The sequence below is a fragment of the Zosterops lateralis genome (assembly GCF_965231275.1).
Source record: "Zosterops lateralis genome assembly, chromosome: 3".
Lineage (NCBI taxonomy): Eukaryota > Metazoa > Chordata > Aves > Passeriformes > Zosteropidae > Zosterops > Zosterops lateralis.
The window spans coordinates 41,246,405-41,383,648 of record NC_139764.1 but is presented as its reverse complement, the minus strand read 5'-3'; the positions used below and the strand labels follow the sequence as shown (position 1 = coordinate 41,383,648).

At 42.8% G+C, this 137,244-nt stretch overlaps 6 protein-coding genes across 13 annotated transcripts; 4 read left to right on the top strand and 2 right to left on the bottom strand.

Moving 5' to 3' along the window:
* Window positions 1-27,585: 27,585 nt before the first annotated feature.
* On the top strand, window positions 27,586-67,372 carry TRIM67 (tripartite motif containing 67; the record flags this gene model as incomplete). Of its 7 annotated transcripts, none has more annotated exons than XR_014589573.1 (11): window positions 27,589-28,488; window positions 33,758-33,853; window positions 37,705-37,827; window positions 39,075-39,185; window positions 41,371-41,530; window positions 49,096-49,253; window positions 52,127-52,265; window positions 53,227-53,530; window positions 60,321-60,483; window positions 61,408-61,538; window positions 67,124-67,372. XR_014589573.1 is itself a non-coding variant. In XM_083857275.1 (11 exons), 10 exons carry the CDS (start codon window positions 27,589-27,591, stop codon window positions 61,471-61,473), a joined length of 2,220 nt encoding a protein of 739 aa, XP_083713401.1. In that variant the 3' UTR covers window positions 61,474-61,505; window positions 67,124-67,372. The 7 variants fall into 7 exon arrangements, 6 of the variants coding, with proteins under 6 accessions (XP_083713406.1, XP_083713401.1, XP_083713402.1 ...); XM_083857275.1 differs by having other exon boundaries at window positions 61,408-61,505; XM_083857276.1 differs by lacking the exon at window positions 67,124-67,372 and adding an exon at window positions 61,831-61,843 and having other exon boundaries at window positions 61,408-61,505.
* A 1,546-nt stretch (window positions 67,373-68,918) lies between these two features.
* On the bottom strand, window positions 68,919-76,964 carry FSAF1 (40S small subunit processome assembly factor 1; the record flags this gene model as incomplete). The annotated part of the gene is made up of 7 exons (XM_083858553.1): window positions 68,919-70,816; window positions 71,448-71,503; window positions 72,513-72,599; window positions 73,276-73,371; window positions 74,379-74,435; window positions 76,460-76,752; window positions 76,904-76,964. The coding sequence occupies 7 exons, from the start codon at window positions 76,962-76,964 to the stop codon at window positions 70,687-70,689; spliced, it is 780 nt and encodes a 259-aa protein (XP_083714679.1). The 3' UTR covers window positions 68,919-70,686.
* A 53-nt stretch (window positions 76,965-77,017) lies between these two features.
* On the top strand, window positions 77,018-96,614 carry GNPAT (glyceronephosphate O-acyltransferase; the record flags this gene model as incomplete). Of its 2 annotated transcripts, none has more annotated exons than XM_083858550.1 (16): window positions 77,018-77,248; window positions 80,540-80,731; window positions 83,113-83,289; window positions 84,128-84,257; window positions 86,409-86,536; window positions 86,989-87,064; window positions 87,655-87,806; window positions 87,897-88,027; window positions 88,700-88,923; window positions 91,065-91,310; window positions 91,692-91,771; window positions 93,451-93,591; window positions 94,488-94,587; window positions 94,681-94,774; window positions 95,663-95,724; window positions 96,026-96,614. In XM_083858550.1, the coding sequence occupies 16 exons, from the start codon at window positions 77,018-77,020 to the stop codon at window positions 96,067-96,069; spliced, it is 2,208 nt and encodes a 735-aa protein (XP_083714676.1). In that variant the 3' UTR covers window positions 96,070-96,614. The 2 variants fall into 2 exon arrangements, with proteins under 2 accessions (XP_083714676.1, XP_083714677.1); XM_083858551.1 differs by having other exon boundaries at window positions 77,183-77,248; window positions 80,543-80,731; window positions 96,026-96,610.
* A 211-nt stretch (window positions 96,615-96,825) lies between these two features.
* Window positions 96,826-101,676, top strand: PDCD2 (programmed cell death 2). Its single transcript, XM_083858552.1, has 6 exons — window positions 96,826-97,237; window positions 97,322-97,570; window positions 97,910-98,080; window positions 99,093-99,208; window positions 100,638-100,754; window positions 101,270-101,676. The coding sequence occupies exons 1-6, from the start codon at window positions 96,937-96,939 to the stop codon at window positions 101,432-101,434; spliced, it is 1,119 nt and encodes a 372-aa protein (XP_083714678.1). The 5' UTR covers window positions 96,826-96,936; the 3' UTR covers window positions 101,435-101,676.
* A 1,312-nt stretch (window positions 101,677-102,988) lies between these two features.
* On the bottom strand, window positions 102,989-113,744 carry TBP (TATA-box binding protein). The gene is made up of 8 exons (XM_083856257.1): window positions 113,692-113,744; window positions 111,795-112,032; window positions 110,804-111,135; window positions 109,664-109,751; window positions 107,615-107,706; window positions 106,245-106,412; window positions 105,398-105,492; window positions 102,989-104,192 (listed from the first exon to the last, which is right to left on the bottom strand). The coding sequence occupies exons 2-8, from the start codon at window positions 111,846-111,848 to the stop codon at window positions 104,113-104,115; spliced, it is 909 nt and encodes a 302-aa protein (XP_083712383.1). The 5' UTR covers window positions 111,849-112,032; window positions 113,692-113,744; the 3' UTR covers window positions 102,989-104,112.
* Window positions 113,745-115,599: 1,855 nt separating this feature from the next.
* Window positions 115,600-122,409, top strand: PSMB1 (proteasome 20S subunit beta 1). The gene is made up of 6 exons (XM_083858549.1): window positions 115,600-115,735; window positions 116,939-117,046; window positions 118,503-118,584; window positions 119,013-119,142; window positions 120,676-120,782; window positions 122,132-122,409. Exons 1-6 carry the CDS (start codon window positions 115,635-115,637, stop codon window positions 122,315-122,317), a joined length of 714 nt encoding a protein of 237 aa, XP_083714675.1. The 5' UTR covers window positions 115,600-115,634; the 3' UTR covers window positions 122,318-122,409.
* The last annotated feature ends 14,835 nt before the right edge of the window (window positions 122,410-137,244 follow it).

Sequence of the window (137,244 nt, the reverse complement as noted above, 5' to 3'; positions counted from 1 at the left end):
GCGGGTCCCCGCGGCCCCAGCCCTAGGACAGCCCCCTCAGGAGCAGCCCCCTCAGGACAGCCCCCTCAGAACAGCCCCGTCAGGAGCAGCCCCCTCAGGACAACCCCTCAGGACAGCCCCCTCAGAACAGCCCCGTCAGGAACAGCCCCCTCAGGAACAGCCCCCTCAGGAACAGCCCCCTCAGGACAGCCCCCTCAGGAACAGCCCCCTCAGGAACAGCCCCCTCAGAACAGCCCCGTCAGGAACAGCCCCCTCAGGAACAGCCCCCTCAGGAACAGCCCCTCAGGAACAGCCCCCTCAGAACAGCCCCGTCAGGAGCAGCCCCCTCAGGAACAGCCCCCTCAGGACAGCCCCCTCAGGAACAGCCCCCTCAGGACAGCCCCGTCAGGACAGCCCCGTCAGGACAGCCCCCTCAGGAACAGCCCCCTCAGGAACAGCCCCGTCAGGAACAGCCCCCTCAGGACAGCCCCCTCAGGAGCAGCCCCCTCGGAACAGCCCCCGCAGCGCTCCGTGCCCGCACCGCCGGCACAAAGGGCCCTGCGGCCGCGGGATGAGGCGCCGGGCCGGCCCCGGGGCTGGGGGAGGGATGAAGAGCAGTGAAAGCCGGCAGGAAAGCAGATTAAATGCTGCAGGCGGAGGGTGGCCGGTTCTTCTATGGCGATGGTGTTACATCAGTCCCCCTGATAACGCGACAACGCGACAACTGCTCTCCCTTTCCATCGAGGTGTTTGTTTCTGCCCCGGTTTGGGCTGGGATAGACGGCTTCTCAGTAGTCTGTACACTGCCCTGGTTTTGATTCAGAATGAGAATAATGTTGATAATATACTGATGCTTTGATTTTTGCTAAGTCGTGTTTATCCTAAGAGCTCTTTTTTGCCTCTGTGTGTCTATCCGCCTCATGCTCCACCGGGGAAAAGTACACAAAACAAACTGGGAGGGAACATAGCCCTGACAGGGGACCCAAACTGGCCAAAGGTATATTCACCTTTTTTATTTGTACTTCGTTTTCAAATATTAAACTGCTCTTATCTCAACCTACGTGTTTTCTCCTTCCCATCCCACTGGGGAGGAGGGCGGACTGGGGGGTGGCGGAGCGAGCAGCTGTGGGGCTTAATTTCCCCTGGGCTTAATCCACGACACTTTCACATCCCCACAGCCAAGTTTTGTACCAAAAATGTTTAATCTCCAAGCATTGCAGCTACACAAACCTAGGTCTGTCTGCTTTGTCAGTCAAATGTCTCAATCTGAGTTAGCTCGCTGTGTGTTTTCCAGTGTTACTCACAGAGAGGGTTATTGCTCTGCTTTATAGAAATACCCAGGTGCTTTCCTGAGAAGACTGTGCAGAGAGAGCCATGCTCCAGGATGGGGGACATGGCATGAGAATCCCCAAAATTGCCACTGTGGCCACAGCAATACAACCTCAATGTGCCAACTCTGATTTTGTGCCATTTATGTTTCCCTCCCTATCTCCTTGACACGTTTGCATATCCAGAGTCTCTTGAAGTAAAATTAAAAAAAAAAAAAAAAAAAAAAAAAAAAAAGGGCAGTTTTGGATTATTCAAAATCCAGGCCAAAGCATAAAAAAGTATAAAATTGGAATTCTGGGAATATGCTGCCATTGCAAAGCCAGATTGTTTAGAGGTGTATTCCTATTCCCATGACCCTGCTTTGTTTGTGGGGTTTTCTCTTCAAGAAATACCCACATATGGTCATTTTGAGTTAAGCCTCTACATACTTTCAGTTTTGTTCCCAGACCCACATGGCTTTTTCATGGTTTAAATGTCATCAGACTCTGTGACAATTGTTTTCAAACTGCTTACAGTTGAGGAAGCTTTTGCCAATCTTTGTTCATGTTTACATGCCACTTCAGGGATTGATTTTTCAGACAGCTTGATGTGCTTTTTGATGCTTTTTACCCTGGAATGAAGATTCCTCTCCCCCCCCATTAGGCATGATGCTACCTCTGCCCAAGTTGATTGTGATTAATAAAATTGTGCTTATAGCTTTTATGAAAATAAAGGCATTTTAAACCATCCTTATTGTAGATTGAAAGTGTCAACCAAGGGTGCCTGACTGCAAAACCTTAGTTTTGGTTTGCTGAAGAAGTATACACTGTGCTAGTTAGCAAATACATTTATTTCTGCTTATTAGTAAATACATTTATTTGTTCTCCATTCAACACTCCCCTTTCTTCTCCCAGATGACAGCTATTAGAAAAAGCTTGTATTATCTTATCTAGACCACTTTATCTTAATTTTTTTTCAGCTTACCTGATCTCATTAAATTCTGATTGCATTTTCTTCACACTTGTGTCCTTTAGGCAGCTTGTTGACATGCTTACATTGCAGAGACCTTTATGCTGTCTTACTGCTCAGCTTCGTAATCTGAAAAAGGAAAAAAAAAACACTTTTTGGGTTTTCAGTGAACCTTTTCTCACCTGGCAACCTTTTCTAGCCTTCATTCATACCAAATTCATAATTATCCTTTAAAATCTAAGTCTACTGCTTTATTTATTTTGACCTAGTTAATGGAAGCTGGAGTCATTTGCAGTTAATGTGTTTTGGATATGAAGCAAGCTTTTGTTAGCTGTATAGACGTCTTGGTCTTTGTTAGTTCCCAGAATTGAACTACAGAAACATGTTACTTGTCAAAACTGATCTTTGCTAAGGACGTTACCTCAAAAAACCCCACATTAAAAATACATGTTGCATTGTCATAAAGAATTAGGAAGTTCCAGAAGAGAGGCGTCCCAAAACATCTCCTTACAGAAATGCATTACAGTGTGGGTTTAATTTACATATTCATATGTGATTTTTTTCCTCTTCTAATTCATTAGAAAATCAGATACACAATGCCTGTATATCGTTTGTGCATCATTTTCGAACAGCCCTCTCTCCAAATGTGATCTATATGCATTATAGTGTACCTTGAATTGATACATTTAAACTGTTCCCTACAGCCTTTTCTCTGATGCTCTCCCCTCTAGTAACTGAGTTATCCACAGATGTTAATGGAATTCCTCATTGTGACAGCCCCGTGTTAGAAGGTAGCATTGTTATCCACATTGGAACAAGGACACGGGGAGCTGAAGGTAGGTCAGGGTAAAAACATAGAATAATTTTAAATGCCTGGTTTGTGATTCCCAGGAATGCTTTTCCACCCAACAGAACTGACAAAAGGACATGTGCCTCTGCTTCAAGCTACCCTGCACAGAGCAGCACCTTTGCTTAAAGCTACCTTCATTAGAAATTTAAAGTAATATTCCATAGTTTGCAACAATGTGGCACGTGTCACATTTTTCAGCTGTGCGTCAGGGATATCTTAAAACTTGCTAAACAAGATGCACCAGAGCTCATCTGTCCATATCCTTTTTGTGTTGGGAAGATGTCTCTCATTGGCTTAACTTGCAGTCAGAATTACTTGTCATGGGCCAGTCAGGATCCAGATACCACAAACTGGGCATAAGCAAGACAAATTAATAATTAGTTACACATGCTTTACTCTTCCATTTGCCCCTGTAGTTAAAGTGCCTGACAACACTCTGTTTCTCATGAGGCTTACAGTTTTTATTACTGATATGGTGGAACAGAGATTAGGCTGTACTGTGGTGCTTTAGGAATGATGTGAATCTCAGCCACTTGGCAGAAAAGAATTTAGAATTTTCTGGGTATAATTGAAACCTGATATATGATGCCCTATAGTGGTATATCTAAACAGTAATTCGTTTTTCAGCTAAAGATCATTCAATTCTTAGGCATCATTTTTCATCAGTTTTAAATAAAAATGGTCAGGTCCTAATTTCTACACGTTTTTTCCAAGTATATTTTTATGTCTCTTCCTAAAAGGTGAAACCCCAAGTATATTCTAACACAATAGCACAGGGGCTTCCAGCTAGCAAAGTGGTATCCTCAGATCTAGAGCAGGGAGCCTCCTATTTAAGCTATCTGAGTAAACAGGAGCAATAGAGGGCTCTTACCTTTTTTATGAGTCTGCTACCTCATAAATATCCAAGAAAGACACTTCAGCCTTTGCAGAGTTCAGAACAAAGTGCTAAAAACACAAATTTGGAGCTTTGGGGATCCAGGCTCTAGTTTAAAGCTCTTGATGAAGTGTATTCTTGTGGCTATAAACCCTGGTACACACCACTTGCTCTCTCAGCCTGCTGCTGTTGCCCTTGTTCATTTTTCACCAGATCCTGTCCTTGTCCTGGCATAGACCCTGTTCCAAAGCAATGTCCCCTAGCTATGGTCTCCAATGCCGTTGTTCCTGTCCCTGCCTTTTCTTGCTTCAGCTGCCACACATGGATCCTCGATTTCTATGTCTCTGGAAAGGGATCCTGGACCAAGAAATTCCTAGCCCTCACAGTCTGTGCACCAGATCTTCACCTGCCCTGGGTCCATTGGCAATTTATGGGGCCCTCAACACCTCATTAAAGTCTTTCTCCATGCCCACATGGGCAGCTCTTATCTAACAGCTTAGGCCAGCCTTGGGGCCCTCCAAGGTCTCAGTCCTTATCTGAAGATAACCAGTCTTTGTTCATCCTCTGCTTAGCCATTCATGTTAAAAAACAGAGTTCTTTTAGAGTTAATCTATGCTAGTTTTTGAGCAGGACCCACTCATGCTAAGCTGTAAGCAAGTTACAGTTAAACTTATGCCTACACAATTAATTTCTAACATTCTATAAGAAAACTTATTTTATTCTTGCTGCTCTTGCTGCTGCCTTCCTCAGCTTCTCTGCCATGTCTGACGCTACCCTTTAGCCTGCTGCAGTGAAGTCAGTCCTAATTCTTATTTTTTTTATGGAGAAAAAAAAAAAATTGGCAACAGGAGAATGTATCTAAGGCGTGGGGAGTAGGTGTGACAGAAAGGTGGTTAGGACTGGGAAAAGCAAGGGCAATAGATTTAGCAGGAATCGGAGGTTACAGGGAGGGGTCTATGGAGACCTAATAGTGTGTGTTAGTAACTGTTTCATCACTGATGGCAACTCCCAGCCAGCAATAATGCACATGTAAGGTTTTGTTTTTCTTGTGAGGTTTGATTTTTTGTTGTTGGGTTGTTGGTTTGGTTTGGGGGTTTTTTTAAGTGGCAGCAACTCAAAGCAGAACTCTCTTTCCTCTCTCCTTTCCACAATGAAGATGGTATGGATTTTTGAACTAATTTATTCTCTCCAGTTGAAGCAGTGAGACGCAGTATGGAAATCTGAATAGCATGTGCATGTAGCAAATAGACAGTTACAGTTCTCTAATGATGAGTGGTCTAATTCCTCTCTCTCACTGTATTTTTTACACTGCAATCAGTTCCAAGTGCTGCTGGTTTTTGTTTTGAAGGGTAAAAAAGACTCAAAGTCTCTGCTTTCATGTCACAAATTCTGGTTTGGGATTATAGGAAGGATCATGCTAAGGAGAAATAAGGACTGGATCTGAAAGTCAAGTTGATGGGACCTCCAGTTGAGGTATCTAACTCTTTGCTTTCCTGATGATGCCAAAATATGATTTGTTCATATTTCTGTTTAACCTTAGATCAAGCTATAAATCTTCTCCACAGTACAGCACTCAGTGCACTGCAACACTGGTTTTAAAATCTCTTTATTCCGTCCTCTCACTTCATTAAATTGGATGTAGTGGTATCCATCTTTTTTTCCATACCTCTCCAGCTTCATAGATTCTTCCCCATTATGCGAACTCTAGAAAAGAAAAGAGTTATAATTTAGACCACAGCAAATTCATAATCCTATAATGTATCCTTGTTTTCAGAATTTCTGTTGTAATTGAGAAAGCAAGCCATTTTAGTATTTCTTAAAAATAAAAGAAGTAAATCCCCCCTAAAGTAAAAGTAAATCCCTCAAAACAAAATGAGAAACAATGGTAGGCTGTAGGAATTTATAAATTCAGTATTATATGAAAATTCATAGCCACAAAAGAATCCAGCAGAGTTTATGAGGTAACTGTGCAATAAACCAACCTTACATCTTCCCTATATCTCCTTTTGCAGTGTCAAAAAAAAAAAAAAAAAAAAAAAAAAAAAAAAAAAAAAAAGGAAAATAAAGACTTTAATGTGCTTTGGGGTTTTTTTCTTCTCTTTCCTATGAGTTCAGTATTGTTCTGATAAGCATTTGCCTCTTCCAAAAGATGGTTTCAGGAGGCATTTATTACCAGTCTGTGTGGTTAGTTCAGTTTGTTAGCTTCCCAGCAACTCACCTCTTACTCTCAACAGTCTGACGACTTACAATAACAGCTCTCCAGAATCTGATTACTGGAAGCAGATCGCCAGGGGATCAGAGCTACAGGCTTTAAGGGTATTTGTCTTATTATCCCACTGACACTGAGAGACCCTTTCCTTTAGTGAGATCTGCATTGGGGTCAGATCTGGAGGATGCTGTCTAAGCTGGGCTGAGGTCATCTGAGGTAAAAAATGATGGGAGTTCTAAATCTCCAGGCTAAACAGCACAGCGGGAAGCAAGCTGCTGAGCAGGAATGGCTGCGGGTGCACAGAAGTGGGAAGGACTTGTGCTTACAGAGTGCAGTTTATTGCAGATTCTCTAGCAATTTGTATCTGCCTCAAAGCCTTTTTGAGTGAGAAATGGTCATTGGTAATTTTAAAAAAAGAATTTTTTATTTCTCTGGAAAAGGGTCATTTGGAACAAATATGGAAGTTACTATGTACTATTATGTCAGCTGATGTTAGCAAAGAGATTATATTTCTTGCTTCTTTCCTGTGTGTTCTCTCTTAGCAAATGTGTATGTGAGGTTTGTTTTTTCCCAGGCTGAATATGGCAATCTGTTAGATAACATGTTTTCACTAGATAGATGAAGATTATACTGCCCAGGAGATAAACATTTCTCTTCAGCTGTAAATGGCTATAATGCTGGCTGGAGGGGGCATAATTTTATATTCAGATGTACCTGTGTTCTTATAAAATGACCTTTCCTCTCCTGCAATGCAAGTAGACAGATTTGTGACTGAACTGAGTTGCTGAATAATTAAGTTTGAAACTGAGGCCATGAAAAACCCAAGTTCATACCCTTCAGTTCAGCTGTGCCAAATGCCATTGTCCCATATTGCCCTCTGCCTGCCTGGAGCTCTGCCTGCTGCTGCAAAAAGCCTGAGCCCTCTCTCTCAGGCTCTCTCTCATCCTCTGCAGGCCCTCAAAAGGGAGAGTGATGAGCAAATTTCAGCAGGGCCTCTTCCTTGCAGCAGCTGGGGTTGCACAGGATGGATGAAGCTACAGTGATGCCTGAGAGCACAGCAGCCAGCCAAATTGAGGCCAGGCCAGTGCTTGAGGGGAGCATCCTCGTGTGGACCTGGATCTCCTTGTCTTGTCCTGAAATGGAGCCACCTCTGAGGTGGGACAGGGGAAATCATTTAATGGTGCGTAACATTATTTCTAAACAGTTTAGAGGAGAAAGGTGCTCTGTGTAATTGAAAGTTCATTTAGGTAGAGAGATTGTAATTACCTGGCACAGTTAGAGGAGCAAAGCTATTATGAATGTCTGATGAAAGCTGTCATCAGTTGTTTAATGGCCAAAAAGTGACTAGAATTTTTGTTTCATATTTCATACAAGAACAGCACATTCAGCAGCCCCAGTGACCCCTCAATTCAGTGCAGAGACACTCAGCAATTACTGACCCAGAGGCAGATGTTCTACTAGCTGAGCTATGATCATTGCTTCTTGCAGCATTTTAGTATGTAGCACCCAAACATCAACAAGTTTGAGCCTTACTTCATATGGGCAACCTACTTTTGTTATGGTACAAAGGAGTATCTTTGAAATACTGTCAGTATTTAAAAATTAAATACATTCTATGCAGCAAACATAATGCTTGAAAATAACTTTTTGGTGTATGTACATGATACCGGATTTTTACCTGGCGTGAACCTGGTAAAGAAATTGTATCAAAGCAGTTTACATTTCAAATAGTGTGAAGACAATCTACCCCTCTTTTTTCCCCTTCTTGTCTATTAGAAAAGCCCTTCTCAGGCAGTGCAAACTGTGTGTTTGTTTCTCTATCTCCTGCCCAAGAAATATATGTGCCTGCCAGGAGGGAGTGTGATCCTTATCAGCATGTGCTGAGCTCATGTGCCTCTCACTAAAATAATGTTTTTCAATTTATTGCAGACAGACATGAATGTCCCAGGCTGACATGGACTGAGAGAAACCCATCCAGCTCGCTGGTGGATCCAAAGATTCAGTTCATCTTCCTTCCTGGAAGTCCCTCCAGCTTTTCAGAGTTGTTCTTCATTGGTAGAGACATTGGGAATAACTGTAATGTCAACAGCTGTCATTGCTTGGTGGGAACTGTACTGGAGTGTAACAATTCCTGCACACACCTTAGGCACCTGCTGCAACACTGGAGACAACTCACATGTGACAGGATCAAACCATATAATTACCCAGTCAGTTCTTCGTCATTTTACAACTCGGTGCCATCTGGAGCATGGCACAGAGAGAGCCTAACCCAAAAAGCAATCTACAGTAAATGTTGAGGTTGCAGAAGGAAACGAAAACTTAAAGTAAAACAAAAGACTAAAACCCCTGCAGGGGGAAATGCGACAGCAAATATCCGCCAAGAGGGGAAGCTGCTAAGTCCAAACATCAGTGCTGGAAATGAGATCAGATCAAGCTGATCCCTAATCAGTCACTGGCAGGAACAAACAGGTATACAAATGAGTTGAAGGGAAAAACAGGGATTTATGAAGTATTTTTGGCAAGTCTGGAAAAATAAGAGTCATTCCATTTGGCAAATGTAATCTAAAGGCTTCTTCACTTTTCTCTGTTGAGTTGCCCTGGGAATATGGAAGCCTACAGAGACTGCCTAAATAGGAACCATTAAAAATAGGATTGCTATCAAGTCCAACACTTGCTGTGAAAATAAAAGTCAGTTTTAAGGCACATCAATAATTTTATTTCCACTCGCATCTCTAAAGAATGCTTAGGAGATAAAGTGGTGGAGATCTTTTTGAGTTTACAGGTTGAACAGGCAAAAGCAATTTCATTGTTCTTAGTCTCCTTTCTCTCTTAGCTTCTTTTTAAAAACTGTGACAGGATAAACAAAATGTAATTTATACAGGGCCACAAACCCCTATAATATGAAAAATAAGATGTGGAGTGCAAGGTATGCATGCTTTGAGTTCAACTTACTGTTTTTTATCACTGTCAGAGTGCAATTGCTCTTTAATTAATTATGAGTTTTCAGAACTTTTTGGAATACCAGTGACCTGGAATAACTTTTAGATATCTCACAATTATTGTCAACTTTCAACTGTAAGAAAAAATATCAAGAACCATCTCTTTTATTTTTCAATGATTATGAAAACTTTTAGAATAGAATGAACAGAATTTTGTCAGTGCTTTGAAAATAGGTTACTCACTCTTTTGATGAAGATTTTTATATTACCAACTTTATTCTTGTCAAGTCATGCTTTTTTTCTCTGATACTGCTTTGAGGTAGAGAGAGAAAGAGGTAAAATGATAATTTGATATCACTTTGGTGAACTATCATAGGTCAGAAGATAAACAGTAACTCATAAATACCATGACTTTTTAATAATTTCAGAACTGAAATATCTTGCTGTCTCTGCTCTAGACTTGATTCTGAATATGAATTACTTTAAATTCTCATTCATTTAATGAAATATCAACAAAACCATGGCTAGCTAAAACTGCAAGAAGTGCGCAATTTAAGATATTTTCCAAAATTTTCATAGGAAGTTGCTTCCTAATATGTTCTAGAAACCTCTGGCATTCAAAGAAAAAGCCCTATGAGGCTTGATCCAAACCTCATGGAATTCAGTGTCAGTCTGTCCCACTGGCTTCAGCTGTAGAGAGAATTGGGTTAGAGCCTGTGTCTGAAACACAGGGAGGCCTGTGGTGTTTGAATGATGGATGTTTCAGAGAAGAGCTGACAAACAATCTCACTGTCGAGCTTTTCCTTAGGGGACTTCGGTCTTCAGAGCAATACTGATTTACCAAATAGACCTGGAAGGTGCATAATAATCGCATAAACAAGGATGAAGAAAGATGGTGTTATTTGTAATACTGGCCTGTGTAAAGGACACAATCAGTTTTATAAGAGAAAATGTAGGGAACTTGAAAAAGGCTTTCCTTAAGCATTATTAATAGCAAAGTTTTATCACATTTCACAGACACTAAATGTGTGTGGGTTTTTTTAGCTGAGGGCAAGAACTTAATGTGTGATTTATGGATTCTGCTTTTGATACTGGCAGTGATATGAGATGATCTGAAGAACTGCAGGTGAGCATGTCTTGGATTACTGATGTATGATAACATCAGTGTTTCTCTGCCAAGTGCCCAAGCTGTGCAGGTAAGGTGTTTTTACTTTTGTCCCACTGGTTTTCACACTATTGTTCCATCTTGTTGATGCATTTGAGTGTGGTTCACCCTTTCTCAGTTTTAATTTTGATCTTCTCGGGAGTTTGTTTTGAGTTGGTTTTGGCTTTCTGGTTTGTTTTGTGGGGGTTTCCTGCTAGGTTTTTGGTTGTTTCTTCTAAAAGCCATATAGCAATACTTTTACCATCACAGACTGAAAAGCCTGGTTTTATGTAATCACTCCTTTTCCCCAAAACATCTCCTAGAAGTGTTAAGTGCACTGCCACACTCATTTGAACCTCAGCATAGCAGCTAGGTTGCATAATGCACTTCTCTAAGTCAACTTGAGCAGATGGGAAGGAAAATATCTTGAGCTAGCACAGCACAACTCCCTCTGGGCACTTTTCAGATGGCAGTGGGAGTGCAGCCTGGCAATGCCCTACTGTCTTGATTTTGTCCTCTCAAATTACAGAGGCAGCCTAGCCTGAAAAAAGAATTATTCCCCCTGGCTCTTCCTGTCCTCGCAGTTTACACTGGGAGCACTGTACAGATACACTCTTTTAGTATGGTAATTTTTCTCAGCCATCACACAATGCTTCATTTCTACTGGTGTTTAGGCAAAAAAAAGAGAGAAGATAAAAAAATAAATGTGAGATATAAACAAGAACAATGTTGGTTAAAAGGTGATTAAAAATAATGGCATTAATAAGTCTTTTTTTATGCTTATCAGGTAGGAAGCTTACAGCTTTATGAAGAAAGTAAACCTTGTCAGTTTATTAAAACTCCATGATCATCACTGGTTTATTTATCAAAAACAGAAGGAATGGAACACTACTAAGTGAGGCTAAGTGCATCACTTCATGTAACCTCACTATAATCACTGAAGTAATGAATTTGTTTAGCTGGCGTCATCTGTTCTCTAGTGTAGAAGCAAATGGTTATATAAAAACAATGCAAAAATCAAGTTAGAACTGGCTGTTTTAATGAACCATTAGAGAAAGCAAGCTCCATGCTCAGACAGTTGTAACAGAATCCACTGGTTTTGAACAAAAGCTTTACCTGGAAAATTTGTTACTGTGAAATTAATTACATACATAAATGTCAGTGGTGGTGTCAGAGGTTTTTAAGTATCAAGTCAGCTATTCAGTAAAGGAGGGACATATCCATGAGCTGACCAGAAGTGCTGTTTACTCATGGTGCCTCATGAACAAGCAGCAAGAAGAGCTCAAATCTTTAGTTTGTTGGGAAAGATGAGACAGGAAAAGCCTACAAATATGATTGCCTGGCAAGAGGTACTGAAAATATAAAACCTTTGTGTGAAATAGAAAGGAAAGCCAGCTTTGAGATGTGATCATGGCAGGCAGGAAGACGATGATTAACTGGAGATGGATTAAGTGATAACAAACAATGGGACATCAAGGGACCCAAGGGTGTAGCCCCCACCAAGGTATCAGGGAAAAGGTAGATAAGAAAAGTAGTCTTTAGAATTTAGAGTACAGGATGATATGGTAATATAGTAGTTCTCATAGGCTGCATGCAAAGTTTGTGGGTTTTGTATCTCACACCAGTTGGTCACTGTAAATTAGAATATTCAACACAAAAGGAGATACAATGTATTGTAACAAGGACCTCACTCTCTTACGCCTACCACCTCTCTTACCCTCTTGCTCTCTCTCTCTCCCTCTCTCTTTGGGGCATCCCTTCAGCTGAGGCTGGTGGCTGAAGGCAGGCCCTTTCTACCCACTACCCTTGCAATAAAATGTGTTCCTAGAATGTCTCGGGTCTACAGAGTTCCCTCTCCTTGCCATCCACATGTAGGATGCTCCTACAGTTTAGCACCCTTGCCCCAGAGCAAGCCACAGCTGTACCTCAGAACCTGCCGAAAGAGCCATGAGAAGATCAGACTTTTCTCCTGCCCTTGCTCGGATAAGCCAACAGAAGTGCCTGTCCTCTTTTTCTTGTACTTCATCCAAGGATTCAGTTCACTTCCAGCCTTCTTCCCTCATATAATTTATTGATGTCAGTGGCTGGGAAATTGCTAACTACTTTAAGCTTTTACAATTTTCAAAAAGACTACAGCCCTGTGTGCAAGAATATTCCCTTATGTACGTCCTCTGCAACTTAAATGGTGCTAGACCTAGTTTAGGATGACAGCAAAATGGGCCAAAGAACTGATAAAGCTACAGAAGTTTAAGTTGTCAAATTCTTTATAGTCCAGGGACACTGTTAGAGAACCTGGAACAGCAAGGTGCTGAGACAGATTTAAGCCTTTCTAAGCCAACTTGGTTCTGTTTTCCATATATGCAACAGTTGGGTTAACTTTGAATTCACCAGCTCCAATTCCTTCCAGTCCCCTTCTTTTTCCTTGGAGTTTAGTATGTTTTATACCACTCTGCTCTGTATCACACTTGCACCTTAATACAGTCTTGTCTATTTCCTTCACATTTCTCAAACTCTTTTAAATGAGTCATTCTGCAACATTTTGCTGTGCTTCCTTGTCTTGCAAAAGTTGAATGTGGTTTTTTTTTCCTACCGTTTTGATGCTTCAGTGCAATGTGAAGCACCAGGGGAGCCCTTCCAGGTTTTATTTTCTCTACAGGAGTCTGTGCTTAGTTTACTGTCTTTGCAGGAGACCACGTGAGCAGCAGAGTTCACAATTGACATGAGAAGCTCAATTGTGCTCCCACTCTCAGCACAGGTAGAGCCAATGCATTTTTCATCACTGTTGGCAGGGGTTTCCATGGGTCTTGTGGTTGTTGCAGTGTTCCTTATGGGAAATTCAATGAGGAGAATCACGGGAGATGTTGGAAGACAATAAACACAGGGGCAGCTTTGAGGGGGTTATTTTGGTTGTGGAAAAAAAGAGATAATGACATTGAAAAAGAAGCAGTAAAATAAGAAAAAAGTAAAGAGAGAAGAAAAGCCTCTTTTGAGGTTAGGTTCTCAGCAGGGAAGGAGGAACTCAGTTTAAAGGTCATTGGGGCTTTTGCTGGAGCAAAAATAATGAGGAGAAATAGGCAAATTTGAAGTGTGTCTTTAGGGGACACAGCCCCAGTGGTATGCTGAGGTGTGTAACCAGTGAGACAATAAAGAAAGAAATAAAAGAAAAATGTGGCAAAAGGAAATCAATGTTTCCTGGAAACAGTGCTGAGAAAAATAACATCTTTAAAACAGTAAAATTGTCAGCATGGTGAAAAGGAGAAGCCAAACAAAGTGGGAAAAGAGAAAAACAAGAACATCTATGGTGAAAAGCATGTAGGGGAGAGTGGACTCTGCTTCCTCTGTTTTTTCTCACGCATCTATTAATGTATGTAGTGAAGAGCTTTTATTTTTCTATTGGTAGGTTTCTTTGCACCTTTCCACATAACTTTTCTATGTTTATGGATATATATATCCCAGAATCACAGAATGTGCTGTGTTGGAAGGAACCCACAAGGATGATCGAGTCCAACCCCCAGCCCTGCACAGGACATCCCCAAGTCACACACACTTAATGTCTTTCTTATATTGTAGTGTGACTTACAGATGGGGTTGTCCCATTTTACATCACTCTGAGAGTTTCCAGAGAAGTTACAGCCTCAGCAGAACACAGCTGCATCTCATGCATCTCACGGTTTGCAATGTGAGCTGATTATGGGCAGTAGCTGATGGGCTTTGCTGCCACTCTGATTCTCAGCTCTTGGAGAGGTTTCTTGTTTTCTTCAGCATATACCTCAGCATTTGATTTTTGACTGCTGCAGAGTCAAATCTTCCGTTAAGAACTTTTGGGGGTTTACAGACGATGGCCTAGGTCTAATGTGCCACAGCTATGCAACACTTCCAGTGAAGACTTCCACTGTGCTATGTCCTAGACAGAAGAGGACTTTCAGTGGCTTTCAGGGAAAGGTTACAATTTCATCTCTTCCCCCAGTTGTTTGTCTGCAGGAATATGGAAGGATTGGATAGACTGTGTTTATTTGGGGAAATACTGTCTTTCCTGCCTCTGGGCTGAGAGGGAAAACATTTGGTGATGTGTTATTGTTAAACTATTTACATGCTCTCTGGAGAGAGTCTTGTACACAAGGTGCTGTGCCTGTCTGTAAGAGGAATAAACAGGTGCATGCTGCAAAGCCATGATCTGTAATGAGAGCTCCCCTCTTCACTGACAAGGAAAGTGCAAGTGACATTTACTCGGGGCTTCACAGTTGTTGCTCACAAAATATTACACATAGTGAGAAAAAACATCCCCTGAAGAAACAGATAAAAATGCATTCCTCAGGGATTACTGTGTGATGAGACTTCAGGAACAGTGCTCAGCACTGGTAGCCAGTGTCCCAAGAGCAATAACAGTTCATTTGCCCAAGGCACTGCCATCACAAACAGCTAGTTCTAACTCTCTAAAATTGTAGGGGGGAGGAAGACAGTTAAAGGCAAACTTTGACATTTGGAAATTAGTCAGACACCCTGTCTCACTCCTGCTTGCCTGCCTGTTTGGCAGTAGAGTTGGCTGGGGAAAATGTTTCTCTGATCACAGACAGCTTGGCAGCAAACTGGCAGATCTACAACTGGAGCATGTATCAGCATTACTTTTGATCAAAATTTTTCACTGATGAGTTCAGTTAAGTGGCACAAAATATAAAGGGGTTAACATTTTGTCCTTCTTGGCTTTGTCTTGCTTTTTCCCCTGGATGAACCTCACAGACACCCCACTGAAGGGGAGGTAGTTTCAACAAGCTGCTTACTAAAGAGTCACACCCCTCCCGTCTGTTAGTCCCATCCTACAGTTCTCCAGGGCATACAACTATCCATTCAAGATAAATTAATTCCAATCCCAAAATCTGGTTTATGTCCTTCTGTAGCCAAAACATGAACTTGAGGCTTGCCTTTCTTCGAGTTGTTGCCTACCTCAATGTCAAACACTGCCTTTGCAGAAATTCTCACTCCAGTTAATCACCTTTCCCTTCTTCCTTCCTGTCTCCCTGTCATGCCACATGAGGCTTAGGCTCTTATCGGCAGTTCAGCCTCCTTCCCTGCAGAGATTGCAAGGCCTAAGGATGGAGAAAACTGCTGCTGAGAGATGAGGAAGAGCTGAGAAGCAGTCAACCCCTTGCATATGTGAGCTGGAGAGGGCTCTTCTCAGCTTCCTACTTGTTCTCAGACGTGCTTCTTGTCAATCTCACAGCTTTTGAGAGAAAGTGGCAGAAGAGCTCTTTTTGTCTCAGTTTGACAAACAGACAGTCAGGGCAAAGGGGTGCATAGCTACAGATGAAAAAACAAGTATCTGAAGACACTGGAATAAGGTTGAACAAAGCCAGAGCATGATTGTAAAAGACAAAGACTTTAGACAGCTTTGCTCTCTGGTAACCTGAATCATGTTGAAAAACAGTTTTTTGCTATTGTTGCAATGGAATCGTTGGGTTTTGACAAATATGTCTTTCAATTGCTTGTTTCTTCTTCCTCTGACAGAGCTCTTTTTCAATAATTCAGATAAATTCTCTTTGCACTTCTGTACTGGAATAATTAAACTCTGAGATTATTCCCCTAAAGTGTGGGACCGTGTGGCATCAATCACGTGTGTCAGCAAGACTTTCCTCTGCTGTAGCAGCAGGAGTATTGGCTCAGCAGTGGTCTGTGAACAGAAGAGAGGCAACATAGGTAGGGAGAAACAACACCTTTTATTACAGCAAATGACAGAGCCGAAGAAAGGCTTTTGTGTGAAAAGTTACCCATTTTCTCCAGTGTTGTGTTCTGGTCTAATAAAATATGGGATTTTTTCCTGCTAGCCTTATGCACTTACATTACCTGTGCTTTGATCAGGGCCTGCAGTTCACTTCAAACACTTCCCCAGGACATCTGCTTGTTTTAATCACCACTGGCTGTTTCTCTTGCTATCAAAGGAACTACTTTTGCTAGCTTTTGATATGGGGAATGCACCACTCTGTAATCAAAGTGATGTTTAGCTCATCCCTGAGCATCTAGAGAGAAACCTTGAACAGCAGTTACTGGCTAAACGTAAAATACATATTTGTTAACAGCTGTGCAGACTGAGGGTGGGGAATATATATATATATATATATATATATATATATATATATAATTTGTTGTGCTGTATTTGTATTGCTGGAAGGTGAAGGGAGCTGCTTTTTTAATAGTACAGATTCAAGGTATACTGTCTTTATTTTTTACACAGAGATGTAAAATTTAAAAAATAACACAGAAAAAAAATTTAACTTTTTATTTTATAATACCATTCAACTAATGTAGTGTCTTAGAACATCTCAAACATACAGTTTAAGGCTTACAGTAATCTTGTGATTGCCATTGTAATTATTATTAGTGGACTGACAAATGGCTTAGTAAAAATATTTTAAATTTTAAATATTAAAGAAGAAGAGGCAGGCTTCTGATAAGAAGAGGCAGGCAGGATAAGAAAGGTGCCTTTCTTATCTCACTGGGGTCACCTCAGAAGCCTCTTCCAGAATTCCTGCAGACCTCATTCACCCCTAATTGCCATCCACCCTCTCTGGGTTGTGATGGAAATAGAGAAAAGCAGGCTGTAATTACTCGGAGCTTACCAACAGGTATGTCTTATGTATGTACACCCACACAAGAAATTTACATGTGTGAAAAAAGTTCTACTCTTAGTTTGAGACCTCTGTTGTCTCAAATAATGATTTAACTGATGATGTCACTACCCACAGGTAGTAATACAACCTGTGTATCACTCAATTTTAAGCTTAGAATGTCCAGTCTTTTGCCTGAGTAGGGGATGTTTGTCATGGGCACTTACATCTCAGATCAGAATATTGGTAATTGTGGCTTCCACTGAAGAAATGATTGAACACACTGCCCTGTACAATAATGCATGAAGTGATCCATCCGGTATTAGTGAATTACTGAGAAGATGAGGAAGACCAGGAAAATGTTCCTCAGCATGCAGGAGGCTATAGAGAGGACCAGTGCCTGCAAGGGGACCAGTGCTGGACCATCTCCATGGGCAGGGGGAAGGCTACTCCTGGCCCTGTGCCTGGGACAGGCACCACAGAGAACCTGCAGTCTCATTGAACCCCTGGGCAAGACGGTGGCAAGGGAGATGAAGGGCTCTGCAGACAAGGGTGTGTGGCCTATTTTGGTGTATTTATAGCATAGCCAGCTTTTGTTCTGCTCTGTGTCCTTGAAGGATGAGGGTCAATTACAACTGAATATCAGAGCTGCCATTGCTACCCACAGTCATCCTATGGACAGACAGGGCTGTCAGCAAGGCCAGAAATAACCTGAGGCCCAGAAGCAGGAAGGGCAGTGAGTGGGATTGGGGACCTGTTGTGCAACCTGGCCTTTTGCCAAAAGAGTGATACCCCCCAACTCATCTCCTCCAGTGTTGCCATTTGCAGCACCTCTCCAGCCCCACACCATGGGTGCTGCTGTCACTTCAGGAAGCAAAGTCCCTGCAGGCAGCATTTCCCACCTGGAGGGTGGGTGTCAGGTGTAACCTTGCCAGCTGCCTGGAGCAGCTCTGGCATGGCAGGGCACTGGGCAGCAGGTCTCCACCACTGAAGGCACCTGTCCTGTGGAGGGATGAGCCACAATCTCCGGGTGGAATTAATCCCACCCTCCATTTCTTGCTTGTGGACCTGTGCTATGCACAGATCATGAATGGAGACTCCATTTTACCAAATCAGAAAAAAATAAACCAAATGCAGCAGCATTTGAGCTGGAGCTATTCCAAATATCAGTAACAAATAGAAATCATGGTGCTCTCCTTGTACAAAACGTTAGTGGTGCTGTTAAATGAGCCGCTGCAAATGCTGTAATGTTCCACTGATTCTTTGTTACTCAGAAACTGCTGTGGTGGTTGAGCAGTGAATAGGCTAAGCTGAGTTTTCCTAGCAGAAAAAAAATGAAAGAAAATTGAAATCTCAAGTTTTAGAAAGAGACTGATGAGACTGGTGGCACAGCAGGAGTGTAATGAGGAGCAAATGGAAATTTGGCAGTCTGGAAAGGTTAGGTTTCAAGCAGAGCTACTGGAAAGAGGTCAGGGGTTCACCATCCTATTAGGAGATCAAGGGAAGGCAAGTTGTGAAGCCAAATGGAATAATTTAAAGGAGGCTAGTGAGAGGAAGAGATGGGGACAGCACAACATATCAGTAGGGCAGAGATCTGCCTGGTTTGGGACAAAGGAGTTTGGTAGGAGTATTATAATCCTAATTTTCCCATTAACTGAGCAATTACAGAAGACACCAACACATACTTTGAAGATGCATAATTTCAACTTGAAGTTAAAACTGGTTGAATCTTAGGGGCACTATCTCAAGTTAAAAGGAAAAACAAATTAAAAATGAATGTTTGGCTAAATCCCTGTGGCTCTGCCTGTGCAGGCAGGACAGCTGATCTCCACTGCTGTCATCAGGTAAGGGAGCACTGCTCCCTGTGAGCACTGATCCTGCTTGGAGCTGCCTCTCTAGAAATCCATGTGTGCTCATCCGTGGGAATAAAGCCTCACTCTAACTAAGGAATTATTTTAGTTTCTCCACCTGCTTTAACCTATTTTTCATCTTCCTCAAATTCTCCTTAGCATTTTTTCCCCATCTGTTTTTTGCACTTCTATTTTGCACTTCTCCCTGTTCTCTTTATTGGCTGCTGTCGAAGATAAGGTGGGCCATGTTCATTGTTAGGCTGATGCTATATGGCCCTTTTTAATGTTCTTCCTGGATAACAGCTTGCTAAAATTAAATCATTTAGTAAAAGGACAAATTAAATCATTGGCTGGGGTTCTTTTTTCTGTGGGTAACATAAAAGGATGTCTGTTGCATTTCATTTGAATTAAGAATATAATCATATGCACATTGCTGAAACTATTATGTTTCATAAAGTGGTCTTATTATTTTCTGCATATTTTTCTTTGTGTGTGAAGTCTTTTTCTTTCTATTAAATTGCATATCCATGGAGGATTTGGGGGCACTCAGCCAGTCAATCCAATTTGGAGTTGGATGGTGGCAGTAGTGGACTAAGTCCCTTATCTGTTCCCTTCAGCTGTTTTACTCCTCTACTATTGATGGAAACATAAAATTAAAAGTGGAATCAACTCATAGGAAGCAAGAGCCCAGCAAGAGACTTAGGAGGGAGAAGTTGAGGAGGGAGATTCTGACTAATCTCTCTACAGCTGGGGTAATGTGCTGACAGATTTGATTTTAAATACACATGCAGTAGATTGGGTATTTCACAAATACTGCCATTTTACTTATCTTAGTGGGTATCAAAGCAAGTACAAGAAGAAAATCGAAATCAGATTGGCAATGGTTTGGGGGTTTTTTTGAGGAGTGTGATTTACGGAATTCTGGTTTCCTATGTGATGTGTACTGGGAAATTATGAAGCTTGAGGAATGAACAGGTCTGAAAGTGGATTATCCATTTCTACAGAACACAGCAGAAGCATATAGAGGAACTAGCCAGTGTTTATACTTGATTCTGTGCATGCCTCATGTCATGTACAGGCTACAATGAAAAAGAAGCATTTGAACTCAATGGTAGCAATGCTGCAAAGATAGATGTAAATAAGAATTAGAATATGATTGACCAAGACTGCCTGGCATGTCTGTGGAATTGATAGTTTTCTTTGTATCTTTTGATTCCAAGATAGGGCCTTACATTTCTTCTGCATTATATTTCTCAGTAGGCTAAATGGTGACAACCTCCTACATCCCTCCATGACCCAGATTGCTGGAGCTGCACAGGAGTTGAGTGATGCTGCTTTCTTTATCTTTATGCAAGCCTCTCTGCTGTGCTTCTGTTTTGGGCTGGCATTTGGCAATGAACACTGACAAATAAAATCTCTTACGTAAGGGATTCTCCCCAGGGAGAATCCTCTGCCTCTTGTATCACAGTGACGTGACAAAGAAAACCGCATGGTCAGCATCATGCCCCATCAGCAGGCTGGTCCTTCTGCAGTGAGGGCAGGAAAAGGATAACCCTTTGGGCCCAGGGCACAGATAGGCACATCTTCCTTCTCTTGAATAAGGGTTTCTTGCCATAGCTGGTACAGAGGACTGATGGGATAAATCCCATCTCCTTGTATTGTGTAGGATTCAGGCTCTTCAAATCACTTCCCTCTTGTCCATGGGGCTGACAAAGGTACACCTAGGGCTGGATTCAGTGTGAGGTGGGGAACAAACAGAGCTTTGAAAGGAGGAGGCCTCTGTTTTTGAGATGAGTAGTGGGAGAAAGGCAGAAAGGCTGCAAAGGAGTCGAGGGGGGAAGATAAAGGATCAAGAGAGTTTGCATCAAGGAGGAGTTAAGAGTAGCAAGGGAAAGCAACATAAGGAAGAGGGAAGCAGAATCTCTGCACTTATATAAGAATGTTAAAAGATGCTGTCATAGATAAAAGGAAAATGTCGCAAAGGGAAAGAGAGGACAAAGGCAGAATGAAGGTGTTTTTCAAATCAGGAAATGTAATACTAAATGAAGCAAAAGAATACATTGCTGGTGTGAGTGCAATTGATTTGGCTGTTTGCTCCCTCCTACTGGGCAGCTCAATGGGCTGCTGAAGAGAAAGATGCATAAATCTCCTGTAGGTGAGGTATGTTGATGAAAAAAGCTTGGCATCTTGCAGACTTGCCTCCACACTTGACTGATGCTGATGTCTCAGACCATGGACATTGCTTTTTGGATCTTGTACAAATTCTCAGCGGTGCTGCAAGGGGCCACTCCACTCCTCCCCTCTCCTGTCCTTGTGTAGGAATGGGCACCTCTGAATCAAGATGCTGATGCTGAAAGCTAATTGTCCTGGTCTGGATTAATGCTTGTGGCTGTCTGAAAGCTGCTGTAAGTGCAGGAGAGGTGATGAGAATGGGCAGCTGGGGGTGGTGTCAGAAAGAACCTTCCTATACAGTGGTGACACAGATTTATGCCGGATTACAGTGCTCATCTCATCAACAATTGGCAGGACACGAGTCTCTATGCACATAAGAAGCCTCTCCTGTCTTGATTCTCTGGTGCATAGCAATGTGGGAGTTCTTGTTTACTTATCAGAAACAAAGCTGAAAAGAGAAGGGGAAGCTCAAGGCAGCCTCTGTTTCTGCAACCTGTCAATCTGGCCCCACTCAGTTATAATATCCTACATTTTTCTTGGCTCCTATCACTCATTTCTCTATGCAGCTTCCAGGGTTCCTCATTTTCAATGCTCCTGTAAAGCATTGCAGTACATAGAGGAGGCTTTGGTCAAACCCACTAGAACTCCATGTAAATTTTGTCCCGGTACTACAGTGAAGGCAGGTCTCACGGGTCTCTTGGGCTTTCAAATACACATTCAGGGCTCGGTTGAGGTACTTGCAGAGTAGAAGAGCAAAGCCCATCTCTCAGGGTATTCATAGTTCCTTCATTGTTCAGGGAGATTTCCTAGCTACTTGTCTCTTGCTAAACAAGGACTGCACTTTTTGTCTTTCCTTAGTATAGTGAGGTAGAAAAGCTACTTGGGCCTCCCTTCTTGATAAGAGGCCTTCTCAGCGAGTCACACTTGGATCAGCTCCCTAGCCCTGTTTACAGAACACTGCCCACCCTTTCAGGGACAGAACTTTACTATCCCCTTTAAGTGTTTTCTTTACATGGGAAGAGATTGCCACATGGTGGCAATTTACCTCCACTTTACAGTTGTATATACAAGTGCCTAACCCAGTCTGAATTCTTTTCCAAATATGTTTTCCTTCAGCTCTTCCTTTGCTCTTAGGAAACACTGGTGCTTCAATATTGAGATTACTTACTCCTAAAAAAAAAGTGTTTGATTTTGTGGGGGTGTTTTTCCCTGTTGTCTATTCCCTCCCACTCCACAATCCTTAGGATGCCATTACTTTTTCCCTCCTCCTTCCAGCCTTCCTACCGAAAGAGGATATTGGGATGGGTTTGGATTTTATGTAGTCCTTGACTCCTTTCTTAAAAAGCCATGTTTTCTTTACAGGCATGAATGGGATGACCATAGGCACAGCTGAGGGAGCAGAGAACCATGTCAGGACAGGTGCAGAGGGTTGAGGCAGACTGCCAGCCTGTGCTCAGACAGCTTCCTACAACCCTCTCTCCTCAAGCTGACCCAGGGAACAAATGAGAAGCCCTAACCCAGTGTCTGCTGTAATACCATTGAAACTAAATCATCTCTATGAGAAGTTTACACAGTTACTTTAAAAAAGGCAGCAAATGACATGAGTGCTCTATAGCAATCATACTGTGAGGATGTTAACCCTTTGGTGCTCTGAAATGTGTCCAGAGCTGGGCCCCATATTCCCTGCTGTCCCTCACACACAGCTGCCCAGGGTGCAGCACTCTCATCCTCTCGCCTCTCAAAAGAGCAAGCACCCCTGAGGATGCTCCTTGCAAGTTGAGCTGTAGCATTGAAGGAAAAGTATCTCACTCCACTGCACAAAAACAGCAAGAAAAAGAAGATTCCTGGCACAGCAGGAAAACCAAGATGTCCCTGGAGTAATTCCAAAGTCTTGCAGGCCGCTGTATTTTTACAGCATCACAGAAACATGAGATCTTATTTTTCAAGAGTCTTGATTATAGGTTAGTGCCTTTTGTGCTTTCTTTGTGCTTTCTTTTAGATACGAATTTGTTAAGAAGTATTGAAACTGACCTCTGACTGAAATTTGTCTGTGCCAACCTACCACTTTTTGTTGGCATATGTGTTTAAAGCTCTATTTTTCTCTCTATGGAATTCCATTCTTAGATGGCTGAAACAGATTTAGAAGTGTGAGTATTTGTTGAGCAATGTTTAGGATCAAGCACTGTTTTTTGCCATTTAACCATCATAACAAGCATATACTTAGCAGACACTATGAATAAAATTCCATTGTAAAGAATTGTCCTCAGCTGTGAATTATATTTTTCATGGTAGATTTACCTCTCTGACAGAGAAAATTCAATATGTAGCTGCATTTCTATTACAGATACAGTCTTCTGCTAGCCAACAGATAAGCTTTTTATCAGCAGCCATGCTTCTGAGACACTCTTCTGGGCTGCTGCCAAGCTTTGCTGTCCTTCCTTTCATGAGCAGATCAATATGCAAATATTTGAAAACCCTAAATAATATAATAGCTACTTGAATGCATGCTCAAAAAAAAAAAAAAAAAAAAAAACAAAAAAAAACAAAAAAAAAAAAACAAAAAAAAAAAACCCCGCCAAAAAACCCCAACCAAAACAACACAGAGCAAAATCAATTTCAAAACTCTTACACCTACATAATGTACTTAATGCAAATCTACCAAACCAAGGAGCATAAACCAAGCTGCAACTTCCAAAGCTCCCACGGACCATATAGATCAGCTTTTCCTGTAAGCCACAGTGGAAGCCTACCTTCCTATGCCTCTTTGCCACATCACCCCTCAAACAGAACATGCAGTGCCAGCTTCAACTGGAGCTGGTAAGATGAGTCTGGGTAAAGAACATGATGAAGACCAAGCGGACAGGAGACATTACACAGTGTTGTGAGTTTTTTATCATGCATGGGAGCAATGCCGAGGTGTGTGGGGTGTACAGCCACTGGTTATAATCCAGCCTCAGATTCAGAGATGACCAGCAGGTGCAGCTGTGTCCCCCACTGTGGTTGCTGAGGGCATCCTCTGCTAATAATGGAGCACCCTGCGTGTTTAACGAGGCAGTGAAACTCTTCAGCTCACACTACCACACAAGCTGCTGGCTTCAGCCCAAGCACATTTTATCTGCTCTGCTCCTGTGAACTATTTCTCTGTTCTCCTTCTTGCAATAGAATAAGAACCTTCAGAGATAAGATCCTTTTTCTTCCCTGTTGCCCTTCAGATGAGAGGATGTGCGTTTGGAGTGATGCCCATTAGCGGAAGCAATGTTGGAATACTGGAATCAAAAAATTCCCCGTGGAGAAACAGCAGCGGTAAAAGAAGAAAACTGAATAAAGTGAAGTGAAGGACAGCTATTAAAGGGAAAAAAAAAGAGAAAATAAAGAAGGAAAACCATCTGGAAATGGCTTAATGTGTGATGGAAATATAAAATATAAAAAAGTACAAGAAAAGGAATGGGAAGTCAACAAAAATGTCACAGCAAACAGAATGAGAAGGCATAAGCAATAAAGCAAGAGAGGCAAGAAGATTAATCAAAATCTCTCCTTACTGCAGAGTTGTACCACGACTTGCCTTATTTTTTTTAAATGTAAATCTATAAATAAACCTTGTTGGCTTTTGTTTCCCGTTGAGGGCATATAAAAGATGCTAATAGGTTCTTACAAAGGGTAAATAGTTTAAGGGGATGATACCAGTGATACTGAAGTACTAAAATGAAGATCAAAGCTAGGACTGCCAGTATAGAGTCTCTAGGTTATCCATACACAGCTACAGCTCTAACAGATTAAAGACTCATTTGAACATAAAAAGATAAAAATCATAAGGATCATTGCCTTCATTACAAAACATAGTAAAGTCCCAATTATTTCAGGCTGAGAACAAATAATTCTTTATGAATAGTTCCATTAAAATTAGTGGAATCATCTCGATGGGATCTGTTCCTCATCAAGAGTAAGATTTTCCAAGGACAGTTGCTCAAGCTCAGTGACACTTTTCAACTCTTAGACCAGTTTCCATTCTGACCTCTGGAGTAGTAAGGGTTATAGTGATGTTTTGACTGTTCACTTCCATCAGCAGCAGTGCAGTTATATAGAGGAATACTTTTCATAAAGAGAAGAATCTGTGCTCTGCAACCTAAACTCATCAGAGCATTGAATATTGTTAAAGTTGGTGTTACTTCCAGCAGCAGTCTCTGGTGCCATGGGGATCAAGGTTTCTGCATTGAAACTCTACAACTCCTTGGCAACAAGGGCTGTTCTGGGACCAGTAGGACAGGTAAACAAGTGTAGCTCTCCCTGCTCTCAAAGCCATAGCTCTCTTGGGCATTAACATTTCAGACTCAGTAGGTTAAAAAAGACCCTGAATGATTTAAAAGTCACACCACAGAACAGAGAAGAACAGATCACCTTTTAAATCTCCATTTCAATTGTCATCTGCTATAGTGATATGCTCTCAGGTCAAGTCAGGTTTGTGGAGAGAAGAAAAGTTTGTTTGAAGGAGAATGGGCTTCGGAGATCATTTCTTTCTTGCCATTTCCCATGTGAAGTGCCAATGATTCTAGGATTTTACATAAACTCTAGAGTAGGACTGGAAATGGATATGTAAAATTCAGTATTAGAACTCTGGAAGTTGCAAGCCCCAGCTAAAAAGCAGCTATAAAAGGTAGCTGGTCAGGTTTGGTGTTCATACCTTCACATTTCCACCATTTACTTGTCTGTTCATTTTTTCTGATGTCTCAGACCTGATGCTACAATTATGCACATTATGATCACTGTCACCTTCCACACAGAACAGGTAAAGAAAGAAGGCAAAAGCCCATGAAAAAGCTACCATGCCTTTATAATGACATTTAGGATTATGGCTTCCAACACAGATTTGAAATCTGTGACTTGGATTCCCCTATAGGTCTGCAAGAAATCTTTAGAGTACATCCACTCCCGCTGCTGACAGATGGTAGAGCAGAGAACAGCAACTATGAAGATAACAGTATTTCACCCACGGGTTTTTCCTACTATGTAGTAGCATAAGGTAGCTGTGAAATCAGTGGTGTTTGAGAACTCTCCTTGCAGTACTGAGGTTTCTGGCTGGAGGTAGCCCAAACACACAATCAGTCTAGAAACTCTCAATCCCAGCACAGAGGTCACATCAAAGTAGAAGATACCTAACCAGATGACAGGCAGGTTTATGTGGGTCATGGCTGTTTCTACTGTGTGCCAGAGGCCAAACCGCCTGCTTTTCACCCTGAAATAGGGAACTACAAAGCTTAAAAAATCCCTTGGGGATTTTTCCCCCTCAGCTTGTCATGAGAGCGGCTGGGCAAGATACAAAAAGGAACTGCAGAGAGGAAAGACTGAAAAAAATGGAAGCTTTAATACATTCCTACTCTATGACCCCATTCCTCCTTTTCTGTGCATCAACAGTTTTAATAATCTGGCAAAAGCAAACCCTGAAACTAGAAAACCCTTTCCTACCCAGTGTCACAAAAACCCTTGTCATTTACTGTCATTTATGATGACACTCAATGGCTTTAGTACGTTATCTCTTCTTCTCTTTTCTTTTTTTTTTTTTTTTTTTTCTTTTCATTTGATACCACTTAGTTCCTCATTTTTTAAATAGCTGTTCTGAAAAGACCAGTTTGCATTTTTACACAAACTAAAAATTAGGATCTGCTTATGGAATTGAGCTTAATATGGTAGTGGCTGTTAAACAAGATAGACGAAAAACAATAATACAAATCAGTGAAATCACTCTTACATGTAATCTCTTCACTATGAAATAAACCACTGCTACATCCACGCTTAGTGCATGTAAACAAAACAGATGGGGGATTTCCCACTGCTGGTTTCTTTCTCCTGAGGATGGTTATTTTCAGTTCATAAACTCTCAGCTGTCACCCCCGATTTATCTTGGCAGCAGATCCCAGTTGGGGTCACAGAGCTGGGAGCTGGGGCGATGTGGCACGTCCTCCCCGGCTCGCTGCGCTCTGCCGCCCCTGCCAGCCACAGTGCTTCCCTTTTAACCCCTTTCTCATCCCTCCCTCTCTCAGTGCCTGACATTTTGTGCGTCTTGCTCGTGCTCCAGCACGGTGAGAGCCGTGTGAGGGAGAGGCACGGGCTTAGTTGGCTGCTGAGCATCCTCCTTTAATTCGGGGACGGGAGAGAGGGCGACCAGAGACAGCCAAACCCCGCCTGCCTTCAATCCGCTACCCAAACAATGGCTTTATTTAAAGATACGAAGACATCGCTGTGTAGAGACCCTTTAAAAAATGTTTTAGCCTTTCCCAGCCGTGGAGAGAGCGACCACTTTATTTGCTGCACAGGGCTCTTCCCGCCCCTTCCTACCCCTGCCCTGCCTCCGCCCCCCGCCTCCCCTCCCCATATATTATTACTCTATGCCACCGCCAACGTTAAAACAGTCCCAGCGCCCTCCCTGCCCGCTCCCCGGCCCCGAGCAGCCTTTCCCGGCCGCGGGCAGCCTTTCCCGGCCCCGATCAGCCTTTCCCGGCGGCTCCCCGGGCCGTGCGGAGCTGGAGCTGGAGCTGGAGCTGGAGCTGTCTGTCCCCGGCGGGTGCTGAACCTCCGGCCTCGCCGCGGCGCCCGGAGCGGAGGGAGGCGGCGGAGGGGGCTCGGCGGGGGATGGGGGGAGCCGGCGGTGACCCCGCGCCGCCCGCCTGAGGAGCCCAGCTGGCACAAAGCGGCGCCGCGGCCATGGAAGAGGAGCTCAAGTGCCCGGTGTGCGGCTCGCTGTTCCGGGAGCCCATCATCCTGCCCTGCTCGCACAATGTCTGCCTGCCCTGCGCCCGCACCATCGCCGTGCAGACCCCGGAGAGCGAGCAGCACCTGCCGCCGCTGCTGCAGTCCCGGGGCCCCGCGGGGCCGGGAGCGGGGCCGGGAGCGGGACCCGGAGCGGGGCCGGACTCGGAGAGCGCGGCGGGCGGCGGCTCGGGCGGGGACCACGCGGACAAGCTGAGCCTGCACAGCGAGACCGACAGCGGCTACGGCTCCTACACGCCCAGCCTCAAGTCCCCGAACGGCGTGCGGGTGCTGCCGCTGGTGCCCGCGCCCCCGGGGGGAGCGGCGGCGGCTCCGCGGGGCGCCGGCCCCGCCAGCTCCTCCCTCACCTGCCCGCAGTGCCACCGGAGCGCCTCCCTGGACCAGCGCGGGCTGCGCGGCTTCCAGCGCAACCGGCTGCTGGAGGCCATCGTGCAGCGCTACCAGCAGGGCCGCGCCGCCGCCGCCGCCAAGTGCCAGCTGTGCGACCGCAGCCCGCCCGAGCCGGCCGCCGTGCTGTGCGAGCAGTGCGAGGTGCTCTACTGCTCCTCATGCCAGCTCCGCTGCCACCCGGCCCGCGGGCCCTTCGCCAAGCACCGCCTGGCCCCGCCGCCCGCACACCCCGGCGCGCCCGGCGGCGGAGGGGATGGAGGAGGCGGCGGCGGGAAGGGGGCGGGCGGCGGCCGAAAGCTGCCGACGTGCGCCGAGCACGACCTGGAGAACTACAGCATGTACTGCGTGAGCTGCCGCAGCCCCGTCTGCTACCAGTGCTTGGAGGAGGGCAAGCACAGCAAGCACGACGTGAAGGCCCTGGGAGCCATGTGGAAGCAGCACAAGGTGGGTCCCGACGGCCGGCCGGGAGCTGGGGGATGCCGGAGTTGAGGGGATCCTCAGCATCACTGAGGTTTGTCCATCTCAACGCCCCAAAGGCAGGTTGCAGTTTGTAGAACATCAGGTTCTTCATTCTTCATGTCCATCATCCTCTCAGACTTTTCTCCCTTCAGAGTGGTGCTCTCAGGTTTTTGGCCCTTCCTGACTTCCCACTGACCCCGCAGCCTCTGCTCAGGGTTGGAAAACCCAGAGTCCCTCTCATGTTGGCCTCGCCTTGACCAGTGAGGTTCAACCAAGTCTGGAATTAGCAAGTCCGTCTCGCTAACTTGTTTGCCTTCCACAGGGTCCCTGGCCATGCTGTCCTCAGCCTTCCCATGCTCTCTCAGTGGCAGCAGCTACCTGTGAGGAGACAGGGTGGTTGTTCCTTCTTTTCACCACCTCCCTTTCACCCAGGACTGAGTGCAAGCTGCCACAACCATATGCCAGTGAGGGAGAGTGGCCCACAGCCACCCAAATGTTTTGGACAAGAAAGCATGGTACTGGGATCATGGACACTGGGAGTTCTCCAGGGCATTAAAGAGCTCTCGAGCTCTCCTCCCACTCCATTCCCAAAGCAGCCAGGAGTAACGGCTGCAGGGACTTTCATGATAGATAAATAGACAAAGATAAATAAGGAGTTGTAGATGGGGACTAGGGTAAAGCTTTTTCTGATTCACATATTGTCACTGTCTGATTCATGCTTCCTTGCAAAGTGATGCTCCCTACCCCTTTCTGGATCCCTTTGTGGAGAGGTCAGAGCCATTTGCTTGGCTACACAGGGGTTTAGTGAGGTTTGGTGGAGCCGGTGGGTCACTTGGTCAGGCTTTCCTTGCTAAAAATAAGGCTTCATAACCATGTGAATACAGAGCAAGTCATGGCCTTAAAAGTTGAAAATGTGTATGAAGTTAGTTCTTTCTTGCTGAGAATGATGGACCCTGGAAAAATGATTAGTAAATACATATGAACATACAGAGGGGACTTCAATACCTGAGAGCTGAGGACAATCCTTTGGAGCTTCCTGCTGTACTGGGGATAAAGGACTTCTCCCACAGCTGTGCAAAGAGCACTTGACCACCTCTGCTGGCTGCAGGATTCCCTTCTTTTTACTCTCTGCTTGCAGTCAGCAGTAAAGAAAGCACAGAGAGATCCTTTCAGACACTGCAGGAAAGGTCAAAATCAAGACTGATGTCATCAACCCTTGGCCATGGAGAGGTTGAGCACAAGATAGGCTGAGGTATTTGGCAAGACAAAAAATTGACTTTCTATTTTAAGATGGTGCCCCTTGGGGTGATCTGCATTGTTTATCCATCCAAGAAGAAAGACAAACTTATAGAGATGTTTCAGTTTGAATGTTCTTCCAGCAGCTCAGCCAACCTAACTCCCTAACACGATGATTGATTGTGAAGTTCTCTTGGCCCAGGAGCAGCAGATTAAACATTTGCAGCTGCTGTTCATATCCCAGTGTCAGAATCCACTTCTGAGCAGAATTGTTTTGATGAGCAGGGTCTGAGTTCACAGTTCAAACATGGCTGATGTTTTGGAGAGCGTGAGAGACGAGCTTGTGATGTATTAAGGTTACCTTGAGTTAAAACTGTTTGATGCTTTTTAGAACATTACAGTCCAGTGTAATCAAAGCTTAGAATCAATTTTCTCTATTTCCTACTGTCAAATATTGAAAAAAAGCCTTTTTGGCTTGTATTTTCACTGTGGCTGAGGTATCACAGGACATGATTTTTCTCTTGATTTGCATATTCATTCAATGACAAAATTCTAGCACAAAGAAACCCTCAAAATTAAGTAATTTGGGGACTCTGAAATTATGGTCTTGTGAATATTATGTTTTCCAGAAAAATGTGCTTGGCACGAAATAAATATAATGGAACTCTATAGCCAGGCAGCCTAAATCATCAGCTCACATTCATTCAGATAAATTGTTTTGGAATTAGATACTTCTGCTTAGAAATAGTTCTCTGATACAGCAATTTCTACAAGTTTATTACCTGCAGTTACTTTGGCCAAGCCATAAATTACTTACATTGGCTGGTATGCTAAACGTAATTTAAGGTTTTTATGTGTTCTCTCCAGATGCTCCAGGCATAGCTGGTAGAGGCAGCTGAAAGGTTTGTCCTTAGACCAAGAAGCCTTCCTTGTGTTAGCCCTTTGTTTGGCTCCTCCTTTGTCTGGGCCTTATACAGTGACCTAGTGGCAAATTACAGAGTGTATAACCTTGTCCAGGCCATGCTGCAGACCATATAAAGAAATGTGCATTTACCCTCAGCTGTACTGCTGATACCAAAGCTATACTGGACTGGTTGGCTCCTGTTAGTGGTGCAGGTTTCCCATTGCACTGCTGTGTGTAACTTCTCCTACAGAGAAAGTAAAATTGGTGTAATATAACAAGGCCCCAATGGCACAAATCTATGAAAATCCCCTGGTTTAGCTGGACTTCATTATATTCACTTGCCCAGAAAGTGCATCTGGACCAGCAGTTCAAAGTTATTAAGAAAAACTCTTAGTGTTCTGTTGAAGTTTAATCCTTTAATGTCTTCTTAGCAAGTACAGTGGTACTGTAATCACATTTAGGTAGGACTTCAGACCTATGAATATGAGGAATTATGGGGAACACATTTCAGCTCTGCCCACTCTAAAGTGTTAACTATACATATGTACCAAAATGTTGAAAAGACCACAGCTGGATAGGTCTGTGAAGGGCAGGCAGGCAGGGAGTTGCAGGCGAGTATAGGAATCCACATGCCTGCTTTTATTTCCTGACTTAAAGACTTTTGTCCCCAAAAACATGTGGGCTTTATGAGAATTCAGCATCAGGACAAACTTATCTAATCAATAGTCAATCTGCTGCTAAAGAGAGATGGAGGGAAGGCAAGCTAAATGAGCAGGAACTGTTTGGTCGAAAAAGGTCACGGCCATTGTCTGGTTCACTTTCTGAAATTAGAGGGCTTCCCTGCCCATCTGTGTTTAATTACTTACCCTTGTGATCTCTCTGTTCCTGTAATTGATGGAAATAGAAACTTGGTATCCATCTCCAACCCTCACATTATTGGTTGCAAGACCAGGTATTAAAGGAAAGATAACACCATAGTGTTCCTTTGGTGTTCCACCAAATGGTGGAACACCATTTGTCATGGGTTTATTGTCCCAGTCAATGGAGCTTGTTACATCTCCATTTGACTTACAATAAATATTTCTTCAGTATTAAAGATTGCTCTGGGTGTACAGGGCATTTTTTATAGCTTGGTTGGTTAACTGAGGGCTTAGTCATGTAGTTCCACTTGATTTTAATGAGAAGTGGATGACTAAATTCCTCTGATTTGCAAGGTATCTTTTACAAATGCTTGGAAAAACAAAGCTATTATCTCTAAGTGGGTTTCACAAATGGAAATCTGGTCTTCTACTCAGCTTCATGCTGCAGCCGAGTTAATGCAACCACAGGTTTTAATGAACAGATCAATTTGCTTATGAGCCCTTTAGACAGTGACATGGCTGAGTTTCTGTTGCAGCTCTCTGATGGGAGTGTGCCAGGAGCCAGGAGTGACTGTGCTGATTGCCATTGGTATATATGCTGCTTATAATTTGTCTGTGGTGGTTTTCTACAGCTGCTCTGATGCCCACATACTGCTTTTGTCTCTTCTGATCTGGTGAAGTGCACTTTGAGATGATTTGGGAGCTGGGGCAGATGTTGGGAAAGTGGAAGTTTTACTTTTGTCAGGACCAAGCATTGGTTTTGATTTGAAAGAAAGGAACCCTTGCCTCCCTGGGACAATTTGGTCAGAACAGTGAGTGAGAGAGAATATAATGCTTCTGCCACTTTTTCTTTCTTGCTCACACCCCAGCTGCTTTGTCATGTGCTGCTTTCACCTTGTTCTGCGTCATCTTGAGAAATCAAAGGCTCAGATGTGCCCTGTGAGTGGAGCAAAAAGTGTGATCAAAAAAAGTGGGCTTCAGACTTTGGCAAACATGGTCAGCCTGTGCAGAGCTGACCTCAAGTCCTGACTGTCTGATCTGGCAGAAAACAGAGACTCTTTCATGGACCTGGAGTTTGCTTCTGTGGCCTCCAATAGTGTTACTATCAAACATCATAATTTCAGATTTTTGTGCATTTACAAGGGTTTGTGCAGGAAAATAGCAAAGATTCAAATATTGAGAAATAGGCACAGCAATGTGTCTTCCCTTTACATTTGTTATGAATGAATTTTGTAAAGCATATTCTCATTTAGAATTTAGCACTAATGTGCTTTCAAGGGTCACTTTCCAGCCTCTTGTTCCCCAGTCTTACATATGTCCAGGGTTGCTCCATCCCAGGTGCAGAACCAAGGTGCAATGACATCAGCCAGTTCTTTGAGTACACTTAATGAATTCTATCGGGACTCACAGACGTACAGAGATCCATCTGGAGTTAACCCTCCACAAATTTGGGGTTGACTGGGAGTTCATCATTCTCACAGTCATGATCCTCCAGCTCAGGGCGCTGGGACCCCCAGAATTCATCACTGGGTCTGCCAAGGGTAAAACCACTGCTTCCTTCCTGTCCTTGAAGTTCATCAACAAGCCTCTGATTCAGCTTAGAGATCTCAGGTGTTAGCTGAAGAAAGGTTAGGCCTAGAGTGTCGACTTCAAAAAGACATATTCTATGTGTCTTACTGGTCAAAAGTTAGAGGAAGGGTTTTTTCCAACTTTTGCAGAAACATTCACCCATTTGTTGAGTTGGAGCATGGGAAGGTGGAGCCCAAAGGGACATTACTATGACGTCTGAGAATGCAGATTTGTCTTTAAAGTCCTAGTATATCTCAGGTTTGGTAGGATCTACCACATTTATAAAGATTTCAGACTTGGAAGAAAAAGAAGTGTCATTTTGGAAAGCACTTGGGGATTTTTCAGCATGACAGATGCTACTGTGTAAGTGTAAGACTACTACCTCCTTATACATGTGGGTAGCTGTCTTATAAAAAGGTGTTTTGACTTAACAAGTTGCTGCAATAAAGTGGAATGTGCAGACACAATACTTGACTGCCCCCACATGCATATTTCACCCTCATTAAGTCTGATTATAGTAAAATTCTTGACTATTCTTTTCAAGCACAAACACTTTGTGGAATTAGGAATACGTGTAAGCCTTTTAGCACATTATTAATCATCAGATCCAAGGCTTACTAAGAAAAATATTTGCATTTTATCGCTAACTTTTTTGTTTTTTCTCCTCCTCTTTTCTCCCTTGCAGGCACAGCTGTCTCAGGCTTTAAATGGTGTTTCAGATAAAGCAAAGGAAGCAAAAGAATTTTTGGTTCAGCTGAAAAATTTATTGCAGCAGATCCAGGTAACTATAGAATATTATTTGTTTTGATAATACAGTAATCAATAGAACTGAGTGAATAATTTATTTGATGACTTTGTCTCCTGTGCTATTCTCATCTTTCGTGGAATCACCTGACCTTTCTTGAATGGATTTTCTAGGTAAAATTATTCATCAAATAATGTCTGCAAGCCCCTTTTAGCTTCTAGATTGTTTGCTGTTTGTTGGAAAAAGCTGATACTCAATACCGGACATCTGAGCTGTGTTGATTAGTGTTTGATTGAATCCATTAGTCATGCTTCTAGTCTCCTCCCTGACTGCAATTGCTTGAATTCAGCATTTAGAATAAATTCTCATTTTAACACACTCCAAATGTACTGCTAGCTTTTCATCTTACATTTTCTAAAAATGCACTAATTTCTGCAAAAACATCCAGTCAATCTGCCTATTAAAGTACTTGTAGGAATGTCCTGCACATACTCAAAAAATGCAGGAATATTCTACTAAAAAAAAAAAAAAAAAGTAACTGCCACTAAATCAATTGGTCGTTTATTGGAGCGTAAGTTATTTTCTTGCCTGTAATTGTCCAGATTTAATAGTCAGAAAAAGAGCTCACAGTGAGTGCAGTAATTGAGGGCACAAACCCAAAATGAAATAAGCCTTAATTTCCATCAAATTTAGCCTCATCAGTGCTGGAGGTCAGATGATCCTCAAGGTCCTTCTCACCCTGCAGAGTGTACCTGGAAATGTGCTACTCTAGTCTGAGCTGCCCAGTGTCCTGGAGGGGATGCTTTTTTCCTGCTGCAGCAATGCTCTACAGTGATGGGATATGCATCATCTACTCTTCAGTAGCCCACTCTACTGCTTGCTCATCTTTCATCAACAAGTCCTGCGCTTGTTAGTAACAGAAAACAGAAAAGCAGAAGTTCAAAAAGTTTATAATTTATTCATTAAAGTGTGCCACTGGAAACCTTAGAGGATGAATTCGTAGCACAAGAGCTGCCCAAGCTCTTGGATTGCCTCAGGGCAGCCTAACTACCCACCCTCACAGTCTTCCATGGCCACATGGAAAAGGGAACACAGCAAAGTGAGAAACTGGTAAAATTAAAGGACATTTAACTGAAAGAAACCCATGGAAAGCCACTGACTGGCACCTGTAATGTGCTGTATTTTGGCTACAATGTGAGGTTTCTCTCAGCTGACTTACCCATTTAACAGTTATGTAGCTCACCTAGCTTTTTTCACTGTCCAATGAGAAAAGACAGGCACCTCTAGAGAGCACAAAATCCTATAGATACGAACAGCTAGTTTAGGATGAGATAAACCATCCAAAACAGTAGTCTATCACCAATCTTTCTTGAGTCATCTAGCTCCATTACAAATGTATTTTTCCCTCCTGAAACCTAGAAGTGGCCTATTATGACTATGCTGTAAAATCCTTTAATGTGTTTCAATAAAATTACTGCCAAATTGCCCTGCATAAGGGAGCTGCTACAGTTGGATTAAAAGACCAAGCCAATTATTTGATGTTGCTTGTTGCTTAAAATGCTACGGGAGAGCTCAGAAGAGGAAATTAAATCCAGCAGTACCCTCTAACATTTTGCCAAGTCTGGGCACAAATCTGAATATGACCCTCATGTGTTGAGCCAGTCTTCATGCTGAGCCTGAGTGAAACATCAAATTTCAGCAAACCAAAACTGCAGGACTAATCAGCTGCATATTGTATTCCTAAGTAAAAGAAGGCTGGGGCATGGCTCCAAGATGATCACCCACACACTTTAACCCTTAAGGAGCTCTCTGGAATGGTTTTCTCCCCTGACAAATTGCACTCTTCTCATGCGATGGTCAAGCAGCCTTTGATGATAGCACATACCAGGGAATGCTGCTGGGAGTCAGGTTTGGTACAGCCACACTCTCCAAGGGGAAAAGGTTTAGATGTGTCATGAGCCAATCTGGGCCTTTTGACATTTGGACAAAAAACAGTTCTTGTAGTGCTATTTTGTGAGGGAACTGATGTAGCCTTTGTGCATAGGTTTATAGCCAGACACACATATCTCAGAGCAGGTTATTTACAGTAGAAATGTTACAATGGTTGCTACACTCGCATATGGACATTTACCCCTCAGCAAAAATGTATTTTAGTAATATTTTTCCACAAAGGAGTAAGCAATATGTTAATTTTATTATCCTGTCTCAATGCACTGCAGACCAGACAGCCGTCCACATTCTTTATCTCCTTTCTGAGTTTGCCTGAGCTACCAGGAACCATGCTTTTATCTTACCTGGGGCAGTTTGCAAATTCATAAACTACTTTTCCCTGCTTTGCAGATCTGTCGTTTCCCCCTTTTTTTCCCTGCCTTTCTCTTCTCTGAGGTCACTTTTATATCTCTTGGTCTTTTCTTTTCAGATACTGCCTGTTCCTCATTGCTCTTGTTGCTTCCTTGCTTCTCCCTGTTGCTGTCATGATCTGATTTTCCCATTTTCCCATCTGCTGTAACAATTTCATACTTTCTCACTTGAAGGAGGCGTAGCGCCAAACACCCCGTTTGATGTGTGAGCAGAAAATGAGGAGAGAGATGATGCACTGCAGCCACCGACTGACTCGGGCTCTGTGCACAATCCAGCACTTCCAGAGTAACGGGATGGAAATGGGCTGAAGGGGGAGCTGGGTGTGACACAAGCGGAGGAGGGAGAGACGCAAACAGGAAGAGTCTAAGACAAACCTGTGAGCAGGAGCTGAGCCGTCTGGTGTCTGCCCCCCACCAGATAAACCCTCGCCCACATCTCACTGGCAGGTCTGGGGCTGCAGTGGGGGCTTCTTCCAGGGACACTGACCCTGCATCCATCAGCTGGAGAATGGGATGCACGGGTCACAGTGAGGGAAGGGAGTACAGCACAGGGAAAATTTTGAACTCAAAATAAAGAAGACAAAGCAAATAAATAGAAGATGAAAGAAAAGCATAAGAGCTAGAGATAGTAATGAGTTAGGGGATTATAAAGTCTTAGCAAAGAAGTGCTTCTCCCTCAGTACATGTTTAAAATCTTCTCACATATTAACGGTGGTTGGTTTTTTTAAAATGTATTTGGGGTATTCGGGAGGAAAGCTGATAGCACACCTAAACATCTCCTTGGAAGAGGAGCTTGAAAGTTTTCTCCTTATAGTCTCATGAGCAGAGGAGGTAAGGGAGAGTCTTCCTTTAAATGGGTACTACAGCAACAGTTCCAGGGATTTATGTAATGCTAAATTGTTCCCAGACCCTACTAAAGGCTCAGTGTTGTATACCTCATGCTGGTTTCTGCCTAGCAAAGAATTTTACCATAATGTGAATAGAAACTTTCCTCTTTTTAAAAAGCTAATCAAGTACAGAGCTCCACTGCCAAGTGCTACTATTTTAGAAAAAGTACTAGAAGTAATACACAAACCTTAGGGCTTTGTACCTCATTAATTTCCTTGTAATAAGCCAGTAGACCAGATTCTGGTCCATAATTCTGTTCTAATTGCTGTGGTACAGAGCCAGTGATTTCAAAGTTGCTACAGTGGGATAATTAAAACAGATTGGAGCAGAATCCTCTCATGTATGTATGCACTGTGTATGTTACATTTAGCATTTCCATTATGTTGTACTACATCTGTTGTCTGGAAAGTGCCAGTAAATCAAGGTTTTGAATAAGACCGTTTGTGGTGTGGCATCTTACTGTTTCATTTTATAGCACGCAGCTATTACTGGTACAGCTGTAATGAAATCAGAAAGGCAACAAAAATGCTGAGGATCTTGAAAGGAAATATTTTCTGAACAGAAAAGTGTAGGTATGAGCAATAGCTTAAGCTGCAAACTATGCTTTCTTTGATGGGTGTGACTCTCTCCTTGTTGCAGGAGAACGGGCTGGATTATGAAGCCTGTCTCGTGGCTCAGTGTGATGCCTTGGTTGACGCGCTAACACGGCAAAAGGCGAAACTGCTCACAAAGGTCACCAAGGAACGTGAGCACAAGCTGAAGGTGAGCACTCCTCTCATCAGCTCAGCACAGCTGCTGATAGATGCCTGGTGTGTTTTGTCAAGTTCCCCAACCCTTGACACCATGAAATCTCCTAGTAACCAAATTCTGAAGTCCTTTAGCAGGTTCCAGCTCAGCAGTTTAATAGAACTGTGCCTGCGCACATTAAATGATGGATATACTTCACCAGTTTGTTGAATCAGGCCATCAATCTTTATTTATCTGATGGTTTGGGGCAATCTTTTGAGAGGTGCTTATCAGTGAAACCTGTGTGTGGTTTGGATTTTGGGACCTTCTGCCCAAGTAAACAGTTGTGATTTTGATATCTCCTTGACTCTTTAAATTCGGGTAAGCCACCTCCAGAAATACATGAGCTACTCAAAATATATTAAAGAAATGCAGTAAAAGGAGATGGCAAGAAGAAATCTAAAATGGTTGAATGAAGTGGCAGTGAAGAAATATTTAAATAGACACATTTCTTAAAGTGCTGATCTTTTTGTGATTTTGAGGTACTAGAGTGCCATTCACATAAAAAATATCTAAGACAGAAGGAAAAACTGAAGTGGATTATGTGACATATCAGTTAACAAAATCTACCCGAGATCAGTATTGAGCTTGCTTAGCAAGAACCGGCACTTAGGACATACTGCTGACAGCACAGCAAACCCTGCAGTTTATTGCTGTCACATGTTGTCCTACAGAACACAGTGCTGTTAGACCTAGTCCACAGTCATGGGGCAGCAGAATCAAGGCAAAAATCTGGAAAAATGGGATGCAGCTATTTTATTTCTTAATTCCAGCAATGTGTTCTTAAGCAGAGCAGGTTCAATGATAAATTATGAAGAGAATGTTAGGGTGTGATCTGTGAGAAACCACTCCAGCAGTTTGCCTCTAAAGTGAAGGACTTTTCAAAGGCTCAGATGCTAGGGAAAGTGTGACTGGAAATGTGAAAACTGCAAATGCAGAGACGTTCTGTGCCCTCTCTGCCCCAAGCAAGCCTAATCTTTGAGCAATTAATCTGCTCTGAAAATTGAGATTCCCTGTGCACAACATTTTGCCAAGCTAATTATCGGTATTTACAATACAGAGCAAGTGAGTGAAGCTGATGGAGATACAGCAATGGCCATATGGCAGCTAAATTAAGCATAGATTTAACACACTCTCCCATTCCTTGTCTCTTCTGAAATCATTTTATAGTATTCACTGCAAGCTGAGGCAGTCATAGAACTGTGCTGATGTTTATTTTCCAGGTTGTTTGGGACCAGATAAATCACTGCACACTGAAGCTACGCCAGTCAACAGGGCTGATGGAATACTGCCTGGAAGTTATCAAAGAAAATGATCCCTCTGGGTTTTTACAGGTATTTTTCTTCCTAAAATTCTGGGAAAAAAAAAATTATATATATATATATATATATATATAAGCTAAGTCTAAAAATGTGTGGTTTTGTTAATTAGCCCCTTTCACCTCCAAGGCAGGTTCACCTTAACTTCTATAAGTGCTGTCTAAAAATTCAGAGAACCTGGTGACTGCATGAGTGTTCCAGCAAAGAGATGGCTTTAATAGCTTCACCCTGACTGAGGTGGGGACTTAGTGGTCACACCACTCCCCTAACTCCTGATGTCTTTCCTCTTGCCAGCCCTTCCTTCTGGGCTAAGAGAAAGATGCTATGCAGTTAATGATAGCTTTTTGCAGAATATTATTTTATTCTCATCTGAGAAACCCAACACAGGGCCCCGCAGAGCTCTCTGATTAATTTGCAGAGATCAGTAACTCAGCGGAGTAGTACTTCTCCCTCTCATGCCTCTCTCCTTTGCCATGTAAAAGAGTCCTTTCAACACCTCCCCTGTAAGGAAATCTAGTCTGAAGGGGCTTGCATGTAGCTTTGCTTCGCTGAGATTGTTGCATCAAGACTTATGGCAGCTCCAGGTACCTTTTCTTTGCAAAATATGGCCTAACCAATAATTGCCTTAATTTGCAGGATATCGTTTCTTAGGTGCAAACAGTGGAAGTGCCTATTGATGAGACAAAACATAACAGTGTTATTTTCCCATAAATAATTTTGCTTAATTTACTCTAATATGTTTATTAATTATTTTATTTTGCCCTAGTAGTTTTGTTGCCTTATTCATTGCCTAAAAAGAAAGGTACATCAAACAAAATTACCTGCACACATGAATGCATGAATGTCAGGGATCTGTCAGAGCATCCCTTAAAAACAGGATGAGAATTAACCAACCTAAACCTATTAGCACTCCAGACTGATTGTTACTGTCATGTCTGGTCTCAAGCAAGAGAGGGGAATGTGTGGTGTAGATTAATCTAAAGATTACACAGATTTTAACAGGCTGTTGGTAGGACACTACAGGACAAACAAAGCCTTTAGGTCTTACCTACATGCTATCTAGATACATACTTTACTTTCTTTACAGCTTACTTTCCCTGTAACTTTTGTGGCTTCAGTTTTTGCAGCACCCCTTTATAAAAAAAAAAAACACCCAACCAAAACCCTTTTTGTTTTTACTTTTTCCTGGTTTATCTAATGATGCTTTCAAGACAGCCAGCAGACACTCAGGCACTCCATTACTTTGAGCAACTACTCCTGCAGCCAGGATGTTGAGACATGGACAAGGGATCCAGCGTCTCAGTGAGTGACTCTGAGGTTGCAGGAGGCTGTGGGATGCTCCTCCACCTACTATGCAGACTGATTAGGAGCTGTTGGTGCAGGGCTTCAAAAAGGAGTGTCCTCAGTAAAAGTAATGATGAAAAGTATCTGAATTCCTGCAACAAAGGAAAACTCTCTCTATTATACCCAGAAAAAAATTCTACTCCCTGTGTCTTACAGGAAGTTCACTGTCAGGGAGTCCAGATATCCAAATGGCAGCTTCACTGAACTCAAGGACAGCTGAGTTCATTGATTTCCACAGAGCCAGGGTTTAACTTCCAGAAGCATATGTTGTGATCATTTTAGTTTGACTTTTGGTCTGATTGTCTGTGGGCTGAGCTAGGGCAAAGCTTTAAAAATTAAATTCAGTTTTGATGTAATGGTGGAAAATCCATTATATATGTGAAAATCTATCTGACAATTTATCACCCTCACTGTGAGTAATATACACCTTCCTTACCATTTGATTTTTTAATCCTTTAGCTTTCATCCACTGAATCATCTCTGCTGATTGGAGAGACTCAAACATTTAAGCCTCTTTTTGTGCAACTTCTTTTTAAACAGGAGTGCAAAAGTAGACCATGGAGATCAGAGAACAGAGTACAGAATTATATGTGGCATTCAAAGGCATGACACACAACATAATCTTAACAGGCTTTATAAATGCAGCTTTTACTTTCCTAGCCTAAGATGAGATTTATCATGAAAAGACAAGATGAAAGGATGCAACATAAATGGACCTCACCCCAAAACAACCAGATCCCATCTCGTCTGTTTTGCTGTCTTAATCCTGTTTCCTTTGTGCTTTATCTCACAGGCATTCTGTCATTTTTAATGTCTGCATCTGCCATTTCATTATAAACCTGATCCTGTCTTTCAGATTTCAGATGCTTTAATCAAGCGTGTTCAGGTATCTCAGGAACAGTGGGTCAAAGGAGCTTTGGAGCCAAAAGTATCTGCTGAGTTTGACTTGACTCTGGACAGTGAACCTTTACTGCAGTCAATTCACCAGCTGGATTTTATTCAGATGAAATGTAGGGGTGAGCTCTTATGATTTTCCTTTTTCTGTTTTTCATGCATGTGTTGAAACAGTGCTGGGAGGTGTGAGGATACAGAAGGAGGAAAGAGGAATGACTTGAATTTGCTGGATCATTTTAAAAGGTTTTCAGGCAAATTCAGGTTACTGGGTGTTTCTTGGAAAGGTGTGCTCCTCTCACATGTATAATCTTTAAGTGCATCTGGTATTTCTATCTGAGCTGAACAAGCTCAGATAGAAATACCAGATGCACTTAAAAGATTGTAAAAATAAATTCTTCAGAGTAGGGCTTTGAAGGTTAACAAGACATGAGCTGCATGAAACCATGCCATTTTGTAACATTCCTAGGTTTGACGTGGTGAATTCAAAGTATCATGGTTAATTCAAGATTACCCATATCTTGTCAGAAACAGCTGAAGTAGAAAATAAATATTACACACATATACACACTTGAATAGGGAAAAAAAAACCAACCCAACCTTTGATCTTTGACTTGTATCTGGACTGTGCTGCAAAAAGTGTCCATCTTAATAAAAAAATCACAAGGAAGAGATTCACAAAGGGAAACCACCTCCATGGCTGTACCACACAAGGAGGGAGTAGCTCCATGGCTATACCATTCCATGGTTCCAGGTATCTGGATAATTCTGACAGATAAGCTGGAGGGAACTGAGGTTAAAAAATGTGTCTAAAAGAAGAAGCTGATGAACAGGACATGCCTCTGATATTTTAAAAAAATAAGAAAATTAACATCATGAGCTTGCAATGGGGTTAGTTTATATGGAGTAGGATGAGAACTGCATCAGAATTAGATAGATCCATAGAACTGTTGGATTTGAAAGCCATTGTGGTCCCTGGCAATGATGTCATTAGCTTCTCTCAGTGGCGATTCAAGCCTTAATTATGCATGTGGGTGACAGGATAGAGGCTGCCAGAAATCAGTGAATGAGTTAAGGATATTCGTGTAGTGATGTCAGATGTGCTTTTTTTTTGTTTGTTTTGAGCAAGCACAGAGAATTTTGTTCAGCTTATGTGTTCTCTATGGGCCTAATTCTGCATCTAAGACTCCCAAGATGAAGTAATTAGGGTGAATAATTTGGCAGACATGGAGAAACAATGTACAAACAGTTAAAGGCCAGAGTCTGATCACCAAGAATGCTTTGCATCTTGGCATAAACAGGCTGTTTTAAAGTTATTCAATAAACATCTGTGAACTGCTCCTTTGAAATGTTGTCAGACAGACAAGTGGAGTCAAGAGAGAAGGAATATCACTGACAAAACTCTTCCGAGTGCTGTCTGCACTTGTCTTTTTAAAATCAGTTTATATTTAATGCTAGATAGCCATATTTATTGTGAAATATATTTAATACTAATCTCCCACCACTGTCCTTTACAAACATATGAAAAATTTAAACTAGTCACATAGATTGCTAATTAACCACAGGTTACCTGAGGTGAGAGCAACTTAGGTATTTGGCTTGTGGACATTCACCTGGCTTTACCTTGAAGACTTACAAAACTTTAATTGAGCCAGATTCACTTGTGCTTTATGAAAGATAATGTTTATCTGCTACACTCTCATTTATCATACGATGGCAGGGAAGCTCTGGTACTGAGTTAGACACAATCTGAGCAGCAGAGAAGACAACAGGACTTTTGCAGCCCAACCCTGTGCAGAGCTTCCAAACTCCCTTGGGCTTTGCTCCCTGGAGGCAGGGTTAGCCCTCAGGAAGGGCTTTTGCTTGAGCTGTCTTGGTTTAGACCAAGGATTATCTGTTGCATGTCTCATCAGGTTGGTGAGCACAAACAGTGTGACCATGCACACACCACTCAAAGAACAGTGGGAAGGGTGTTAACCTGGCCACCATTCCTTAAGGTGCATCAGGGATGGTATTATTCCCCTTCACACCTCTGTGTGCCCAAGCAGAACAAGCCACTGACCAGTTCCAAGCTAGCATTCATAGGTATTGGGGATTGTTTAGTATATAGATGTGTATTTATCTTTCTCCATTTAAGACAGCAAGTCTATTTCAATTTGAAATTTTCAGTCTGGCACTTTGGCCTTCTTTTTTTGAAATTTTACTTCTATGACCTCAACCAACTCTGCATTGTTTTAGAATCATAAAATTATCTGGGTTGGAAAGGAACCTTAAAGATCATCTGTTCCTTTCACTAGACACACCTTTCACTAGACCAGGTTGCTCAGAGTCCCATCCAGCCTGGCCTTGAACACTTCCAGGAATGGGGCATCCGCGGCTTCCCTGGACACCCTGATCCAGTGCCTCAACACCCTCACAGTAAAGACTTTGCTCCAAATACCTAATCTAAATGCTCTCTCTTTCAGTTTGAAGCCATCCTACCTTGTCCTATTTCTACATAGCCCTGTAAAAATTCCCTCTCCAGCTCTCTAGTAGGCCCCTTTAGGTACTGGAAGGCCACAATTATAGTCTTGCTGCAGAGAGAAGAGAAGTCTTCTCTTCTCCAGGCTGAGCGACCCCAGCTCTCTCAGCCTGTATTCACTGGAGATAGGCTCCAGCCCTCCGATCACCTTTTGTCCCTCTTCTGGACCTACTCCAACTGTTCCATGTCCTTCCTATGTTGGGAGCCCTGGAGATGGACACAGTACATTGAGCCATTGACCATAACTCTTTCAGTGCAGCCATCCAGCCAATTTCTTGTCAACTGAGAGGTCCATCCATGAAAATTCTTGTCTCTCCATTTTAGAGACAGCGATGTCATGGGGGACAGTGTCAAATGCTTTGCACAAGTCCAGGTAGGTGACACCACATCCTCTTCCCTCATCTGCCACTGCTGTTATTCTGTCATAGAAAGCCACCAAACTTGCCAGGCATGATTTGCCCTTCTTCAGATGCTCCACTTGGATTTTCTCATGCAGAATGGTCTTGCATCTAGAAATATACGGGTCACAAAGTGATCAACTCAGCATTTCAGGAGCAAGCACCCAAACAAATTGGGAACAACACTTTGCTGAGTGTAAGGACAAGCTGCAGTTGCATGGTGATGTTTTGATATTTATGATCATGAGCACTGGAACACATTGCCCAGAGTGGTTGTGGAGTCTCCTTCATTGGAGATGTTCAAGAACCATAGGAACACAATCCTGTACCAGCTGCTGTAGGATGTCCCTGCTTGAGCAAGGAAGTTGGACCAGATGATCCCCTGTGGTCACTTCCAAACTGACCTGTTATGTGACTCGGTGACTTGCATATTTCTGAGCATCCATTTTCACAAAGAAAAAATGTTTAAGTCTCTTTGCATCTCTTCCTCTTTCTTCAATCCCACCAACACCAGCACACCAACAAGTCATCAGTCTTTGCCAAACGTTGGTGTTGAGGTGAGTGTTATTAAGTCATTTTACTGGTTGATCTGACAAGAGCAGATTAAGACATTAAAGCATTAGCATTAAAGCACTAGCATTAAAGATGTCAATGATCTGTAAAGGAAGTTTTGGGGAGATCTAGGAGAACAGGACAAGCATGGCTTTTCCAATTGTAAGTTGTTTTTTTTTCCAAAAGTGTTGCAGTGTAATATCTGTATTACTGTTATCAGTGCTTAGTACATGACTGAATCTATTTTTTTTTCCAAACTCTGGCCTCATTCAACCTCATTGAACTTGCATGGGTCATTTAGAGTGAAAGCATGCTTGTAAGTAAACATTGATTCACTGTGTTAGACAAAGAAGAATGAAGATGATAACAAATCACATTACATTTGCCTCAATGACATGTTCATCTACATTACTGATGCACTCTCTATAAGCATAGATCTAAAGCTCATCTCAAAAAATAAAGGTCATAGGGCTCTTTTTCTTTTTTAAAGAAAGAAGAAGCAATCTGAGAACAAATTAAATGTGCAGAGATGTGATAGGTGCAGCAGTGGTGCTTAGGCAGTCATGTTGACCAAAGGGTCTCTCTGAGTCCCACACTCCCTGGGCCAGGTGACCTGAGAAACACTCACAGAGCTCTGGTAGTTGCTGGCATTTTGAGCTTTCCCAGATAATTCTCTCTGTCCATGTTTTCTTCTCTCTGTTGCTCTTACTGAGTGCCTTGGCACAAAATTCCTGTCCTCTGATGCCTGGCTTGATGTCTACTTCACATATTCTCAGTTTATTGGCACAGGCAAATGCATGTTCTGGGTTTGTTTTGTTCACACAGCTGTAACTGGCATGCAGTCTTGATTGGCTGAAAAACAGGACTACATACAAAATAGGAAGATATATAGCTACTCTACTTTTCTCTACCACCTCTGAACATCCATTCATATACCCCTTCTCCATGTCATGAGTGACTCCTTCCCTTTTCTGCAAACCATGAAGATTCCCCAGACACATCTGCTACAAATCTCTGCTTCTCCAGGCATAAGCTGTACAGCACTGATAATTAAAGGACAACTGTTTCACCTTAAGCTTTACCTCTGGTTCTTTCTGCTCTGTGTCATGGACTCAGCTCCCTGTGGTCTCTCCTTCTCTCATAACACTGTTGGTAAGGCACTTGCTACAGCAGTGACTTGGGCTATTCCAGGGCTGTACTGCAGTTTTGGAGGAAGTCAAAGTTTTCTTGTTTCTGGGGGGTCCCATTCTTTCGGTGCATTTAGTCCTTAAAAAACTAGTCTGGGAAGGTGGATGACATAATTGCACCACTTGCTTGTCAGGAGGATGAAAGACAACATCTCAGAGCAAGCCTACTGCACCCTGTGAGGGGACTACCCTGATCAGCCGTCAGATGCATTGAGCAATGTGTTTGGGATCTGCTCAGTTGACAAGAGACATCAGTCAGTGTCACATTTCTTATCAAAGAGTGACCTGCATGAAGCACTTTAAAAATAACAGGACATCATTCAGACTCATTAATAGGTCCCACTGTGCCAATACAGTATCATTTTGCCCTTTATATTTTTAATATTTTCCTTCAAAAAAATCTCTTGAGAATTTAAATTGGTCAAGAAGTGGGACAGAACTGTAATTTAACATCTGAGTCTTTTTTTCCCCTGTCACTTAGCCTATATTTTTCTTTTCTTAGTCCTATTCCATTGCTTGTTGCTGTGAACTGTATACCAGTGTCCCGATTATTCAACTCACTTTGCACTTCCCTATGATTTTTACAAGTGTTCATCTTTTCTCCTCCCATAGGGAATTTGAGATCAAGGCAAATCTCTGCCCATCCACATCCAGTGGAGGAAGCAGGAGGGCAAGCACAGAGAGCATCATGCAGAAAAACTGCACAGGTGCTTGGCAGGAGCTTCTTGCCTCTCCTTCAGGAAAGCTGTGCAGTTCAGGCCACAGGCTGGCTCAAAGAGAGCAGGAGGCTGATATGGATTGCTCACAAAGCCTTGAATATCCATATCTACATTAAAGAAGCCAAGGCACTTCCCCATAATGAGACTCTCACACATTGGGCCAAAATTCGCACTTCCACGGGGAAGTGGGAACAACAGCACTCTACTGGATGAAAACATTTTATTCCTAGACAGCATTCCTGTTTACTTAGTTAAAAGGGAATTGTAAAAGACATACCCTCCCCAAAAATTTCGATTATATGTTACATGAATAGCTCCTGAAAGCCTCCTATCAATGTTCCTAGGAGTAAGAAGGGGCTTTTTTCAGAGGTTGAAAAGGTTACTGGTTTATTCAGAGGTGAAGGGGCATTGTCTATTTTGCATCTTATAAACTTCAGGAATTAGGTTTTCACCCAATCTTTCCAGGGGGAGTCTCAGAAATGGGGCAGACCAGACAAATGCCTCCTGAGAGGACTAACCAGTTAGCAAAAGTGGCAAGAGTGTGGATGGCTGATAGAGGCACTTCTCCCAGGCTTGTCAGTCACTAGGAGCACATAGGCTAACAAACACAGACAAAACTTAAAACGGTTCACCTAAAAAATCCTGTTACCTCTGAATTGCTCATTTTCATATTTTTGACTCTTGTCACATTTCTGTGACTTCTCCAGACACAGTGTCTCCTAGAGAAAAGTCTGAACTTTCCATGTGAGAAAACAAGCAGGTTTTTATTTATGACACCCTCTGAATCACCCTTAAATATCAAGGAATAGGAACAAGGCTTCCTTTTCACAGAAAAACCTTCAAGAGCTAATTTATAAAGCTCTTTTGTTTCATTCTTCTGGGCTACCAACCATCTGCGTTCACTGTGGTGATGGATAATGCCAGCGGAAAGCCGCGGTAGCTTCTGCACTGTTTATCACAAGTGTGATGTTGACTTTCATGTCACTTCCAAAGTGGGGGTGAAGCCTCAGCCCTGTCACACAGTAGCATCCATTTTCCCACAGTCTGCTTGGTACACAGAACATGAACAGTCCTCTTTTATCCAGAAACGTAAAATAGGACAAAAGGAACAGCTCAAGGGCTCAGCTCTCACGCAGACAGAAGGAGGAAAATAAACTAGAGGGTCAAAGCAGAGTAGATAAAAGAAAAGCAAACTGATATTGTTAAGCCGATGAATTCTCAGAGCACTCGGTTTCTTCTGAGACATGATATTGATATATTGAATGGTGAAATTTAGCCTTGGGCAGAAGACCAGGCAGGCTCTGTGCATCACTTGCATCCTACTTAAACTGTATGGTTTCAACAGTGCATAAGATGCATGCCAGGTCTATCCAGAAGGCTAAATTTTCACTTTATAATTGCCAGCAAAGAATGAACAGTGAGAGTGTAGTTGTCTTTAGGACAGGTTGGATAGAGGTGTTTTTCCCACAGAGACACAGCTGAATGTTTTACTGTTTCTTTTTATTTTTAAGATGCCGGTCTGGTAAACAGTCTCTTGGTGTTTCTTCTGAGCAAGTCACTGAAAAGGCATGTTGGTAGAAAACTTTGCATTTGTAATTTTCATGACGAGTCTCCTGTGATGCAGAAGTTCCTTTTGCTACCTGAACTGTCAGATTTAGATAAAGTTTGCAAATGGAACAAGTTGCTTCAACAGTTTATTTTAAGTATGGTTGCCATAAAGATGACATATCCAAGGTGTTTTTGATAAAAAACTAGGGTGAGAAGGAGGGATGGTAAATTAGATTTTTAAAACTCCCCACAACTGTAGTGAAGGATTATTTTCCTGCTTTTGGTGAAGTTCTTGCTGTCTCTCAGCTGTGCTGGGAGAAGTGGCTGCTCTGCTTGTAAACAGCCTAATTCTTTGTTAATGCACTGGGCTCCTTGGCAGCACTGCATCTGCCATGCCAGCTTATGGCCTGAGACACCCCCTGCCCCTCCTTTTGGGGTCAGTGTGTGCTCTGGTGTGAAAAATAATTCTTCCAGACAGTGACTCCTGGGAAGGAAACCACACATGGATTCCCCAGACTCTAGTTCTTATGAGACATGACAATCAAGTCCAGATATGTTTCTGTTTACATCTTTCAGTTAAATGATTTGTCTAACTGGGTAACAACATTTCGTTATGTAATTTTACTGCCTTTTGTTTCAAGGAAGAGAATGGACTCTTCCTAACAAACACTGGCTCCCTTGCAAGGGGAAGGAGGTGAGCAGTTGCCATACTGCTCATGGCACAGACTAATGCAGTAGGGCAGAGTTACACTAACCTGTACCCAGTTCCTGTTTCAGTGCCACCTGTCCCATTACTGCAGCTGGAGAAATGTTGCACCAGGAACAACAGTGTGACATTGGCCTGGAGGATGCCACCTTTGAGCCACAACCCAGTGGAGGGTTATATCTTGGAACTTGATGATGGAGATGGTGGCCAATTCCGAGTGAGAATTTCATTCAACATTTATTTATGTTTCTTTGTATGTGAGTTTCCTCCAGATATGCATTTGTTTTTGTCTGAGGGTGGGGAGAGAGGGATAGGGAAGATGTGGGCTGTCAAAACATCCCTAATTTCCTTGTGTTTGTGGAGAAAGCAGTGCAGATACTGCTTAATAGAAGGACCACTGGGTTAGGTAGGAAGTTTGTTTGAGGTTATTTTCAGGGCTCTTGCACAGAAGGCCTTGAGGTATCCCCAGTGCATTCCAGAGTAGAAAATCCTATACGAGCCTGCAGGAGCTGGAAGTGGCTCATTGCACAAACCAGGAATTTCTTTGAAGCCCCAACTCTCATCTGTCCATTGCATCCTGTTTCAACAGCTGACATTCTTGGTCCAGAAATGCAACTTAGTCTTTCCTGATTTTCTGAGTAAAAGTATGATCCTACATAAAAATACAGGATTTCTAAATCTTTCCCCTGGGAGTGGATGAGACTAGGCTGGTGGAAGTTTTTCCACTGTCATGCTGTAATGGAATTGAATGGAATGGATAAATTGAATTGATAAATATGGAAAGGCATCCCAAGTGCTGTCCTTCCAAATCCTCTGGGTGATGCCACAACATGATGTTTCTGTTGCAGGTGCAAAGTGCTTAAGGGCTCCCATACCTTTTCAACACATCCTGATAAAGAAACTAGAGAAGCAATTCGATCAGCTTTCTTCCAGCCATGTCCTCTTCCTTCTGCCTCAGGCAGGCTTCATGCTCCTGTTGCTCAGGACCAGGCTGGCCCAGTGCTTTCCCTAGGGCTAGTGCCTCAAAAGCATCTGGAGATCATTGTGGAGTACAGCTGCTATCTTCACAAACAGGGAATTTTGCCAAAAACACATGATGGCATTTCTTTGAGAGCTGCAAACTGGCTCCTCCCTGGAAACCTAAAGATTTCTCAAGCTGAAAATGTCCTGGCATGGATCTACTTAAGGAACTGCCAAACCACTACACCCATAGCCACAAAGGTACCTGATTTGGACACCCCTCATTAGAAGAGACAGCAATATTAACAAGCTATTTTGAAGAGGGCATTGTGGTTTTTGGAAGGTGTCCTCATTCCTTGGTCCAAGTAACATTTCACAGGGATTTGAAGAGCCTGGTTTCCACTACTGAAAGTATGAAAAGGTATTTTTGTGAATGGCTGAGAGCTGCCAATATAGTCAATGTTAGCTGGTAAGAGGGTTTTATCAGTGTGTGATGAATGAAGAGTTAGAATAAGGTGTTACAATTCCAATACCTTTTATCCAGTTTATCCAGGATAAAGCTTTCAAATTAGTATTCATATCTTGTGAATAACAAAATTTCAGGCTGATGCGTATCCAAACTCATTTGTGTTGACGAGTTTTGTTACTGCCAAAGGCTTTAGGATTCCCAGCAGTGCCGTGTTAAGATTTTTGGATTGAAAAAGATACAAAACCATCTCAATCCTTAAAAATGTAAGGTGATAACTTCTAAGGGGAATGGTCTGCTTGCTGTGGTAGAAACATCCTCAGTTTTACCCATTAAAAGATAAAAGGCAGGCTTCTCAGCAATGCCGTTTCAATAAGGGTTTGCTGACCTTTTAGATGGAGAATTCTATATCTGAAAGCAAATACATTGACTGCATTTTATCAGTATTTGATGGGTGGATTTAAAGAACCTCTTTCTTGAACCAGAGAGCATCAACCTGCATAAACCAAAGCAGTGAACAGTGGGAAAAATGAAGTGGATTAGAAAATGTGAGAGTTATTCAACAGATACAAATTTTTTGACAGTCAGCATATCTTATCACATGGAGGTAAACTAAGTCAGTCTATTAAAACTCTTCTTTGTCTCCATGAACGACCACCAGCTAACTCAGGATGCAGGAGATTTTGTTGTTTGTAGCAGCCACCATAGCAGCAAAGAGGACAAACACATGTCCTGCTGTAAACTTAAGGAATTCCTTTCTTATTCATCACATCCTTTTGGATTTATATCAAAGAGAACTATTAATCATCAGAACTATTTCTAGGCATTACTTCAGTCTTAACTGAATTAACTCAGATCTGGGATCTGAGTTGTTTGCTCAGTGACAGTTTTAAGCACTTTGGTGCCTTTGCTACCATAAACCTACAGATTTCACAGAATCAGAGAAGTCAGAAGTGGAAGGAAATTATCTTTCAACTGCTGCCAAGACAGGATTTTTGAGGCTTCTTTCAGTTCATTGTAGCCTGCATAATCTGATCCTCCTCATTGGTCTGCCTAGATGTTCCTCCCTCTGAAATATTTCACATTACAGAAGTACTTGCTGTATGAAAAATACATGAAGACTTTTTTGATGTCTCTGTTGTCTAGTTACTCCATCATGTGGTGCATGTAATCCTAATTTTTAGGAGACAATTTTCTTCTTGATCTGTCTTTTCAGGTATCAAAATTATATTTTAACCTAGGCATGAGATAAACTTTCCAACAGAACCAAACTACACTTGTTTCGTCCTTATTCTTATATTTTTTTATTCTTATATGCCCCCTTTTTTTGTCCTATATGAAATAGCAGCCACAATGTGTCAGATACTGGGACTACTCTCCAAAATACTGGTTTGGAATAGATATTTAGGATAAGAAGAGCATTAAGATCTTTTTGTGTTGCCCTTTATTGCTTTACCCTTCCAGCTTCATCTTCACCTTAGTTTATCCTGTGCTAACCATCCTTGATGTCTCCCATGCTGTGGCTGTCTGTATTATAACAGCATCACTCATACATCCTGGGAAGCAAAGAGAAGCTGTTCACTTTTGGCTTATATTTGGAAGTCTAAACTATGTTAAACTATGTCCCTCATTCTCTCTCTCTCATTTTTTTTTTGAATGTTTAGGAAGTGTATGTTGGCAAGGAGACTCTCTGCACCATCGATGGCCTTCATTTCAACAGCACTTACAATGCCAGAGTCAAGGCTTTCAACTCCTCGGGTGTTGGTCCTTACAGCAAGACAGTCATTTTGCAGACGTCAGATGGTGAGCTAAGGCTTTGCCACTTTCTAAATGAAAAGCTGCAGGTCTCAGTGGCAGGACACTTTTGTCCCTTTACACCCATTAATGTATTTGACACCTACTGGCATTTTCCATTATCAGTAACATTTCAGGCTTCAAGTTGTGTGATTTTAGTTGGCTGTAAAAGTCTAGGATCTAACTAAGATACTTTCTTTAGTATACAGAAACAGCTATGCAACTCGTGGGATATTTTTTGCCCCACTCTGTCTCCCTTTCTCCATATCTTTGGGATTTGTCTTTTTCTTCACTACTGCTTCAATTTCCCTGCAAGATTTGATAATACAGAGATGGGAATTCATGCTTGTTCCTCTGTAATTATACTTGACATCCATACCAACATTACAGGAAGTTCATCTTCATTAATGATTCTGTAATGAATCAAGAAGTGCATGCTATTATAACTTCCACTTTTATGCTGTGTTGCCAAAATAGGCCAGTATAAAATATTTATACTTTAGGAGCTTTTGGGGCTTTTTTTCCTTTTTTAAAAAAACCCTTCACTTTGACAAACTAGTGAAGTCAATCCTAACCAGCATGGACACAGCTAATCTCCATTTCCATTAAAGGTGATCCTGAACCAATTCACCTACACGAGCAGTTTCCATGTCATGGAGAAGTCTTTGTCTCCTTGGTGACTTTATTTTTCCCGTAAGTGGACAGAACGTCACTACCCTTAGCAGCTAAATTTCAGGGGAACAAGTGCAAATAATGTAAAGCACTTCTGAGCTGAAGAACAGCAGGGTACCAGCTCCAATTAATCTTGTATAGCTGCCTACAGTGGCAAGGAAATATGGTCTTTATTACCTCAGAGTGCAGTGGGGTCTTTACAAAGGCAGAATTTTATCCTTCTTACTGAAGTAAAGCAGACAACACTTGGACACAAGTCTCCTGATATAATCCTGCCTTTCCTTTTCCCCTTCCACAGTGGCGTGGTTCACCTTTGACCCCTCCTCAGCTCACAGAGACATAGTGCTGTCAAATGACAACCAGACTGCCACCTGCAACAGCTACGATGACCGGGTGGTTCTGGGCACCGCAGCCTTCTCCAAGGGCGTGCATTACTGGGAGCTGCACGTGGACCGCTACGACAACCACCCGGACCCAGCCTTCGGCATTGCCAGGATCAACGTGGTCAAGGACATGATGCTGGGCAAGGACGACAAAGCCTGGGCCATGTATGTGGACAACAACCGCAGCTGGTTCATGCACTGCAATTCCCACACCAATCGGTGAGTGCTGCCTGCCTCAGGGCTGCTCTCCTCACAGGTGTTTTTTTCTGCCCAGCATCAGAGGCAGGTGTCTCAGCAAGCCATCTAGTCTAGCTCCCAGCTAAATGTACTTATTTTGTTCCTTCTTAAAAATCACTAGTGACAGTGATTGCACCTTAACAGTCTGTGTTGGTGTTTTTTATCCTCACTGTTGTCATTTTTTTCCCTGAGATCTTCCCTAAATCCCCCCTACTGTGATTTAAACCCATTACTGTGTGTCCCACCCACATCAGCAGGCAGGGGCACTGGGATGCTGGACTTCTCCCATTGCTGGAGGGAGAAAGGTGTTTGATTCTCTTTGTTCTCTTCATTCAAAGGAATCTTGCCTGCCAGATTGTACAATAATTAGGTTGCAGGTGTTTGCTTCCAGTTCTGACAGCTATTAAGGGTTTTGCTGTAGGTCACACTGAGGCAGATCTGGATACAAGGGACTCTTTGGCAGTGAGGGCTAAGCTTTTGTTCTATTGAGCGATTGTACTGAAGAGCTTTGAAAAGCATCTCAACTGGTACAACCAACTGAGACATGTTCTAGCTGCAGGTACCTCCAGGGATGGATCACACAGAGAGAACAACTGTCAGCACAGATCCTGTGTTGTGCTGACACAGTTGCATGACTTTCAGTGCTCAGGATAGTTACCTCTGCCTAGTGCTGGCTTCTGTTTCATTGAAGTGATGCCAGACTGTGCAGGGGACACATGGTTAATGCTGCTTGAAGGTATCAGAGCAGAACTGCACTGCTCTCTTTCTGTGTCCCATGAGAGGGCCAAGCTTAGCTGAAGGTCAGCTGGGTACTGAGACCCTTGAGAATATCTCTGAAGAGGATCCCAAGTCCCTTGCTTATTTAGAAGATAGTGTATTTATATACCTATTCTATCGCAATGGGAGATTGATGAGTAAAGTGACTGACTAAGGATATCCAGCAGATCTGTGGCACAGCTGGAATCAACTTCTGTTTAGTTTTCTACTGACTGTCCCAGCAGGTCTTCCACTCTCACTATCTCAGATGTTTTTTCTGTTAAACAGAAAAACAAAGTTTTGCAGTGATTTTTAAAACACTGAAATGCAGGTGTTTCCCTAAAGAGATAAAGTTGTGCCAACATGCACTGTATCCTAAGGTTGGTTGTAATGTCTCCCATTGAATAGTCATTTATACTCTACAGCATACCTGTGCTTTAAGTAAGTACACTGCAATTGCTGGGAATTTTTGTTTGAAACATGGTTTGATTTTGCAGTTCATTACAGACAGGTGGAAAAACCTTGTAGCTGCATCAAAATCTATCACTTGAAGTCACTTGGATTGTTTTCCATGGGTCCAAAGATCTTAGATCATGTCCTGAGACAATAAAGAGTAAAATAACGTCAGTATAATAAATATACCAAAAAGTTCTCTGTCCCTTTAACATCTTGATTCGATTCAGGGCGGAAGTAATGTTAAGCTGTATTAATTTTAATGCTCTGTGGAACAGCTTATGTTTTCTGGAAAAAAGCTGGCAACCATTCTGTGCACCATTGTCCCAGAAACCTATTTTATGGATTTGGTCCTCAGCACGCTCCTCCCGGCAAGCAACACACAAGCTAAGCAGAAGCTTTTTTCTGGGAGGCACAAACAATGGAAACACTTAGGATTTCAAATCATCCTGCTTAATCAGGAGAGCAAAGTGCTTTCTCTTGATGATAGTTTCCCAGTTTTTACCTGATAAAACACAAAGGCATGTGCAAGGCATGGATAGACCCATGGAATATCTGTTCAAGGGAAGTACACTCGCAAAGGGCATGTAGTCTTATGAAATCACATGCGCTTCAATGAAATTAGGTCTAGGCATTATATTTTTAACTGTGACAGTCAACTAGGTCAGTTTTTTAACTCATTAGCTGTAATAGTCTTGTGGAAACAGTTGTTGCTGCCTATTTGTTTTTCCCCACTGGACACGAGTACATGACAGCACAGTATCACAATCCAAAGCACATTCATTGTCAACTTTTAGCCTCTGGGATGTTGTTGTGATGGAAGTTACACCTTAATCATTTCTTGCTTCCTAATCTTCATGAGAATAACTTAGGGTGATTAATAAATGACTAGTTTTAAGGATAACCTGAGACAGAGTTTGAAAGACTAATCTGTGTGACCTGTCACACTTAGAGGAGTTTTCTGCTCCTTTCACTCACAGCATGCAAAATTTGATCTAGCCTGACTTCTGTAGTGCAGGAAGGAGCATGAACGGAAGACTCTAATGCATCCAGAATCAGAGGGATTCTTTTGAGAACAGGCTGAGGAAACTGGTTAATAAAATACTTTAGGGCAGAGATATAGGTTTGGGAGGCACCTTTAAGTCTTGTTGTTCCCAGAAATCTGAGCCTGGGAATATCATGGAACAGATCCTTCCAGAAGTTCTGCTAAGACACATGGAGGACTGGGAGGTAATTTGAGACAGTGAGCACAACTTTACCAAGGGCATGTTCCACCTTACCAGCCTTGTGGCCTTCTATGATGGAGTCACTGCAGCAGTGGACAAGGGAAGAGCTATGGGCAACATCCATCTGCACCTCTGTAACGCCCTTGATATGGTCCCCCACAAAATCCTTCTCTCCAAATTGGAGACATGGATTTGATGGATGGGCTGTCTGATGGATAAGGAATTGGTTGGATAGTCACATCCAGAGGGTAGTGGTCAATGGCTACATGTTCAGATGCAGGTTGGTGACAAGTGGTGTCCCTCAGGGGTCCGTACTGGGGACGTTTCTATTGAATGTCTTCATCCATGTCATAGAGAGTGGGATCAAATTCACCCTCAGCAAAGTCACAGGTGACACCAAGCTGAGTGGTGTGGTTGACACACCTGAGGGACAAGATGCCACCCAGAGGGACCTGGACAAGTTCAAGAAGTGGGGCTGTGGGAATGTCACGTTCTTCAACAAAGCGAAGTACACGGTCCTGCATCTGGGCCGGGGCTGGATGGAGGATTAAGGGATTGACAGCGCCCCTACCAAGAAGGACTTGGGGATATTGGTGCATGAGAGGCTGATCATCTATCTCATCATCTGTCAGCATGCATTTGCAGAAGGACAACTGTATCCTGGGAAAAACGTGTCAGAGGGATGGAACATCTCTCCTTTGATGGAAGGCTGAGAGAGATGGGGTTGCTCAGCCTGGAGAAGAGAGCACTCCAGGGAGACCTGATTGTGGTCTTTCATTACGTAGAGGGGGTTTATAAGAAAGATGGAGACAGACTTTTTTAGCAGGGTGTGTTTTGCTAGGACAAGGGATGATGGTTTTAAACTGAAAGAGGGTAAGTTCAGACTAGCTATAAAGAAGATGTTTTTACAATGAGGGTGGTGAAACACTGAAACTGGTTGCCCAGAGAGGTGGTGGATGCCCCATCCCTAGAAAAATTCAAGGTCAGATTGGATGGGCTTTTGAGCAGCTTGACCTAGTTGAAGATGTCCTTGCTTTTTGCAGGGGGGGTCGAACTAGATGACCTTTAAAGGTCCCTTCCAATCCGAACTATTCTGAGAGGTGCTGTATACCCATTAACAAGAGGCACTGACATTCAATGCAATAGATCTGTTCCTTGGCAAAGTTCCCAAAGCAGGACTACCAGGTGCTACAGGCAATACTCCAGCCACTACGTGTTTATGGAAGGAAGGAGATGTAAATCACACTGAAATATTTTGTACTGAAAAACAACAGAAAGTCAAAATCTGAGTATTTGCATTTTAGTCTTAAAAGTCCCTTGCAATCAGGGGAGCATCTTCATTGACTTAAGAGATCTCAAGAGCAGTTTTTTTCATCACACAAAAATGCTGCAATTGAATGAAAAATGCTATCACTGGCAATAGATGTCACAAAGTTGTAAAGGCGCTGTAAAGCTAGTATGTAAAGTATTGTTAATGTAGAGTTGAACGAATTATTCAGTTTATTAAATTTTTCATAAATTATTAAGATTTATTTTTAAATAATAGTGAAACTGCTCTTCCTTATTCCTCAAGCCGGTTCATGCAATCATATTCTGCACATTGTCCAAGCTGTTACTGAAAGCATCTTGGAATAACAGCCTCTACTGCCACAGGCAGTGGCATTTTTCATGGTAGCCAAATTCCCCTTTCCGTACTCTGACCTTCCAGGCTTCTGTACAGAACTTCTGCACTCAGGACTTATTGTTGCACACAAGAATCAAAATGTGCAGGACGAATCGGATTTACTTGAGAAAATGAAACAGTGTTGCCTATCTCCAAAATTGGATTGTCCTTTAAAAAATACGAAGTACTTATTAGGGGAGCATTGCAACAAAACAGCGTGTATTTTCCTTTTACATGAAAGGTTACTGGGGTTGTGTGGTGTAAGTAGTTTAAAAATGCATTACAGTAAAGAAGCAGGTTTTTTACATGGTGCCACAGAAGTGTACCAGGAGGGAGCAACATCAGTTTCAGTCTCTTGAGCTGTTTGGCTTCTTTTACCACAACAAAAGTATTTATTAGAAAAATTATCCTGTAATGCTGTCTAAATGGTGTACATAAGAGTGAGCAAATGTATTGCATAAGTTTTCTCATAAAACAGACTCTCCCAGCTCTCCTCCTAGAGAAAGCAACCAGGAAAATAGTCCAAATAGTGCTGGAGTCCTCCAAATACTGTTCCCAAGGAAAGCATGGGATGCTGTGTAAAAGCAGCTGTTTAGCCCCAAAAGAAGTCCAGCCTCCCTTGCAGCAGTGTGAGAAGAGCTCCTGCCTGCTTCTGTCCTCCCTTAATCCTGCCAGAACCAGTTTCTCACTGTGGGGAGATGGCAGGGTAGGAATGGGGCAATCTACCTGCTGAATTCCTGCAGAACTTGAGGCAGGAATAAAGGGAGAAAGTCCCCATCCTCCTGCTCTGCCCCCACACCCCTGTGGCTCGTGCAGGGGCTTCAGCTGGGTCCTGCCCTTGCCTGGCTGGAATCTGCAGGCAGAACTTGTCTCCCCTTCAGTGGGGCTGTCCCCAGGGGCTGCAGAGGAGTCACTCAATGTCACCGTGCAGCACACAGCTAATTAGCCCACAAGAAACAAATTAACTTGTCATATAGGAAAGAACATCATAGTCTCAAAAATGCAAAGTGCTGTTTCTGACATTTTAAATGACATTAATCAATGTAATTTAAAAGGATGTAATAAAATCCATTTTAAGCAGGATCTAAAATGTGGTGTCCAACAATAAAAACTGTTCCTAAACAGAGGGGAAAAAAGTAATCTACTTGTAAATAGCTCCAAATTATAGTACTATTGCTTCCCACAATCTCATAGTGAGTTTTATGATTGAGGGATTTTAATAAAAGCAGTCTATATAGTGACATATTCAGGCTAGGTCAACATCTTAAGTTTTGATGGCAAATAATTTATTTTGTGGTTTTGGAGAAAAGCTCAGAGAGAAACCTATTAATGCTTATAGGACCAGAAATCAAATCAAAGGAATCTGAGAACAGTGAATTTTCACATCTAACACCTCTGAGAGTCAATCCATGCTTCTTAGCTCTACTATTATTGTTTGAAGAGCTTTAAATTGAGAAGTCAGAACAGTTTTCTGTAATCTACCTTCAGATGAAGTGCCACGTGCCACATTTTTTGTCTAAAGGAAAACAGTTTGTGACACCTAGTGGACAAGAGGAAAATTTCTTATCCTTCACTATATTCTTCCTAATCATATTTCTATCCCCACCCCCCTTTTTTTTTAATGTTTTGTCTACCTATTGTGATAAATTTTATGATAAAATGACATTAATCTTGTGAACGTTGTGTGCCTGAGGCCAGTGCATGGGCCAAAAGACAGCTGCTTCCTTTCCTACTGCAAATTATTTGAAATCTGATTTACCCTGAACAAATTGTGTCAGGCTGTAAATCCATTACAGAGCCCCATGATATCAGCAAAATAGCAGCGCCTGTGGCCAATCTGCATATCTAGTAGATATTTTTGCTCAGTGTTCTCCAAAGTAATACTGAGTTTGACTAACCCCCATGTCAAAGTGCATTAATGTCAAATCGCTCAAGCGTGTAATGGCTGGCTGAGTCTGTCCTGGCAAGCCCTGACACTACAGTAGCTCTCAGCAGCTGCTCCTGACACAACCAATTATCACTGGTATTAATAACTGTGCCTGCATCCTTGAGACAGCTCCCAGTCCTATAGCTGAGCACCTTTTCAACTAGAATCTTAGGACTAACCGGTCCCAACTTCCCTTCCTCCCAAAAAACACTCTGTTGTAGCTGTGCTGGCTCCCTGGGCTCTGGAAATCTGGGTTCCCTTAGAGCATGCCAAGGTGAGTATTTGAACTGGAAGTCTTTCTCCTGAGCTGTCAGCTGGCATACTGATTAGAAATGAACACCTAGCAAAACAGCTTCCTGCTTTTTCATTTCCTGCCATGCATCACTTCACTGTAACTGGGATACTCAGAGGTGCCATGTCTCCAGGACTCCGCTGGCTCACCTCCCAGTTTGTCATTAGCTGAGGGGACCTGTTAGCTCTGGACCCCATTTTCTCCTCTTAAAATGCAGTTGCAGGAGAGGTGGATTTAATTTCTCTTTAGGATCCCCTCATTAAACTCCCATGGATGTGGTACACGTGCTTCAGATAAAGGTGTAGATCAGTTATCATCAGATGCCTCAGGGATAATAATTTATTTCCCGGTACTGCTCCACACTCCCTTGGCTTAGTATAAGGCTGGCTTGTCCTAGAGAGAGCAGCACAGTGTGGCCCTCTGCCTTCACCAAGAATGTGCCCTTTGTACTTTAGGACTGAAGGAGGAGTTTCTAAAGGTGCCACCGTTGGTGTTCTCCTGGACCTGAACAAGCACAACCTGACCTTTTACATAAATGGGCAGCAGCAGGGGCCTCCAGCGTTTGAAAACATTGAGGGCGTCTTCATGCCTGCACTGAGCCTCAATCGAAACGTCCAGGTAACTCTGCAGACCAGCCCCACTTGCCCTTTCCAGCTAAAGGATGATAGCATCATCTGTAGGTAGTCAGTACAGATAGGGGTTCTTTCCTTTTCAGGCTTACATCTAGGCTACTCACACTTTTTGGACTACATTTGATTTCTGCCTTGCCTGACCAATGGGAAGAGTAATGCTCTACTTGGAAAGCAATGTCTCTAAAGTTCTCCCCTGCCAGTTTGACTAAAAACCATCTTAATTCCTCCTAGATCTCATGTTTGGAGATAATTAGCATTGGCAAATGACTGAAGTATGAGCAGAACAGTGGTAAGGAGAGCAAAGGCAACACAGGTCAGAGAATTAGCACAACAGAGAAGACCCAGTCAGCACATCATTCTTGTGCTCTGTATATAAGAGGTTTTACTCTTTGAGAAACTGTATTTAAATAGAAAGCATTTTTACTTCAAGACCACTGCTTATGGCTAGAAATTGGGTGTGGTATAAGAGAGAAACTGTGGAAATACCCAGGAGCCTGAGGACTGAAGGAGGTCAGCTTAGGTCAGGCAGGACCAAGACAGCAGGGTGGAACACTCATCACGTACATGGGCTCCACTGCATGGCCTCTGTCCTGAAGCACTTGGGGTCCCTCAAGCAGAGATCCCATCCACCCTGTACCTTAGCAAGCAGCACTTCTGGATACCTACAGCTGGTGGCTAGATTTGGGAAAAGACACCTGGCTTCTCTGTCCCAAAGTGTTCGGGAGGGAAGGGGGAAGGAGACTTGTTTGTTTCAAAGACTAGATATCATCTCCATTAATAGTCTTGATTTAAACTTGGACCTGCAGTCCCACAGCCCTTTCCATGTCATTTACCTGCACTTTGCCTTCACAAAGGCTTTTGCTGAGGATGTCTCTAGTTTTGAATCTAATGTTATTTCTTCTTTGCGCAGGTGACCCTGCACACAGGACTGGAGGTGCCACAATCTGTAAAACAGCCCAAGTTGCCCAACAACTAATGAAGACCCTGTCTGACACTGTGCTGGATTCTGTAAGCCTTCTCAGTGTGTTTTGGCACTTTTCAGTAAGTCAGTAAAAAAGCATTCTCTTCCCTGACTTAAAACACTGTGCAGCATGCTGCTCACCGAGTAATCAGCTGGTTAGAGCTAGGCCACTCCATTTTCAGTTTAACAGCCATAGCAAGCACATCCACTGGACTGGCACTCGACTGCAGATGGGTACCTGAACATATCTACCCTGCACTGCACACATATGTACACTCATGTGCACACACACACACAGAAATACATCTGTAAAACAAAAGGTTAAATGAGTGTATTTTCTCTCTCATGGCTGGATTTGTGCTTAAATATTAGGCATGCTGGAAAAAAATGGGTGAGACTGAAGGACAATGGATGTTGGAGCAGTTTACCAGTAGATGAACTGGATTCCCTCACCACCTGAAGTCCTTAAATAAAGAAAGCATATGTTTTGACAGCTGAAGCAGAGGTTATATGCTTAAGAATTCCTGGTTGTCAATTACATTCTGAGGCTCAAATGACCATGAATTGTTCCTTCTGGCTCTAGACTGCAGTAAGCTATAGGATAATGTCCCCTTAGAATTCAATGGCAGAGTTTATTATCTGCAATGAGAACAAGATTGGTTCCCAAATGCTGCCATGAAATAGCTGGGCTCATTTTAGCTAACACCATGATACATGCAGAATTCAGATACAGAAAGTTGAAAGAAAAACATCCTTGATGCATTATAGTGTTTGTTATTTAGGCATGACTGCAGAGACACTTACAGAAAATCTGATTGTGGTTATCAGCACAGCTCTTGAAAAACAGTGCATGGGAGATTCCTTTGAACTGAAATGATGAGAGATTTATTTAAACATGGCACATGCAAAGTCTCCCACATTGAGAAATGCTGCTTTACAGCCTTGATCCTGATAAAACCTGTGCAGCTGTAGTTCCAATGTAGCTTTGAGATCTGAAGCCTTAATTTTCTATTAAATTACTGTGAGCTAATCAAAGTCTTGATCCTAATGAAACACTTGAAAGAGATTAATAGCAGTAATGCAAAACCTGTCCCTAAGAATTTTTCTGGATTGGGACATAAATCTTTTGCAAGACTTTACCTGTGCCTGGCGTCTCCCACGAAATTGAGCAGCCATTTCAGGTGCTGCCCATGACAACTGAGGTCTGACTGACAGTGATCTTTTCTCACAGCCGTGGCACTGTAACCTGCATGCAGTTGTCAGAAAACCAAACATTGTTTTGCCTGTGTGCTTTGTTTCCTCTGAACCCAGTTAACATATGCAAGTGTGTGTGTGTAGAGTGGCGTTGCGTGAGGTCGAGATGCAGCAGACTTGGTGAGCCCATGACATCTTGGACTCTTGTCACTCTAACCTTATAGAAGTGTGGTGCTATCAAACAAGAAAAGCATAAACTCTCAAATACTATCAACGTACTATTTCCTTTCTTTAAATCCTGCTGCTTATACAAACTTTCCTCTTCAAGCATACATATACGCACACACATATTGTTATCAGGCATGTAATTATTAAACCTGAAAACAAATGTTCTAACCAAAATCCAGCTTACTGCTTTGCATTAAAGCACAGCCACAGACAAACAGCCCAGGTGTGCCTTCAGGCAGCCTGCCAGCCCCCAGACATTCTGTTCCAGGCTCACTTCTGGTCTCTGTCTGGAGCACATCACTCAGGCAGTGCTGAGTGATGGCAAGGCTTCTCTGTGGCAAAGCAGCCAGAATCCTCCCATGGGTCATCCCATTTCCCAGCCATTGGAAGGGAAAAGCAGCCCAGAACAGTACTGGGCTATTGCACAGACACAAAGCAGCCTGGCATCCAGCTGCCTGTAACAACCAAGCATCCTGTAGCCCACCTCTCCTGCAGAACAGCAGCTCACCTTCAGCAACGTCAAGACTGAAGTAGGAAATAAAACCAACGATGGAAAATAAATAACATATGCTTTTAAGTGAGGAAGCATCAGTACTTCCTTTAAAGTCTGGAACGGATTGTATTAGTAAACTTGTAGACAATGGAACAACTGTGCTATGCTTATCTTGGTTTTGTAAAGAATATCAGAGACCAACTGTGTTCTAATCTTCAGTTTCATTCAATACCATAGAACTCATGCAAGATTTTCTAATTAGCAGGTCTGTTTTAACCTACCTCAGCTAGAACGCTACCAGACCCCAAATTTCCTCTTGAGTGTGCTCTTCTATGAATCTAACAGTTGTAATCATAGCATTGGCTTTGAGTATTGCCAGTCAGAGTAGTGTATGGGAATATTGTATATAAATTGCACATAGTTTTTATATTGGGAAACATCCTGTGATAATTTTAATATGGAAGGCACTCCACTTTCACTTGTATTAAAAAAGACAGGGCATTGTTTGTTTAGGGACAGAACCTTTGTTTTTCATCCCAACTTTTGTAAAGGAAACTCAAATGAATTTACATCTTTCCAATCTTCAACCATTGCGAGATGTTTAAAATTAATTCTGAATGGGTTTTAGAAGTGTTTGCAGTACTCAGTTTTTGTTTTCATAGTTGCTTTGGTGTCAGTTCCTGGTGTATTGTATCTTGGGGAGAGCACATTGAGTGACATGTTGTTAATTTCTACTGAGTGTATGGACAGTAGATAGGAACAGTGAGTAGAGAAGCTCAGTTTTTGCCCTCTACAAATTCTAGCATTCACAAATGTAGGGTAGCTAGAATTATAGCCTCCTTTTAACCTAGCAGAAATGCAAATAAGTTAGAAGGAATACAGTTAGAAGTAGGCTACCTGCATTAGTAAGACTACTTTACCCTAGGTCAAAAAGTAAACAAAGTGTTTGCATGTGTTGGTTGTGTATGCAATCAAGGACTTGCACTTGGCATGGCCTGTAGCAATAAACCAGTTATCCTCATAGACTGCACTCTTGTGACTTCAGCTGGATACATTTTCATACTTTGATTAACAGAAATAATGCTTAAGTAGTTAAAATTGCTCTAGGAAACTAACAACTCCACACATTAATATTTACGTAGAGCATGCAGGGGCCATCTGAACACAAAGCAGAGCAGAATTTTCCCTTTGCAGAACAGCGTTAGGTGGGGCACTCCCACTGCTCTGCTCAGGCTGGAGGTAGTTTCCATCTCTGCAGGCAACTTCCCCAAGGTCCATCTCATTATAAACCCAGCAGTTCATGTGTTCGTCATCTATAGTACCTCTTATGCCAGTTTTTGTTTCCTCCAAATCCTTTCTTTAGGAGGGAGTCAGCCTTTAGTCCCAGCAGAAACTGTGCTGCTGACTGTCCAAGGAGAACCCAGAGAGCACAAGAGTGGTAGAGATACCCAAGGGGACCACTTTGTGTGCTCTTCTTCCTTTTGTTCCCTCAGGGTATTTCTGCAGCTCTCTGGGGCTCCAAGCTCCTCTGGTGCCTGGGCCCACACAAAGCTGCCTGTCATGGAACTCATCAGCTCCCAGAGGCCAGGTTGCTTCTTATAAGCAGGAGAGCAACAAAGCCTTTTGCACTGGCATAAATCCCATCTGCTATGGTACAGAGCCCACACAAGGTAGCTTTAAATTGACTTAACCTTAAAAAAAAAAAAAAAAACACCGAAACACAAGCAGGCCCTCCCCTTATTAACAAAACAAAGTTTGACTTCTGCATACACCATTATGGAACCTCTGAACAGCTGCAAAATAAATACAGCAGTTGAACTTTCTGTCCTGCAGAGCAACTCTCAGTTTTCACCTACCCCTGGGAGCACCAACCTTAGCCTTTTGTAAACCTTCTTCCTGGCTCTTTCCTCTGCACATTCCTGTTAAGTTCAGGAGCACTGTCAGACTTCCCAAGGCATCCAATGTCATACAAATTCCACTTCCTTCTTTTCCCTCATCAACTTGAAAAGAGCTCACAAGACTTCTTAGTAAGACTTAATGTCAATAGAAGCACACACGTAGCTGACAATCCCTTGCTCCTTCTGCTGTGGAAAGGTATGTGCTATAAAATAAATCTCAGTGAGGACAGTAGCATACTGTGATGTATTACAAATTTGGAAAGCAATTTGGCTTCTAAAAACATAGATAGGCAAACAGCACTGTCACCTCCTATACTTGCCTATGCACTTAAGATACATAGAGGAGAATATATTGGACTGAACAAAATAAATAAAATATGTATGAGCTTACATTTATCAGAGTTTAGAGAAAAAGTATTAAATGTAATTTATTATATGCATAACATTCCATCATGTTGTAAATAACACCATGATAGTGTATTGCTGTAGTTTGTTCTTGGCTGGTGATAGAGTTCTGTGGTAGTGCTGTGTAAGCTGTTTTTTCTTTTTTTTTTTTTTTTTTTTTCCTCAAAGCATAGATAGTAAAGATGGCAGAGAGCACCCCATATTCTGGTTTCCCAGTTGTTCTAGAGCAAGAAGAAATGTGAGATGCAGTGGTGTTTTTTCTTTCTTTCTTACATGATAATATGAAGGTAAGAGATGAGGTTAAGACTAAGCTGCCACCACCACTGTATGAAAAACACTGTGTTTGCAACTGCCAGCAAGAGGTAGTGCATTTCTGGACCATAGTTCAGATCACCCATCCCTGTGAGAAGGGATGCAAAATTCCACAACCTGGGAACAGCAGCTTTCTGGTGCCATCTAGTATGTCCTTTGGTCACAAACAGAAAGATGAAGAAGGAGAGTTGTTAGACCTTTGTAGGACCTTATCTCAGGCCTTACCAGCTTTGCAGCATTCTGCTTGTACAGCAAAATCAAGAAATCAGTTTTGAACTAGGCACGATAATATAAAAACACCAAGCATCTTTGCTAGATCAGCTTTGGAAGGGAGATTACAGTTACAAATCAACCACATTGCAAATGTAAAGGCCACTTGTCACTGAAAATTGCCAGGCAAAGATGGAGAGTCCTTTTATTTATTTATTTATTTTTAAGAAAAACAAGCTGCTTCTAGTTTTTACTGACAACATTTCTGGTGGTTCCTCTGCCCAGCTCTACTGAATGCTGCACACACAGAGCCAAGTGGAGCAGCAGCTTGAAGCACAAATCCACCATTGATAAGACACACTTGGTCTTCTCAGGTGCAGAAGCCCATATGCAAACCTCAGAGACTAGATGGGTGGGGCTCCTGCATTTTTGCACAATACAGGAGACAGACGTGTGTTTCACTGACAGAGGCACTCAGCAGCATCTTCCCCTTCTGTTAAATGACCTTTTTGTTACATTTGTTATTGCAAACAGTTCCAAGCAGAATTAATTAAAATTATTTTTATGCTAATTGGAGAATTTCTAACATTTTCTTGTGAAGCAGTAGATAGAAATATTCCTGGATCCTGATTGCATTCCTTCATCCTCCACCTCCCTTAAATGTTGTCAATAAAAACACTAACCTTTCTAGGTAGCATGGTGAGAAGACATTATGTGATGAATATTAAAAATAAATGCATGAGGTAAACCTGCTGTTATTTCTGATTGTTATATGAAGCATGAGTAACACTAATTTAAATGTTGGCAACTAAAAAACTGCAAAGGAATGAGAAAATGGAGTTCAATTCTGGTTAAATGAAAGACAAGAAGTTGTTTCTATGTTTTCTTAACTACATTTTTTTTTCCTTACTGTCATTTCCCATAGCTTATATGAATTTGGAGCTGGTGAAATATACATCTCTGCTATATGTGTCTGTCACCAGATCAAGAGGAAAATACAAACTTTTTATAATTTTGTACCTGTAGCAAACGTTTGTATTTTTTGAATTAGAAACAAACTGCTTTTTGTCTTTTGGTCCAACTAAAACTTTGTGTATTATTACTATTATTACCCTTTTGGAAAACCTGACATATAAGTTTATGCTGTTTTACAGTTTCTAAATAAATTCTTATAACATTGCCAACAAATCCAGCAGTACCCTATTTATTATTACAAATTATGATTAAAAAATAATATGCCATCATGCAGATGAAGCATTGGTTTGCATGCCTATCTCCTACTGTTGATACTCTTTGTTACCACAGTCAAGAATAACCCAGGAAATGGAGAAAGCCAAGAAGGTCCTTCCTCAGAGCTACCACTTGTGCCTCACCTTCAGACATATCCCAGTTCAGTGGCATGAAACACCTCTCTTTCTCAGCACCACTCTTCTACCTCTGGCTTATGTTGGTTATAGAACATGTGGGATAGCTGTGACCCACCTCAGACACTTTGGGAAATCACCTGGTCTCCAGAAGTTTCTAACACTGGAATAAGCAGAGGCTGGAAAGAACCATAGCATCAGTAGATTCTCATTGTTAAGGCCTTTGGGTAAGTGTAAAAGTCTGGGCAGAAAGCTTGTCAGGGCAGGGAAGACACAGACTTTGTGAGATGGTTTGAAATGACCAATATTCTTGGAGCTGCACACCTCTACCAAGAACATGGCCTGTGAGGGACTCAACAGTGCTTGTGAAAAGGCACTCACAAAGCTACACAACCGCCACAGATGTCTGTCAGTAAGGCAGAATAAAACATTCTGACACAGCAACAGCAGCGCCAGGGTAAGAAACAGGAACCCAGCCAAAATAATCAGGAGAAAGTACAGACGACAGTGTAGAGACACCATCAATCACAGCCTTTCTTTTTTCCTCCTTCAAAAAACACAACTTGTCATCAACTCCTTCATGGCAAAGGGTTTGACTGGGAAAAAAGATAATCACGTGTGGCTTAACACATAGGGAAACAGGGAATAAAGATAACTGCCATAGGAAAAGGCATGAGAAAAACAGAAGTTGAGAAATCCTTAAGTTGTTCCTTTATATCTCATTCCTCTATGCAACTGCAGACAGAGTGACAAAATAAGATGTGCCCTCTTAGAAGAGGAGATACTTTCCTCTTTCCATAATCCATGTTATAAAGTCAAAACTGGCTTTCATTTATCAGCACATGCTCCAAAACCAACACAGCTTGCTGTTGGTACACTTGCATACTCTATTCATCACCAGCACTCGCCAGCCCAGAGAAACACTAGGTGCAACAGGCTCACAACAGTCTTGTTTGCCAGTGTTGTTGATGAATCTAGTAACAAAACAGGACTGAAAGTACCATGTTTACCTGAGCACAGCATTCCAAAAGAATGTAGCATGCCCAGCTCAAAACACCTTGGAGACGTGATATGAAAAAGCAAACCTATCTCCATGAAATAGAAGCCTTTCATAATGCATACACACATTAAACAAGTGTGAAAATGCAAAACTTTAAATAAACTTTTTGTTTCCTTTCCCCAAAAATTCTCATGTTCCACTGCCAACTTGGCATTTCAGTTTTCAACTTTTTAGTTAAGAACTAATTTTTTTCAACTTCTTATAGGACTTACAAGCTTGACTGCAAAAATTACATTCCATTCTGATCAAGTTTGGGAGCTGTGGAGGTGGAAAGCAAGCATTTTAACTTACCAAAGCTGATGGAAAACATAAAGTCCCACATAATACACAAAGCGAACTGAACAAAATTTTATCAAGAAGTGAGCAGTAGAAACTAAGATCAAGGATTAACCACGAATTACAAAATACAGGTTATCCTACGACATCCAAAGCCCATCTGTTGCCTCAACAAGTCTTGATGCTCTGTACTAAATTCTTCTTAGTGGTTACACCTTCGCATGCCGTTGTGATTTGACATTTCTCTAATGTCAAATAAGTCATTAAGTCTGTAACCAGACAGGAATCTTAATTCCAGTTTGAATCTGCAACCAAAACTGAGTAAGAAATCAAATTATGCAACTATGAAATGTGATAACAGCATTTAGCAACCAAACTCAGCACACCCCTTTCTCTTCCTACATGACTCCAGAAACACTCCCTTCTGCTTTTTATCTGGCACTTGATCCCTCCAAGCCCTCTCCCTCCTCTTGCTCCTCTCTGTGCTGGCAGAGCCCTTCTCCAGGACCTGCAAGTAAGATGGAAGGTGTGGGGTAAGTAGTGTGCCAAGAAGCATCCCTGCCCATGATGTGTCTTTCCCTATCCCAGAACACTTTCCCATCTTGGGATTTAGGGTGCAGCCTCTGATGTGCTGTTCTATTTACCTGCTGCAAGCTGACACAGACCTCGGGGTCAGGGATCACCTTGCTCAGGTTCCCAGCTCACGGGGGTACCAGTACACCTACAGGTTTCTGCAGTAAGTGCTGTTTTCCTTCCTGTTTTCCATCCTTCACTGCCAGAACTGTTCCAACAAGCTCCACATCTTCTTTAAAAAAGAGAACAAATTCTGTAATTTAAGTTATCTTTGTCTCCTCATAAATACTGAACTTTCCATCTTGGAAGTGTTACTAACAATTGCCATTTGTAATGGATGGACCTTAAAAGCAACAAAATAAAATATTTAGCTACAGAAGACAATCAGTGTTGTTCCAGAAACATCAGACTGCCGAAATCTAAATAGCACCAGTTTTGGTAAAGATTTCATTAAAAAAACCTTAAGAGGCCTAGAATTAAAGCAAGCATGAGTTCCAGTAACCAGAACAACTAGTAGCTATCGAGTATCCATGCTCATTTGGTTCAGTCTTACATGGCTTTGTTTTTAAAAACCAACCAACCAAGCCACCAAACCACTATTCCTAAGTGCTCATTTGGAGATCTCTACAGAGATATAAAAGATGAATGTGTAATGCTTGTCTGGGACAAAACTTCAGAAAAATATTACTTTCATTCCAAAGCAGGTAATTTTGAAACATTAAGAGGTTTTGCTGGACAGAAAAATTACTGTGCAGTTCCACTATCCACTAATAATCCATAAGGATACAGGAACAGATTTATGTCAAATAAATGTTTGGATAACACCTATTTCTGGTTTAGAGTGAATAAGATATTGGTTTTTTCATAGTTCCATATGAAAGTAAAAATATATATCTATTAATTCATTAATGTATGGATTAAATTAGTATTACAGCCAATAAGGTGATTCTACAAAAATAAAATGTTTCCTTTAGCACATATTGACTAATAAAAATAGCCTGTATAACCTTCTTAATAAGAACTCTAATTTTTATTTATAAAATGGTAAATTCTAATATTCATCCCAAGGTAGAATGATACAGAAAAATCCTGCAATAACAGAAAAGATTAAAAAATTAGGATATGATAGATAGGCAAAAGGCCCCAGAAGTCTGCGTTGGTAGCAGTGTGAATTCTTCTTATGCATATTGTCCATTTCATTCTGTATCATGAAGTTCATTTGCTGACTTTAGATGATTTAATTTTCTTTATGTCACGGCTTTGCAAAATCAAGGTCCCATTTTTGAATTTTCCAACTTGTCCTGCAGGCCAGATGCTAGGCACTGATTTCTTCCTTTTGGCCTTCCTGAAATAGGGAGAAGAAAAATAATAACTAAAGGAAACAGCAGAAACACAAGTAAACACTTAATATGGTGAAAAAGACACCTATTTATGCAAAGTTTGGTATTACAGAATATCAAACCATAGCACGTAAAGACTTCAGAACATTTTTCCTTCAGAGACGTGCAAAATTTGGAGCACATTAAAACACGATTTACATTTTTAAATGTTTAGAAACACAAAAGTTTTTGGATAGAGAAAGAAGATAGAGTACAGAGGGAACCTGCTGCGCTAGGATTAGGAAATGTCAGCTCACTTTCAAGCCTCTGTATACTGTAGCCTGTGCTTTGCAGAAATTATTTTTTATGGCAAATGCTCTGAGCAAGTTGTGTCTCATACGTCTGCACACAGGATTTTCATCTTTCTGGCCTCCAGCTGCAGTCTTAAGATGTGCTGGGGCAGAACTGACATACTTTCAAGTAAAGATGGGGAACTGAAGCCTCTGGAACTGCTAGAGACAGAGCAGTGTCACCATTTTTAAAGGAGTTCAGCACTTGGAGAATTTTGTTGCACTGTGATGTGCATGATTTCTGGAGTAAGGCTGAGCAATTACATAGGGGAGATACACTGAGGAGACCATGTTAAAGACACCTCACCTCTCCTTCTGGTCTTTCTGCTTCTTCTTATTCTTAAGAGAATCACTTTTATGTTCCTGTTTTTAAAGACACATGTTTTAATGAAAAAGGAACAGAGCATGTTAGTTAAACAACCACCTGCACAAATTACATGCAGTATGTACCCTTTGCTTCACAGAGCAGCAGGCACTTAAAGCAAGCTGGGAGATCTGCTGAGAGAACAAGTGATGCAACACATTATGGAGCCACAGCCAGGAGTGCCCAGAGCCCTTCCTAATGCCTGATGGAAAGTACAGCCCACTCATGACCAACGTGCTGTCCTTGCCACGTGCAAAAGCAGAGTGTTCCTTCTTGGGCATGTGACAGATCCCAGGGTGAGAAGATGGGACTTGCTACCAGGCAGGTGTGTCCTGTCACCCAGCTGAGGGCAGCTCTCAAATAACAGGGCTCAGATGTGACTGGTCATGCACTGAATGCACTTTGAGCCCACATGACAGAGGAGGAGAAGTAGGTCCCTGGGAAAGAAGGTGGCAGGAAATGGGCTGATAGAGCAATTACCAACCCCACCAGCTGGCTCCCACCTACATGAGAAGGCTCCATAGGGAGGCAGAGAGTAGGCTTAGAGCCAGATGGGCTGTGCTAGAGGAGGATGCAACAGAAACCCCACCCTTGCTTTAAATAATGAGTAAGATCTTAGATGAATTGTTCTGATAAAAAAGCAGTTGAAGATCCGGCTCTCTGTGATTAGACAACATGAAACAAACTTTAATTGGAGACCACTTTGTTTCCTCTTAAGAGGAAAGGATGGAAAAAAAAACCACCCTACTGAATTTGTGTCATCAGTCTATCAGCCTGGAAGGGTGAGGCAGTGAACCTCCCACCACACCACCAGCCTAACTCTGTGCCTTTATACTGCACACAGCAGCTTTTACCAACGAGATTAATCCTGTGGGAGACAGGAACCCAGACCACAGGGAGCAGCAGGTGTCAAGCTTGGGCACTCCTCCTGCACCTGAGGCCTTAGCTGTCAGGCTCTTGGGCTGGCTCCTACACACGGCCTTTCTATACCGAAAATTTCACACAAACCTTTTCCTTATCAGCATCCTTCGCTGCTTTTTTCTCTTTCAGTTTCTCTTGGTAAGTCCTGTAGTTCACATGTGCCCTTTTGGGTGGCTGCAACAAAGATTGGGAGGGATACTGCTGATTAAATTTTCAAATAGGCTCAAAAATTATTCACACACTTGCACAGACAGCATTTTTCACATGGTGATGCCAAAACATTAAAAATGCTTATTTCTTTTTGGGTGAGAGGAATGGACTTAAAAGACATCAGGTAGTCACAAATTGTATCTTTCTTGGTGAAGACAGCAGAGAGACAATAATGTTCTGTTATCAGTCCTACAAGTTTTACACACATAATCTGAGAAAAGAAAACCAATCCACTTCCTAAAACCCACCTAAAACATTATTTTTTTCTTTGACACTAGTTATGATAAACTAAAAACTTTTCTCCATCTTAACTCACTGTGAGAATGAAGTTTTAAAAAGTGAGCCCCTCTCTTCAACTATTTATTTTTGCATGGCCTGTTTAAAAATTACAAAATACTGTTTTTCAGCCCAATCAGTCATATTTCATCTATACTACTTCCCTGACAACACAACCATACTAATTTTCCAATCATCTACAGAAAACAGACAAGACAGAACAGATGATGTAAGAGTAAGAATGAAGTGAGAGAAAAGTCAGGGCATTTTGTGTTTTAAAAGAGTAGTACCAAAACCCTTCATCTTCTTTACTGCTTTTCTGCACTGTAGCTGTGACCTCCAGCACAAACCAAGGGATAATTACCTTGGCTCCCAGCATGATAGCTCGCTCCTGTTCCCAAGCACGTTGCTCTTGCTTCTTGTAGCCAGTGATTCCAAACTTGTGCACTTCCAGGCGAGCCTAGAACATTACAGAAAATTGCAGGCATTTCATAATGTCCAACTTGTTGTAAAGTAATGCCTGGCAGAGTGCAACAAATTCATACTCCTGAGGAAATCCTGGCTAATACTAGAAATTAGTGTGCTATAAAACAAAACTAACTGAGTTTAGAGCTCCACTGCAGAGCAGTTAACCACTGTCCAATTAATCTCTGGATGGTGAGGACTGTCAGAAGGACAATTTTCAATTCTCCTCTTTTCACATAAAGTAACACATGGAATGGAATTCCTCAACATAAAAAGTGAGCACTTAACCACTGAGAAACGTGGATGGGCAGAGGGTGGTTTGACTACACACATATATGTACAGTTAACATTACACAACCTTGGCAAAGCCACTAATGAAGTCATAATCTTTTTAAAATCAGTGATTAAATCCCCACCCTTCTCAGCAGTACAGAGCTCCATGCAGAATCTCCAGTGAGAGATTCCACTGGATCATAGCACATCCCTGAGCAGAGATCAGGCACATAAAACAACTTGTACAGATCTGTAAACAAATTAGTAGCTAAGGGGGCCAATGCTAGTTACACTCATGTAAGAACAAATGAGAATAAAAAGACAAATGGAAAAATCCATTTATTGTTTCAAAAACAGATGCCAATACATTTTTTTTTCTTTCCCACACGAGACATCAGAGATTTAACACCACAGGCCTGAAAAAACTATGCTAAACATTATGGGAATTCGAGCATCTTTACACATCCCCCTCAAATTCTCATTGGAAGATCAGAAAGAAGGGCCACGAAGTTGTAACACACCTCCCTCCACATGGAGCACTTGACTGCTGCCAGCCTGCTCCTCCTTTGGCGTGGCATGTAGCCAGATTTACCCATTAGGAAATCCTTACCTACAAGAGACAGACATTTCTGGAAGGGTTTCCCATCAGTCCCACTGTAGCTTTCTCAAGTATACGCATACACATAACTACACTAAACTAGTGACATTAGTCTGATCCTACTGACTTACCTTTTCGAAGTTAAATTCTTGTCTGACTGCATTTTGCTCTTCATTCACTGTTTGGGTCTATAAACAAAACAAAAACCAAAACAAAACATTTCAAATTAATATGTTAAGTAACACCAGTTTAAATGCTGATCAGAAAAGCAGTGAAATGCAAAGTCAGTTGCATGGAAGAATACACAGGTTTCCAGCAGTATTTTTTTCTAGCTTTATTACCTGGATCTATTAAAGCAGACAGTTTCAGTGTCTGTTTCATTTTTCCAGGTAAGTAAAATAAAAACTGCCACATGTGAGCTATGCATCACTCATATTTCCATTTCCAAACCCGTACCAAACAGCTGATGTAGGACAGGACATGAATTTTAAGGTTTATTTTCAGACAGTGCAGTGGTAATAGCACATGTACTCACAGCTGGGGCAACATGCAGAGCAAGCTTAATTCCTAACTGCATGGACATATATTAGTGTCCATATCCAGCTTCACTAATGCCAGAGAAACAGCTCCAAAGGGTGCCCTGTCAGCAAGTGGCAGAACCCACTTAGCACAGGCTGAAGAAATACTTGCTCAAAATGAGCTCAGTGAAAACCGCATCTTTTCTACTCCACGATTTACACAGAGACTTTTCATCACCAGTTCTCAGTCTGGAGGGGGACTCTCCAGGGGGGAACAGACTATATCCTAGAAAGAAAAAGAAGCACAAAATCCCCAGGGAGGGAGTTCCATGCTTGCTTGTAACAGGAGTGTCCCCCATGGGATACTGTGGAGCACTTACAAATCTCCCGGGGTTATTTTAGACTGTCTGTTTTCTGATTTCAGGGAGGATGTGCTGAGCCACCTCTCTGAGCTCTGCCCATTCCCCAGCAGGCAGGCAAACTGCCATCTGTTCAAGAGATTACCCTGTTCACCTTCCCCGTTTGCTCCCAAGGGTACAATCCACTCAAGGGAAACAGGAGTACTACATAAGCATTCAAGCTGAACTAAATATGTTTCATGCATTTCCTTTTCACTCTCCAGGACCTCAGGGCACAGCGACTCACAGGTTCAGGCCCAAGGGTTACACCAGGGCTTCCCTCTGTATCCACCACAGCCAAACTCCTCTCAGCTCTGCAAAGGCTTCTATACAGAATTGCAACTTCAACCACAAATAAACCCAGTTATCTTCAGAGCATTTTGCTAACAAGCCCAACGCCAGTATTTTCAGGTAGAAAAACTTAAGCTATAAAAATCTTAAGAAAATTTTTGCTGGAAAAAGCACAAAAGTTTATGGACTCAAACAATTGCTTGAGTCTCCTGAAGTTCCCAACTCCAAGCAATCAAACCCCCAAGTCTCTCTGAATTCAAAACTGCCAAATGTTGGCCCATCAGAGCTTATTTTAGAACAGGTTTCTGATGTCACGGCCATTAAGACAACTCAAGGAAAACAAGCAGAAGCACCTATAAAATCTGGAGACCAATCAACCCCTCTGCTCAGCTGCCAGCCAAGCCTATCCAGACGTCCCAGCTGAAGCAACTCAGCTACAGTTTTTGGTAGTGCAGAGAAGTTTAGGAAGGACAAACCAAACCAGAGGACTGAGCTCTAATGCTGCCATGCCTTCCCCCACTGACGACCCAACACTGATCCTCCAACATAAATGCTGTTGCCAATGGCCCAGCGCTGCTGTGAGGCCAGAGAAGAGAAGCAGTTTTGGCATCTCACATCCACAGCTACTGACAGGAACAGAGCAGCACACAAAACTCGTGGGCACTGAAGTAACCAAGAGGTTTTGCTTTCCAATCCTTTCACTTCTTGCTGTAACATCAGGCCTATCAGCAAATCAATTTATTTTGCTGAAAGGAGCCTATTTCAAATACAAGATTCTTATCCAGAGATCTTCTGAAATAGAAAGAATGGCCCCTGCCCTCTCCCCTGCTTCATCCTGCCCGTTTCCAGCAGTGCCGCTGGAAATGAGCGGGAGGAGATGCCATGGAGCTGAGCAGGCGGATGGCCAGAGCATCCTTCCAAGCGGCTGTATCACCCAGAGGGACAAACCCAGCACAGCTCCCCGCCCCAGGGGGTCACAGGGACCCCGCTCCGGCCCGGCTGTACCTGCGCTCGGCGGGCGGGGTGTGCCGAGGGCCCGCGGCGCTCCTTGCTCTTCCCCCCGCGGAACACCACCACCTCCACGGCGGGCGGCCCGGCGGGGGGCGGCCCCGGGGCAGGCCCGGCGGCGCTCAGCTCGGCCCGCAGCTCCCCGAAGAAGTCTCGGGCCCCGCGCCGCCCGCCCGCCGCCGGCTGCGCCTCCCGTCTCTCCTCCTCCTCCTCTTCCTTCTCCGCCGCCGGCCGCGCCGCTCTGGCTTTGCCGTCCTCCGCAGCGCCCCGAGCGCCGCCGGGCTCCTCACCTGCGCCGAGCACATGCCGTGGGTCAGCCCCGCGCCGCCGCTCCGCTCCGCAGAGCCCACATCCACGCTCGGCCCCCCTCCCCTCCCTTCCCCGGCCCCCGGGGAGGACCGCGGTGCCGGCGCAGCGCCCGGCCCAGCCCCGCGCACCCACCCAGGTCGTAGAGGGCGCCGAGCACCGCCTCCAGCCGGCGGCGCGGCTCCCGCGGGCCCATGGCTGCCGCGCCGGGCCGGCGTGTGACCCCCGGCGGCTCCCGTCGCGCCCGACATGGCGCCGCCCATGGCGCGGTGCCCCCGCCCTCCGCCGCCGCACCGCAGCAGGCAGCCGGGCCGGGGCGGCGCGGGGCCATGGGCGCCGAGGGAGGCGGCGCCGGGCGGCAGGGCAGCGCGGCGGGGTAGGGCGGGCGAGCGGGGCGCGGGGCGGCGCGGCGGAGCTCGCAGGACCATGGCGGCGGCGGCGGCGCGCGGGCGGGCGCGGCGAGGGGCGCCCATGTACTCGGTAGGCGGGGGCGGCGCCGCGGGGAGGGGGCTGCTCACCTCACTTCACCTCAGCTCAGCTCAGCCGCGGCCGTGCCGCTTTCTCTGAAGGGGAATGATGGCGCTCGGCGTAGGCTGCCCCTTACCTCTGCCCCGGGGAAGCGGGGACCGCGCTCCGGACGGAGGGACGAGGCCTTTGCCGGGGCCGGACGTTTCCCTCACCGGTTCCCCTTCCTGCCTCGGCTCTGTCGTGTCAGTCGCGACAGCCGGAGCTCCTGGTCCCGAGCGCCGCGCCTTCCCTCAGAGCTGTCGCGGAAGGCCGGCGGCTGAGGGAGGTGGAGGTGTCCCTTCCCAAGGGAGGCAGTGTCCCGGGGCGGCTCTCGGGGGCAGCAGGGCTCCGGGCACCCCGCAGGGCTTCAACCTGTCCTGCCACACACTCTGGGGTTGCCGTGGGGCGGAGTGACCGAAGCGGGATTTCCCGTGTTGCATAGTGGAAATTACTCTATTGACCTTGTGCGTTCCTTGCAGCTCCTGTGCCAGCCTCAGACAAGGAGGTTTGGGGTGTAAACCCCACCTCTCTACAAGCATTGGGAGGAGGGGACTAGGGAGAGAGAGGAACAGCTCCTTGTTTCGGCAGATATTCCCAAACTTCTCTTCTGTGTGTTGTCTGTATGCTGGTATTCCAAGGGCATCGTGAGCACCGTTGTTACATTGCATATCCTAGTTTTATGGAAGCAGAGGAATTCCAGGCTCCTGCTGTTTTGCTTTCATACTTCACCACTGTCGCAGTAACAGTGCATGTCACTGAATTTTCTGATGTCCAGGTTTCTAACAGTGTTTTTTCTGAGCTGGCAATTGAAGCTGGAGCAGCAGTTTGGCTGTAATGTGTAAAAGCACAGTTACAAGTGTTTGGTGTTGGATAAAGTGTGTGGTTTGGCTCCCTCAGTGCAGCTTCAGAACAGAGTGTAAAAATAACTATTGCCATGGAGAGAAATCAGTTGCACATCAAGTTTGAAAACACCAGACAAAGAGCAGAGGCAGAGAGGTGATTTTTTCAATGGGCCATGGTCCTTGCAAAACTCTGCTCACCAGAGCTGTGCTGGGGAACAGCTGTAGCAGTGTGGTGACTGCTGATGTGGATGATGATGCCCGTGCTGAATGCTGGGTTTCTTTGTCTGGATTTCATGTAGTTGCAGATTGCAGGATTTGAACTTTTGTAACTGACACAAACGTTGCTTAGATTTTCAATCTAAGTGAACATTTCAAGCAATGACTTGTCACATACTGATCTGAGTAGGTGATACTTAGCACCAAATAGTATTTTTTGCTACTGTTCTGTCTTTTTTTGTCATTATGAAAAATAAGGTATTTATTTCTGTTTTATTTTTAATCAAGGGGGTTGATAGAAAGTGTCAACAGCAACAGATGGCTAACAGAAACTATTTCCAGTCATCTTAACAAGGCTTACTCAGCTCTTGCAAAATACTAACCAATTGAAAGCTGTGAAAGAAGAGAGGTTGAAAGCTGTAACACTAAATCACACAGGACAAAAACCTCTAAAAGTTTTGCCTTAATAGAGGTTTGGGTTTAGTACCTGTGTGGGATTGTTTTTAAAGACCCTGGAGAGTTTATTCTGCAGTTACTGTGAGGTAATTCTCTAAACTGCAGTTGTGGAAAGAAAAGTTATACAATCTACTAAATGCAATTATAGTAGAAAGAGGGTCTCCAAATTTGCCTGTCCTGTGTGGGTAAAAGAAGTTGAGAAAGGCAAACATAGTAGGATTTGTGTCTTCCGGTAAAACAAAATTGACTTTTTATACAGATGAGATTTTGAAGGATTTTTTGTCATTGTTACGTGGAGATGTTCCTGATTTGAGTTGTTTTTTTTTTTTTTTTTTTTTTTTTTTTTTTTTTTTTTTTGTTCCACCAAATTACCTTGTGTTGTTGAATGGACAGGAGCTGAAGGTTTGCTCTCTACTAAATGTCAGCTGCTCTGATAGTGTTGCTGATGTGGCTCTGCTTGGCTGGTGGTGAAACCTGACTCTCTCCCCCAAGGTTGAAAACACAGCTGACACTGCTGGGCATTTTGCTTATCTGTTGCTGGTGTTCCCCCATGTGTTTGCTGGGCAGGCTTTCCACTCAGCACCACAAAAGGTCACTGTAAGAGCCCACGAAACATGTTTTATCCTTCATTATCAGATTGGTCCTGCCCGGGTCGTATATAGAAAGAGAATGAATGAAAAGGTTGCCAGTGCTACCCTTCAAGTGGTGCTGTGGAGGAAGACCATAAGCATTTTTATTTCAGTATCTTCCAATAAACATGCTTTAATACTTTTATATTTTTGTTTCACAGAGGCTTACTCCAGTTGTCTTACTTATCTGGTGGCTGTGGCTGCTGTTTTGAAGTTTAGAGAAGTACAATTTCAGTCTTGGGAAGACTGAGGAGTCATTAATACAAACGGTAGTGGTATAGGAGATAATAGGAGACATCTCTCTCCAGTGCAGGGGTCTGCTGTCTCAAAGGGAAGAGTTTTGTCTCTGAATTTTTTTGCAGGATGGATCCACAATTAGTTCTTGATGTCCTGGGGTTTTTTCCTGCTTAGCAGTGGTACTGATTACTCAGGGACTGTGTCTCTTTTTACCTCTGTGTCCACCATGTTGTGGTCGAGTGGCTGACAGTGAGGTATTGGGTTTTTTTGTTTGGTTTTGTTTTTTTTTAATTTTTTCCTGCCTGGTATCATTTCATGTCCCTTACCTCCAAGCTTTGTGAAAGCCACGAGTCACCAAGGCCCCACATGCAACTCTTAAGAAGCAGGGATTATTTTCTGTGTGTTGATGATTTGGTTTTTATAATGTCAATCATGGCATTGTCTTAATGAAGCTGTGAGAGTTGGAATCAAAGGTCTTTTAGTTAATACCTATAATCATGGAGAGGCTGGAGGCAAAGCACTTCAGCTTTAAAAACCCATGTCTTCTCTCAGCTTCTTCCTGTTGGCTGGAATTGAGTAATGTGGCATAGAGTGATTTGGGGATCTTTGCAGTTGGAAGGGATTAAGGTGAGAGGGTTTTTTTGTTGGGAGTGTGGTGTTTGTTTGTTTATTAATTTTGCTTTTTAGTTTCTTTCTAGATGAGTCTTCCAAACAGGTAGTATTGGTTCCTACAGTCACAGAGTGTAGCATGTAGACATTACTGAAAGCTAAGAAGAAACCCTAAATGTTACAGAAGACTTGCATATCATTATTTTGGTGCTGTAGCCAAGGAGGTCACCAAATAGCTCGAGACAGTGTCTCATTCTTCATTTGTATGTTCCTAGCAGAAGGAGCTCACATCAAAGAAAAGAGATGAGTTTGAGGATATCTTGGAGGAACGACGGTTGTCCAGTGACTTGAGATACGCCATGAAATGTTACACCCCCGTGATCTACAAGGGACTTTCACCTTGCAAGCCAAATGCCATCAAAAGTGCTGTTCTCCAGTCAGAGCAAGTTCAGTATGTTATCAAGCAGGTGAGTCTGGACAATGAGCTCTAAGATGAGGTGGATTGAACACAGCCAAGCTTTGTGGCAGCAGGGAAAAAACAGGTTGTTGCTGACCTTGTTAAAATGATAACTGTACTTTGGAAGATGGTCCAGTAAATAAATAATTCTCTTTTGGCAGGAAAATAAAAAATACTGGACTTACCACTAAACTGTCAGGTTCATGAAACAGTGTTTTGAATTTGCATATACAGCACTTGGCTGTTAATTTATCCAATTTTATCTTTTTTTTTCTTTCTCCTCCTACTCCACTGTTCTCGCCACAGAGCAGCATTGTGAAAGACATTAGCACTCTCCTTCTTAGCAGACATTTTTGTACATTGAGGGTGTCTTGTAAGAATTTTTTGGATTAATGATGGATTTATCCACTAAATGCTACTTTCACTAAATGAGTTATATTTCACAGATAATTCTTTGAATTAGAACGGTGTTTCAGATGTAACCATATTTTTGTTTTAATATGAAGGGCAGCTACTACTTTATAACAAATACTTTATGGTTAGGCTGGCTGATACTTTGCACCGTGTTTAAATGCCTGAAATAAGTGTGTGTGTTAGTTAGCAGGGTACCTAATTTCAGTATCCATAAAAAATAATTCCAGGTGTGTAGAAATACATACGATGTTTTGGTTAGTTCTGAGTGACAGGCTACTGTATTTTTTTTCTATTTGTTTCTTTTAATGGCTGATATTACTTGTGATACATCAAAATGTGTTATAATGTGACAAAGTGAAGTATGTCACTATACAGCACAAAGTAGTTCTGTTTCCATTATGGGTTGCTAAGTAGTATGAAAGCAAAAAAAAAATCTTTCTACTCTAGATACATTAAAAAAATTACTGAAAGAAAACACTTTACAGAGGATTTGACAGAAAACTGTGTGATGTTTTCTTCTGAAGTGCTCTTTTGATAGAAAATGGTTTTGATGGATATTTTCTGGGCTGGCATCAAATGGTGGAAGGGAGTTAGCAGACCTGCCATTGCAGCGGTTACCAGCTTTGCACTAGAGATTACTGGAAGTTTCTAACTGAGAGTGTCCTGGGCAATGTGCCCAGCAGTCTACGATTAGGGTCCTTCCTGCCTGGGCAGGGTTTGCACAGCTTTACACAGGCCTACTAGAATTTGTTCTTGTGCCAAATTGTTGAGGTTACTAAAGTTCAGTGTGGGAAGTTAAGGTCATTTGTTTGTTTTAGCTCGCTATATGTCACTGCTCTGTTTTTTTTGATTTCTGATTTTGGGGAGTTCTTTGTTCCATAGTGGATTTGCCCTTAAATCCCACAATTGAACTGTATGGTAAGCCTTTTTTTGGTGAATGAGAGCAGAATCTCTTCCTGCTGAATAACAAGAAAAATTTTTTGGCTTCCTAATTTTCTCAGGCTTAAGTGGAAGCAGTTTTTGGCTTCTTTAAGTGCCTAAAATAATCAGTTTAGACTACATGTGGAAATACTTAGGATGATGGATAATGCATTTAAGAAGACACAGTTGACCTAATAGATATGTTAGTAAGGTATGTGGGGGTAGATTGGAGGAGATGGGTTTTCTCATATGTCACAAAATGGAAATAATAGGTAAGCAGCACTGGCTTCCAAACAGAGATGTGCTTTTCTGGAGGCTTTTTCTTCTGCCATTCATTTCCTTTCCTCCTCTGTGTTAAGTAAAAGTCATGTTCCTTATTCCATAACAGTAAAAGGCTTAACTTTTCAATTAAATATTTCTAGACTCAAGTACCAAATTGAAAGGATGGCCATTATTTGAGTCTATTTCAAGGAACTTCCAAATGGAACGTGTATGGCACAGAAGAAAGATCATTGATATGCACAGTTGGTAGAGACAGTGCTTTGTGTGCAATTCAGCTCTCTATTGCCAAAAGAATACATTACAAAGAAATGGAAGTGTGATAGGGCTGAAGTTTTTTTGTAAAGTTTAACCCAAATGCACTTAAAATATTTACATTTTGACTGTCTCTACAAACATAGACTTCATTTCACTATTGAAAGAAAAATGCACAGATCTTCACACTGATAATATAGGAAATATTCTTTGAACTTAAATCTCCTCTGAATAAGCTACAAGTTAAAGCATTCATATGGTGTGTTTGAGGGGAGGATTGTTGTACACCCTTCCCTCACCATTGACATCTAAGCTTATTTTGGTTTTTGAGCATCTTTAACTTGGCTTTGTTGTGTTGGCTGTACCAAACAGATTTTGCATTATTAGATCCGTGCCTATCACATAAAACTAAATCTTGTGGACTATTGAAGTACTTCTCCCATAGCACTGTGGCATGTTAGAATGGTGTGCATGGGCAAGGAGAAGGGAACAACTTGTCACTGCTGTTTTGTTTCTCCTTAGTTAGCAAAAGAAATGGGAGAATCACCTGACATTATTCAAGAGGAAGCCACGGAAATCCTGGATGAGATGGGCCACCGTATGCAACTAGGAGCCGTCAGATTTTTTGCCTTCACTCTGAGCAAAATATTTAAACAGCTTTTCCAGAGAGTTTGTGTGAATGAAGAAGGAATGCAGAGAGTGAGTACTGGTGGGAGGAAAAAGTTAAAATATTTTCAGACCAGTCACTTGGACAAGATCTCTAATCATCAAATAACAAATGTGAAAAATACCCTCTGAAAAAAAAAAAAAAAGACTGCACTCACTTTTGTTTATTTGTGCTTTTCTTAGTAAATGTGGGAGGAAAGACAGATGATGTGTGAGTATTTTAGAGGCAAACAGCTGTCAGGATTTTTTGTATATTTTCCAAATGCTTCCTATGGTAAGGAATACCATGTGCCTCTGGTTCTGTTAGATCAGCCACTGAGAGAGTGTTTTCCATCTTATCTTATAAAATAATAATGCATTTAGCTAAATTGGGGGTCAGAATATAATATTACATGGCTGAGTGGACTGCCTGCTCACCAGTCAGAGTGGTGAAACACTGCACACCTCTGGAGAAGGAGATGCTTTAGGTTTTCCTCAGTTTCTGGGAATCGTTGTCTCCCTATTTCATTTCAGGATATTGCTGTTCTGCAGGGTGCAGTGCATTCCTTGGAAGTCAGCAGTGTCAATCCTGATATCCCCTTTTTGGTTTTCCATCCTCATCAAAAGGGATTAGAATTAGACTATCCCATGATAAGGTGCCCGTAGTTTTTGAGTCCTCTGATGCTTATGAGCCTCAGGTTGCTACTCTGGAAGAAACTCCTCCAAATTTCCTATGGGCTCTGTGCTGAAAGAAGTATTGATTGTGTGGACAGAGAAACAACCCTCAAGCAAATGGGGTTTTGTTTGCCTTAAGCCCTGTGCAGGTCTATATTTGCAAATTTCAACAGTCAGTAAATATTGGGACAATATTGTTTGCACCATTCTTTTTCAGTTGCAACACGCCATTCAGGAGCATCCCGTGGTGCTGCTGCCCAGCCACCGAAGCTACGTAGACTTTTTGATGCTGTCTTATTTGCTCTACACATATGACTTGGCCTTGCCTGTCATTGCTGCAGGAATAGGCAAGTATGTTTTTAAACAATGTTTTCAGGATTCAAAGAATTGGTAGCATTCTCTGGTAGCTGCAACTATAAATAGTTGTGTTTAACTTTGGCTCCAAGTATATTGTGTTAAATCCTCCTTGAGTGAGGTGCTTACAGTGTCTGGAAGCTTCTCATTCAAGCTGAGTCCTGTCAAAGGTGAATTTTTTCATAGCAAGTTCACCCAGAAGTACCCCATCTTTAGACCTGAGACTGGGGCAAAGATAAGGGTTGTGAACAATACTTGTATTTGCTTTCATAGCCTGGTAACAGGCAAAAACTCACCCAGGTGCTGCTGTGGATGCAGAACTTTTTGTGATACTTCATACAGTTTCAAGTGCAGTCACAGCAGTGAGATACAAAGTACAAGACACCTTATGCTTGTTTCTGATGTGACTGATTCCTTTGAAGTATTGACACAACTTTGTGACATGCTGAGAAAAGAGCTGGCAGGGGAGTGATCAGGATTTTGGGCATACTTAGTTGTAAAGCAGATGAAGCCAGTGTATTTGTGGGAAACAATTCCTGAGGGCTTGAACAGTAAAATTCTTCCAAGTTAATGTGCTTTTTGGTGATGTGGATGCTGTCATCACTTAACTTGGCAATCTGATCTTGGAAGTCATGGGTATCTAACAGGTCTTCTAAACAGGCAGGAAACCACCTCAGGTCTGGTGCAGCACTGTAATATGCACAGGTAAGCTAGCAGAGATCTTGGAACCTACTGCTTTACTGTAGTCTGCTTTTCCAATCAAGAAGTTAGGAAGACAAATAGAAGCTGTGAGAATGTGCTTGCTATGGAAGATGAGGCATCTGGATGATGCAGGTTAGATTCACAAGTTGATGTTTCACAGCTGCCTTGATCAAGGTCTTGCAGTTTGCCTGCTGTGTGTTGCTCAGAATCTGCTCACATGTTGTTAGAGGTGTTGGTGTAATCCTTTGCTGACTTGGATTAGAGTGTTTTTGAGTTTTGGACCTCAAAATAGTATCTTAAGATACTATTAGTTTAGCTTACAAGGATTTTTTTGAATGATTAACATTTTTTGAATGCTTTGGATGCTTCAGGGTCAAAGTTCTAAAGAATTAGGGGCCTGTAGCTTGATACTGGCTGCACATGTGTGTTATTTTAAATTCCTCTGGAGGAAATACAGTTCTCTATGGTGTAGTTGTGTTTCATAACTGCATATCATGTCACAAGAGGTTCACAAGATGTGGTTTACAAACTCACTGTCAAAGCAGCACTTGTGCTGAGTGGAGAGACTCTCCTGATATAGGTGGTAAGTGCCTTTGCTTTCTTAGTTACCTCTTGGCTTCAAGCATACAGATACAGATCTGTGGGGATTAGCTAAGGGAGGGTGAACAGTTGCCAGTAATTCTCTAGCACATCCTCATACTGTACATTAGCAGGAATATAGCTGATGCTGAGATGATGTTTCTGACACCTGTGACATCTTCATGGCAGTCATTCTAGTGTAGCAACTAGAAATGGGAATTTATTTGGCTGAGTGAATATTTGTTCTCCAGTGTTTCATGGATTGAGGTGGCAAGGAGGTTGGAGTGACATGTTGCCAGCTGATGTGTGGACTTGTTTTAAATGCTTTCTTAAGAATTTTGTTAACATTAAGTGTTTTTTCCTGCTTTTGATAAGTTAAGCATTGACTGTCATTGCTTAAAACTGAAAAACTATAAAATAATTTTAGCTGGTTTCGTGCACATCTCCCAAAATAATGAGTCAGGATCATAGATGGTCTAATACAGTTTAATTGGCTGCCTAATTTCTGTGTCTTCTGGGATACATTCAGTAGGAACTGCTTTTTTCCAAAGATGAGTGAGACAATGTACTTCAGAAACTTAGTGTTTATTGTAAACTCTGGCCATCTAAATTATGAAAATAAATTGCTCTAAGTGAATGCAGCTTGAAAAAATGGCAAGCATCATATGCCATTCTTGTCTATGTAAGTCTTGCTAGACTATTTGAAAGCAATTAAATGTGTTGGCAACAATGGAATCCTTGAAAGAGATCTTCTGTATTCTGGTATTCAGCATGCTAGAAAATTTGTGGTTGATTCTGCTGGCTAATACTAATCAATAAATTTTGTGTGTGTGGTTTTCTTTTTTTCTTTGATTGTTTTTTAGATTTCCTAGGAATGAAAATAGTTGGTGAGCTGCTACGAAGGGCAGGTGCCTTCTTTATGCGACGTTCCTTCGGTGGGAACAGACTCTACTGGGCAGTGTTTGCTGAATATGTAAAAACAATGCTAAGGGTAAATTGCTGAACTCTCAAAATGTATACTTAAGAAATACTCTGTTGGAACAGTTCTTGTGAGATCTGCAGGATGTCATGGCTGTGCGATTGAAAGTCTTCATGGTGATGTGGTTAAGTGCTTTTTACCTCAGATTTGCTGTAGATGAAGACCATGTGTGCACTCTGTTATTATTATGCAGTTCAGTAAGTGATAAATTACTGCTCATCAGTTACTTTGGATTGTGTGCCCATATCTCATGACAGACACAATATTTTTGTTGATTAAACTGTATGGGGGGGCAAATACAATGGATGAATGTAGGCTTACAGATGACCGAAGTTAGATATGTGTGTCATTCATTAAAAAAGCAACTTACTTACATTTCAAGTACTTCAAACTATTTGTGGGCAATAAAGAAGAAATGTTTTTTCTGAGTAGCTTTCTGATTGTTTGTTTGTTTACTTTTGAAGAATGGCTATGCCCCAATTGAATTTTTCCTTGAGGGGACTAGAAGCCGCACCGCCAAGACTCTGACTCCAAAATTTGGTATGTTTATTTAAGATTTGAAACTTCTAATATTATTAGTGTTTTCTTAAGTGGCTATGTGCTTTGTAAGTTCTTTAGATGAAAAGGGATGTTAAAATAGAGGGAAACTGGGGAAGTCTGTCAGAATATGGAAAGCACCATGGCTGGGTTCCAAGGCCATACAAAGAACAGCAATACATTTCACTTGCACTCGACTGCTTTTGCTCCCTTTGCCCCATTGTGTACTAAATTCAATAACTCTTCCCCCTTTTCTTCCTGGACAATAGGCATTCCCTGGCCAGCAGGGAAATATTGTAATTCTAACTGTAAAAGTAATGGTGAATCTTTAGAAGGAAGATGCTGTGCAAGCACAGAGCAGTGCTGCTGAAAAGAGCACAAATAGCTGTCCAGGACTGTTGCTTCCATTTATCCTCTGTTTTAAAGCTTGGGCAATGTCTTTTGCTTCTGCTTGCTCGAGGAGAGAACAGGCACAGTGCACACTTATTAGCAGTTTCTAAAATGCAAAAATATCCTTTTCAAAGTTAAGTTGCAGTTGCTTTTCCCTCTTTGAAAGAGACAAGTGATTCATGTTTGGTTTTCCCAATTGACAGGTCTTCTCAGCATTGTGATGGAACCCTTTTTCAAACGTGAAGTCTTTGACACATACCTTGTTCCCATCAGTATCAGCTATGAGAGGATATTAGAAGAATCTCTCTATGCATATGAACTCCTAGGAGTCCCAAAGCCCAAAGAATCTACATCTGTATGTAAATTCCTTGAGAACAGAACATAAGTGGATGTATACACACCCTGTAGAACCAGGATTTAAATTTTCTTCTTCCTGTTTTCCTAGGGGTTGTTAAAGGCCAGGAGAATCCTCAGTGACAATTTTGGTACCATACATATCTACGTTGGCCAGCCAGTATCCCTTAGAACCTTGGCATCTGGGAGGATCAATCGGTGCCCGTACAATTTGGTTCCCAGGTATCACATCTTTCCACGGAGTATGCACAGGAAGAACATTTGTTTAGTCTTACACCTCACCTACCTGTGTGAATTAAGATGTGCTCTTGTACTTTGTTTTCATCTTCTCTCACCTCCTTCCATCTCTTCAGACTGCTGAACCTGTTTGGTCTGAGCAGGGACTTATTGTGCTTGTGACTGGGTATTTCTGAAGTGAGTTGTTACTTGTGGCTTTCCCTGTGTTGAGGCCACTTTAAAATTTAATGGTGATGCATGAACCAGGCAAAGCTCTGTTTTCTGAGAATGTGGTGCTTTTGCCACTTAAACTTTTCACCTTTCTCTCACTTCTTCTTGCGTTATTCTTGCACTTCTGTCACTTCTTGCAAGCTGTTAAGTGCCCATGTGTCAGGGAGCTGTAGTGTTGACTGGATTGTGTTGCTTGTGCATTTTTTTCTGTAAAACATAATGCTTTGAATTTTGTTGGAAGACAGCACATGTACAGCATTAGTACAGAGGTCTGTGCTTCAGGTACTGTCATGCAGCTACTGATGCTTTGCTCTATACTTCTGTTTTACCTAGCACCCTGCTGTAAAGTTATGGATTTGGGAGCAATGTGGAAGAAATAAAGGGGGAAGATTTACATTTGACTTTTTGAGCTCTTTACCTTAAAATTGCATATTTTTTTTTTTTCAGGCATCTTCCCCAAAAGCCGTCTGAGGATATCCAAGAATTCGTCAGTGATGTGGCTTATAAAATGGAGCTCCTGCAAATAGAAAACATGGTTTTGAGCCCATGGGTGCTAGTTGCTGCTGTCCTGCTCCAGAATTTGCCAGCCATGGAATTTGAACTTCTAATAGAAAAGACTCTGTGGCTTAAAGGCTTAACACAGACTTTTGGAGGATTCATTGAATGGCCTGGTATACAGAAAAAGTGTTATTTCTGTTCCTCTTGTTGCTTATGAAAGATAAATTATATTTCTATGGAAGCAACATATGGTAACAGCTTGACAGAATTCTTAGAGTTATAATTGGATTTTAGGATATGCTAAAAATCATGCTGAAACATGGCAGGGTTTGACTTAACCTGTTGAAGATAATACTTTGAGAAACAAATAGTTGGAAACAGAACAGATATTTTACTGTTGTATCATGAAGTGTGGCATGAGAGGGAAATTTATGAGGTACTTTATTAGAGTACTAAGGTTTGTGTAGTGTCTGTCTTTCTGAACTCTGTGTAAGTCTGTTGCCTGATTTGCTACATTTCCTACACCAACATCACCTACACTGGCTAGAGTATAAGTTGTTACTGGTGCAACTAGCAGAAACAGATGGGTGGAGGAACTCAAAACTCTCTATTGTCTGTTTATTTTTATTTCACTTTAACTCTAGAAACTATGACTTTTGAAGGGAAGGCTTCTTTGGTGGTTTTATTAATATACACGCACACCTTTTTATATTTATACATGTATATATAATGTATATATTGGCTGCTGAAAAGTTGACTGTGCTTTCAAACTTTCTGTTTGAAACTTCTCTCTGAGAGCCAGAGTGACACAGGCAATTTTGGAGCCTTAGGATCTAAGTGGTAAGCTAGCAAAGAACAACATTGTGCAATACAAGTACATTTACCTTTCAGCTGTAGGTAGATTTAAACCAAGGATCTTTGCTTTTATAGTCCTGTGTATTATCAAGGATCCCTCTCACTACTTCAGTAAAGAAATAGGAACAGGTTACTGGTATAAAAGAACTCTTTCACCTCTGGAAATAAACCCACTTATTTCAGGGATCAACACTACAGGTAATGCAGGCAAGGTCTGCTTCTGCCAGACTGGTAAAAGCAAGAATTTCATAGCAATATTAAACAATATTTAGAGTCTTACTACAGAGTAAATGGAAAAACATACCATGTTTCAGGTTTGCTTATTTATTTTGCCTATTTTCTTAGCAACAGTGAGGAAGCATTTGCTTTAGTAGAGTTGTGATGTAGTCAGGGAATAGCAAATAGGCATGGTAATGAAAGGGAGGAATGACAACAGCTGAGTGGATTTTGTTGGAGTGTGCTGGCTGTGCTCGAGGTATCAGTTGCATAGAAACTGGGTTTGTTGTTTTGGTTTGGATTGGCAATTTGAAAGAAGAAATTAAAGGCCAATTTGCTGATGTCAGCAACTACATGTACCCTTTCCATTCTTTGGTCTCCAAACAGTTGGTTATTTCTGCCTTTGTCATGCTGGTTGGTTGTTGCAGGCAGAATATGTGCAAAATTTTCTATTCAAAACAGGAACTGTGAAATTACTTGCACAGAATTCTGCTTCCTGTTGTATTGAGAAACTTGTGAGCTTTAGCAAAACTGGAACAAAGTAGATTGAAGGAGTAAATAAGATGCAAGGAGACCCTACATTAAATCTGTATTAAAGGAAAGGAATATGATGGTTTTTTCTGTCAGAGGCTATATTGATTTGATATGCCTGTGGTGCTGTGAACATGTAAAGTGTATTTTAGTGTTCAATATCAAGTTTTTATTGCTTGCTTGTCAAATTGATTCCAGTTTGATGCAGGGAATGTTTCTCATTGAATAGATATGTTATGTAACAATATTTATATTAAGAATTTTTATAACTTTATATTGGGATAAGGCCTTGCTTCCATATGACAGTTGATGAAAAAGTTTATAAAAAGACCTGTATGTCTGATTGAAAACTTGTAGTGTCGGAAATGCTTAAGCAGAAGTGTAGTCTCCATTTCCTTACTAATGAATGTATCCATCAAACAGATCTATCCTTTTTCTACTTGGAAGCTCAGAATACTGTTCCAGAGACAGAGGAACAATTACAATTTGTAATTGTTAGTAAGTAGAGGAATTCAAAGTGTTTTAATTATAGTAATTTTGTTCTCTCCATGTCATACTATGCCTAGTTTGCCAATTCCTAGTATGGATTATATTGGAACATCTCTCTCACTGAATGATTGGTGTAGTGTCTCAAATACTGGTGCATCTTAGTCTGTTTCAATAGAGTTACACTCCCTTTTGCAACTTCCTGAGCGTTGCATTTCCCTCCTAGATAACCTGTGTGCCAAAAAAGCGGTGCTGTCTGGCCTCGCCCTGCATTCCAACATTGCTCGCCTTGCCGACGGCCACGTGGTGCTGAGCGACAAGGGAGCGGACGACGGCGCCGTCGGGGAGGTGGTTTTCCGGCACGCGCTGGCCGTGCTGACGTGTGCCACGTACAGGAACCAGCTGCTGAACGTCTGCGTGCGCCCCGGCCTCGTGGCCGTCGCCCTGCACATGGCGCCCAGCTTCAGAAAAGGTGCTCTGGGAGCTGCTGGCTCTGCTCCTCGTGCCATCAGCTGGGAGAGGAGCGCCAGGTTCCTGGGACTGCCAGTGGGAGCTGTCCGGCACTGTTATACTTGGGATGTGTTGGGAGGGCGTGGGGATATTTTGCTTGACTTTTTTTGGTTTATTTACCCTTTGATCCTTTTGTGGGATTTGATTGTGGAATTTAATGCATGTTCTGAGAAGCTACAAGCCCCCTCTTTCCTTTTCTGTGCTTTGAGTAATTGCTGTTCTGTTGTGGTTTCTGCCGTTGTATGTATGCTTTAAATGTCAAGTCCATATTTTATTTGAAGTAGGTACTCTCTTAAATAAGGAATAAATGGCTCTTAACTTGCATTTGAATTTTTTTTTTCAGAGGAAGTCTATAGCTGCTTCAGCTTCTTGAGAGACGTTTTTTCTGATGAGTTCATCTTCTTTCCTGGCATTTCATTGAAGGTAAAAACATCCTTTATACAAAAATACTGATAACAGTGCAACCAACTAAAATAGCATCTGATTCCAGGGCTCTGCCAAACAAGTGTTTCGTGAAAAGCACCTACAGGGATATCCCCTTGATTTGTAAGTGGGAGGGAGAACTTAAAAGGAGGTCATTATTTTGGTTGCAAAATATTGTCTAAATCCACAAGGTTGCGGATGCAATATTTTTCCCCACTCCAGTAAAAAACCTAAAAATTATAAAATCCCCCAATTCTGAACTATTAAAATAAACTGTAGCACAAAACAGTCATTTCAATGAAGTGTAAATGCTGTCAGAGGTACAGCCTGTGAAGGTTTTTGAAGTGAGAGCTTTCCTAATGACATAATAGTTTCCCTCTTAGGGTCTTATGGAAGCTTTACTTGCATCCTTTTTTGCTTGAAAAGAATTTCCCCTCATTTTACCTCCTGCCCCATACAGCCATCAGTTAGACAAAGCCAGTATTGTTCCTGCACACTGCCTTATTGCAGGGCTCAGTGTGCCTGTGTGCACCCCTAGCACAGCTGGATACAGGCAAGCTGGGAAAACTGCAGGCAGCCCTTGGCTCTCTGCAGGGCTTATTCTATCAGTTTGTACACAAACCTGCTGGGTCTGAGCTGGCTCTGGTCCAGCCTGCTTGAAATGCAGGTAAAAACAAGTTTATCAGTTAAAAAAAAAAACTGGTTTAGCCTCACACCCAGTATAAATTGGTATGTGCAGTTTTTATTTGGATTTTAAACTGATTAAATACGATTTTTATCAATGCTAAGGACAAATACATGATGGTGATAGTTACGATCTTTTCTGCATTAAAAAAGAGATAAGTATAATTTTCATAGGAAGGTTCAAGACTTGCAGATGTACTAAAATTGCCTAGATTTTTATACAGATGAGAATTGTGCGTTTTTAAAAGGCTGATTGGCTTGTTACATCGTTTTATTTTTTAGCAATTGCTGCTTCTTGCAGCTTTTTTGAAATAGCAGAAAGTAGCTGGGAGCAGGAAAGTGTCTGGCTATGACTGACTGTTCTGGCAGATGAAAGAGTTGTTGTGATGCTGAGGGATCTTTTACCCCCTCACTCACCACTTTATCCATTCATGTGTCCGTCATGTCCTTGTCCCATCCCTTTGTGGTATCTGTCCCCCTTTTGCCCATATTGGTGGTAAAATGGTTTTGTTCTTCACATCTCCATACTTGGTAACTTTTTGACCTTTTTGTTTTCTGTTTGGTAGAGGGCAGGTCAGTGATCTGTATTATCATTTATTGCGAACAGTGGACACGAGGTAAAGCCAAACCCTTAGTTTAAAAATAGATAAATAAATAAATAACACCCACAGGAAAAAAACCTGAACTGGACAACCTGACCCTGTTTTGACACAATCCTGAGGGAGCTCAGGCTGGCTGTTGCAATACAGCCACAGCCACTTTCTTTGTGCCAAGGCCTGTTGTGCATTGAGGAACTGCTGTATTTAAGAACATGATCCCACTGCCTTTTTATAAGGGTATTTTTGAGAGACAGAAAAATTTTGGTTCAAGTCTTTTGAGAACTGAGTTCAGAAATGAAAGTGGTGCCCTGTTGTGGTTTCTGTTGTTGATTTTGTGGCAAATGGTAGCTGCACTTCTGTAAATGTTAGAATTTAAGTTATGCATTTCTTGCCCAGGATTTTGAGGAAGGATGTTTTCTACTCACAAAATGTGATGCCATTCAAATGAGTCAACAGGAGATTTACCCTACTGACAAAGGAAGTGGTACAGTGTCTTTCTTGTCAGCTATGTTCAGACCTTTTGTGGAAGGTTATCAGGTATGTTGTCCTTCAGAAAATTCTCTCTTTTTTTCCTGTGTTTTATAGGGAAAGTAAGAGAGCTGTGATACTTCAGGGTAAATAGGCTGACAAATGCAAAAGTTAAGAAATAGCAGTAATAAACACCACCCTCTCCCAAGGATCCCTGTTTTATCTTTTGGCTCAGACTTGTCCCATTTACTGAAGCAATAACTACTGTGTAATGTGATGGCTCATTGTGGGTTTATAAGATTCATAAGGAGAGTGCTGCTACCAGGTTTATTGTTCTTTTTTTATGAGGAGCTCTTTAATTCATTTTATGTGGACTGTCCTGCCAGGTGTGGAAATGAGTTTGCATCTCCTATCTGATGGCTTTTATGGGAGTCATTAATTCCATCCATATCTCTTTAAATTCTTCTGGTTTTTCCAAGGTCTTAATAAGATTAAACATTTACATTCCTGTAGTAAGCAATGCATACAAACCCAGAAGGCTAAAATCTCAGGTAGGTCAGTATAAGATTGGTGAGACTGTAGATGTTTAACACAGTGGGATCTAGTTAGTGATCTGGTGTGTGAGGTAGGTAGAACTGTACTGGTGTGCCCATCTTTCCTCATCTTTAGAACAGGTATTGCTTTTAAAAAATAAACTGGTTTTGGTTGTAAGAACAAGAATATAAAATTAATGAGTAAGGTAGCTATTATAGAAATACTGAGTCTTATATTAATATTGGGATTCTCTTACCTGTAAAACAGTAATAAAGCTTTCAGCTGCCCTATGCAATGGTACCTTTTGAGTTTCTCTCCTATGCTTTTCAAAGTGGAATGCTATTACTTGCTTACAAGGACATGTCTGTTTATAATTCATTACAAGCTGACAATCTAAAAGAGAGGAATGCTCATTTTCTTGAAAATGTTAGTTAATTTTCAGATACCTCTCAAAGGAAATGAAAGAAGCATTTACTGAGAAGCAGTTTATACCCGGAGTCCGCAACTTTGTTTTTCAACTTCTTGAGAAGGGTGTGTACAGCTGCTATGCAATATGATTTTACAAGAATAACCTGTTAATTGAAAACTATAAAAATTTTAATTGTGTTTCTATCTTCTCCACAGGGAGTACACAGTGTTATGAAGCTCTGTCTTCTGACATGCAGAAAAATGCCTTATCCGCTCTTGTGCAACTGGGTGCAGTGAAAAAGAAGAAAATGTAAGTTAGATTTCTGGTGTGTAGAAATCTTAGTGGCAGTTCTTAATGTTTGAGCTCCTAGTAGAACTGGATTTACTGGAGTCATGGAGAAGACACAGTAATTCTGTAGATGATGTGGAAGTGGAATGGCATTCCCTCATAGTGGAAAGACTCCTATGGGACCTAACAACAAAATTCATTAACTCACTAGCAGGCTGCTTCTGATTCCCTTAACCTTCTGGTTTTCAACTTCCCTCCCAAGGCTCTGATAAGAAAAGAACAGCACTGCTTATTTGTAATACTGTGTGCTACAGTAAGCCTTGTCAGGCAATGTAAGCAATAATCAGGAGTACTGCTAGTTTTGGGGCACTTCAGCACTGAACTCATCTCAACTGAAAGCTTAATCATTCAAGTCTTTTTACACAGTTCATGGTTTATAGGCCTAGGATTAAAACCCCCCTGTTGCTGTATTATGCATTATTCTGTTATCAATTGAATTTCTGTTGTGTTTAAAAGTGTGACCATGGGAGTCGCCAGTACAAGATGTCCCTGCAGTATCTGGAGTGTTTCACTGAACATAGCTGGCAGCTGATGATCTGAGCTATTTCCTTATGCCTCTGTTCATTAAATGAATAGGTTAAGATAGATGTCTATAGCTAAATTCCCCTTTCAAGTAAAAGGAATAAATTGAGTACAACAGGATTTGGGAACTATCAACAAAAGAAAAGATAAAGAAACCATGATTGTTCTTGAGTAGGAGTCTGACATGTCCTTAAATTTGATATATATGCTGGTAGGATGAAAAATATTATGTAATTATGAAAATGTTTTAATTCAGATTATTTGTGTAGAAATAACTGCCATAAGAAATATTTGTTGAATAAACTTTTTCTAATTTTTTAATTGTAGGCCCAATGGATTCACTTACCATGTAAATCAAGAGGCTGTTAGTAAAATCCTGGACATGTTTGGTAAGTGTTCTCTAATTCATTTGGAGAGAGCTTCTCAAGTTATAGATTACTTTGGACAATGCACATGGGTTAGATGTAGTGCTTTTCCCCTCGTAGTTCCATAGATTTAACTGCTTAAAAATCTTAGTAATACTTTTTAAAAATACTTTCCCTGGTATCATTAGCTGCAGCTTTGAATCTCCTTTCTTTATTTCACATACTCTGCAACCCAGTGGCTGAGGTCAGTAATGTAAGTAGTTTATTGGCGTGGTGTTTACAGCACGTTGATCAGAAGTATTTAGTGTGGATTTTTTTGTGTTAGATGCTCGGATACCTGTACAGAAACCTGTGGCTGCACGACTCTGAATGGTCCCTGATGCTGTGAGTGGATGTGAGCTCCTGCTGAGAACATGGACCACTGCCCTGCTGGAGCAGGGAGGGATAGGAGCACACAAGGTCCCCTCTTGCCCAGCCAGCCTGCAAGCATGGGAGGCACAGAAGTGTTTCTTCAGCTGGACTGCTCTCCATTGCCACTTAGGAATTGCTGCTGAGGGGCTTAGAGGTGTATGTACATCCTCACAGTGTTTTGTTTTTTAAAACAAATTAAACATTGTCTCTTTTACAAATAAATATTTAAAGAGATGTGTACAGCACTGGCTGTCTAAATACATTTTTCTAGACTTGTAACAAGAAATGTGATTGGTTTCCAATATTTCATGAATGTGAAAATGTAACGGGGAATTAAAAAACTTGCTATTAAAATTAATATTTAGAAAAAAATGTTGCTGGCTGGCTAAATGCAAGGCAAGGCCCTCATGAATGAAGAGCACAAATCAAACCTTGGGCAATAACCAGAACTGATAAATGTGTTGGGTTTTGTGTTTTGGTATTTTGTGTTTGGGTTGGTTTTGTTTGTTTCGTTTTTTTTTTTTTTTTTTTCAAGGCAGCTTGGCATTATTTTAATTACTTAATGAATGTTATATTTAAACACTGAATTAAAGCACCGTCAATAACGTGTCTGTCCTCTCTTTCCCCCCATCTCACCGCTGCCTGCGCTCTCTGTTGAGGCGGCAGAGCTCTGCCCTGCTCTTCCAAGGGTTTTATTTTTCCCAGTCCTCTCCCGCCGCCGGGTCACAGAGGCGGGGCCGGGGCGGGGCTGAGCCGGGGCCGGGGGTGTCGGGAGCAGCGCCCGCCCCTCTGTGTGCCCGGGCCCAGGGCAGCAGCAGCAGGCGCATGGCTCCCGGCGTGGAGCTGGGTTTCGCGGCGGCGGCGGAGGGCCCGGGCGGGGCCTGGCGGCTGCGCAGCGCCCACTTCCCCAGCAAGGTCGGGGGGCGGCCGGCGTGGCTGGGCGAGGCCGGGCTGCCGGGCCCCGCCGCTCTGCGCTGCGGCCGCTGCGGGCAGCCCTGCGCCTTCCTGCTGCAGCTGTACGCGCCGCTGCCCGCCCGCCCCGACGCCTTCCACCGCACCCTCTTCGTGTTCGCCTGCCGCGGCCCGGCCTGCTACCGCCCCGCGGGCCCGGGCGGGCCCTTCCGCGGTGAGGCGCGGGCAGGCGGGGAGGGACGGGACGGGGCGGGCTCCGCCGGCCGCCGCCCCGCTGACCGGCTCCTCTCGCCCGCAGTGTTCCGGAACCAGCTGCCGCGGCGGAACGACACGTACCCCGAGGAGCCGCCCCCCGAGGAGCCGCCCCCGGGCCCGGCCCCCGCGCCCCCCAGGCGGCTGGGCAGCGGCGCCGCGCTGTGCCGCGTCTGCGGGTGCCTGGGGCCGCGCTGCTGCGGGCGCTGCCGCCGCGCCGCCTACTGCGGGCCCCAGCACCAGGCCCTGGACTGGCGGGCCGGGCACCGCCGCTACTGCGGGCAGCCCGCCGGAGGTGCGACCGCGGGAATGGGGCAGCTCGACACGCCTGCCAGCCTGTGCTTAACACTGCACCCAGCTGCGGGGTTTGAGTCCTTAACTGCTGCTGCTGGCGCTGCTTGGCCTGCCTTGCACAGCACTTGGGTTTACAGAGGTTCAGAGCAACAAGGCGCCTGTTGCAGCTTTCCACTGTCCTTAACGTAACAGTATTTCTTACCTTCACGTCAGGTTTAGCAGGGATGTAAATCTCACTAATGCAGTGTTTCTGCTATGTGGTTTGCTGTGTAGCTTTTGGGGAGAAGGATATGAAATACGAGATGACGTTTTGAAGTGGTATTGCTCTTCTGTTTTCTAGATGACTCGGCAGATGCAATTCCAGAGCATAACGAATTCCTTTTTCCAGAATATGAAATTTTGATAGAACCTGAGGAACCAGAACCTGACAGTGCTGACGATGAACAAGAAGCTGAAGATACATCAAAGGATGTGAAAGAACAAGAGGAACTTGGAGCTGCCGGCATTGCAGGTTAGATATAAAATGCTGCCTGTAGTTAATCCCAGTGATGCCTATTATCACATCTTTAAAATATCAAATACTATGATTTTTAAGCGTTTAAACGACTGGTAAAAAAAAAGCTAAATTTGCAGTCACTTGCTCTGCTAGTTTGTTGTAGACGTCCCATAATATAAATTGCTTTTATGGGAGAGATTTATTAAGCTCTGACGCTGGGAGCTGTTGAAGCAGCTGTTGCTGCAGATAGCTCAGAGTTACACTGTGTCCCTGTGTGCTTCCAATAGGTAAGAACAACTCCAGTGAGAAGGACAGGACTCTGAGCACCTGCTGCTGGATGTCGTTGGAATCAGGGGATTGTTAGATTGTCTTGACTTCATTCAATTTGTCTTAATTTATGGAAAATAAAATTTCCTTCTCTGTGCCAGCAGAAAATTGGTTTGAGGATATTTTAACTGCCTTGGAATGAAGCAGTTGAAGTGCAGGCTCCTTCCTCCCTGCTCCCCCTAAATTCAGGATGGGTTTGCTGCAACCACACTGGCTTTGAATATACACAGGGTGGGGAGTTTGTGGTGGTGCCAGGGAAGGATGCTGAGTTCCTGGTGGTCCCTTGCTGTGGTCCAAAGCTGTCTCAAGAGTGTTTAGTGCCCCCTGTTATGTGGTTGTTGGAGTGTAACAGATACACTCTTCAGTGCTAAAAACTGAAGTCTGGCACATGCAAAGCATGCGGGGCCTTTTTCAAATGTCGTATCCTGAAGGTTCTGTAGTCTCAGTGATACCTGCTGAGAGCCATAAACTTTGGTAGGCTAACTCCTTCCCTTTCCAGTATTCCAGTACTGACATCTATGTTTAAAGCAATAAAAACTAGCAAATGGACCTGTGTGTGACCAAATCTAACATGCCATGAAAAGAAAAAAATCTTAGATTTATGGCAGGAATGACCTATGAAGCAAAATGAATTTACATGTGCTAATTTTTAGTGTCTTGCATTAGCCTGTAACTTTCATTGTTCTTTTTTCTTGCTTAGATAAAGCATTTCAGTCCTTAGATGAAGAGACATTGGAAGCAATGGCAAAACATGAGACTGAAGAAGAAAAGATCTTCCAAATGTTTAAAAAGCAAGTAGCAGCTGAACCAGAGCAGGTTAGAAGATGGGGTGGCCTTGGCCTTTGAACATTGCGGTTCTGACACAGCATCCTGCTGCATCTGCAACGTTTCACTGCCTTTTGTACCTAGTTAGAAGAGGGGATGCCTCCTCATCCTCCACATATCTAACCCACACACTCTCACCTTCCTTGTGCTGAACTTAATTCCTGCTGAAGTAAGAGTTTAGCACCTGCTCATCCATCTAGAACAGCCACTGGTCAGGATGAGATGGCATGAGTGGCTGAATCCCCCACAGTGTGGAAGGAGCCACCGTTTGTGACGTGGTTCTAACCAAAGGACATGGGCCACCCTTTCCTTTCCTTTCCTTTCCTTTCCTTTCCTTTCCTTTCCTTTCCTTTCCTTTCCTTTCCTTTCCTTTCCTTTCCTTTCCTTTCCTTTCCTTTCCTTTCCTTTCCTTTCCTTTCCTTTCCTTTCCTTTCCTTTCCTTTCCTTCCCTTCCCTTCCCTTCCCTTCCCTTCCCTTCCCTTCCCTTCCCTTCCCTTCCCTTCCCTTCCCTTCCCTTCCCTTCCCTTCCCTTCCCTTCCCTTCCCTTCCCTTCCCTTCCCTTCCCTTCCCTTCCCTTCCTCAGAGAAGAGCTCTGTCACTCTCACCAGCTGCATTGGGGGTGTGGCTTGGCTTTTTTAAGGTTGAAGGAGTTAGTGATGGCTTTAAAATTTCCACTATTTAAAACAGAAATCTTTCCCCCCCAGTGCTATTTCTTATTACTGCAAAAGGCTAAAAGCTACGTTGTCAAACAAAACCATGGTCTCTGGTTTCATTCAGAGAAGACACAGGCTTAAATCCACCAAAGTGGTGAAGAAGAAATTCTCTCCTATGTTTTGCCTGGTTGGCTGAGGGGTTAAGGTACACACTCAGAAAGTAGGAGACTTTGAGTCTGTTCCCTTCACTGCTTTAGGTATGAGCCTCACTCTCTCTGATCTTTTCTGTGCTGACTGATCCCTCCAAGTGTCCTTTTTCTGATAATGCCTCATTTGCTAGTAACAGAAAAACAAAGGATGTATCTGAAAATACCTTCTTGAACATTAGGATAGCCTGCTTGTATTTAGATGCAGAACTGCAGGCAGAAAGATCTGGATTGCATTCCTGTCTCAAAACTGTAACATACACAACCTTGCATTTCCAGGTCCCTTGTTTAGGGAAATATAAATCACTTCAGATGATCCCTGCATCACTGAAAAAATGTGATATGAGTACTTGCATGATTCACATGAATTTAAGGAAACTCATATAAGCAACATGTCTCATTTAGAATGCTGCATTTGCAAATGATATTTTGCCATGGTTGTTACTTCAAAGAACTGACCTTTTTCTGTTCCATCTACCGCTTTGTCTGTGTCACTAAACACCAATTTTATACCACGATGAAAGGATAAACATGAGAACTTAAACTTCTGCTGTATTTCAGATTGTTAGATACTGCAGAGGAGGAGAAGGTCCACTCTGGGTATCAGGTGAAAATAGACCTGAAGAAAAAGATATCCCAAATTGTGTATGTGGTGCCAAAAGGATATTTGAATTCCAGGTATGTAAGCTCATTTAAAAATAATACAGGTAATGTATTTCAGACTCAGGATCTAATTGTATAGGTGTTGGCTTGTAATTGGAGCAAGAAGGTTGAAGTTGCAACAAACTAACTACACTAAATGATTGTACAGAGCCTTTATTTACTCTTGTAAGTGCTTTTTCACTTCACGATGTGCATTATAAATAAGTTTGGCTGGAAGTATTCAGCTGCAGAATTTTGAATGCTAGAGGTGTGTGTATGGTGAACACAATGTCATGCAAAGGCAAAACAGTTACTACTGGAATTTCAAATGGTGGGACCCTCATAGATCAGGCAAGTCTTACAAGGTCAAATAAAACTTACCTAGAATTCCAAATTTATTTTATTTGAGCTGCTATATACATAGTAGCTTCAGCTGGGATTTTGGTGTAAGAGAATATAAATTCTTACACCAAATGCAGGACTATTCTTCAGAAGTGGGGAGAGGGGAGAAGTCTGTGGCCTGCCTCTGAATCTTTTGGTTTTCCTTGAAGATTATGCCACAGCTCCTGAATCACCTCCAGGTTGACAGCCTTGGAGAGAGCATTGACTGGGGAACGCTGGTGGTGTACACTTGTGCTGACAGCTGCGGTGGGGGAAACGAATACCTGGAAGAGTTCATATGGAAACAAGACTATTCCATGGGCTCTGCTTTATGAAGTTGAGTAATCCAAATGGAATACTTGATTTGTTTCACTGCATCTCTGCACTGTGCAAACAGGTAGTTAAACTGAAGTTACTGATAACTGTCCATCTTGTAACTAGACCTTGGCAGCCTCTCTTGTGCTCCAGAGGAGCTTTTACTTCTACTTTGTAATAAAGCCAGATGCATTCATTCAGAAAGCTTAATTTCAAATCTCATTTCTGAAAGTTTATTAAATAAAGATGAAAAACTTCTGGATTGTTGAAATGATCTTTTGTTGGTAATGGAACTTCAAAAACTTAGAAGATTGTAGTCTGTCAGGATTTTCACTGGGCTACTCAAAAATTAACAATTATTCAGAGAAAGGCAGACTACTGTAAACCCACTTGAGTGCTTATGTTGAAGAGCTGTACAGGAGTCAGCTAAGACAAAGCCTTTTGCTGTGGAACTTAAATCTGTTTCCCCTTCTCAACAGGTACACTAAATCTAACTCGGGAGTTTGTTGCATGCTGTGATTGAGTGGTCATTTGAGATAAAATGCAGAAAAATTAAGTGTTTTATCTGACTTAAAACCATTAGCCCCATGCAGAAGCAGTTTAAACCAAGTCAGCCCTACCAGTGCACATTTGTCTTGTTACACACTGCCTGTAGCAACAGATTTTCAGGCTGAATTGTACCCTAAGTCTGCCATCACTGGTGAAGTTTAAAAATAAGTGTCCTCTGCAGCGATTCTTCCACTGTAGGACTGCTATATAGCTGAGGCAAGAGAAAAGTGAAACCATAATGCTGAAGCTTTACTGTGCTAGTTGCTTAACTACTCCTGTGGCTATGGCTGTATTTGCAGAAAAGGCTTTTTTGTGTGTTTTCTGTATAGAATTGACTTCAGTTACATATTCCCTTAGCCTGCTCCAACCATTTATGGCTGCTAAACTGTGACTCTGTGGGGCCCACTGTGGGGTTTTTGAAATCATTTAGATGTTGATAGTACTCAAATAAGCAGGCAGAGAATGCTGTACAGGGAAGTGGTTTTGTTATCACAGAACTTAATTTCTAGCAGGGTAGTTTTAAGCCCTGGTCTGTGTTGTGAAAGAACAAACTGTCTTAAGTCACTATAGTACAGCTTGACTGGTTTTGTTGAAAACCATCCCATGGTTTCTTAGGGCTCCAAGCTTTCTAAAGAGCTGAAGAGTTTTGCACATTAAGCTGGTAATAGCTGAGGTCCTGCAAAAGCATGGATAGCCATACAGTTATAGTCAAGAGCTCTCAGGAACATTCATGAGCTCACAGCACAGAGTGGTGCAGCGCTGAAGGCAACACAGTGTTTGAGTATATCCTGCACAGCTGCATTAATAAACAGCATCTTTCTGGTAAGATCCATGAAACCAGTCATTAAAACACCTGCAGAGACACTGGTGTAGAGACAAGACTGAGGAGTAAGGTCACTCAGAATTTGCAAATGGAGCAACATCAAAGCCAGCCCAAATTTAAATTTTGTCTGGAATGAAACATCAACTTAGTAATGAGACCATTGTTTACATTTAGGTTAGTTTCAGATAAAAGCTATTAGAAGTAATGTGTGGAAATTTACTGAAGAAAAGTTTATTTTTAGTTCTTAGCCCATTAGGCTTCAAGCATGGTTCAGAAGGAAGATTATGTACATACTGACTCCAGTTGGAAGGGCTTTGACATTTTACAGGAACACTAATATAGTGAGGCTCTCACAGCTGGTAAAATACAAAAGTAGTAATTTAAAGAAATTCTAGAAGCTAGGCAGGGATCTGTTGTTTCAATTCAGTCAAGTGCAGGTATTTAAGACTTGCCTAAATCCCATCTGTTGAACATAAGGTAACACATACTCAAACACAAACTTCTTTAACCAGTCACAGCTTTTGCTTTAACATATTGGAAATATTCAAGGTAGACACTACCAAGGATGTGACTGCTGGTATGCAAACCAGAGCACTGCTAAGATTCTCTTAAAACAATATCTCACTTATAGCAGAGCATCTGCTATTAAAATTTTGATTAAATAATTTTAAAAAAATCAATGTATTTCATTCTACCAGCTGGGTAATTTTAAAATTTATTAAGACAGTTCCCATAGTTGTATAAACAGGGTTTATTGTACATGTGGAGTTGAAGAAGGAAAGAGAAGAAAGGTATATATTATATATATATGTACAGTGAGCCATTTTAATTAATAAATTTATTCTATCTTGCTTAATACTGGAAAGAGGGAATGTGTCTGGCATCAAAGAAATTTAAAATTGAAAAAATTTAAAAGCTAAAGTTCTGAAAATTATAAAAACCATGGTCTTATGGAAGGAACTTAAAACATATATACATGGCAATTTAAGTGGTTTATACACTGAGTGACACAGTTGCATTTGTCTTTAAACCAACTTACAGATTTTCTATTAATAGAACTGGCATTAAAACTATTTAAAAGCTAGAATATAAATAAAAGTTGGAGGGACTGCTCCAGGAACAGCCCAGTAAAGCAACTCACAGTAACTCAGTAGACATATTCAAGAATACAGTTCCCCTTGAGCATCAGGGAAGTAGGCACTAACTGGGAAATAGTCCAAGTCCTGGTGTTGCAGTTGCACTGGAAGTCCATTTCTTGTTACTGCTGTGCCATACACAATACCTTTTAAAATATACCCCTGATTTCTCTGAAATGTGTAGAAACTGTTACGTTGTCTTTCTGAATCCCTTTAAAATAGGATAGATGTTTTCAAATGCTTCATAGATTTCTGCTCGTACTTTAGCACCTGGAAAAAGAGAGGGGATTAACTTAGTTTGTACCTTTTGCCAAACACTTAATTTTAGCTTTTAGAATGTGTACTTGAATGCAACTCTATTATGAAACCTATGTGTACCCAAAAATCTCTATTTTTGCAATCCTTTTTAACACATTTCATAGAGAGCTTACATTACCAGCCTTCTCTGTTTAATTTGACAAGTGCTAGAACTTTCATTAGTGAAAGTTTCATCTCTATGATGATACTATGTTGCAAATGGAATTTTCATATACGTGATTTCCACAGGAGACCCAAAAACAAAGCACAGCACAAAGGGCTAGCTGGTGGAGCTTTTGTTGAGAATGTTAATATCAGGGGGAGGAAGGTCTGGCAATGGAGACCACTGTAAAGGACTGCATTTCCCCCCACTGCAGGGACATGATCCTTCTTTTGTCTTGTGGGTTTTTTCTCCATAGTAAGACACAGCCTGAGAGGAAATGAAGGGAGTAGGTCGAGCACTCGAGGCTGAAGAGGTCCTAGAGCTCAAGTATCTCCCTTCTTTGGCTGCTGTATCATAGAGCATGGCAGCAGCCTGCAGAAGAAAAAGACTGCCAAAGAAAAGCTAGCTCAGTCGCACATGCTCAGCCACAGAAACAGTCTTTCAGATTTTGCCAAAGATCACCTGCATTCTTACAGCTTTTTGGGCACCTGCATACCTGACTAAGGTTCATGATCATTGTTCCTTTGATCTAGCCAAATGTGCTGTTGCTTTGTGCATGCTCATCCGTTAAAGAATATAGGGCAGGAAGGTCTGTGTGCAGTGGCAGTGCTGAGCTGCAGGCTGAGCTCTGGGTGCAGGACCCCCAGGGCAAGAGGCCTGAACTGCTGAATCTTTGCATAACAAAGCCTGGTGGAGCCCTCAAGAAAACCTGGTCTGACTGTGTGAGTGGGGTGTGTAGGAAGTCAAGCAGGGAACCTGTTGGCTTTGCTGGAGCTGCCCACTGCAAAGAGGCTTTGGTCCTACAGCAGCTGGTGTGGCACTGTCAGAGTGGCTGCTGGATGGCTGCACAGGGAAGTGTCCTTAACATCACCATCCCTGGAATACTCTACTAACTCTCCCTTCTCAGTACTGTCGTCTCTAAAGGAAAAGTACCTGGCAGCTTATGTATCCCTGTGTGTTCTCTGTAATACAGTCTAAATCTCACCTCTTGCAGTAAGGTACAGTCTTCACTTACCAGTTAAAACCACTTTTCCAGAAACAAAAATAAGCAGAACAATTCTTGGCTTAATCATTCTGTAGATTAAGCCAGGAAACAATTCTGGCTCGTAGCTGTAAGAGAAGAGAGTGAGAGTGTTTAAACGTGCTTGCAGACTATCCTGGGGGAGCGGTGTTTTCCCAGGCCCCCTCCCTTTGGGCTCTTCTGCTAATGGCCCATTAACGCCTTGCCCGTGACTCACAGGTAACTCCTCCAGGAGCTCTCTCTGTTTAATGGGAGGACCCCTGAAGGACCCACTTCACACTCATCATCCCATTGTGAGATTCTCCGCCCAGAGGGAGGAGCCAAGCATTCTCACCTGGATATAATCTGGGACTTGGGACAGTACAGGCAGCCCTTACCTACTGGATTCCCAGAGGACCAGAGCTACCAGACTTTTCCATGGGATCACTGCTTCCATCACCCTGCTCAGGTTGTATTCTGATTCTGTCAGTGGTCTTTTGTATTGTTGCATTTATTTTATTTTACTTTTTTTCCCCCTTTCTTTTTATTAAATTGTATTTCTGACTTGGAGCCTCTCACTCATTTTGCTTTCAAACCACAACAGAGACCCAGGTTCCACCCTATCTTCTGGGCCCAGTCTAGGACTGGGCAGGACATGTGTAGACTTCCCTGAAATTCGGGGAAGGCAGCAGGGAAGATCATTTTGACAGGTTCACATTGGGCAGCCTCAATTACACCTGAGGCAGTGCAGAGATGGGAACAAAGACGCAGGTTTCCCTGTGTGCAAGGGAATAATCTAAAGAGATGTCACTTTCTAAGATAGCATTCCACAAGAATGAAACATAAGCAAGCCTTTTTTTACCTGCTGAACTGCTGGTGTGTGAGTACCAATCCTTCCAGTCTGATGGGAAATTTCACATCACAGCTGCCCACCATATTCTGAATTTTAAAATCCAAAAATTTTGCAGGAAAGCCCAGTTTCTGAACAACTCTTGCATATTTCCTTGCTGCCAGTCTGGATTGCTCCTCACTGAAGTGAGAACAGGATATCCGTATTACTTCCTCAGTAAAGTATTACTCCAAGCAAACAGCATTAAACCACAAATACCTAATGGGGAAAAAAGTCTGTGTGGAGGGAGAGGGGAGTTCACATGCAAAATTTTTACATCCAGAATTAATAACTAGCAGTGACTGGTTTTCATGCTAATTTTGGTAAAAGGCTCCTGGACACCATTAGTGCTGCATTCACTGTTCATGAGACACAAAACAATAAATTATAAATCCATACATTTTACACTTTTAAAATATTTAGATATTATTAAAATATTAGAGGTACCAGAGTCCCTTTGATTGGACATTAAGATTGTTACTGAAGTTTCACTGTAGAAAATCTTGAACTACTACTTGAACTACTGCTTGAACAACCTTGAACTACTACTGCTAGAAAATATATATTTCTATAAAAATCTGTCAACTGGCAAAATCTTCTGCTTGATTCAGCCCAGTCATTCAAACATGGGTTTAACACAACTGCACAGCCATTACCCACTGTTCAGAATTCAGTTTGCTTCAGGTTTGTAAACAGCTGAGGATCTGTTTGTTCCTGATGCAGAGTAAGACAACTTGAATTTTAAGTGTCACCAGGCAGAGAAAGTGTTTCCCTGTACAGATCTATTCATTCATCTCTGCTCATTAGTTTATTCCTTCTGGATTCCTAGCAGGCTTCTTCAGAGCAGAATTCCTCTCCTGCCCACCAGAGTTAAGCTTATGTTTAGTTTTGAATTCTTGTGCTTCAATGGTCATGTTAAGAACAGATCAGACTACAGGAACCAGATTTGGAGCTCTTGTCCTGTGAATGAAGCTATTCAAATATAAAATTCTTCTGTCACCATCCTTACACTTTAAGCAGTTCCAGTGCATAGTTGCTGGATTGTTTAAATTATTAGAAAAAGCAGATAACTGCAAAGCCAAAAAATTGAATATAATAACCTCTGCAATCCAGTTTATCAGACTGAATGAAAGTGCTTCAGAAATAGAACTACCATTTCCCCAGAACTTAGGAAGTCCCTTCAATCATAAACAGGCATTTTCTGTAGAAATGTGTATAATCTGAAGTAACTGTGAAGCAAGATTAGTTGTACCTGTACAACTTTGATGTGTATATATAAACAAGCATCATGATACACAAGAAAAGACATCCTGAATTAGTTTGCTTATAATGCCTAAACCTACCTTTTTGCTCCTGTGCACACCATTTTTCCAGAGCTGAATATCAGTGCAGTAGTCCGTGGTTCTCTTATTCTCATAATGACAGCAGCAAAACGCTGAAGTGTGAGCATTGAGACTGTTAGTGATATACTGCTGTCATCATTACATTAAAAACAAATCTGCATCATCTAAGTAGCAAGTTACACTGCAGTGCAAGAAAAACCAAGGTCAAACATACTTACAGATCACTCAAAGTTTACTTGAAATGCTTAAACCTTAAGTAACTTCAAGCACACACACTGAGAGGTAGAGCCAGGCAGGAAAGATATTTACCACTGCCTTCCTATTCATCTCTCATTACTTTATATGCAACATACAAATAATGCTAACATTTGCATCAGAGCAATAGAAACCATTTTAAAAATAAATTTTAAAAAGTTCCTCCATATATGTTGAAATTTTATCTCTTATAAGTAGGATGGAAGACAATCCAAAAAAATGGACAGTATTACAATACCAGCAAACAAACAGCTGGAGGTCAAAGTCCTGTGTAAACAGAAGTCACTTCAGCTACCACAGTAGGACACAGCAGCACAATTAGCTCTAGCTTTTTATTCTAAGTAAGCATTTCCAAATATTCTTAAATTCCTTGAAGCAAGAGATACTGGAAACTGATGTGGGCACACACACACAAACACACACAAACACACACACACAAACCCCTGTTTGTTATATTTAACTTGGAACAGTTCACCCTGCAGTCCCATGAATTGTTATACTGACATAACCAAGGCGGTAGCGTGGGTTACCCAACAGCACATTTGTCAAAATATGACTTAAATAATAGAGCCAAGCAACACCTTTCTTTGATAGATGAATGTACTGACTAAACGTCAGGAGTGTGTTACATAACCCTTCTATCCCTCTGCCATGGAAAACAGTGTTATTCATATTGATTATTCTAGCCTACAAGTTTTACACAGCCACCCACCCCCTACCTTAGGGGTTACCAAGGCATGCTCAAATTTTTGCTGCACTAATATCTTACTCACAATTATATAACAGCATCACTGGTATAAACTTACAGTAACAGTCACTTATCATATACGCCTGCATGTGTGCTTTAACCTTTGAGAGCAGAGTTCAGGTCAACTGAGGCAAAATTCCAAATGCTAAAACAAAAAATCCACACACACCCCAGGAAAAGTGAAGCCTTCCCAAGACAAGCCAGTTTAACTGTGCGACATCTAAACTTTTATTAGTGTCCAGCTGCTGTTGTTGCAAAGGTAATATTTTCAAGAGGAGCCACCCAAAAGAAACATGAAGCAATAATGATTTTCTTGATTTAATGCTCCAGGTCCTTTGCTGTTGTTCAGATTTCCCAAGTTAAAAACAAGCCACTTATTTAGAACCCCACTACTATTAAGAAGCAGCAGGCAACTTTGAAATCAATATGCAAAAAAATCAATTTAATTTTGCTCCATTTTAATGTTCCACCAAACTTAGCCATCAGAAGCAATGAGATGACAGAAGTACTGCAAGAGAATGAGAGAACAGAGGGGAAGCATGACTATGAAAAATTAGTGAATGCCCTGTGACCATAAGAATTCCAGAGGAGCAGCAAGGTGGAGGAAACCACAGCTCTGGCAGGAGCCCAGGATTTGAATTCTTCTTTCCTTTCTCCTTGTTGGGAGATAGGGAAAAAGACTTCATCATCAGACATTTCACAGTAATATGCAAAAAGAGCTCACTGAGCACTACAAACAAATAAGCCCATGTGATCAGCAGCAGAGGCCAGCTCTGCCACAAAAAGCTTGGCCAGTGTATTACACTGGTGGTTAGGTTGTTTCTAAATCTAACAACTTACAGCCTGGTGCATGTCACAGCTACCTCAGCATAAAAATGCTTTTTACTAATTAGAATGTCCTAAGCTTATTAAGATTTTCCTTTTAACTACAGTATAAAACTGCATATATAGCAGGTAGGTTTTTCAGTCTATTGCAGCAGCCTGCAGCCACAACCTGTGCCATTAATATATCTTTACAGGATGAACTCCTAATACGTTTCTCTTACCTTGGGATTATATTCAGCATTTCGAGCACGAAGTGCAATAGTTTTTAGGTCAAGTTTGCAACCAAGATTCACTGTGGACACAATATTCCTAAAGACAGATCAGAAAATATATTAATAATACAATAAAGAATTCATGTGTCTTCTTCAATTTTAACCAAGCCTAATCAATTTTATTTTTTTATTATTTGTTTCTCCAAGCAAGTTTGAGTGGCATCTTTTCTACTAGAAGGAGCACTGAGCAATGTTTTGGCTCAGGAACCTCCTTTTGTAGGGCAGAAGCTCCTAAGGCATAATTGCTGATTCCTCCTTATCTGTCAGCTATTATGAGAAGTGTCCCACGAGAAGAATCTCTGTTGGCAGGAAAAATTACTGATGCTGAGAGCCCTTGCCACAATCAAGGAAGCTGCTGGAAACAGGAGAAAAATCAGATAGCACCATTTGAAATTTTCCTTGCTATGCCCTTCAAGGAGGAGGGTGCAGAACTAAATGGGAATGACCTGGGAGGTAACTGCATTGCCAGGAGACGGGATAGCAGATCTCCAGAAAGTTTAAAGAAGTTACTAGATAAAAAATTTTGTTTTCTGGGAAAACTCTGATATTTAAAGGTCCTCAGTGAGGGAAAAAAAATAAAAATATGAGAAACCAGTCTTTCAATTCATGGCATCAACCATTTCTCTTTGTCTCTTCCATAAATTTCTGAAATACTCTCCTCAAAACTGAAGTTCACTGAAGATATTTCCATACCTAAACTTAGAACTAGTTCTAGGGTTTTTTTCCCTTCACACTAACTCAGTGTTAGCCATGCACTGGAAAAGGGAACATCATAAGCTCCTAAAGTGCAAGGAGTTAAAAATTACAATGGTGTTAAATGAAGACATATATAACCCTCCATTGGTATGCTCCAAAGATGTACCCTTGACAAATCACTAAGAAACTGTTTATATTACTAAGTGGTTTAGTAATGAAGCTAAGCTAAAAATAAATGTAAAAATTACTCATATTGCTACGGGAGACTCATAAATTCTTAGGACCTCCTTTCCCACCAGAATGCAGTACCGAACTCCTGATGTGACTTTGGTCCTAAGTCTTTAAAGAGCTGTCTGAGAAAGGACATGATGCACTAGAACATGGGGCACTCACTGTAGTTGTGGCACTATGCCAGAGCTCTCTGACGCCGGTGTTGCAGGAGTTATTGGAGTCATTGGAGTCATTGGAGAGGGGTACAGAGGTGTGGTTCCTGGTAAAGGGGCTGTGGTAAGAGTCTGTGAATGGAAGAGCTGGGGGGTTTGACCAGATGTTCCCTGTGTCGCTTGCTGTGACGTGGATTGCTGTGCTGCTTGCTGCTGCTGCTGCTGCCGCTGCTGTTCCTCCAATATGGACAGGCTGTTGGTGCTCTGGACAGGCTGCGGTGTCAGTCCTGTGCCATACGGCATCATCGGGCTGAAAATGGGAATTCCCGGAGTCATTGCGCCCTACAGAAGGAAACGTGACACGAAAACCACAGATCATCGTGACTCCATTTTGTTTTTAAGGGACAGAGTTTTTGGGAGGAGTCTAAAAATAAATCTGTGTTAGCTGAGTTGCTCATATCAAACCTGAAGCATAGAGTAGTAAATCGTTAAAAACAGAAAATCCTTGGAAATGCAGATGTTCTATAGAATAAAGTGCTACCCAAAGGAATCTAGGGACATGACACACTTCTCACACTACCTTGCAAGCATGTCTCGACTTTGACCCACAATTTAACTTGAAATTGTCTGAACACCAACTATGCTCACTGTACCCAGCAACACAGCCCAGGAACAATCCATTATGCACATAGTTTAAGGAGCAACCACCAAAATTAAATTAATATTTCCAACCTGTCAGTCATGTTTCAACTTAAGAGGAACCCCATTACGAAATCTCACATATATTTTTACACTCTGGGTATAAGAAACCGCCTGTTTCTTGTACTTCTGGATATAGACATCAATGATTTCCAAATTCTGCTTTATACTAGTATTATTTGATACCTAGCAGAATTTTTCAGATCTGCAAACAAAAAATGTGAAGCTAGATGCAAAAAAGAGAAAACACGTTCATAAAGGGAATTCAGATCATAGTTATATCTTAAATAATTTGTTTTTACCTGAGGGGAGGCTAAGCCTTGAGCGTAGGGTGGCAAACTGTTGTTCTGATCCATGATTCCAGTTATTTCTTTGGTGAAGCCAGAAGTATTTCCTTCAATTAATTTAAATAAACTTCAAATCCTAGAGGTTTTTTAACCGTTTAAAACATTCCAGCGAAGTAGCTTTTTAAAGCCAAGCTGAAATTGTTAGGAAAACATCAGCTTCAGAGAAATATGAGTTTAAAATGCTAACCAAAGCCTGAAAAGAAAAAAAAAGTAGTACCTTGAGAATAATATCTAAACACAAACCTAAAAGCAAACCTATGAGCTGCTGACTCAGATAAGAGACACCCACACAGAAATACACACAAGAACATTCACGCATACGCACACACACAGGCATAATCCATAAAAATAACCTTTTCCAGGCACGTTCCATAGAAGCTTTGCAGTGTGATTCTGCTGAAGTCCCTGGCAGGTTACCTGACTCACAGGGCAGGCCTCTGTCTAACCAAACCCTTCTGCACAAACAGCTCAAGCTGTTGATGCTCACTCTACTCCAAGTTTCACTTTAGCTGCAAGAGCATTGATGTTTTTAGAATTTAATCTCCCTGACTAGTAATTGACAAGCTTACTGACACCTTGCTTGTAAGTCTCTCCCTGGCCATTTTAAGGCTTAGGCTTGCAATTTTATTTTTTTTCTATGAGAAAAGCATCACTGCTCAAATCACAGCTAGGAAAACCTCTTCCATCCAATTCTATAAAATAAAGCGCTAACAGATTTCAAACTGTAATGACATGCATTTCATGAGGAAAAAAGAAATGCATGGTGAAAACCAATTTCAAGCATACGAGTGAAACATACAATGATTTTCTTTTATTTTTAAACTACACTTCCGTTGCCGTGTTATAGAAATAAACAACAGGAGTGGAGAATTAAAGTGTTATGATACCAATGATCTAAAATATTATCCCATTAACTGGTAAGTTTCTTAACTATTGCAGAGAAATACTCAAGGTCATTATCAGGCCAGCGGTAGGCCACCTCAAAATCTGAAGATAGCCTATTCAGCCTCTTTTTTTTTTTTTTTTTTTTCCAAGATATAAGAGCTTAGAATTACAGTAATATTTACATTTCAGCTAAAAAGGCCTGCTTTTTTCCACCCATGACCATAAGCTATTATCACCTTTACCCTCACCAAAGGTATCAAGCAGAAAACCCAGGTTTTACAACGCGGGTACATTGGAAGGCTAAACATTATCCTGGAAGAAACAAAGTCAGCTCCTCGACAGCCGAGCTATTTAGTAATAAGGCTGGACACCAGGCATGCCAAAACCTGCAGCCAGGACACCGTCTACAGAGAGGTCCCTCCTGTACCCGCTTAAGGCGGCTCGCTCGGATCTCCAGCACAAACGCCGGGCGACGTTTTGGTCGAGGGAACAGAGTCCAGAAGCAGGAGACGGCCCGGAGGAGGCCCCGACCCACCCCCGAAGCCCCTTTGGGGCTCCCCAGCAGGCACAGGGCAGCGCTCGGCCCGCGCCCCTCGGCGCTCCTGCCTCCCCATCCAGCCCCGGCCCGGGCCCCGCGCAGCCCCCGCCCGCCGGAGCCGGGTCCCGCCGCGCCCCGCGCCCATCCCGCTGCCGGCGCCACGGCCGCCGTTCGCGCCGAGCCCTGCGGGGGAGAGAAAAGGCGGCCGCCGCCTCTGCGCCGTGGGAGTCCCTCCCGCTCCCCCCGCGGCGCCTCAGGCCGCCCCGGAGTGCGGATCGAACCCGGCCCGCGCACCGTCCCCGCCCGCCAGGCCCGGCCTGCCCCGCACCATCGCGGCCCCGCCGGCCCGTCCGCGGGCAGGGGGCGAGCGGCGGCCGCGGGCGGGCAGGGGGCGGGGGGCACTCGGTACCTGCGGGGGGCACTCGGTACCTGCGGCCGCTCCGCTCCCGCCGCTCAGCGCCCGCCGGAGCCCGGCCCGCCCCGCCCCCGCGCCACCGGCGCGCCCGGCGCGTCACTTCCCGCCGCCAGCGGGGCCGCGGCCTGCGCGGGGGGACCTGCGGGGATTAAACACGGGCCAGTGCGGGGCCCTGCACCGGGAGAGGCGTAACCGCGGGCACCGGCACTAGCCGGGAACCCACCCGCTGGGAAGCGGCACTGGCGGTCCTGGTGAACAACAGGCTCTGCATGAGCCAGCAGCGCCCTTGTGGCCAAAAGTGCTATCCTGGGGCGCATTAGGGAGATCATTGCCAGAATATCGACCCTGTCCCCCTACTCGGCCCTGGTGAGGCACATCTGGAGTGCTGTGCCCCGTTCTGGGCTCCTCAGGGCAGGAGGGACATGGAGCCCCTGGAGCAGCTCCAGCAGAGGGCACAGAGATGATAAAGGAACTGGGGCATCCACTTATGAGGAGGAAAGGCTGAGGGACCTGGGCCTGTTCAGCTTCGAGAAGAGATGACTGAGAGGGGCCTCATTAATGTATATAAATATCTAAAGGGTGGGTGTGAAGAGGGTTCAGCCAGGCTCGTCTCTGTGCTGCCAAGCAAGAGGCAACAGATGGAAACTGATACATGGGAAATTCCACCTGGATGTGAGGAAGAACTTCTTCACTGTTCAGGTGACCGAGCACTGGAACAGATTGTCCAAAGAGGTTGGAGTCTCCCTCACTGGAGATGTGCAAAAGCCATCTGGACACAATCCAGTGCCAGGTGCTCTAGAATGACCCTGCTTGAGCAGAAAGGTTGCCCCAGATGACCTTCTGTGGTCCCTTCCAGATCCTGTGAACCTGTGGGGGTCCCTGGCTGTGCACCAGGCCCTCACAGAGGCTGTGGTTCCTCACACTGGACCTGTACAGAGTTCCACACTGCTGTGCTGCCACCTACACAGTGCCTGTGGAGACACAGCCACCACGGCTGTGCTTCCCAAAGCAGGGCAACACTTCTCCTCAGGAGCACCACATGTGTCCCCTGCATCTCACTGTCCCCGCCCTGTCCTCCTCTAGTACCATTTCAAACTTCTGTCCCAGTCCTTCCCACTTGTTTCCATGCCAGGCCATTGATCCTGGCACCCCACCCCATGGCCCACCTCAAGGGCCTGGCGAGACCCTATCTGCAGTACTGTGTCCAGCTCAACAAAGACCTGGACCTGTTGGAAGAGCTCCACCAAGATGCTGAGAAGGAGGAAGAACCTCTTGTACGAGGAAAGGCCGAGATAATCTTGATTATTCAGCCTGGATAAGAGAAGGCCTCAGGATGACCTGCTAGAAAGGTGGAGAGGGATTTTTCACAAGAGCATGTAGTGACATGACAGGACAAGGGGGAATGGCCTGAAACTGAAAGAGGGACAGTTTAGAATAGATATGAGGAGGAAATTCTCCGCTGTGAGGGTGGTGCAATCCTGGCACAAGCTGCCCAGGGATGTTGTGGATGCCCCATCCCTGGAAGTGCTCAAGGCCAGGCAGGATGGAGCTCTGAGCAACTTGGTCTAGTGAAAGGTGTCCCTGCCCCTGACAGGACTAGATGATCTTTAAGGTCCCTTCCAACTCCTGACACCCGATGACTCTATGATTCTTGCTCTTGACAGCGGTTCCAAAGGCATCTCCCCTACAGAGCAGGAGCCGCCCGCGCAAACAGAGGGGTGTGTGACGGCCTCAGCACAGCCGCTGACCATCCTAAGTGTTCCAGGAGCGGGCACGGAGGCGCCAAGAGCCGGCTCAGGCGGGGCCCGGGCACACACCCGGCTCCGGCGGGTTCCGCCGCCCTCCCGCCAGCTCAGGGCGCTCCTCAGAGAGGAGGCGGCGCTGCGCTCAGAGCGGCTCCGCTTCCGCCTCCGGTGCCGCCATTTCGCCGTGAGACAGCAGCGGCGGGGCTGGGGCGATGCTGTCCACCGCGGCACACGGATACGGGCCCGAGGCGGGCTGCGGGCTCCTGGAGGCGCCCGTGCGGCACCGCTTCTCGCCCTACACCTTCAACGGAGGGTGAGGGCTCGGGCAGGCGGCGGGCGGGACGGGGCACCTCGGCGCGGGGCCCGGGGGAGAGCGGCGCCGGGGCTGGGGCTGTCCCGCCTTACTCCTGCTCTCCTCGGTGCTCGGCGCGGGTTTATCTCCCCTCACGGGCCCCGCCTGGCAGGGGGAGAGCGGCAGCGCAAGGAGGAGCTGCGCTCGGGCTTGCCTTGAGGCCTTGCGGCCTTTCAGGGTGTTCCTGCCTGTCCGTGTGGCTTTTGGAACACCTGGGCTCCCTAAGCTTCGGCTGCTCTTAAAGTCCGCATCTTTTGTTCCTGTAGGGTTGTTTCTTTATAGTGGCTTAGGAAACCCTAAGGACTGCCATGGTCCTATTATAAAATTGCAGAGTTGTTAGGGCTGGACGGGAGCTCTGGAGATCATCCAGTCCAGCCCTCCTGCCCAGGCAGGGTCACCCCGAGCAGTGACACCAGAACGCGTCCAGGCGGGCTTTGAATGTTTCCAGATCGAGACCCCACGGCTTCCCCGGACAGCCTGTTCAGTGCTCTGCCACCCCCAGCGTGAAGTTCTTCCCAATGCTGAGGAGGAACTTCTGTTTTATTTTATGGCCATTGCTCTTCACTGTGTTGCTAGTAAACCTGTTACTGGTTGAATGCCACATTACTGTAACTGTTGAAGGCAGGTGATGTTTTACACACCTGAGTTGGTGGCATCATCTGGCCAGGTAGGTTTTTTTCTTATGATGACTACTGCTTTTTAAAGGAAATATCTTTGGTACTTAATGGTAGTACACCTGGGGTGATCACAAAACTGATTGTTAGGAAGTAATAACACCAGATTTTAAAAGTGACGTTTAGTTAAGTGTAGTGATACTGTTATTCAGTACTTTGCTTGTTTTAGAAGGATGAGCCATTATCAGACATATAAAATATGTTGTCTACTGAGTCTGGTTCTTGCCTGGTGTAGAGTCTCTGTTTTACCAAGTTTCCATACAGTTTAAATCAGAGTACAGGGCCACATGCATATATTTTTTTCAGTCTGTATAGTGTCTCCTTCCTTCAGCGTTGGGTAGGGACGTGCATAGTGGGAAACATACCAAGGAATATAAGATGCTTGACAAAATATGAGTCTGGATGTAGAATTACTATCTCATTTGTTTCTGTGTTGCCTAAGAAAGTACTTGTGCTGAAGGTCATGATTTATCGATACTCCTTTTTCAAGGACTGTGCTGGCAATTGCTGGAGAAGACTTCAGTATTGTTGCCTCTGACACGCGTCTGAGTGAAGGCTACTCAATTCACTCCCGGGACAGTCCAAAATGCTACAAGCTGTAAGTACAGATCTGCAAGGATTGAAAAAGATGAAAAATCCTTTGTGTTGCTGACCATGTCACCTGTCTCCTGCTTTGATCAGAATTCTTAGAAGAAAAAGAACAATAACAAAGTAGATTTTGGAGTCATCATGAGCTTTGCTGTTATGCAATATGTGATGTGATGTTGTAAATACAGCCAGATTTCTTGTTTCATGCTCTTGAAGTTAAGTGAGAGCAGAATATTTTTAGCATGATACAGACCTTAACGTGGGGTTTTTTGGCTGGATAATCAGAAGAGTTTTTATCTTGACTGTAACAAAACTTAATCCTATGATAACTCATTCTGCTTTGTCAGGAGATCTGGCAATGATACTCAAGTGTGCCCACTGCTGCCAGTTGTATTTCTCTATTAATTAGAGAAATGCATGGCATTTTAGAAAGCTGTTTGTTTTAGGAGAGGTAAACCTATTAGTAGTTCCATAATTGAACTTTCTATGCCCATTTTATGCTTAATTTGACTCACCTGGGTAGCATCTCCTTGGTTTACAGCTACATGTTATTTATGTTCATTTTACTGCAGCAGGTTCTTGCCTTGTAGGGCTGTCATCAACTGACTAAAGTTTTTTTTTTTTTCTTTTGGGCTATTGTTTCTTTTTCTAAATTGATGACATGAAATCAAATTAACTTCAGTTTCTCCTGGCTAACTTGTTGCTACCAGATGTTTGACTCTCTGATAGTGTCCAGATAGAGATTAGTCTGGTACAGTATACATACTGCACACGGTGGCTTTGTGTAATTATAGTGACAGGCTGAGAGAACATTTTAAGATGTTTTCTGAATGGCTGCTTTGGCTTGGTCTGTGTTAATGTTTCTAGAGTCTTTTCTGTTTCCTAGAATTAAAATTTCAAGTGTCTGTTCCCATGGTTTGCATTCATAAAACGTTTCAAAACTGAGCAGAGAGCTAAGCTTCTGTAGTGCATCTGCAGCCAGATAACTTCTGTTTGTGCTGACACAGAAGCCACCAAAACTGTAAATGTCAGGTAACCATTGTACAAACTTAATGCAGCCCTCTGGTCTGATGGAATAAAAATTGGACTGAGTGATAGGATCTGTGGCTCCCCAGTGTAAAACAACAGATCTCTAGCAAGACTGAATTGCTACAGCTGGAGTCAGGGGTGCATGAAGAGATGGAGAATTCCTTTAATTCCTTTTTGTCAGTCCTACTGACAGCTGAAGAAGGAAGTGGTTGAAGAAAGACATCTGAATGGTCCTGTGTTCAGTGAGTCCTCTCCAAGATGTAGGTTGTAGATGCCTTTCGTACCCTACAGATCTGTTACTACATTTTAGACAACTGGCTTTGGCAGCACTAGAAAAACTGAAAAGACATTTGGTGTTTTCATAATAACCTTCTGTGTAAGAAATTGCTGTAGTTCATGCTAAGTCTGAAATTGCAACAAAATTTTACGTTTTTCAGAACAGAAAAAACGGTCATTGGATGCACTGGTTTCCATGGGGACTGCCTTACCCTTACTAAAATTATTGAAGCCAGATTAAAGGTAACTACGTATCTTAGTGTATTTAATAACCTAGATTCCTAATATTATACTTGAAGCCTAATATGGTATGTTTTAAACATAACTTTTGAGTGGTTTTTTTTTCAAGTGTTTGTATCATAATTTTTTGCTACTGGAAGATCTAGCAGGTAGAATTGGTGCTGTGTTCTTACTAAGTGTGGCACTACAAATGTATAGAATGAAAGAGCTGGAGAGGATATTGTTAATGAGGCAACACCTATCAATTACAAAACTTTGAAGATATGTTAATCTTCAGCTTGTGTAAAGGCTTTACCATCTGTAGACCAGGATGTTTTCACCAATCGTGCTGATTAATAATTTTTATTAGCATCGGATTCTTCTGTAGAGAGGTTGCAGAAAATGTAATTCTGATTGAATGCCAGCTTTAGTTTTGACTTTCTTCTTGGCAGATGTACAAGCATTCCAACAACAAGACCATGACCACAGGGGCTATTGCAGCAATGCTGTCTACAATCCTGTATTCTCGACGTTTCTTTCCCTACTACGTTTACAATATCATTGGTGGGCTTGATGAAGAAGGTAAGACTTGAAACAGAAAAAGAAAAAAAAAAAGAGGCTGCATTTCTGTGGGTGGATAGCTATCCCTTTACATCTCAGGTGTACTGATTGAATGACAAAGTCTGTCTTCTATTCCTAGCACCTGCCTTTAGGCATTATGGTACTTACACAGATCAAATACATGTTATATGTCTCGGTTGTTTCCTAGTTTTTGTTATTCACTTGATTTTTCATTTCTGAAGGTCTGAAAGTCTAGAAGCTATGTTATAATTATTTGATAACAAATAGAATCTCTAAAGTAAAATAATTAATACTTTAGACTGGAAAATTTTACAACTGTTTTGCTGGATTTTTTAATTGCATCTTTAAAGTAGATGTCACCAGTAAAGCTGTATATGTTTCACTCAGACTTGTGAGTGTGATAAACACTATTTAATATGAAGACTTACTCCAGAGACAGGTTTCTACAAAGTTATTCCTAAATGTTAACTAATCTCTAATGAAAATCATTACTTCTACACAGAAGCTGTAGTTTAATGTACAGCCCTTCCAGAACTTACTGGGCTCCTGTCCAGTGATTTGGTTGGGTTACTGAAATACTGTGTTCTCTGGCTTTGAGAAGGAGCTCAGAGGTGGTCTTGTTTGGATAATTTTAGCCATTCCCTGCAGTTTGTTTTTCCCATTAAGTTATACTGCTTTCCCAGTCTTGCTAAGACATGTCTGTGATTTGTGGGATCTGGCAGGGGATCAGTCTGCCCTGCATCATGGTAATTCTTGGATTATAAGGGTGCTGTGGCAGCTGATAAGAATCAGAATGCAGGTTTGCTTGCATGGACTAAATTTGGATCCAGCAAGATTGATTTTTGATTTGGCTGGCTCTCTCAGGGCTGTTCAGCTCCTGTGCTCTGCTTCCAAGGGCACTGGCCAGTAAATTGAACCGGGTGCAGCCTGTCTGAACAGAAAGGCTGGGCTTGGCCATTCTGACTGGCATGTCCTCCTCAAACCCCAATGCTTCAGAGCTACAGTGTGTCAGTATTTCTGATGTTGATCCAAGCCAGTAAACTTTGCACCACCTGGTCTGGCTTCAGAGGGAAGTGTGCAAGGGACCAGAGCATCATCCCTGGTTCTGGGAGTGTGATGCAGAGTCATCCAAGCATGCTTTCTGGAGGTATCATTCAGGAGCCATGTCTGAGCTGCTTGTTTGTGTTAGTCTTGGAACCCCTGGGGCTCTTTGTGCAGCACTACACTCTAGCACATTTTTCTGCTTTGATTATTCTGTATCAGCACTTTTTCTGTGGTAAGTACTGTAGGAAACATCTGTTGAAGCATGCTTGTGGCTTAAATAAAGAAAATAACCTTGGATATTTTACCAGGCTGCAGCCCAAGTGAATCTTCTGTAAAAAGCATCATCTGGGCAAATTCAGTGTTGTTTGGTAAAGGTTTACTGGGATCTGCAATGTTCTGACACTGCTTATCCCCAGGGCTGGTTTTGTTGAAAATGCTTGTCAGTATTGAGTATCTTTCTGAATTGTGATTATATACTAATTTTTTTAGGGAAGGGAGCAGTTTATAGCTTTGATCCAGTGGGCTCCTATGAGAGAGATTCTTTCAAAGCAGGTGGATCAGCAAGTGCCATGTTGCAGCCTTTGCTGGATAACCAGGTAAAATAGCTTGTTGCCTTTTGTTTTGGTTTTTTCCTTATCTCAGTAAACATTTTATGACAGTCAAATTAATGTAGCTTTACTTCTGGAGAATATTGCTATTGAGAGACGTTTTAAATGTATTACCCAGGTAGGATCTGGTAATCCATGCATTTATAAATTATGTGGCTTTACATTCTCAGGAGAAATCAAAGCTTTGCTTTGGGATCTGTTCAGGTTTTTAATACATTATTAATAGTGCAGTGCCTCTTTAAAAGACAGAAATGTTTTAATTGGGGAGTTATGTTTATCCTAGAAGTTGTTTGGAGGGTTTTTTCTCAGTTTCAGGAGTTTTTTCTTGGCTGATAACATAAATATGTTGTTACTTAATATGAAATAATATCAAATTAAGAAGATAGAATTAATACATACATTTTATCATTTAACATACCTTTTTTAAGCCTTCAGTTTTGTCAATTTTGTACTCTGATACCATTTTTCAGTAAGAGTGTTCCTACTTTAAACTGCTGGAAACTTACTCAGCTTAATCTGTCTGAAATCCTTTAAGAATATTTTTGTATTTAGTTGAGGCTGTTAATGGTTGAGTGGGAGAAATACCAAAGCATGTTTTACTCGTTTTAATTTTTTTTGACATCAGTGTTGGCATTCAGTCACTTGAACCTGGTGTCTGCACAACTTTTGTGCTTAAAAGAGTAGTAAGCATTCTTGACTCTTACCAGATGAGAAAGGAATAGAATATTTCCTTTGTTTTTAAAACTTTATTATCTGAAGGAAATATGTTCTGAAGAAACCAAGTTGTCATAAGTAATTTTTTTATTGCTTATCAGTTTCAGGCTAAACATGGAACTCTTTTCCTTTACCTGTTCTAATGTTTAAGCTGACACTTTCATTTATGAGCTAACTTAAGCTTTTTAGTAGGACCAGATATCCTCCAATATAGACTTAGTTTTGAAGTCTGGGTATCTTAGGGAATATTTGCATTTAAGAAATCTTCCTAATTACAAGTGACCAGGGAAAAAAGGGCTTGTGTGCAGTTCTGGTACTGCGAACCTTGTGAGAAGTTTGTGAAGAATTAGATCAGATCCAAATGTTCATTGTGATCTTGTACGTGCTGAATGAGAAGGAGGAGCTATGCTGGCTGTATGTTGGATCTGCTTCTAGTTAATTTTCTAAGAGTATCAGTATTAGCAAAGCTCTTAACTATAAACTGTTGGAGGAATACTTTTTCAGCTTTGGGGTTTTTTAAATAGACAAGCCATTCTTTTTAAGTCATATAAATCTGTTCATTCTAGTGCAGAGACTGAAACAGTTTTCACAGATGAATAAAATGCATTTTCTTCTTTTCTTAGATTGGCTTCAAGAATATGCAGAATGTGGAACATGTACCTCTGACCCTGGAAAAGGCTTTGCAGCTGGTGAAGGATGTCTTCATTTCTGCTGCTGAGAGAGATGTGTACACTGGGGATGCACTAAAGATTTGCATTGTCACAAAAGATGGAATTAAAGAGCAAACTATCCAGTTACGAAAAGACTAATTCAGTTCATGTGTAAGCAAGTTACCTGTGATGTACAATTTACCTGTGTTATAAAGACATTTGTCTTATTAAATTTTTTTCCAGAAATTAAACTACTGTGGTGCTGAGTATTTTCTGTGTTTGTTAGAAATTGTGTTTTTTAGAAACCAGAGAAGTTTGTGGTAAGGAAGCAGCTAAAAGTTACAAGTCAGTTTCCTTCATCTCATCTTAATCTATTGATCAGTCCAATTCCAATGCAAGTTTAATCCCCTTTCACAATCCCTTATGCTGCAATATGGGGTAGTATTAAAATTCAGGTTCACAGACCGTTCTGGTAATTCTTTCAGTTCAGACTTGGTTTAGCAAGTAAAGCATTTGCTCTGTTCATGCTGCCTTCTCTGCACTTCACAGATTGCTTTTCCTGTCTTCTCCTTTATTTCTCTGATGTGCTGTCCTGACGTTTGACTTTGTGTACTTATTTGCAAAGACTGTATGGATCATCTGAAACCAGTATCACTGTGTTAGAGGGAAGAATGTTACATGGAGTCTTTTCAGAGTTTAGCCCTGGGCTCTGCATCTGGGCTCACCTCTGTGTGTTTCTGTTTGGTTAGTGCCCAGAATTTGAAGCATTGTCCCCTTGTGGCTACTGATGGAAAATAACTTAGAATGGAGATTCCTGAGTGCCTTTTAATGCCTGGGTCCTTTGTTAGCCCTACTGCTGCTTTTGATTCTTGGGAAATTGTATCAAGTGTAGTTTGTTTGATGTGCTGTATCACACCTCCTGGAAATTGGCTTCAGTATTAGAAACTTCAGAAAAACAGAGCTGCATCATCAAGGGCAAGATAATTTTCTCTTGTCCAAGAGTCCTTTCACGGTCTGTAGTTGTTTAAAAAAGGACATATAAAAATATCTTGGTGCTTCAGGTGGCATACTAGTTCCTTAACAACAATTTTGCTGACATGCTTGACCCTACTGTAGCATTGTCTCCTGTTTGGATGTGACTGGCCAATTTCAGTGCAGCATTTTGGGCACAGTGCTTTATTCCTAGTTCTGGCTGGTCTTCACCAGTCTCAGGCTTCCTGGACAGTTTAGATAGTGGGTAGCATTTTGAACCTCAGTAATCAGACAACTAGTGCTTTTAAACAGACTGGGGCTGTGTTCAGGAAATCAAACTTTCCCTAAGTGTTTGTGAAGGCACTTAACCACTGGGTGCCAGTGTTGGGCCGGGTAAGGAGGAAACAGCTTGTTCTGCTCTATCTGTAAAATTAAGTTAATGCACCTTAAATTCAGCTCTCTTTGGTACCAGATTTATAAAGCAGGAGAGGGTAACAAATTGACATGTCTGCCTTTGGGACAGACATGCAATCGGTAAGGTCTAAACAGTGAAGAGCAACAAGCAAGGGGAACTATCTAATTCCTACAAGAACTAATTTAATGTTGTTGCAGAATGCCAGATGTGTAGGAGAGTTGCAGTGATTTAACTCAAAAGTTGTGATAAATTTGGCTGCTCTTATATTTAAGGGTAGATTTTACATCCAAAATACATGCACGTTGGCAGATTTTAGGAATTACTGGCTTTAGTTTGATGTGGCTGGGCTTGCCTCTGTAAGTTCTTTCAGGAGAAACACAAAGTGATTAGAATTTTCAGGTGTCATTTGCAGTCTCAGAAGAGGTACAAGAGCAGGTACCTGTTTCCTTGACACTGTGTGTCAGTGCCATCCGTTGGTGCACTTGCACCAATGCAAGATTTGTCTCCTTTTCAGATTTCCCTGCAGAGTACATCTAGCTGAAGAACCAGCAGGGAAGGGAAGCTTTTTCGCAGCTGGACTGAAAATTCCAAGTTTCTTTCACAGAAGAATGTCGCACTGTGTTCACTCTCTTTGTGGGTGGGTTTGGAACCAGTGAGATAGGGAGGTTTGTTTCCCACATTTTTAACTTTCCCGTTATGCCCTGCCCTGATGTCATCACTGCTTGTGCTCTGAGTGAGGAGTTGCAGGAGTGACAGGAGATGTGTGAGTACAAAAGTATTCACAGGCTTCTCAGCTACAAGTTACTTGCTTATTAGTATTAAAACATCCCAAATGTCAGATGTATATTATGGATGAAAGGTGTTGTTTTTTTTTTTAATCCACTGCATTCCCTAGCTTTGTGAAGATTGTCATCACCCCAGGATGAAAGGTGGGAAGGCCCTGGCTGTCTGCAGCTCTCTTTAGTTCCATGCCTCTACTTCCCATGTGTAAATCAGCATAGTATTCATCTAGCACTGTGTCAACAATGTAAATTAACAGTTTATGGAGCATTTTGAGCCTTACCTGTTTACAGAACTGTCTAGGCAGGCTACAGAGGTGTAGCTAGGCAAAACAATTGTAACAGTGCCACTTAGGGGTGCTAGAAGCAAAGGGCTGAGTTTGGCAGATCTGCTTGGACAGGGATTAGACATTTTTAATACAATTTTATGTAAGAGAAGGGAGGGAGAGCAAAAATGTTCACCTTGAAAACCTCTTATTAATTTTAAACGTTGTTTTTACCTGAGTGGTGCACTGTAGGATTGGAATAACCTTGGAGCGAGCACTTTTAGCTCTAAGGGTGTACAACAAGAGCAGGAGCAGGCAGCTCCACTTCACCTGCAGCAGTACTAAGGGCCGCCCTAAGGTGGCAATAGCTGCTTGCTGTCGCAGGTCTCGGCACAATTCCCCGCGGGGCGGGTGGAAATAGCCATACATACTTCCCAGTGCCCCACTGTAACGCGCTTTGTGGGACTGTTGAGGTGATGGGAGGCTTTGTTTTGATCTCAGCCAAATGGTTGCGTACCCTTGCTTGTATAAGGGACTGTACAAGGTACCAATCAGCCTTAAAAACTAGGTTTGTAAAGCAAAGTCTTCTTTGCTAACTTTGGATGTGTTTTCAGCAATATTGTTTATGTATCAAATCCATTTTATGTACCGAAGAGGGGACTTGTTATTACAGAAAGTGAAAGTGCTTGATACAACAAAAGTGTTGCATATATGCTTCTAAATGCTTAGTTTATCATACCAGGCAGAGATAAGTTTAATTTTCTTTTAGCTAAACCCAAGACTTTCTTGAGGCTGAATCATAAGATGTTGTCATATAAACCAAATATCAAGCTTTCTCACTCTAGGCTGACATTTTTCCTTTTACACTGAGATATGCCTGTAGCACTATATATGCCTTAGTGTGATGGGAGCCAGGACCAGGCTGCTGACTAGGGAAAACCATTTAAATCTAAATTATTAAACACTATATGAAGAACAGTATTTTGAAGTGGTCCTACTGCATCTTCCTCCGTTATATTCTTAAGTATTTATTAATTTGGGGAGCAAAGTAGTAATTTTCCACCTTTGATAAACCTTTTTTGATACCCTGTAGTCATGCATCCTAGAAAGATGCTTTTGCATTTTTTTTTCTCTATATATAGTGATTCAGGATTTTACTAAACTAAGCTTGGGGAAAGGTGGCAGGAGCAAGTGGGAACTGATTACAGCAGCATTCATGTAAATCCAAGAAAAATTAATAGTCGTGCTTCTCTCTAGTCTAGTTGAAGATGGTTTTTAGGAGCATAAAGTAACTGCTTCCTTTTTCAGGGTTCCTTATCGAAAGTCAGGAACCAACTTTTGAGTAGAAGGGATTTGGAAATGACAGCTTTCAAATTCCTCTTTTCTCTTTCTTTCAGCCATTGCTTTTGTTTAGTGTGAATGTCCTTTGCTTTTAGGCCATTTGGGGCAGTCGTAAACCAGACAATAAGGCACATGGGCCCGAAGTTAACTAAGATTTGTCTCCAGATCTCTCTTCTCAAGCCAAATTCCTTCTGAGAAGGGGTTTTGTCTGTGTGAGTGCAACAGAGTGAGACCAGTTTTATATTCTTTCAACACTAATATGTAGTTAGTTTAATAGTATGGACCATTTTCTGTGTACTTCCTTTTCCAAGCAATTTCAACAAAGTATTCATAATTACAAAAACATGGTTTAGCAGAAAAAACAAACAAAAAATTCTGAGTATCTTTCCTGTTAGGCTGTTCTTGGCCCCTTTCCTAACAGTTGCTGGCAAAGTTCAACTTCACTGTTCATTTCAGAGGCTCAAGTGGGGGTAGGGATGGACTTCACTGTAGCCTACAATAATTAATATTCTTTGGCACAAGACACAGATTAAAGGGCTACTGGCAAGAGAGTAGTCACGGTACCAGAAATTTAACCAGTCCTTTGTACTTCAGCTCAAAGAACCATAAAAGGAAAGTTAAAAAACAGGATTCCCTTTTGTGCTGAGGAAAAGGAACAAGGTGTCGAAGTTTGTGGTGTTACATTGTGGTGTTACTTCACAGCTGAGGTAAAGTGCTGTTGACTTTCCTGGAACTTGGCTTCTCTGAAACCTGGGTATTTCTGTTGCTTAGCTTTCTGCAGCTACACTGGTTTGGTGATCTCCTTGATGGTTCTACAAGAAGTCACCAATGTGCTGATTCACCTAGGTGCCCACCCAGGTGTGGGTATGTGACACCCACAGTGTGTGGCCCACAGAGGTGGCTTAGCTGAATGGGGCTGCAGCCCCTCTGGACCAGTCCTTTGTTTAACCAGGCTTTGTGGAACTCGCTGTGATGAGCTTGGCAGTCAAGCTGGGTGGATGGTCAAGCTGGTCATTGTTCTTTGAAGGCTACACTCCCACACTGGAGCCCCTGGGTGGCTCAGCTGAGCACCTCCTCTCCACCTGGGCAGCTGATGGAGGCATAACCAGCTGGGGGTACCTGGCAGGTGAGAGATGATGTAAAAAGGCCTTGGAAGTTGGTCCGCTCCCAGGAGCCCATCCTCAAACATCCCAGTAGAAAACACATTTCTGTTTGTAGCTTGCTTATGCAGCCTTTGAAGAGAACCTTGTGCACTGAGATACCAGAAGGTCAAGAGTCCTGATGGGGAAATGCCCCCCACACACAACAAAAACCATGAATTAAGGTGGAAGGTTTTTTTCAAGGTTTATATAAGTGACTGTTCTGGAGAAAGCTGCATTCCAGTGTCACTGCCTTGTGCTTGATCTGAACTTTTCTTGACATGTACCCTTGAATGCAGAACGGTTAACACAATCTCCACTTAGTCCCACGGCAAACAAACATTTTGGTGCGGCTGGTATGTGTTTGCTAGTTGCAGACAAGCCGATCTCATTAGAACTGCATTTACAACTTTTGCCAAGCGTTTTGAAACTGGTTGACATGCACAACAGCTGCCTGAGCTGGAATGGCATTCCATTCCCTGCCTCCATCTTATTAGCACAGGGGATGGCTTGATTAATGACAATTAGATGGGATTTTTAAAAATTAAAGATAATTTGTCTTTGGAAGGGCCATGCAATGTGTTTTCATTCTCTGATTTAAAATAAGTCACAAAGTCTAGGTTTTATGGCTTTTCTCAAAAGCCAAGGGAAGTGCTTACCCTGAGCTAACCCACAAAATTTGAAGTGAAAACATTTAAAAGGGTGATGCAAAATGTTTTCAGCTGGTACATAGCTCAATTGCAAACAAAAGCATTTCCACAGGAACCAGAGGACCTTGTTTCCCCTTCATTTCTCCAGGCCCTCAGTGCCAGAGTTGTTGAGTTTACAGCCTTGAATAGAGAGACTCTTGATTCAGTGCAGGCTGTAACATCTAAACCACTCAATGTATTTTGTTTGGCTCTACAGCCTTTAAAGTCAGTGGCTGTGGTGCTCTTCACCTCTGTTGAGATGTTTCTCTGTCAAAGGGACACTCTCCATCAAATACAGTGAAGCACCGAACAGACAAGATGCCCTTCTCTGAGGAGCTGGGGAGTTATAGTGGCCAAAGCAGTATCTATATGCTGGCATTCACATGCCTAATTTAACCCATAAAATTCCTGGACAAACATTTAACAGGAGGTTCTGGTGGTTTTGTTTAAGCCCAGTGCTTGGCTTAAGCCCAGTGTTAGCAGAAAAGCTACACTGATATTCATTCTCTGCACAAACCTAGACCTCTGAACTCCAATTTGTACTCTCAGATAAATTTAAGTATGCTACCAGAAGTTATCATTGCAATTTAAATTTAAAAAGGACAATGAATCAGTCTCCTAAAGAAGTGAGGTCCTTTTGACTAGTTGGCTCAGATTAAATATAAAATAAAAAATAGGCTTCTCATAAGAGAATTCACTTGCAGTGTTTTAAGTAATATTTTGACCTATACAGGCAGAGGGTTGTTTTCATGAATGTTTCCACTCAAAGCCAAAATGCATTTTGGAACTACTCCAAGAATTTAGTTTCCATCAGAGGCTACACAGATCTGCCCTTTTCTTGCACCATTTCCTCCTCACACTTTTGCCAACAAAAGAACATGCAACAGGCCAAACTATCCGGCAGCAACTAATGGGTGGCCCTTGAGTGTCCTGTTTGAGATCCCAGCAGTCTTGGCTCTGAACTGGAGATTAAAACCCACCTGTTTGTTAATTTAAAGTGAATTCCTCCAGTTAGTGTCACTACAGAGAAGGTGAAATCAGAGGTGGTCTGACGCATTCAAGCTTTATCCTAGGAGCTGTGGGATGAGTTCACAAGAGACACAGTTTTCCATCCACATCCCAAACCCCATGTGCAAGTGCTTGGTCAGCCAGCGTGGCTCCAGCTACAGTGTTGGACTACAGGACTGCTGCCTTGTAAATGCCAATTGTAAGTTTTAATGAGACAAACCAATTAGATGGCTTGACAGACCATCACAACAGTGACGCAACCGCGCTCAACCCCCATTACAGGAGCAGCAGAATTTCAAAGAACTGCTATTAAAGAAAAGTCACAGAATAGCTCACAAACAGCCCTGAAAACAACAACATCACCCACAGGCTGTGGAGCAAGGGGAAGGGCAGTGAGACTAAGGCAGAAACAAGTGAAAGGAATTAATCCAAATACCGATTTTTCCCTTTCTAACACTCAGCTTGGGTTTCAGGTACCATCTATGAAATATAACTTCTGTGCATAACTCCCACTGTATTGGTCCAACAGAGCCTACAGAGAGTTATAGCATGGCCTTTGCAAAAATGCACGTGTATAAAATCACTTGTGCCAGGCAGTGTGTTACATTGTCCTACAGATACCAACTGATACGCAGGGCTGTATTCACGGATACACCTACACCCACATAGCCCTTCCTTCCTGAAAACCAGAGGAAATTTTTATCCCTCCACCCCTTGACCTGCAGCTGTCATCCCTGCAGAGGATCAAGGGATATGGATTTTGGAATTTTGTCTCTTCCTCCTTCCTTAGGTACCAGTACCTACATCACCTGCTGTCCCTCCTGGTTTGAACTAGGAGTCTGGCCATCCCCACAGCTTGCTGCAGGCAAGATCTCACTTGCTTTCAGCATGTTGAGCCCAACACCTTAGATGTCAGTAGCACACAATCCAATCAGTGGAGTGTTTGGGTGATGCTCTCAAGATAAAATCTCCTTTGCAGAGTGTGCATTGAGCAGTTCTCTGTGGTTACAGTCCTCTCCTGCTGACACTGAAAGAGAAGGTCCCACAGGCATGGCAAGGTCCTGCCTGTCAAACCAGAGAGCATTTTACAAAGCTCTTCTTTCCAAATGAGCCACTTTGTCTTATTTTTATACACGTGTCAAGAAGGATCCAAGACTAACAGAATAATGAAAGTTGCTGGCTACAGAATTCACTGTAGCTTGTCAAAGTTCTTTTCCCTAAATTAAAGACGCATAAACACACCCCTCTTGGACTGCATGACATACAGATCATAAAGGGAAATCTCAAAACCTGAGCTGATGTTGGGAGGACACTTTGCTCCAGTTACTCATGAGAGTGAAGAGGACCCCTGTGATGCTGTAGTACACTGAGAGGGTTGTCGGCAGCAGGGGCTGGTGTGACTGTGGAACATCTGTTCTGCCCCATATATGCTGTCCAAGTCTCTCTTCCTAGCCTACTGCTAGTCATTATTCAAAGAGATATTACATAGGTACCTCCTTTGCCATCAGCTTTGACTGAGCCCTGTCCCAGTAAGCTGTTGGTGGGAAGCATCCACCAAGGACTGAGGCACCATACTGTGGTTTCAGTCTCAGATCCAGTAACCATAACATAGCTGGAGCTGCAACGCAGGCCACCACAGGCTGAAAATTCTCTGCCTGCTTTTCATGTTAGTATAAATCACTTGACACCATGTGAAGTACCTCTGCCAGCTCTTGACAGCCTCTCAGTAAGATCCAACAGACCACAACATGTCAGAGTGGGAATTTGGCCTTAACAAGTCCAAACTGAGCTACCCCAACCCTGGTGAGCAAAGAGCAACACTTAACGTGTCTGTATTTGTTTCTGTGGGGTAAAGTAGTCTGTCAAGCAGCAGGTCATTAACACATAACTAAGTAGTTTTCAATAAACTGGTGCCCAGCTACCATGGCAGTAAATGATAACCTAGTGCCTGGTAGCATCAGTGAAGCCAAAGGATGTGCCATTCCTGGCCACCACGGAGTCATCGCTCTGGAGAGTCTGACATGCACAGCAACAAATGATGTGCTTCAGAGAGAGGGAAGACAAGGCAGAGTAACTTGGCACAGAGTAGAAAAGCTGCTCTGCAGACAGCAAGCTCACTGTAGGTGCAAAAGGTTAGCAGGGTGAGAGATACACACCCTGGAGCTGCTCTTATGGCCTTTGTCCCAACCCCAGAGAAAGGGGTGTCCCTTGGGAGTGCATCACAGACATCAGTGAAGGGCTGCTGTCCCAGGGATGTGGTGGGCAGCACGCACAAGGACTGCTTTCCAGGGACATGGGCTTAATGAGGGGAGACAGCTGAGTGCTGCACAACAACTGCCTCCTTTTCCACACTCCATCCAGAGCACTAGAGCCGGTGACAGGTCAGACCTCTGCAGACTTATGTCAAGGGTTAAACAAAAGCCAAGCTGCTGTCAGCAGCAAAGTGAGCCTGCAACTGTATGCCAAAACGTGGATGCAGGTCTGCAGGGTGCTTCTCTTGCTGAGCACCCTGACACGCTTCTCATGAGGCAGAAAATCAAGCCAAAACAAGACAAACAAAAAAAAGCAAGACAGAAGAAAAGTATTACATGTGGTTTACTGCAAGATGGAAGTCTTGCATGCAGTGACTTCCCGGTTAGTCCAGTCAGTGAAACTCAGAGCAGTGGACAGCAATGCTACTTAGGAGGAGCAGAGCAAAACTGCGGTTTTCAAGATTTTCCCTGGCCACAACTTTGATCCTTACATTCCCCAGTAAAATGAGTGAAATATGAACTTGAGATAACACATAGGCACAGTGCAAAGCTCTGAGGCCTTCGTGCCCACAGCTGCTTCCTTCCCGTTCACTCAGGCACCTGTGCAGTGGCGTCACAAGCTGGCAGAACACAGCATCGCTGCTTCACGCCTATCTCCCCTCTGCCCCCCAAAACCCGCCCGAGTTTGTCACAATGGCTCAAGAGGGAGTGAGGCTCGCTCTCCTCCGCTGGCCCCCTGACAATAGAGGATTGCCCTATTTGTGTGGGAAGGAGAGGGGCTGCCGCCCCAGCCCTCGCATCTGTAAGGGCTGGAGACAAGCCGCACAGATAGGCAGAAATCAATAAGCTGGCGGATCAGAGGGCCCGGCGGAGGAGCCGCTCCTTGCACACGCACAGGGGCCGAACATCTGTCAGGCAAACAAAAAGCAACCCAAGCGGAACAAAAGAGAGGATTATTTTAACTCAAGTTCTTCTTCAGTCTCAGCAGGCAACGTTCAAGCCGTCCTCGTATTCAGACACTGAGGCCTTATGGAGTACGGGCTGTCCGGGAAATGCCAAACGCTGTTACCAGAAGACAAAAGAGGGGGGAAAAGAAAAAAAAAAAAAAAAAAAAGATATGGAAAATTCAGAATGTCTTGTTGAGTGCGATTGAGCAGGGGGAAGGTGGAGGGGCACCAATAAGGGGGCAGAGGGCAGGGAGGGGAGGAGGACAGAGTGACGATGCAATGAAGAAGTTGATGACAAATCTCCGCAGCAGTACTTGAAAACAAAGCTGATCATATCAAATCTGCCAGAGAAGCATAAAATATTGTCGCTCAGCTATGGATTGATAAGCTCTGAGGCTACACCCCCCAGCTCCCTCCCCCGTGTGAAAGGGCAGCCTTGCTGCAGCCCTTCTGCTTGTGCAGATGAACCCTGGGGAATTGGCAGAGCTGGCCCCACACCCCAGTGCCCTCCTCACCTGGAAGAAGCCCAGCTTCGACCACAAGCCCTTGGCACTTCTAGGGGAGCAAAGTATTTAGGATAAGCTCAGAAACAAGCTGCCATGCCTCTTCCTTGTGCCTGGTGTTAGCCAGCATACACAGTTACTTTGCACGTTGGTTTCTCCAGCACAGCTGTCTATTCTAATCAGTGTGTCACATATGTACTAGAAATGGGTGCAAAACAGTGAATTCATGATAAAACAGATCAAGTAAAATCAGATTTGGGCTTAAAATGCCAGAAACCTTTATCCATTCTGAAAGAGAGGTGGTCATGTCATAGCTGAGAATGCCCTGTATTGCATTCACATGCTACTGCTCTGTGTCCTTATGCTGCTGTTGGCTTGGTGCATTTTTGAACTGAAGTATTATTAGGGAAAAAGGTTGTCTAGTTTTAGGTTTCCTTCAGTAGTTTCACAGTATGGAAGCTGCCTTCGCTGCTGAAAGCAGAAACTGTCCTGTATAAAGGTGGACTTGCATAGTTGAAGATTCTGAAGCTGCAGTTCTGGGATGCATCCACCATCAAATACTAGCCCACAGCATCCCATCGAACAGGTACACATTTCAGCCTTAAAAGTGACCTGCCATAGAAGACATGGGTTCTTAATGGCATTTTAGGAAGCATCACAAAGGTATTTTGACCCAGCTTCATTTTATTACATTCTGTTTGGTGTGGGAGAGAGATGTGAACTGAAAGAGATTTTGACTTAGAGAAAACTGGCTCCTTCAGCAAAAAATAAAAAGAGTAATGATTTGAAAAAAAAAAAAAAAATCAAACCAAAACATATGCTTATCTGCTGCCTCATCTTAGAAGGTTCTGAATTTCCTTCACCTTATTTACAGTGCCAGTCACAACTGGGCTGCCTGTCTTAACAGACACAACCCTTAAAAAAATCCCTGCTTTTTGTTTTGTTTGAGCGAATAAAGGAGAAGGAAGGGCTGCCTTCCTTATCCCTGGGGAGGATCTGGGCACAAAGTCCCATCTGGCCACAGGTAACTTCTGGATCTCTTGAACTCAGCCTCTGCACATCAAGGAGGAGCAAGTGAGACTATGAGAGACTTCAGCCACTTCAGTATTTTGCAGACATGTACCACCTACCTGAGAGGAACCAGAGACAGCAGAATAGGGGCCCTGTCAGCAGCTGGAGACAGGCACAGCAGCCTGGTGCTGGCAGCATGCTCCTTCATCACCAGCAAACAAGGGCATCTGCCACAAATGCAGCACCTCTCTTTCCCAGAAGCCTTACTCAGGTGCGCTGTGAGCTTTTCATATCCCACAGGCAGGACAGTAACCTCTACTGGTCACTGTAGATGATGCAGACCTGGGTACCTTCACCCCATCTATGCAGGAGACTCCCCAGCATTCATGGAGAGGACAAACTGAGGTTCAAGCTGCAACAGGCATGCCCTGCATGCAGCACTGCAGGTTTGTGCAGGGACAGCACATCCAGCCCCCTGCACATGTCCTACACAGGTCATACACATGCACCTGGGCTTTCTGCCCAAACACTGGATGCATTCACAATGTCAGAAAGATCAAGCTCTCCTCCTAAAACACAGTAATTCAGATGCCAGCCTTTGGCATCTCCTCATCCAAGCTTCAATGGTCCTGAGCCTTCAACTCTTCTACAGGGAGTCTCATCCAGCTTCCCTCAATGAAGAGCCCCAAACTCAGATGCAGAGTGTATTTCTCACTGCTGTTTCTGGCCTACCCAGGTTGTTGTTGACTTTCCTTCATCAGCATTTACTCAACTCAGCTGCAGACTTTCCTGGATGCCTCCCTTCACCTGGGCTGCAGTTTTTGTAAGAAGTGTTTCCAACTGGCTGCTTGGTTGTGTCTCAGGAATTTCAGGGATCCCCTGTTTTCCTTTTGCAAGCAGTTCTCATACAGTAGCAAATCAATACCTTCTTATCTCACTGTTAGGACAGTACTAATATTTGTCCATAGTCAATGTTTTTCCTTAAAGTCAAAGTTCTTGAGTTTCTTTTGCTCTTTTGGGTTATTTTTTGTAGGTCTTAAACCACATGCAAATCCTTTGTTAAGCCATACAAGCAAAGGCTTCTATAGAGGAAGCATATAATGCTTTAGATAGAGGCTATTAAAACAGAGGGTTTGATGTTATGCTGGTAAATAATAAAAAAATAATACAAAGATGAACATTTACTGGAGAAAAAAATGTTTAATGGGAGGTACAGTTAGAGTAAAGGAACAGTACAGTACGTTATGCAATAAAACAGGGAATATGTTGCCCTTCACCTTCTATCACAGAAACATGCTCCTGATTCTCCTTGTGCACTGGCTCCTCCAGAGGCTGGATAAGGACCAAAGGAAAAAACAAAAAAGCAGTAAAACTAATAAAAATAATATGCATCATTTTTGTGAAATTTTGCACATTTGCCTTTGGAAAATAAGTTTGTTTGATGTGTTTAATTTTGTTGCTGTCCACCAGCAACGAAAGAGAAGCCATCTCACCTGTAGGATCTTTTTTTGCAGTGGATTAGGCCTGAGTCAATCTGGCTGTGAGAGACCCTTGGATTAGGGTCTTTTTTGCACACAGTCTAGCATGGCTGTTTCCTTAGAAAACCAAGTTTTGGGATTGTTTTGATGCCTGTGAAGTTGCTTCACACGCAAAGGATGCACCTGGAACACGCGAACCAGGGACAGAGAACCTAGACAGAAGAAGGCAATGGTCACTTGTGAGTGGAGACTGATAGATACCTGCTCTCAGAGCAAACATGATCTGTCAGTTCCTATTCCCCCTGGAGCCACAGAGCACCCTGCACTCTGTCCATGCTCCTTCTCAAAGCATGAGAGACACATGAATGCCAGTGTTGGACAGAACGCACATGGCGTGTGTTGGAGGAGTTGATGTGGTCCATTAAACTGGACCTTGGGCACTTCCTGCTCCAAGAGCCTAAAAGGGAGAGAGGACTAACCAGCAACTTGCAGACAAGCAGCTGTGATGTGTGATCACAAGAAATTGATGGTGGCCACAGTTTTGATGGCTAAAATCAAAACAACTGAACAATCAGAGTGAGTTTTTGTCTTGTGGCTGCAATTAATTTGGTTCTCTGAAACAGTGGCTTCAAGCAGCCACTATTATTGTCTTTTAGAATCACTGCCCTAAGAGATGAGTTCTTTAACAAGTGAACAAATAACTCAATTAGAAATTGAAACTACATTCCTGAGAGGAGTTCAGCAGCCTCTTCTCCCATTAGCAACAGTGGGAGTTGCCATGCTCTGCACATCACCCAGTGATAGCTCTTCCTCCTTCAGCAGACAACTCTGCTGGAACTGATTGTTCCACAGTGTCATCCCAGTTTTCCTCTTTTGGTACCAGTTACTGATATGTGTGAATGTGCTGATTTTTGGGCAAGTTTCAGCCTAGAAAAAAAATCCTATTACACAAAGCAAAATGGAAAGAACAGGGAATTAGACATCAGATTTATGAGGTGATGAGCAAAATTTTGTTGAAAAGTACTTACTGAGTACTCTGTGAAAAAGCTTGTTTTATCAAGAAGAGAGGAAAATAAGTAATTCTGGGATCTAAAACCATTTGAGAAATCAAACTTAGGCAGTTTAAGGATGATAGATTGGTCAATCTGAATTTTGTGAGAAGTACAGATATATTAATTTTTCTCCAAGGTAGGAAAGAGAGATAAAAGTATTTTTATTAAATAAGTGGGCATGGGAAGCCTCCTGCAAGGAATGAAATGTCCTTTGAGCCTATGTCGTGGTAGTGTGGTACTGAAAAACAAAAGGGGTGAAGGAATTGTGAACAGCTGGTGAGTGGCAGTCCTATACCAAAAGACTGAAGAGTGGAGGAGGGGAGGAAGCAATTTTAAAAATCCAAACAACAACAAAAAAAGAGCTAAAATCCTAACAACAGCAAAATAAAACCCAAACAGAAAAACAAAACTGAAGTGTTGGGAGTGTACTGTCAAACACCAGCTTCCCATGGATTGTAAGAGCAACAGAAGCCATTGTCCTCTGTTGGGGATGGAAACCATAAAAAATAAACTGGGCTGGGAACATAGTTGAGAAATGTGATTGAGAGCACACAGCAGCTAAGCCCAGCACAGCTCTCACTCTGCAAGATGCTGGATGCTCCAGAGAGGATGAGAGCATCCCTGCCTGGCTGGGGAGACGAGCCGTGAGCACTCACCTTCCTTAAAAACAAAACAAAATAGAATAAAATAAAATAGAATAAAATAAAATAAAATAAAATAAAATAAAATAAAATAAAATAAAATAAAATAAAATAAAACAATCCCATCAGTTAGAATGTAATGACTCCATTGAGGCTCTCAGGTGAGGAATAAATAGCTGCCCCACGCAGGGCGGCGGGATGTGGGGCAGGGCTGGCAGCCAGACGCGTGGCACAGGGACAGTTCGGGCTGCGGTGCTGGCAGGCGGCAGCACGCCCGGCCCCGGGCACGCAGCTGGCACACAGCTGGCACACAGCTGGCACACGGCTCTGCTCCGGGGCTCCTGAACCCGCAGCTGCGCTCCTTCCCGGCAAGAGGAAGGCAGAGGTTTATGCCCAGCCTCAGGCGACGTGCGCTGGCTTTCCTGGCAAGCCGTCCTCCCGTGGCGCTGCATTAAACAAATTTGTCCTCTCGTGCTTCCACCTGGCACGGCGGAGTTTCAGGGCTTTGGCACTGAGTTCTGCAGGAGAGGCCGGGAGGAGCCTCCCCCCGCACCGCCAGGGACTGCTCGTGGCTCGCCCCGGGCTGCCCAGTC

Excerpts from the sequence above, each read along its gene's own strand:
- PDCD2 (XM_083858552.1), top strand. The coding sequence starts at position 96,937 with ATGGCTCCCGGCGTGGAGCTGGGTTTCGCGGCGGCGGCGGAGGGCCCG. Across the intron at positions 99,209-100,637 it reads TAGCAGCTGAACCAGAGCAG|ATTGTTAGATACTGCAGAGG; the intron begins GTTAGAAGATGG and ends GCTGTATTTCAG. Across the intron at positions 100,755-101,269 it reads AAAGGATATTTGAATTCCAG|ATTATGCCACAGCTCCTGAA; the intron begins GTATGTAAGCTC and ends TTTTCCTTGAAG.
- TBP (XM_083856257.1), bottom strand. The coding sequence starts at position 111,848 with ATGGATCAGAACAACAGTTTGCCACCCTACGCTCAAGGCTTAGCCTCC. Across the intron at positions 109,752-110,803 it reads GGCATAGTGCCACAACTACA|GAATATTGTGTCCACAGTGA; the intron begins GTGAGTGCCCCA and ends ATCTGTCTTTAG. Across the intron at positions 106,413-107,614 it reads GTGTGCACAGGAGCAAAAAG|TGAGGAGCAATCCAGACTGG; the intron begins GTAGGTTTAGGC and ends TTCTCACTTCAG.
- PSMB1 (XM_083858549.1), top strand. The coding sequence starts at position 115,635 with ATGCTGTCCACCGCGGCACACGGATACGGGCCCGAGGCGGGCTGCGGG. Across the intron at positions 118,585-119,012 it reads TTATTGAAGCCAGATTAAAG|ATGTACAAGCATTCCAACAA; the intron begins GTAACTACGTAT and ends TCTTCTTGGCAG. Across the intron at positions 119,143-120,675 it reads TGGTGGGCTTGATGAAGAAG|GGAAGGGAGCAGTTTATAGC; the intron begins GTAAGACTTGAA and ends TAATTTTTTTAG.